This window comes from Capra hircus, chromosome 26 (assembly GCF_001704415.2).
Source record: "Capra hircus breed San Clemente chromosome 26, ASM170441v1, whole genome shotgun sequence".
NCBI classification, from domain to species: domain Eukaryota; kingdom Metazoa; phylum Chordata; class Mammalia; order Artiodactyla; family Bovidae; genus Capra; species Capra hircus.
Window position 1 is genome coordinate 17,412,232 of NC_030833.1, and position 144,179 is coordinate 17,556,410.

Genomic DNA, 144,179 nt, shown 5'->3' on the forward strand with positions numbered 1-144,179 from the left:
TACATGAGAGACACAGGTTCAAACCTGGGTCGGAAAGATCCCCTGGAGAAGGAAATGGCAACCCACTCCAGTTTTCTTGCCTGGGAAATCCTATAAATCCGACGGACAGAGGAGCCTGGTGGGCTACAGTCTATGGGATTGCACAGAGTCGGACACGACTGAAGCGACTTTGCGCACACGCCTGCAAAGAGTTCTGCTCTGCTCTACTTCGGAGAAAATAAACTGGAGACAGGTAAAGAGTTGACATAGAGTTAAAACGTTGGCCCCTTCGCAGTGACCAGCCACTTCTGGCCTGAGGGGAGGAGCTGTGCACTCCATTTTCCCCCAAAGAAGACAAGTCAGGATGCAAGAGCTGGTTTATTATTATTATTTTTGGAGCTTAATTGCTTTACAATTTTGTGTTAGCTTCTGCTGTATCATGCAGTGTATGAGCTACATGCATACATATTTCCCTTCCTTCTTGGACCTCCTCCCACTTCCCCCATCCCCATCCCACCTCTCTAGGTCATCACAGAGCCCAGGGCCCAGCTTCCTGCGCTGTACAGCAGCTTCCCACTGGCTATCTCTTTTTACATATGCCAATCCTAGTCTCCCAGTTCCTTTCACCCTCCCCTTCCCCACCGTGTCCACATGTCCAAGGCTTGCTTTAATTGGAATTATGCCTACCTGAAGAAGCCTATTTTTTCTCAAAATCTTTGTGATTCTCTGTGTGTTGCTTAAGTAGGAAATGTGAATATTGGATAAATGGGGAATATAGGAGGGAGGTTTTAGCTTTCCTGTGGGTGAAGCGGGGCCAGCAGGGGGAGGATCCTGAGTTATTTTCCAGCACTGCTAAATACTAATTGAATTTTAGCTCTAAGTACTAATTGAACGAAAAGTCACCTGAAATGAAAGGAACATTGGAATTGGTGTCTGTGTGTGTACAACCCCTCAGGGAATTAAACACTGAGAAAGCACTGAGTAAATTAGAGATCCATGACTCATTAGCAGCCATGAAGCAAGGGTTTTCCCCTTAAGTCAATTGTTTTATTTGATAAAGAACTTTCGAATTGGGGCACGTGTTCATGTCTTTGAGCCTGTGCTAGTCTGTTAGGGCTGCCATAACAAAAGACCACAGACTGAGTGACTTAAACAACAGACTTTTATTTTCTCACAGTCCCAGAGGCTAGACGTCAAAGATCAAGGTGTTGGGAGGTTTTCTTCCTGAGGCCTCGCTCCTTGGCTTGCAGAAGGCTGCTGTCTTGCCATGTCCTCGCTCAGTCATCTCTCTGTGCTCCCATAATGTTCTGATGTTTTCTTTCTGTGCCCTAATATCCTTTTATTATAAGGACACTAATCAGATTAGGACCACCCTAACAACCCCATTTTAGCTTAATTACCTCTTTTTAAAATTGATAACTTTTGTCTGCACTGGGTCTTGTTGCTACGCAGGATTTCTCTAGATGCGCCAAGAGGGGGCTATTCTCTAATTGCAGTGCGCAGGCTTCTCACTGCAGGCAGTGTCTTCTCTCTTTGCAGAGCACGGGCTCCATGGTGCAAGGGCTCAGTAGTCGTAACACTCCAGCTTACTTGCCACACAGCATATGGAGTCTTCCTAGACCAGGGATCAAACCTGTATCCCTGGTATTGGCTGGCAGTTTCTTAACCACTGGACTACCAGGGAAGTCCCCTAATTATCTCTTTAATGACACTGTTCCCAGTAGAGTCACATTCTGAGGACCTGGGGGGTAAGGCTTCTACACATGAGTTTGGGAGGGACACAATTCAGCCCATTCCCTGGTAGCTCACATGGTAAAGAATCCGCCTGCTATGCAAGAGAGCCTGTTCAATTCCTGGGGTGGGAAGATCCCCTGAAGAAGGGAAAGGCTACCCACTCCAATATTCTGGCCTGGATAATTTTATGGACAGAGGAACCTGGCGGGCTATAGTCCATGGGGTCTCAGAGTTGGACACGACTGAGTGACTTTCACTTTTTACTTTCAATTCAGCCCATAATAGAGTCCCAGTTTCCTCCCTGGGAAAACTGGAGTAAAACAGCCCCTTCTTTCCTGGGTTGAAGCTCAAATGAGATGAAGTAAGTAAAAAAAAAAAAAAGTGACTTTGAAGGGCATCAGATTCTACAGAGAGAAAAATTGTTATCTTACAAGGATGAGATAAGCAGCTTAGGACTGGAGGTCTTATAGCGAAGTGATGTCATGTCTGACTCTTTGCGACCCCACGGACTGCAGCCTACCAGGCCTCTCAGTCCATGGGATCTTCCAGGCAAGAGTACTGGAGACCAATATAAAAGTTGTGTCCTCTATATATACCCGAGCTTTGGGGGACAAGTTTGCCAGGAAAAGATGCATTGGGAAAGGTGCTACTAAGTATCATGCTTTCTTGGCTCTTTGAGCTTAAATGCCAATCATGTTTCCATTCGTATTCTTCACCACTGATTTCACACCTACTCTGCTGGGCACTGGGTCACTGTGATCCATTATCTACAGATGGCGCAGAAGGGCATGTTGGCTAGATGAATTTTGCAGGAAACGTCATTAAGCAGGAGAAGACTTCTAGTTTGTCTTCCTGTGTAGCTTATGGGGAGCTCTGCTAAAAATATCTCTTGCTTTCAACAACTTCCCCTGACTCTTCCTTCCTCAATCACAGGAGCCTGCTCAGGATCTGGAGGCTCAGAAGAACTCAGAGGAGGTCACCCTGGGGCGGGGAACGGAACCACATAGGTTAAACTCGGGGTGGAAAAATTCAGAGTCTGTCACTGTTAGAGACTGAATGTCTCCTACAGTGAGGCAAACCTGGGTTCTATGAAAAATAAGGGTCAGGAATTAAAGATTTTAAAATTAAAAAAAAAAAAATTAAAAAAAAAAAGAATTAAAGATTTTAAAATTAAAAAAAATAAAAAATTTAAAAAAAAAAAGAAAAAAAAGAAAAATAAGGGTCAGTTACACACACACACACACACACACACACACACACACACACACAGGAGTGCAGAGAAGCCAGAAGAGTTTGCACTTGTCCTTAAGTAAAGTGCGTGGCACAGGTATTTTTTACTGTTTGGGCTTCCCAAGCTGTGCAGAAGCAAGGCACAAGTTCATAGAGAGTAAAACAACACCATTATGCACCCTGGATCTCCTTCTTGAATTTTAGAACTTTGAAGTTAAATGAGCATACAACCAAGCTCTGATCTCAGCCATGGGAACCCCATCTCTGCTGGGATCTAGTCACCTGACGGGGTATGGGCAGGATGGGAAAAAGCCACACCCTCCTCAGGAATCCAACAGCAAAGTGGGGACGGCCTTGATTTCTTTTATTTTTTTGATGTTTATTCTTTTATTTAGGTTCTCTATATCCTCCTGGCTCAAACTGGTATTTTAAACAAGATTTTCTAGAAAAATTGTTTATATTATCTGTGTTGAAATTTATAAACCTAAACATGTTTCTAGTATTTTTCTGATATTTTTTATATCCCTTCTGTATGCATACCTACATATTCTTTTTTATTCCTTTGTATTTTTCTATGATTTCCTTTTTTAAAAAAAGTTTATTTATTTATTTGGCTGCATTGGGTCTTAGCTGTGGCATCCTGGATCATGACCACAGCTGATCCAGCTGACCAGTTTCCTGACAAGTGATCAAAGCTGGGCCCCAGCACTGGGAGCGCAGAGTCAGCGTGGACCACCGGCAAAGTCTTCTGGTGCCCAGTCCTGAATCGAAAGTCTCACTGTCCAGGAGGAGTTCCAAGAAGAGAAAAGTCCACAGCCACAAAATAGATGTTGCAATAAACCGAGGCAGAAAGGAGACTCGCAGTAAGCATCAAGGAGGAAAGAACGAAAGGGCATCAGATTATGAGACTCATGCATGGCTCACTACCCTAAGAAGGTGCTCAGGAGAGTGTCAGAAAGTCCATGCTACATGACAAAAGAAACCCTGAAAAAATGGGAAGAAGAGAGACCTCAGGAATTTAACTTTTTGGCTTGGGCCAACCGACCATTTTGTGGTTCTGAAACTCCTTCGGACTTCAATCTTGCTTTATTTCCAAAACAGGACTGGAAATCAGAATGAGGAAGCCAAGAATATCAAACAGCCTTAGATCCTTGGTTAAAAACATTAGCAGCAACACGCAGCAGAGCTCACCTCCCCCATGCTTCGCATTTCATTGTAAGAGGAAAACCACAAGCAGAATCCTGCAGAGGCTGTTATAATTAACTCACAAGCCCTCCTTTGCTTCTTAGTGGTTTCTGAGTCTCTGAGGTGCAGAAAGTAATGTGAGAAGGGGTTATTTAATATGCATTGTGGGAGGAGTAAGCAAAAATGCATTTTTAGTTCCTTTTGCTAAAAGAATCCATCAAGTCCATTTAATTTACTGTTTACTGTTTCCAGGCTCCGGGGAATCTTCTCTGTGGGATATTTATCTGTCAATTTGGAATAAGAGCAGTTAACATGTGTTGATTAAGGTTTTTTGTTTGTTTGTTTGTTTTAATCAAGGTTTTAATAGCAAATAACAAGAGACCAAGTCCGGCCCCTCGAAGCAGAAAAAGCATTTATTAAAGTGTATTAGATGATGTCTAGAATCCCAGGGGATGGGGAATAAAGCTTGGAGACTATGCAATCAGCCACAATCCCTGACATCAATTCTGGGACTATCCTCAAGGATGCTCCACTGACTTCACTTTTGTCAAAGAGGCTACACTTTGTCCTGGACCAGATCTCACACTGAACAAACTGCTAGGTCCTCTGTTATTAAACTGGCTGTACTGGAGAAGGCAATGGCAACCCACTCCGTACTCTTGCCTGGAAAATCCCATGGATGGAGGAGCCCGGTAGGCTGCAGTCCACGGGGTCGCTAGGAGTCGGACATGACTGAGCGACTTCACTTTCACTTTTCATTTTCGTGCATTGGAGAAGGAAATGGCAGCCCACTCCAGTGTTCTTGCCTGGAGAATCCCAGGGACGGGGGAGCCTGGTGGGCTGCCATCTATGGGGTTGCACAGAGTTGGACATAACTGAAGCAACTTAGCAGCAGCAGCAGTAGTGGTCATCACATCACACCCCCAAACCCGAACCAGGATCTCTGGTTCTCAGACTGTTCCTCCCCCTCCAAAGACATGTATGAGGATCTCCCCCCTGCCCATCTTTTATGGGAACTCAACTTGGGCCAATGGGAGGGGGTTCATGCTCTGAAACTATGCCCACATCCCTTGCTATAGATACCCCTATTGCTTTTGCTCAGGTCATAGTCTTTCTGTTGAGAATGACACCTGGGGCTTCAGCTTGATGGTCAATAATGTTTGAAGAAGTGGTCCACTCTCCTTGCTAACTGAGCCCTCTTCTTGTTCTGCTGTGGGGCTGGCAGGCACTCCTGTTTCTTTGACTGCTTGGCCTGTTAGAGCAAGCTGGTGCACGTCTAAAGGAGGGACAGGTATGAGGCCTCAAGCGGCAGTGTAATCTAGACCCATGTCAGCAAAGAAAATTCTCACCTGCAGTGGGAGGCTCTTTTCCTGCAGGGACAGCCAGGCTTATTTTTATGCAGAATGGTCACCTTGGAAGCCCCCTAGACAGTAAAGGACCCCTGCATGTGTGCTAAGTCATTTCAGTCACATCTGACTCTTTGTGACCCTGTGGACTGTAGCCCACCAGGCTCCTATATCCAGGAGATTCTCCGGGTAAGAATACTGGAGTGGGTTGCCATGCCCTTCTCCAGGGGATCTTCCTGATCCAGGGACTGAATGCATCTCCTACATTGCAGGTGGATTCTTTACCTGCTAAGCCACTGGGGACACCCCAAAGATCCCCTACTACTCTCTATTGGCTACTGCTGTTGACACTCTTGACAAAAGTTGTTGGGTCATTTATGGAAAGGACTGCCCCATCCTTTTCTTTTTCTCCATCTCCCTCTGGGGGTTGGAGTATGGTACAGGGCCTGGTGCTACTTCTTCCCATGACTGGGTTATGGGTCACCCCTCACAGGTTGTGGTATGAGGCTATATATTGAACATTTAACCTGGTAGAATAACCAGCTCAGAACTAACTACGCCTATTTTTGCCCAGCTGTAAGCTCATCAGGAAAAAATGAGAATCATTTTTCCCCTCTTCTCCCAAGAGAGGGGCCAGGTACAGGGGAACATTAGACGCCTGTGTTTTCAACAGTCTAGATTCCTGCATGAGGTAGGATCCATTGGAATGATAAGGGCTCTGTGGGTTGAAGGGGAGGGTGCAGGGTATGGAGGTCAGATGCAAGAAGGAAGGTTCTGAAATGGTGAAGACCCACCATAACTTGCAGGTACTACCTCGTGAAAGGCGACACCTTGGATAAAGGCTAGTTACCTGCACATCAGGTACTGATGTCAGATGCTCTAACAGCCAAAGCAAGTGCCCCCTGGTGCCCAGCCTGGCAGGTGAGGGGTGGAGCACTCACCATTAACTGCCGCCCAATTACTGGACCAGGATGGCCTGGGCTCACGAAGCTAGTGAGGCTGGCTTCCAATGCATGCACAGCAGTGAACAGATGGCCGTGGACTGCACCCATAACGGGATCAGCTGAGCACTGCCCTTACGTTTACACTTCAAGAATCATTTACAGCCCTACTAAGTTCCCTGGGTCCCTTACAACCCAAGACTGGTGGTAGGAGTGCCAAAGAATAAAATAGATTCTGGACTTCTCCCTGATCCTTAAAATACTTTATTTTGGAAAAATTTAAATGTACAGAAATGTTACAGAGATAGTTCAGAGAGTTCCTATTACCCTTCACTCAATTTTCCCCAAACAGGCAAATTGGTACACTCTATTAAATAAACTCCAAACTTAATTTGGATGTAACTAGTTTTTTCCACTAATGTCCTCTTTCTGTTCCAGAATCTAATCCAGTGTCTCCTAGTCTCCTCTTTGATCATGGCAGTTTCTCAGCCTTCCCTAGTTTTTCATGACCTTGATATCCTTAAGGAGGGCTAGCCAGCTATGCTATAGAATGTCCCTGGTTTTCACATGTTTTTCTTATGTTAGACTGGGGCGAGGGAACTTGGGGACTTGCCCTTTTCATCCCAGTACATCATATCAGAGGGATCCTGACACCCACATAACATCACCAGTCAGGTCAGCTCTCATCGCTTGTTGAAGGAGGTATCTGCAAAGTTTCACCACCGTCAAGTCACTGTTTCCATTTGCATATTCTATTCTTTAAAAGCCATCCAACCCTGTTTTATTTGCAACAGAAAAATAAAGAAATGAGATGCTGCTTGCAGCTGAGTGTGGTGGAACAATTCCTGCCTGGTATATTTATACTTGAACAAGGGTTTTCTTGAAGCCCTCTGCCTCAACCAAAAGTAGCAACTCTAATGGTAGGAATTTCAGGCTCTGTGACAGTTGGGCGTGGGCGTATGGGCTTGGGTGATAAATGTAAGCAGTGTTCTCAATCCTACCACTCAGGCAGTGCCCTGCTCCTCCGCCTATGGAGAGAGCCAGAGCATGGAGGATCCTGTTCATAAAATCTTAGCATAGATTTGAGAACTTAACACACCTACCTATATCAGAGGGACTCTCCTTCTACTTAGTCTCTAATACAGGGTGTAAGTGCAGATTTAGAAGGGGTGATGATTGTTTACCCAGGACAAGCTGAGCCTATTCGATTGAAGATGTAGTAGAGAGGAATATGGCTCCCTTTCTATTTCAAGTCCACTGTGCAGTTGTCGATGAGACAGTCATTCCCTCGCAAGAGCAAGACCTTCCCTACATCTTAGAGACTGGAAGCGACATAAGGATGAAAATGGGTATGCAACCCTCACCTGTGTTTCTGCTCATCAAGTAGAAAGATGCTGCTTTCCAAGTCTTGTTGTGGCCACTTCCAGCTCCAGGTATCACTTTCAGTGCCTCTTATTTTCCCAATTGTTCCGAGGACCCTGTGAGTTATGGATTTTCAGGCTTAATGCTTTAGACAGAAAGTACTTCTGTGGTTGGAATCGGCAGGAAGACTCTATGAATCATTCAGAGTATCTGAAATGACAAAGCAGTTATTGGAACATTGCAGGAGTTGTTTATTGGGCTGCTAACTCAAAGAGAAACAAGAGATTTAGCAGCAGATTTACAGCAATAAAGCATGGCAATGTTTATTCACACTTTGTACTGCCAGCGTTAAAATTCAGTTCCATAAGTCTTTGACTTGGGCCTTTAGCAGAAATCATCTCAGAATATCTCTCTGACGTGGGTTGTGTGACAGCAGTTCGGCAGAAGGCTGGAGTGAGGCATAGATGTGAGAGGAGTCTTGAAGAGACCCTGGAGATTAGGGTGTGGCCTCAGGGGGCTTCTGAAATCAGGAAGGCCCAGCTGAGCACCCTGAGCCTCCTCAAGATCGAGGCTGAAACTCACCTCACACATTCATCTCCACTTGGCTCTACCTTTTATTTAAACACCTTTTGCTGAAAGTCAGACTCTGGGGCAGAGGACTAGAACCAGATTTCACCTCTGCTCCCAAGAGGTTCACAGCTTGGTGGGGGTGCAAGCAGGAGGAGGGTGACTCGAAAGAAACATAAACAACCGGGCAGTTAAACCAGCGCCTGGAGTTGCCTAGGTGACGACATGGGGTAGGAGTCAGGGGTGGGATTCTAGGCAAAGACGGAGCAAAGACCCAAGAGGCAGACTGGGAGAGCTGCAGGTTAACTATCCCGACCTGCAGGTTAACTATCCCAACCCGTATAACTATCCCTAAGTTATATACCAACGTAAATAGCAATGAGATGTTGCTTCTCTTTAAGAAAAAAAAATGACGTAGCGATTAAACTTCATTTGGAAAAATAAACACAACGACTGAGTTAAGAAGGTTTGGGGAAAGCATAATGAGCAGAGAAGAAGCCTTAAATAGTAAAGGAGATCTGTATGAGCGCAGTCACTCAGTCGTGCCTGATTCCGTGCGGCCCCATAGACAGTAGCCTGCCAGGCTCCTCTGTGCATTAGATTCTCCAGGCAAGAATACTGGAGTGGGTTACCACTTTCTATGCCAGGGGATCTTTCTGACCCAAGGATTGAACCTCCATGTCCTGTGTCTCCTGCATTGGCAGGTAGATTCTTTATGACTACTGCCACCTGGGAAGCCCAGGCAGCTCTGAAAACTACTTTGAAACTCTATGCTATGGGCAAAAGAATTGATAAGTGGCTGGACAGAACACAACAGCCAACCTAAAGAGACCCCAGAATATTTAAGTACCTACCCACTCCAGTGTTCTTGCCTGGAGAATCCCAGGGACAGGGGAGCCTGGTGGGCTGCCATCTAGCGGGTGGCACAGAGTTGGACACGACTGAAGCAACTTAGCAGCAGCAGCAGCAGCAGAGCATTAAAGGGGCCAATGGAGAAAGATTTGGATTCATCCAAAAGTGGTGGAAATTTTGTAAAAGATTGAAGTTACATCCTCACTTGATAGGTAAGAATATATCACAGGTGGATTAGCTTGAAAGTAAAACACAAAGCTTTTTCAAATCAGAAGGAAATATCAGGATTGAGCACTTTCTACATGCTGCATCAATACAATTAACTATTTTCCAAAAAAATGAGATTTTTTCCAACAAAATAAAAGAAGTTCTTAAGTGTCTAAAGCAATAATAAGCAACCAAAAAGGCAAATGACAAAAATAATTGAATGCTGTGATAAAAGGTATATAGCCTTATTTTACAAGCAAACTTCACAAAATGTTAAGAAAAAAGTGCACCAAAAAATAGACAAAGGACTTGAACAGAAGCGCAGATACTCAAAAGACATGAAAGAATGTTCAGTCTTAGAGATAAGGAAAGAATGCACAATAAGATTTAAAGGTAGCTTGTTTTCACCTACCAAAATAGCAAAGATTTTAAAATAGGGAACTTGGGCAATGTGTACTATGAGCCTTGAGATTATGTATATTACCTTTGACTCCAAATTCCACCTTTAGGAATCTGTCTGAAGGCGTGAATTTTGAAAATAATTATTTTAGTCATAAAAATAATGTGAATTCACATGTACATTTTATTTTGTTATATTGAGTCCTATTTGTCAAGATAGAAAGCTATCGTTTATTTTAGTTAACAGGCTAACACTTTATAACACTAAGTATTTGGACATTGCTAACTAATTAGCTATGTTATTTATGAAATTGCTCTTCAGTATGATCACATTAAATATTATATTTGCTATCCAAAAGAACCACAAGTTAATCTCTTTGGAAATTTTTCAACTCATTAAGTATCGTGAAAATAATCTCATTTTTTAAAACGCAAACTCTCCTTTCATAAATTTATGCTGTGCCCAAAACCCACAAAATTATATCTGATAGTCTCCTCTCTTATGTCATTTTATAAAACTGTAAAAACAGAAAGGTTTGTTAAATGCAGCTGAATTGTTAAGTCGCTAGTACTATGACAATAGGCAAGTTACTTAACCTCTGTGAACCTGTTTCTTTTAAATTTTTAAAAATTTTGTAATTTTAATTACAAAGTTATTTTATATTGGAGTATAGTTGATTAACAGTGTTGTCTTATTTCAGGGGTACAGCAAAGTGATAAGTTAAACATATACATGTATCTATTCTTTCTCAAATTCTTTTCTCAGGTTATTAGAGTATTGAGTAGAGTTCCCTGTGCTATACAGAAGAACCTCAGTTTCTTTATCTTTAAAATGGGATTTTCTGTTCGATTAATTCCCTAAAGAATCAGAGTGTGTTAGTTACTCAGTTGTGTCTGACTCTTTGCAACTCCATGGTCTGTGGCCCGCCAGACTCCTTAGTCCATAGAATTCTCCGGGCAAGGACACTGGTGCATGCTAAATCGCTTCAGTTGTGTCCAACTCTTTTTGACACCATGCACTATAGCCCGCCATGCACTGTAGCCCACCATGCACTATAGCCCGCCAGGCTCCTCTGTCCATGGGACTCTCCAGGCAAGAATACTGGAGTGGGGTGCCTTTTCCTTCTCCAGAGTGGATAACCATTCCTTTCTCTAGGGGATCTTTCTAACCTAGGGATTGAACCTGGGTCTCTTGCATTGCAGGCAGATTCTTTATTGTCTGAACCACCAGGGCAGAGGGCACAGGAAAATTGCTTAATAAATGGTGTCCATGTTTCTGGGAGATCATTCTGTTCCAACTCCTCAGCATGTATTTGCTGATTGAGTTGAATGAACAGGTAAACCACCATTTCGTGTTTAGGAAATTGGCAGAAGAGGAAAGAAGGAAAGGATTTTGGAAGCTTCTAAGGATCTTGGTGCTTGCTATAGAAAAACAGGTGGGCACCATATAAAATAAACTAGTCCAAGCACTCACATGGGAGAAGAAAGCAGGTGCTCGTGGGAAATGGTGAAGCATCGATCAGCCTAGGCAAAAAAAATGAAAAACAAAAAAAATCAACTGGCCATGGGCCAGTTTCCAGGATACATCAGGAAGCTTCTGAAAATATTGCTCCCCTTGAGCTTGAAAAAAACTGTTCTGAGGCCTTAGTATGTGCCTGTCAGAAATGCCTGCCGTTCTTTGTGTCAACATAAACGTACCCACTGGTGCTTCTGCTTGATGCAAAAGACTTAAAGCAGGTGCAGAGACTAGGTTAATAGGACAGCTTCTGGGTGGGGTGACCTCTAGCTGTCTCCTGGATTCCCACTGAAGAAATGGAAACAGCCTGTCTTAGAGCTGGAAAGTAAGGGCAACTGACTGTCGCATGCTAGAAACAGGGAGGAATCTCTGTCATCTACAGCTTACATCTGGCCCTAGTCAAGGATGAGGGACCAAGTCTGTACTGCAGGCATCAGGAGTCTGCCCCCCAGAGACCACAGCTCATGAAACTTCAAAGCCCGACTCACCACATCCACCAATTCTCACAGTCCCCTCTGCCTCTGACCCCTCTGACCCTCACACTGCTGCCCTGGCTTGGCCCGCATTTCAGCCTGATCAGAAACTCAAACCCTTCAACCCTCTCCACAGAGAATTCACTCAGCCCAGGCACTTCCTGAGTTTAGCTGTCTTAAGTCAAGTTGTCCTCCACTGTGGACTCTTTTGCACCCCAAGAGACATTGGGTAGTGTCTGGAGACATCTCTGGTTGTCACAACTGGAGGAGATGCACTAGTGGCAGCTCCTGGGTAGAGCCAGGGATGCAGCCCCCATAACAAAGAATGACCTAGCCCCCCTCCCCCCCCCCCGTGTCAACAGTGGTGACACTGAGAAACTCTACTGTAACTGAAGATGTAAATGTCACGGGCCTGGTGGCATTGCACTGTCCATGGGTTTCTGCCATCTCTATGGCTTCCCCTTTTCCTCTCTTTCCACCTCTCTCTTTCTTTCTCTTCTGCTTCTCAAGAGCCAAATTCCTCTCCCTGTCTCAGGGTCCATAATTCAACAATTATCTTTAGTAGTAAAATCATCTTTAAGAATACAAATATGCTTTTGGAGTCTCATCCCCTCTATCAAGCAGCTGATCAACTTATTTCTTCCAAATACAGTGCTCTCCTGAATAGGAATTCTGGTAAATACAATTCCATTCTCTTATTAAATACATGTATAAAGGAACTCAAGCTACTGCACAATTTCACTCATCTCACATGCTAGTAAAGTAATGCTCAAAATTCTCCAAGCCAGGCTTCAGCAATATATGAACCGTGAACTTCCAGATGTTCAAGCTGGTTTTAGAAAAGGCAGAGGAACCAGAGATCAAATTGCCAACATCCGCTGGATCATGGAAAAAGCAAGAGAGTTCCAGAAAAACATCTATTTCTGCTTTATTGACTATGCCAAAGCCTTTGACTGTGTGGATCACAATAAACTGTGGAAAATTCTCAAAGAGATGGGAATACTAGAGCACCTGACTTGCCTCTTGAGAAATCTATATGCAGGTCAGGAAGCAACAGTTAGAACTGGACATGGAACAACAGGCTGGTTCCAAATAGGAAAAGGAGTACGTCAAGGCTGTATATTGTCACCCTGCTTATTTAACTTATATGCAGAGTACATCATGAGAAATGCTGGGCTTGAAGAAGCACAAGCTGGAATCAACATTGCTGGGAGAAATATCAATAACCTCAGATATGCAGATGACACCACCTTTATGGCAGAAAGTGAAGAGGAACTAAAAAGCCTCTTGATGAAAGCGAAAGAGGAGAGTGAAAAAGTTGACTTAAAGCTCAACATTCAGAAAACGAAGATCATGGCATCCAGTCCCATCACTTCATGGGAAATAGATGGGGAAACAGCAGAAACAGTGTCAGACTTTATTTTTCTGGGCTCCAAAATCACTGGAGATGGTGACTGCAGCCATGAAATTAAAAGATGCTTACTCCTTGGAAGAAAAGTTATGACCAACCTAGACAGCATATTCAAAAGCAGAGACATTACTTTGCCAACAAAGGTCTGTCTAGTCAAGGCTATGGTCTTTCCAGTGGTCATGTATGGATGTGAGAGTTGGACTGTGAAGAAAGCTGAGCGCTGAAGAATTAATGCTTTTGAACTGTGGTGTTGGAGAAGACTCTTGAGAGTCCCTTGGACTGCAAGGAGATCCAACCAATCCATTCTGAAGGAGATCAGCCCTGGGATTCTTTGGAAGGAATGATGCTAAAGTGGAAACTCCAATACTTTGGCCACCTCATGCGAAGCGTTGACTCATTGGAAAAGACTTTGATGCTGGGAGGGATTGGGGGCAGGAGGAGAAGGGGATGACAGAGAATGAGATGGCTGGATGGCATCACGGACTCGATGGACGTGAGTCGGAGTGAACTCCGGGAGTTGGTGATGGACAGGGAGGCCTGGCGTGCTGCGATTCATGGGGTCGCAAAGAGTCGGAGATGACTGAGTGACTGAACTGATCTGATAAAGGAACTACTTACCTGGGAAGTGGAAGAGGCTTAGAACCCCCTCCCCCACTCAGGATCCACCGAATCTAAGTGTGAGGGCTGGATAAACTCCACCAGCTCTTTAGCGTCTTTGGGGTGCAGTTGTTTCCAGCTCCAGCTCTCAGAATGGACTATGGTCTCAGGCAGAGACAGGGAAAATGGAGCTGCTTGCTCAGAGCGCAGTTGCCTCAGGCAGAACATCTCTGTCACTGTAAATGTGAGAAGGTGTCTCTGGCATGTGGGTGAAGTCCTCTGCCCAGGAGCCTAGGGTGCTGCCTTTTCCCCTGCTTTTTTCCCCTCAACCTCCACTGTCTACTCTGCCAAAGCAGCTGGACCCAGTCTGATCTAGCAAAGAGAAGCTAGAGTCAATCTCTTGTGTGAAAAATTCAAACAGGTGACCCCATCATTTGGAATGATTGTACCTCAGCTCCCAACTCTCCTCTCTCTCTGGAAGGCTTGACTCAGACAGAATGCATGAGACCCAGAGGGACTCCAAGCTTCTGAAGAAGGGAACCTGTCAGAGAAATCAAGTAAATATGCAAAATAAACTATGAAATCAACTCAGTGCAAAAAAAAAAAAAATCTGATTTGTGTTCTCAGTAAGATCCAAGAGGACATGGCTGCTGGGAAAACAGTCAAAGCAAATTTGAGGAGGAGATATCTAAGAGCGGGAGAGGCAGCCCAGAGATGAAAAATGTGATTGCCAAATTACAAACCCCAGCGGAGGCACTGGACGCCACAGCAATGTAAATCAAGGAAGGGGAAGATAAGGTTAGGAAACTCTCCCAGAACCCAGAGGGAAAATAAAAAAGATGATGGGGCAAGGTTAATAACAATAAATATTATTTCAAAAAGTGATTGGGGAATAGAAGAAGGTGGAATGGAAACAAAAAGCTACTCTGAAAAGAGCTGGTCTGAAAGAATGAAGATCTGCATAGAAACAGTGAATGCAGATCTTACAAGGAAGTACGACGCAGCCCAAGAACAGGTGGAAGTAAGCCTCATGAAATTAAGATTCAGCAAAGGGCGAGGCTTGTCTGGGCCCTGCCACTCTGGCCACCAGCATTTTGACAGTCCTATTTAGAGAATCTGTACAGACCACACATTCTCCTCTAACAAAACCTACAAGAGTTCTCTAATCCAGGGTGTGAGGTAGACAGTATAAAAGATCTGATAAGAATAACTAGAAGCCACTGTTATTAAATGAGAATTGCAGTTTAGTGCAGCTAATTGAAGAATAATTTATATTGTGCACAAGCGTTTCATGGAAATACATATTCTGAACTTCTGGTGTAGATGATTAGTGTATTAAATTCCTGGGCATGGAGAGGTAGGTGAAAAACCTCAGATTAGCACGACTGAGAAAACAGGGCTTTTTTTCCCTCTGGTCTGGCTTCCTCTTCTGCCTCTGTCCAGACACGGCTACGCCTTTTCTGTAGGTCCTACCCTGGGCTGAGAACCAGAGTCATCATTTTAGTTTCAGTTTCTGCTGATGCTGTTGTTCACAGGATTTTGTTGTGGTTGTTTTGTTTGTTTTTGGTGCAGTCTTGTCATCTAGCCTGGTGTTGAGTCCACCGGCTTGTCCTTGCTCCCTTTCACCTGTGTATGCTCTCGGTTCTCTGTCCCATGTCTGCCTGCTCTAGGGTGTAATGTTTAGTTCTTCAGAGTGTCATATAGTTTGCCAATGAAAGGGCTTAACTTTTATTTGATGGGGGAAAATCAGTTCCTAAGTGGAATGTGAAATGAAGATGTATCCTGGACTCTGTGATACTCCTCCATGGAGCATCTTAAAACACCCTCCCCAGCTGTTCCTCAAGCTTTCCCATCAAGTAACACATGCCTGTTCTCACATGGACATAGAAGCCCCGCTCAGTGCTATATAGCACCCAAGTCTTGTTACCAGCCCGTGGGGAATAAGCTGCTGGGTAGTGGAGGAGACTCTCTGCTCCAGAGCTCTGAAATTAACAAATGTGAACTTAACAGCCAGTTGGGAGAGATGGGCCAGGAGACTGCAGGTCATCTGTAGAGGCTGGAAAACCTCCTTGGTCCCTGCCCACTTTGGCAGAGCCAGAGAGTTCTTGTGGCTTTGAAGTCCTGAGTGGGAAATGAAATGGACTTGGGAGCTCAGATAGTGCTGGAATGCCTTCAGAAGAACAATCGAGGGGTGTAGTTTATGTAGATAGGCTTGAAGGATCCCTTCTTTTCATTTTTATTCATATGTATTATTTGGCTTATTTTACCAGGTGTATATTTTGTTTTTCTTTAGAGTTAAGCTAGTTAAAAGACAAATAAAACAAAGAGGAACTGCTGGCCAGGATTGAGGTAGTGGTGGGCTCAAAGCCTAGGAGCCTAGGAGGTCTCTTAAATTGTGTAGATCTGAGTCCACCACAGCCTGGCATGAAGGACACGTTAACCAGGAAATAGGAGCTAGACTGGGGAGGACAGAGAGAGTGTGGGCTGGGGAAAGAGCCCTAGCTTGGAGCCTTGAGCAGCCCAAAGAAGCCTTGACTGTGGTTTGATGGTAAAGCATATAGCCGTGGCCTTGCAAGACCGAGTGTGGTAGATTAGCATGGCAGTTGTCCTCAGAGAATTCCACCTCCATGCCCTTGGGAGGCTCCTCCCCTGGTGATTCTGGTTTTAATGAAATGCCTTGCTTTGGCCAAATGGGATATCCACAAACAGGGTATAAGAAGCCTGAAAAGTTTATACTGAGGTTTGCATTATTGGAATGTTACCTGCCTGTTAGAGACACATGACCCAGTTGGCAGTTAACGTCAACCTCCGGACATTGCATGTGAGGGCACATTAGAGCACTCAGCCCAAGCTGAGTTGCCAGGTGGATGGCTTCAACTGGACAAGGCACCATAGGCAAGCCCAGCACAAGAACCACTAGCTAAAAGTGAAAGTGAAAGCCGCTTAGTCATGTCCAACTCTTTGCGACCCCATGGACTATACAGTCTATGGAATTCTCCAGGCCAGAACACTGGAGTGGGTAGCCTTTTTCTTCTCCAGGGGATCTTCCCAACCCAGGGATGGAACTCAGGTCTCCCTAACTGCAGGCAGATTCTTTACTGGCTGAGCCACAGTGAAGCCCAAGAACATTGGAGTGGGTAGCCTATCCCTTCTCCAGAGGATCCTCCCAACCCAGGAGTCAAACGAGGGTCTCTCGTATTGCAAGTGGATTCTTTACCAACTGAGCCATCAGGGAACCAGCCCAAACTTCTGACGCATAGAATAAATAGAACGGGTGTTGTTTTAAGCTCTAGATCTTATGTGGTTTACTATGTGTATCTGTGAGTCATATCCATCTCTTTGTGACCCCATGGACTGCAGTCCGCCAGGCTCCTCTGTCCATGGAGTTCTCCAGGCAAGAGTACTGGACTGAACTGCCATTCCCTTATTGTGTGTTAGTATTTACCTGATAAACCTGTCAAATGTCTCCTTACAGTTTACACCTAGTACGTTGCTCTGCACACACAAAAATGTGATCGATAAATGAATCCTCCTACAGCTTTTATTTAAGGAGGTACAGAGGGAGAGAATGAAAAACAGCATGGGACATCGAGAGTTGGGTGTCTCATCCCCTGGTGACTCATATGTACCTCTAGATTGGAGATCTCATCTTCTATCATTCGGTTCAGTTCAGTTCAGTTCAGTCGCTCAGTCATGTCCAGCTCTTTGCGACCCCATGAACTGCAGCACACCAGGCCTCCCTGTCCATCACCAACTACCAGAGTTCACCCAAACTCATGTTCATTGAGCCGGTGATGCCATCCAACCATCTCATCCTCTGTCATCCCCTTCTCTTGCCCTCAATCTTTCCCAGCATCAGGGTTTTCTCAAACGAGTCAGCTCTTTGCATCAGGTGGCTAAGGTATTGGAGTTTCAGCTTCAACATCAGTCCTTCCTAAGAACACCCAGGACTGAACTCCTTTAGGATGGACTGGTTGGATATCCTTGCAGTCCAAGGGACTCTCAAGAGTCTTCTCCAACACCACAGTTCAAAAGCATCAATTCTTCGGTGCTCAGCTTTCTTTATAGTCCAACTCTCACATCCATACATGACCACAGGAAAAACCATAGCCTTGACTAGATTGACCTTTGTTTAGGTAAAATTGAATGATATCAATAAATTCTGTTTTCTCTCTGATTGTATTAAAAGGTCAAAAATGTGTTTTCAACAATTGAAGGAGAGAATTTTACCCAGTTCTCTATCTGCATTCTTCTCTCCAGTGAGGTGGTTTGAGGGCATTAGGGAGAAACCTGGGTAAAGGGCTCATGTCACAGGAGCCCCAAGGCTACTGGGCTGTGTTTCTCCTCATTCCAGGAGCCCAGTAGGTTCTGCTGGAATGAGTCACACTCCTTTAGATGCTACCAATGACCTTCACTGGGAGAGGAAAATCATGCTTAATGCATAGTACTGAAGCTGAATATTTTTCATGAAAATTTTCATGAGGAAAAAAAGGGATTTTGTAATTTCAAAGGATAGTTTTGGGAACTCCCAAACAAGTAGTTTGTCTTTCTGGCCCCCTGTTTGCACATCCAATTATTTAAATAATTTGTTAATGATTACATTTATTGTGATCGATAAGTCTAATTGAAAAGTGAAACAGATTCTATGTTAACTAGAGCCCTTCTTCTCAGATGTATTTAATGAATCATATGTTTCTTATCTCTTCTTCATGGAGAGGCCAATCTGGCTCTAGTTCATGTTTCTCAAATATGGGCACCCTATTTGTACCCAAAGAAATGCACTGCACACACTGATCTGTCTAAACCTCTGAGGAAGGTTAACCTTTTTTTTCTTTCCTGTACCTTGACCACAGCGGAAGAAGCAGCAGTCACGTGAGGAAGTTTACTGTGCAGGTGCTACTTCAAAACATCTTTCAACAGCCACTGCAACATCAAGGACAAACCCCAGGACAGGCTTGCCCAGGGTACCACTGAATGGCATCCCAGATGGAGTCCCTTCCTGTGGGGCATCCCAGGCTTCCAACTGGGTGTCTGCTCTTCTTTAGCTTGAGACTGCAGGGGCACATCAGACTTTGTTATGACTGGACATCAAAGACTTGGGCTTATAGTTGAATGCTGTACTCTGGAGGTTCAACAGAAAACCTCCTCAGTAATAGGTATCTCTGATTGATATACGCAATATCTTACTATCAATTTATTCAGTAATGAGTCAACCAAAAAGCAACTGCCTATTTTGAATGATCCAGTTTGCTAGATAGAGTACGCTACCAGAGAAACATAATGTTTCTGGTCAAGCAGATGTGTGTTCTACATAATAGAAAACTAAAGTCAAATCAAGAAAGATAAGAGGGGACGTGGAAGCAGCCTAGATGTCCATCGACCAGTGAATGGATACAGAAACTGTGGTACATATATACAATGGAATATTACTCAGCTATAAAAAAGAATGCATTCAAGTCAGTCCTAATGAGGTGGATGAACCTAGAACCTATTATATAGAGTGAAGTAAGTCAGAAAAAGACAAATACTGTGTATTAATGCATATGTGTGGACTCTGGAAAGATGGCACCGAGGAACTTACTTGCACTGTGGAGATGGAGGGCGGTGCTGGTGGTTAAAGAACCTGCCTGTCACTGCAGGAGACTAGAGACCTGGGTTCGATCCCTGGGTTGGGAAGATCCCCTGGAGGAGGGCATGGCAACCCACTCCAGTGTTCTTGCCTGGGAATGCCCAAGAACAGAGGAGCCTGGTGGACTATGGGCCATAGGCTCACAAAGAGCTGGACGTGGCTGAAGTGACTTGGCACACACGCACAGTGGAGATGCAGACGTAGAGCACAGACTCGTGGACACAGAGCGGAGAGGGGAGGGAGGGACGAACTGAGAGTGTAGTATGGAAGCATAGACAGTACCATATGAAAAGCAGATAGCAAGCGGGGATGTGCTGTGTGACACAGCGGGGTCAGCTCGGCGAGAAGGAGGGTCCGGAGGGGGGAGACCTGTGTACACCTGCGGCTGATTCATGTAACATATAGCAGAAAACAATACAACATTGTAAAGCAATCATTCCCAAATTAAAAGAAAGAAAGATAAGAGGAAAAAACTCTACACTGCAGGCACATAGAAACAAATGAGCCCCCCTAGATTTCAAAGGAATAACAAAATAGTGCTAAAGAGGCCTGGGGGCGGGAAGAACGAATCCAAGAGAGGGGAAAACAATTGCCAATAACCTTGAACTTTTTTCAGTAGGTTTGTTTTGTGAGGTGACATGGGTGTGTCAATGAGTGTCATAGAACTGAGCAAGTGAGTAAATGCGCCGATACTGGGGGAGCTGAAGTCATTTCTGTGGAGGAAGGGATGTGCAAATGTGAACTGGAGGAAAACAGGGAGGCACCCGATAAGACCGGTCTGGAATCAGGTGTCAGTGCAACTGACGAGGTCTGCTCTTAACCTCTGAGCTTGTTTTGAGTCTTTGATCTCTTGCCTCTGTATCTCTGCATATCCTTTTGCCATCACAAAGAATTCCCTTCCTATCACTTCAGTGTAGTCAAGCCATGCCCTTTCTCCACCATATCTTCTATCTTCTCTCTCACTGTTTGGGAGTGATTTCCTCTTCTCTGAACTTCCATGTTTTTATAACCGAAATTTGTGAAAAGCACATTAATGTCTACCTTAGAACAAATTATTTATGGGTGTATAATCTTACACCCATAAGGAGAGTGAATAAGTTGGCTTAAAGCTCATTCAGAAAACTAAGATCATGGCATCCAGTCCCATTACTTCATGGCAAATAGAGGGGGAAACAGTGAAACAGTGGCCGACTTTATTTTTTTGGGCTCCAAAATCACTGCAGATGGTGATGCAGCCATGAAATCAAAAGATGCTTACTGGTTGGAAGGAAAGTTATGACCAACCTAGACAGCATATTAAAAAGCAGAGACATTACTTTGTCAACAAAGGTCCGTCTAGTCAAGGCTGTGGTTTTTCCAATGGTCATGTATGGATGTGAGAGTTGGACTATAAAGAAAGCTGAGAGTTGAAGAATTAATGCTTTTGAACTGTGGTGTTGGAGAAGACTCTTGAGAGTCTCTTAGACAGTAAGGAGATCCAACCAGTCCGTCCTAAAGGAGATCAGTCCTGGGTCTTCATTGGAAGGACTGATGTTGAAGCTGAAACTCCAATATTTTGGCCACCTGATGTGAAGAACTGACTCATTTGAAATGACCCTGACATTGGGAAAGATTGAAGGCAGGAGGAGAAGGGGATGACAGAGGATGAGATGGTTGGATGGCATCACCAACTCAATGAATATGTTTTGGTAAACTCCGGGAGTTGGTGATGGACAGGGAGGCCTGGCATGCTGCGATTCATGGGGTCACAAAGAGCCGGACATGACTGAGCGACTGAACTGAACTGAACTGAACTGAATCTCACCTGGGTTTCCCAAGTGGCTCAGTGAACAAAGAATCCATCTGCAATGCAGGAGACATGGATAGAAAGATTCCCCTGGAGGAGGAAATGACAACCCACTACAGTATTCCCGACTGAAGAATCCCATGAACAGAGGAACCTGGTGGCTACAGTCCAGAGGGTCGCAAAGAGTCAGACACGACTGAAATGACTGAGCATATGTATATACAACCTCAACTACGATAAGCACTTTAAAAAAATTTTTTATTTCTTTTTTTGGCTATACTAGGTCTTAGTCGCAGTGTGTGTGGTCTAGTTCCCTGACTGGGGATTGAACTCAGGCCTCCTGCATTGGGAACATGGAGTCTTAACCATTGGACCATCATGAAGGTCCCTATGAGCCCTTTTTGATGGACTACTGACTGATTCTTTTTTGTTTCTCCCAGGTGCCAAGGAATTCAATCATGATTTGTTCAACAAAAGAAGGAAGGAATTATTTTAAGAAGAATAGATGCAACACCCTGCAAAGATCTGAAAATGTCATCAGACATAGTCTAGAGAGAGAAGATATACCCTGATGATGATGATAAGTTTTGGTTTTAACAAGCTCATGGTGGATCCACAGTGTGACACGGCATTCAGAAAGTGAGTGAGGTTCCAGGACTCAATGGCAGAGGTATAATTTTAGAACAAGGGAGGTGATTGGGCCATCAGCAGACTATTTTCTGGTGTTTGATTTTATATTTTTGGTATTGTGTTCAACTTTTTAAAAGCATGATTTTAGAGCCTTGTGAATGGCATATTCAAAACCATGTCACAGGGAGAATGTAATGAATGAACTATTGGGGCTAGAAGTGAGATTCCTAGGGAAGGGAAGGGACCCAAGAAAGGGAGGATGCACAAAAATTGTCTTTAAATATCTGAACAGGTGATGTATGGAAGAGAGATTCAGTTCACTCTGTGTCATCCTGACAAACAGCCATAAAGTCAGTTTTAGTGGAGATTGGTGGAAGGAGATTTTTGTCTCAGCAAAAGGAAAAACTCTGACAAGTGATGCTGTCTCACTTAGAATGGGCAGCTGGGGGTCAGGTGTTAACTTTCTCCTTCTTGGTAGTGGTCTGGGAGAGCTAGTCAGCAGTGGGGTATAGGTTGAGACTGAACTGGATGACTTCTAGATACCTTCCACCTCTAATGTCCTATGACTCTATGATGCTAATGAAGAAGAAACCCAAGAAACACTGAATTAATAAGACTATGTGACTGAATGCTCAATCACCACACATGTAGCCAAAGAGGAGGAGAGGAACCAAGAAAGGAGTAGAGGGTCCTTGGGCTGGGGAGTACAGGGTAGAAGGGAGAGGACCTTCCTGTTAGAGGTCTGAGGAGGTAGAACTGGGGACTCTGGCTGAGAAACGATGCTCTACTTAAATGTTAGGTTAAGTTGTGCTTTGAAGGTTTATCAGAGGTATTAAGGCAAAAAAAAAAAAAAAAAAAAAAATACAACCATGCCTTGGAGTCAGAGCTCTAGCTTCTTATTTCTGTCAATTATTAGCTGAGCAACCATAGTCCATCACCTTTTCTGGACTCTGACTTCATCACTTTGCAAATAAGGAGTCTGGGTGAAATGGCTGAGATTCCTTCTGCTTTACAAGGCACTGACTCTGAGATAAATTATTGGCTGCCATTGTAGATTCATGACTAAAAGAGGGATGTGAGAGGAGTATTTTAGGAAGATGAATTTCATATGCAGGGGAGATTGAAGGCGGAAGAGGCTGAGGTGGGAAGTACTGCTGAGAGGCAATTCCAGTCACTGTTTCTCAAAATAATATCATTCAACTTTAATATTGTTTACTCAGTTTTATGTCAAAGTGTCAAGACGCATGAAGTTTGGTTCCTCTATACCACAACTTGGTTTCTGGGTCAGATTAATTTCCTGTCCTCTTGAGGGATTTAAAAAACACAACATTGGTATGATTGCATCAGAGACCTGAGAAGTCTGCTGAGCATCTCCTTTTCCTATTCTTTTAAGAACACGGTGTCAACAATGGCTCGCATAGCAGAGTGTTTCTCTGTTACCATGTCCTGCAAAATATTCAGCACCATCCACGAAAGTATTGAGGCAGACAGAGGAATCTTCACACGTCATTTTTTCTCAGCATTTTGGTAGAGACACGGCCTAATCCAAATCTGGCTGGCCATCACACTAAGAATACGGAGCTCTTCTTCCCATTGTTTTTTCAGCAGGCACTCTGGGGATGAAGTTTCATCTTGAGTTGTAGAAGACTTATTGCCATGACCGTTTGGCCTGGTTCTTAAAATGTAATGCTTTCCGCAGGGAGCAGAATGCCCAGGTCTGCTCATGGAAGGCGGAGTTTCCTTTCTGGTTCGCTGGCTTGCAGTTGGACAGACTGAGATGGAAGGAAAGTCAAGGCTGCCCTATGGTGACTGCAGATGGCCAGGGCCATGGGTGGGATGGACGAGGAGAGGAGTCTTTGATTGCTGTGACTGGATGCTCCAGGGAGCTAGAGAAGCTAACGAGAGAACCATTAGGTGGTAGGTCAGTGGCTTGAACGTCTTCAGAACGTGATGGATACTGCCCAGTGACTAATCAGGGAAGTGAGAGAAGCCGGAAATGACCTAATGAGCGGAAGAGGAGAGCCCCTGAGGGCTGCTGGGAACACCCTCTGTCAATCACTCAGGTTGGGTAGCGGAGTCAGTCGCATCTGCCTTTCTTTTCTGCCTTGGTTCTTTTTTCCCCCATCCAATGCTTGAACAGAAAACAGATTTGGGGGGACTTACCTGGTGGTCCAGTGGTTAAGAACCACCTTCCAATGCAGTGGACACTGGCTTGATTCCTGGTTAGGGAACTAAGATCCCACAAGCTTCGGGGCAACCAAGCCTGTGCTCCACAACCAAGCCTGTGTGGTCTGGAGCCCGCATGCCACAACTAGAGAGAAGCCCGCGTGCCATAATGAAGACCCTGTGTGCTGCGACTAAACCCAACACAGCCAAAACACATAAATAAAAGTTTTCAAAAAGACAAGAAGACAGATTTGGGAGAAAGAGGATCTGGGAAGTAAGGTCAAGTCCGGGTGGGGTTTGAGGATGGGGAGGCTTTCTGTTTCAATTTCTTAGTTGCATCAAGGCCCAGATCTGGTGGGTACAATCAGTGTGAATCATAGATTCCAGCTTCACTATCACTTTAGGCATAATATATCCTCTTTTTCCTTTTTCTTTTATTACCAGAGTGTGGTCTGCAGACCGGCGCTGGTCTGTGGGTGTTTCTGTTTGTTATTTTACTACTCTACAATGAGATAACCACAGCAATTAGGATGAAGCTTTTAGAAAATTGTCTAACCACTGGGCATTGTTGTGATGGCCACATGTGCTTTTGTTGTGTTTTACCAAGCCATTGGTCTCCAATTGATTGGTCTCCAGTGGGTTAGAAATTTTAAAAAAAGGTCCTTTACTGTAAGAAGCACTGGTTGGTGCTCTATTACTTCATAAAAAAAAAAAATGTTCACAAGCAGATGTCTTCTCTAGGGCACAAGTCTCCAAGGAGCTGATAGTCCTGGCTTTGTATGGCTGGCTAACGACTTAGGGTGGGAGATGGGCTAGTCCTTCCCTGTGTCGAGGGACACTCTGGGAGGAAATGTCCCATATGTTGATCTTCTTTGGTGTCTACCTAAGTCTCGGGCACAGCTTTGAGAGCACAGTAGACACGCAATATGGACTTCTTGAATGAAGTTACTGCTTTGCATTAGTGGCAAGAAAAGTGAGATAATAATTTCAGAGCAGTCTTTGGCTATAGCAGGTAGGTGACAGCTTGCCCTTCTGCCTCACTGCTCTTTATACACACATTCTGAAGAATAACATCAGGGCTCACAAGCATGGACTGGAAATGGCTTTACTTCTGAGCGGAAATAAAGACCCCAATCTAAAAATGACTGGAATCCTGGTATCCCAATTCCAGTCATTTTTAGAATAAATAACTGATGAGGACCTACTAGACAGCACAGTAAACTCTACTCAGTTCTCTACGGTGACCTCAGTGGTAAGGAAATCCAGAGAATAAGGGATATATGCATATGTGTGGCTGATTTACTTTGCTGTACAGTAGAAACTGACACAGCAGTATAAGCTATTCTCCAATTAAAAAAAATTTTTTTTTAATGGCTGGAATCTACTCTTGCTGGGTAAATCACATAGCTTTGTTCATCTGTTAATTATTTTTAAAAGTTTGGGATGGGGTGATTGGAGGTATGGGCTCCCAAATAGTTGTATGCCTTTGGTGCCAAGAAATGGTACATGAATGATTTCATCATGCTTCTAGATGGCAGTAGCACCCAAGAGTCTTGATAGGAATCAAAGCACAGGAGAGTGTCAGAGGGGCCTTGGCAATCAGCTGCCCCTCTGATTCTCTTATTTCACACCAGGGGAACTGAGATGCACAGAGAGTAGGTGACTTGGCTTTTGGCAATAAATTGTAACCATTTTCAAGGATTTATGATGCAAACGTAACTTACTTTGAGCTAAAGTTTGATAATACAGAGTCTCACCATTAAAAGGAACTCAGACGCAAAGAAAAAAACTCAGTGATTTGACATTTACTCAGGTCAGAAAAGGCCAAATACGCAAGTTAGCAAGAGCATGCATCTAAACCCGAGGGAGCTTATCATGGGAAGTATCGAGCTGAGGGCATGTGAACCCTAGGGCAGACTGAAAAAAAAATAAGGGTTTAAAATCAACTGAAAATTGTTTTTTCAGTCTATTTAATTTAGTGTAAATGTAACATAGCATGAAGTTTTCCCTGGTGGCTCAGTGGTAAAGAATCCACCTGCCTCAGTTTCCAACCCCTGGGTGGGGAAGATTCCCTGGAGGAGGGAATGGCAACCCACTCCAGTATTCTTGCCTGGGGAATCCAATGACCAGAGGAGCCTGGTGGGCTACAGTCCTTGGGGTCATAAAGGGTCAGACACAGCTAAGCAGCTGAACACCAACAGCGTGGCATGAAGACCTCACCTGATCTTCAGAGCGGCCTGTGTTTGAATCTGACAACCTCTAGTGCAGAGTTTCTCGGCCTGGGCACTCCTGACATTTTGAGGTGAATGACTTTTTTGTTGGGGGCTGTCTTGTGCATTGCAGGAGGTTTAACAGCATCTCTGGCCTCTACCCATCTCTACCCTAGATGCTACTAGCACTCCCCATTGGGACACCTGAAAACATCTCCAGACATTGCCAAGTGTCCCCAGAACCACCGAGCAGTGGTGCAATTACTCATCGTTGTGGTAGAACTAAAACCTCCCCAGTGTGACGATGCTCAGCATCTTTAGTCATTCAGTTCAGTCGCTCAGTTGTGTCCAGCTCTTTGCGACCCCGTGAATCACAGCACGCCAGGCCTCCCTGTCCATCACCATCTCCTGGAGTTCACTCAGACTTATGTCCATCGAGCCAGTGATGCCATCCAGCCATCTCATCCTCTGTCGTCCCCTTTATTAGTCATTAGGGAAGTACAGACTGAAGCTATCACCCCACACCTATAAGAATGGCTATGTTTATGAAAAAAAAAAATGAAAAAAAATGACCATACCACATACTAGCAAGGGTGCAGGGAAACTGGAAGCCAGTGGGAATGCAAAATAGTGAAGCTACTTTGGAAAATGGCTTGGCAGTTTCCTATGAAACTAAGTATACTAACAACTAATAAAACTAAAAAAATAAACTAGAGAAAAAATAAAGTGAAACGTTGAGGAGTGTTGATAAATGCTGAGCTGCTGTTATCACTTATTGCGTAACTTTACTGGCAAGAGCAAAAGGGCTCTTTAGCTATTCCCCTCCAAACTATGTTAAATTACATTTAAAAAATGTGGAAAAGTCAAGGGAACATAAGGTAGTGAACGTTTTCAGACTTTTTCCCTACACAAACACTCAATGTGCCTATGAGGACTTAGGCAGCAAATAACCTAAACATGTACTTATTGTACATGTTGGAGAAGGAAATGGCAACCCACTCCACTGTTCTTGCCTGGAGAATCCCAAGGACGGGGAAGCCTGGTGGGCTGCCGTCTGTGGGGTCGCACAGAGTCGGACACAACTGAAGTGACTTAGCAGTACTTATTGTATGAGCCAGAGGTTTCACTCTGAAGTATTTATGCAAGTAAAGTGAAAACTTACATTCACAGAAAAAGTTGTTTGTGAATGTTGATAGCAGCTTTGTTTGTAATTGCCAAAAAAAGTAGAAGCAAGTCGGATATCCTTCAACTTTTATATGGTAAACATTCTGGAACATCTATACAGTGGAATACTATTCAGGAACAAAAAATAATAAACTGCTGATATATGCAAGACATGGATGAATTGCAAACACATTATGCTAATTGAGAGAAGCTAGGTTCTAAAGCCACAGAATATGTGATTCTATTTGCAGACATCCCCTTGTGGCTCAGCTAGTAAAGAATCCTCCTGCAATGCAGGAGATCAGGGTTTGATCCCTAGGTTGGGAAGATCCCCTAGAGAAGGGAATGGCTACCCACTCCAGTATTCTGGCCTGGAGAATTCCATGGACTGTACAGTACATGGAGTCACAAAGAGTCGGACACAACTGAGCAACCTTCACTGGGAAACGCAAAATTGCAGGAACAGAAAGTAGATCGTGGTTTTCAGAGGTTGGATATGAAAGAGACAGTTGCCTACAAAGGGCCCAGGGGGATTTTTTTGGGTGGTGGAACTCTTTGATGTCTTGATTGTGGTTGCGGTTACCCAGCTGCATGCGTTTATCAAAACTCAAAGGTCTGTCTACTAATATGTTTCAATTTCCTGCCTGTAATTCATATGTTCTACTACGTGTATTAATTGTAAAGCATGAAAAAGTGTGCTGGGGTTAACAGAATTAAGTAAGCTGAAACAAATGCAGTTCTCAATCTTTTCTCAGCTGAAAACTCCCACCATTCTTAGCAAACCAAGTAGGACACAAACAGCCAAATGTTGCTTCCGTACAAAGGCCCAGACACTGCTGTAGCATCCCTCAGGTGCATCAAATGGCCTGGACATTTGTAGCACACCTAGAAAAGAGGCCGGCCCTCTCCTGAAGGTAGGTAGAACAAAACTTCAGTACCAAGCTCTGGCCCATTAAAGGACCTCAGGCAGGTCTGTCTCCTTTCTGTTTTTATGTCTTTGTTCACACATTTCTCCTTGGAAGAAAGAATGCCCTTCTCTCTCATCATCTCAAAACTGTATTTCCCAAATCCCACCACTTCACTGAGATCATTTTAAAAATATAGTCAGCTGCAGTCTTCTCCCCCTTTTCTAAACTCCTGCAGTGTTTATGGCCTGCATGGTTGAGTGGTTTTCTCCCATATCATTTTCCTTAAACCTATTTATTTTTCCATCCTATGCAAATATATGCAAGTCCTGTAGTCACATGCTATTAGAGACATCCCTGGAGGCAGAAGCTACATCTTATACTTCCTTGTATTTTGGGGGTCTGGAGCAGGTGTCTGACAAATGTTTTATAATGATGAGGATGGTGATAGTTTCAAAGCACTGGATGGTCTGGTCCTTTTCTGGTTTAAAGATATGTTTTTGCCTACATGGGTGTTTTTGTTGTTTTTTGTTTTTAGGCCAGATTTGCCTGGAAGAAGCTGTGGAAAGTGGATCTAGAGGGACAGAAGGAGACCATCCAACATTCCTCTTAATCACCTCAGTGTGAGAAAGTTATGCAGATGAGAAATCAAGAATTTTAATTGGTAAACTTACTCATCTTGAGATAAGAGAGTATGTTTTCAGCCCCACTAAGCCAACTTTAGGGCTGGGATTACAGTTCCCCAGAGGGAATAGTTTAGCCTGTATCCTCCACTGAACTGCCAAGAATAATGATTTTAGGTGTAAGACTAAGGAGTTCTCCCAGAAAGCTGTCTTCAAGGTCAAGGGGACCATCTGGAGCTGAAATGAGAGCTGCGCTGACAGTCAGGGAAGGGCTGAGTGAGGCGGAGCTCACTCGGAGATAACCAGCATCTGGTCCCTGTGTCTGAAACTCTTTCCCTTATTCTTACTGCTCTCCATCTTCTTTTCCTAAAGATGAAAATTCAAAGAAAGTATCAGGAAAGCAAACTGCAGTAACAGAAGCTATAAAAAAAGAGAATGTACCCCAAAGTAATTTTATTATAGTAAAAAATGAAGTCCACCAAGGGACAAGAATTCTGTGGTGTTGGAAAGTCTGGAAGATACCAACGACCAATCTTGGTTGGCAAAACCAAAAATCCAAAAGGATTCTTGGGAGAAACATATAGAGGGGCTGGTAAAAGGTCCGGTCAAGGCCTAGCAGAGGGCTTGGTCCAAAGGACCTCCAGCTATCTTTGCTGTTTGGTTTCAAGCACAGGTGGGCAGACGAGGCTGGAAACACCCATGGGATTGTGTTCAGACCATGGTTCGGCCACTCTGGCTCTCTGTCCATTCCCCGGACCAAGCAGGTCCTGTTTCATTTACATGGCTATCCAACTCTTAATTATAGGACTTAATTAGTCCCTGGTAACTGATGAGCTCATCTATAGTCAATTCCCCTATAAATGGGAGCCTCCTTCTTCCTCAATGTAGCAGACTGCGGCCTCATCCTGCTGTCTGCTGTACACAGTAGGGTGTTGCTGCAGGATATTTTGTGTAGGACCCCCCGTCCAAAAATAAATGATGTCTCTGTTGCTTTCTACAGGCTCTTTCTTTGCTCTCACGGCTAGGCAACTACAAGGCTTGTCGGCCTGTGCGGTGCAGTCCGACAAGGTATTTTCCCCAGTAAGCCAAAAATCAGGAAAACTCAATTGAAACTGTTACCAGGCCTCTCTAAGTAGCTCTGCCCCCAAGCCAGGGTAGACCAAGTCCACGCAAAACCTCTCACACATAGGAACTACCCCTCGGATTTCCAACAGGCCATGTATTGTCTTTGTTGTCTTCCACTGAAACCCCCATGGACTTGGTCAGCAGCCTGGGGGCAAAAGAGAAAGCGGACCCCAGGAGGGACTGCAGAATGATACCTAGAAGGATGAGTCTGAATGCCGACAAGTGTCTTATTTCCGTTCCCTCTGGTGTAATTCCACAGAGGTCAAGTTTATCGAAACCCAGGAGTCTTCTTCCCTCCAGCGTGAAAGACATGCTGAGGATGTTTTCCTGAAGCCAGAAGGGGTAAGTCTGTCCTCTTGAGTTCCAACTCTCACGAAATTTGAAAATGATAAAGTGATACGCTGGAATTCAAGCTTGCAGATCCCACACTCACTAGCTACTAATAGATAATAGCGCTGGAAGGATTGCGGCTTCAAAGAACATGTTTTGGAAATTATCTAAGTATGTATATTTATACAATGGATTATGAAAACCTTTTAAAAACAAACTTGGGTATTTACATCACAGACCTTCAGACTCCAAAAGAGTTGTTATGCTCTGTTATGTCAATTGCCATTCGCTAGCATGAGGTCTTTCAAAAACTATTGCCTTGCAATGAAATAATGAGAGAAAACCACAAGGAAAGTAAGGTTCAACAACCCTCCCTCCAGACCACTACTCTGCATAATTTAAGGGGTAAGAAAAGAATATCTATCAGTGTAGGGAAATTACAAACTGTGACAAGAAATCAGGATAGAAAATTGAAGCAAGCTCTAACACAAGTAAACTGAAAAAGGGAAGAACGTAAGTATTTACTTTTTCCCACTTTAATAAACTTTGTGGGATGAGGGACGGAGTGACTTAATTCTGGGAGGAAAAACATGCGCTTTTCATCTTCAAAGCACTTTCATTTGAATAAAACAGCTCCATGAAATTTGAAAAGTACCTGGTCTGATTAGTACTCATTGCAATTTTTTAAAAATGTTGTGCTTTTTAATTTGATAGATCAAAGACCCTCATGATACCCTTGGAGGTGCAATTGAGTGCTTTTAATGTCTTTTGTCCAAAATAATCATTGCTTTAATCCTTCATTATTATCTAATAGGAACATTTGCCTATGGGAATCATTCTTTTACCTTTTCTTTTTAAAGTAGTTCTCTAAACTAGTGGTCACTGAGACTTTGTAAGATGTAAAATGCTGGGTCCCAAACACGTTGGCTGGAAAATAGCAAACTGTAGGTTAAGACCAATAATATAATGCCTGTAATATTCAAAATGTAACTAGACAGTATTCTATGATGTATCTATACATGGTACAGGCACGAATCCTTGGGAATAAATTCTTATTAGATTCACGATAGATCTTGCTTCTGGGGAAGGAGAGGGGAGAATGGTGTTGATTTGGAAACCAAACGGCTTCAATTTATTTTATTTTCTTGGTATTTTTAAAAGCACTTGGAACATGGACCAGTATTAGTATTAATAAATTCTAGTAGCTAGTGCTATATAGATGTCTGCTGCCAATTATCTATACGTTCCCATTTTCTTTATCCTCCTGTTTAATAAAGTGTAAACGTTTAAGGAAATGGAAAAAGCCCAGTTGAGTTCAATTGAACTCAATTATAGATTTGTCAGCCGTAAATGAAGCAGCTCTTGTGGAGATGGAAACAAATATAAACTCCAAGGATAGAAAAATCAAATCTGACCCTTTGCATAAGGTCCTTCTGTTTAATTCTTGGGTGAGAATGAGACAGAAACCTCCGGGGCTGCTGTTACTAACGGTGCTTTCTGCTGGTTGCACCTCCGTGGACCGCTTTTTTTCTTTGCTCTTATACTCCTTTCCCCTTCCTGAAATCCCTTCTCCATGTTGACAAAAGGTGTGAAGTGTGTGTGCTTAGTTGTGTCCGACTGTTTGCGACCCCATGGACTGTAACCCGCCAGGCTCCTCTGTCCATGGGATTTCCCAGGCAAGAATATTGGAGTGGGTTGCCATTTCTTCAAGGGATCTTCCCAACCCAGGGATCAAACCCGAGTCTCTTGCATCTCCTGCACTGGCGGGTGGGTTCTTTACCACCAGCACCAGCTGGGAAGCCCATGTTGGCTTAATCAACATAACCATTTGTAGTAAAACTTGTTACTGCACTATCATATAAGTTTTGGGAATACAGACTAAATACTCCAAGGTTATTACAAGTAATTCTATCCCATTTAGTCAACTTATCTCTTTTCAGCTGAATTTGCTAATCAGGCCTATAGTCTAACAACAGGTTTCTCTCTTTGGCTCCTATGTCTGGAAATGAAGTCAGAACTCTTAATTCTCTTGGTCACTGGACAGGTTAGAGCTTCCTGTCTGGCAAGACTCTCTACTAAACAGTTCTCAGAAACTCTGGTCTCCTCTCCCCACAATCCATCGATTGAGCTGCCCCCAGTTTGTGAGCATGTGTCCACGAGGACACTCTCTCAGCTACTGTCCTTGGGTTTTTCATCCCTCGTGTCTCTGCCAGTTCCTGTATTTATGCTGTTCTGGTCAGTTTTGCAGGCCTTCAATTTCAAACTACTCATCCTGTTTCATGGGTGACTGAAAGTTTTCAAAACTGCATCTATTTAGAGAAGATTTATAATAAAATGACAAACATGCCAGAATTTTCAGAAGTACAGCTATTTCTGTAAAGAAAAAAAAATAGAAATACAGAGGTGTACCTTAGCCATTGGGGTGAGCAAAAAAAAAAAAAAAAAATTTCTAGTTCAACCTGTTAGCAATCCATTTTAAACCTATCCCTTGCGATCTATCCATACCACCCAGCAAAAATAATCACCAATGAGATGATGTTCACACTGAATTTCCTTAATGGGACAGAGATGAGCAGGATATCTGATTCCGGGACTTCAGCTCAGCTGCTCTGGAAAACAGATTTCTTTAGAAATGAGCAATTCCAGCATGAGGTGGGTGTTTGGACTGGGTGACTGTAAAGGTCCTTTCAGCTATGGGATTCCATGATTCTATGGATATAAATTGTTTTCTAGAAAGAAATTAACATGTCAAGTTATATTTGCACCCATTTATACAGAGTCACTAGACTTGACAGAAGTTCCAGTTGGTTTACCGACTTATCGAAAAAAAAAAAAAAAAACAGGTCTTGCAGGAACAGGGGTTGGACTGCTTCATGGAAAAACTTATCTGTAGCACCAGAAACTGAAAAAGGAATTTAGAAGGCCTCTGTGTATGGTCCTCTCCCAGCCGCGCTTGTCTTTTCTTCTCCAGTCTGATGTTGGCTGTAAAGTTTATCAGGTATTTTCTCTTGGAGAGCTTGAGAATCCTTTCTGTGGCATCAGGGTTCCCAGCAGATGAATTTCGGGAGATGGAGGGAGAAAGGGCTATCGTTACTTAGATCCCCAAAATAAAATCTTAAGAAAAGTATTATCTTAGAGAGTACATTTTCGAAACAACTTCTAAGGAGCAAGAAGGTAATGAGAAAATAATTTTGATATGCAATGAAAAACCCTGTTTGTGGTTATAGTGACTGCATTTCCTATTAAATAATTCAAGGATATTAAAATGAAGTTCAAATAAAAGGAAAGCCTAAATACCAGGAAGAAAGACATCAGGCTAAAACTGATGTTTAGCCTGCTGTCTTTAGCCTGACCTCAAAGCTTCCCATAGAAAATTATGAACTTCTGTATAATTTTTAACCAAGAAAATGATGGCTCACTTTGTATTGTAGATGTGTATCTGAAATGTGATTGCACAATAGACTTTGATCAATTGAATCACCTTCTGCACATTTTAACACTTGATTATGTATCACATTTTCCTCTAATTATTCATTTGAGTGTAAGCAGACAATAAGTTCTTTGGAAATGTTTGTTGTATTCAGCACAGGCATATAGATAGGTTTCAAAAAACACTTAACAATTTGCATTTCAGAGGTGCTTTGTATTAATTTTTGAGTGATTGTCAGTTAGTCAGGACTTTATTGCCTCCACCCCCTCCCCACCCCACCCCTGCAGGGGTTGTTAACCACATGTAGTGCAGTGTTCCAGGGGCTGCTATTTAAAGGTCTTCTGCTCGACTGAATTCAATAGCCTATTCTGTCCTAGGGTTCCATATATGGAGGTTTCAATTTCCAAAAATCAGGGAAATGGTAGAAAAATACTGTGGGGGCAAGATCATGGATGTGAGTTACATAGGGTATAGCTCAGAAAGAAAAGCACATATTCCATTGTGCATGGGAACAGGAAAAAAAAAAAAGTGTTGGCCTGAGAAAGGAAATTGGATGAAACAAAAGAAGCTACTAAAATAAAAAATGTGATCTTTAATGAAGAAGTGTAGAAGTGTCTTTGAATTTGTATCTTTGAACATCTTGAGTATCTGTGATGACCCGGGTCATCATGGTACCATGTTGAGGTAGGGAGAATGGGGCCATGGAATAAACCCCACCCTCCACTCCCCAGCTGAAGAGGACTGGGAGAGTCAATCACTTGATGGAAAGTCACGTCTCCATCCATCTGATAAAGTGCAGCAGAAATAAGAGCCCAATGGGGTGTGGGTGGGGAGGCGGTGTTCCCATTTTAGTACCCATAAAAGGGCATGTTGGTGTTCTAGGTAGGGCAGTCGTGTGAAAAAGAGAGGGAAGGCTCTGGAGAAAAGTGCTTGGATCCCCAGAGCTCTGGCAGCCACTCCCCAGCTCTGGATTCGTAGGCAGAGTCATTTGACCTCATGAAGCCTGTTTCCTCATCAGTCAAATGGGCTGACACAGGACCTGTATCACAGTATTCTTTCAGACCAAGCAACATGATCCATAGGAGTATTTAGTGTGGTGTTACATAAAATAAGAAACACTAAAGAAAAATCACTTATTGTTTCAAAGTATTCTCCCGAGTTACATATTGTTCTTGAGATACCACCCTATTTTTCCAATTCCTAGTCTAAGCGTCCCCTCCACGAAAGCATAGCTACAGTTACTAATATGAACAGGATGTCCCCAGGGATGTATTAATAGTTTCTCATGGGCCAGTCGAACTGCTTCCGTTAAGGACCACAACCCTCCATTTCCTTATGATTTGCTTCTGAGTCTGGCCCTCCCTTTCCCAGCTGAGGTGTGGTGATGAATTCAGATAATTAACACCTCCTGCTGTCGCTGGCTTTTGCTATTGTTTATGGTTTTGTGTCGTCTAATGACTATGTGTCTGGGACTCTCTTTTTAACAAACATTTAAAACCTGACAGATGACAGCTCTGAGGTTCTAACTGTTCATTAAAAATAGGATTCTCAACGGGTAGCTGTTAAAGACAGAAGGGAGACTGACTTCTTAGCGGAGGTCAGTTGGGAACAGTGACATAAGCTGGGAAAGCAGTATAGCAGAGAAACAGCCAATGCCCGGTCAACACCAACGCTCTCTCAATCAAGGGAACTAAGAGCCGTGAGTTTTGCAACCGACTGACGAAGCAGGGGCAGTGCCAAGGCTCTGCTTCAATCTGCCTGCACCCTGTTCTGAAGCTGGGTGACCTTCTTGGAAGTGGGTGAATTGACCCGGCTATTTCTGGCAACAGTTCCGGTTCTCAGGCTCTTTATTCTAACAGTGCCACTTCTAAAGTAAGAAATATGCTGTCTGCCTGATACCAAGTCCTTGGGGCCAAACACATTCTTTCAGTGATGGAGGGCAAAGTCCTACATACACTGGACAACAAACTAAAATAGAAAGAAGTGAATATAATTTTTTCCTAGCTATTCTTGGGCAACTCACCTGGCTTAAAGCTGATGTACCATCTTTTCTTAGAATGAGGAAGGAGACACCTACACAAATGCCAAACACACATTTGCTTGCATATATATATATTTTTTTAATAATTCCAGAAACTTTCCTGTTTCTTTTTTTTACATTTATTGTATACTTTATTTCTATTATTACTACTTTGTGATAGATAGTGAAGTAATTATACAGTTCACCATAATGTAGAATCAGTGGGAGCCCTGATTTTTCTGTAACTGGGTGGTCCCATCTGGGGTGACGGGAGACAGTGACACCCGAAGTGTGTTGATATGTCCAGTCTGTTCTGTAATCTTGTTGTGAACCTCTACTTCTCTTACTTGCTATTATCTAATGTCAGAATTGGCTAGAAAGAAGAAATGCTTATCTGTGAAGACATAGGAAATAGCCTAAGGAAAACTGTAGAAATTGTTTGTGCCTTCCCTACCATTATTTCCTTATGTATTTTGTTGTAGTTTTGTTTACAGTATTAGAAAGTTTTCACTTTTGACTTCTCCCCGGAGGTGCTCCAACAATTCCCACACCTCTGTACCTAGCCTTAGTGAACCTCTCACTCTGTGTGTCCGAATGAGACTCAAGAACCTCCAGCTACACATCTGACTCTGTTTCCTTGAGTGTCCCCTCAACAAAACCTGCTACTGGTCCTGCCGTCCTTTGTGTAATTTATGGCCTCCTCTCATCGTCTTGACTCATTTCACCCATCTCCCCCTTTCCAGTTGTATTCACTGGTCCATTCCTCCTGTTCTTGCTCAGCACGTGTGATGGAACTCAAATCTAACTTGGGGCTTCCTTTACTTAACACCTTCAGTGACTCTCTCTGCCCTTCAGAATGAACTTCTAAATTCCTGGTAAGAACTATAAACTCTTTCCCTGTCTGGCCTTTGCCTGTTTATCCAGAGTCTCTTTCCCACTGCACTAGCCTTGGCAGCCTTATGCTCCAGCCATGCAAATGTTCTTGCTGTCTTCAGAATCCAGCCTATTCTTTCTTGCATCTGTGCTTTTGGAAAATTCTCTCCTCTGCTTGGAATGCCCTTTTCATCTTGGCAAAAACTAGAGAATCAACCAAGTTCCAGCTCCCTTGATGGCTTGTGGGAGACGCTCTCCCTAACTGTCCCCGTCTATTTTCCAGTCTGTTCCCTCTTCGGGGGCCTCAGAGTAAACCCTGCATAATTCAATTTGGGGCTTCCACTGGCGGCTCATCCACCAGGCTGTGAGCTCTCCTTGGGGGTCAGGATTAGCAACTGTCTGTTTCCATTACCTGTGGTGATACCTGGCTTCTAGTTAAGAGTGCAATAAATGTTTCTGGACAGAAAGATATAAATTAACCCGTTAACTTTAATCTCTTATAAAACCCATGAGAATGTTATTGAGTTTGCCTTCGAGGAGATCATGAACTTTCAGGAAAACATCCCTGGTTAAAGTAGGTAGTTACAGCTCATCAGAGATAAGAAAAGATCTTAGCTGTTACCCTATTCAACCAGCAGCCTTTTTCAGATTCAACATTGTGGTTAAAAGATATAAAATTATTCCCCCAAACTTATCGAGGGCAGAGGGCATTAGAACCTGTGGCATTCCCAATACCTAGTTTGGAGGCCTTCTTTTCTGATGCCTCCATTGGAAGTGTCCAGAATAGGAATTATTTACAATACTCTTGTGTCATAGATTTAACCTGCCATGTGGATGTGGTTAGTTCCACAGGTCAGACAGACTGCTAGTTTATATAAATAAATACAGAAACAAAAACTGTTGTATTCGACCCATAGGCAGTAAATCATGTTGAAAGGTAGCTGCTAAAAATGTTAACAGTGGGAAATTCTCTGGTGGTCTAGTGGTTAGGACTCTGTGCTTTCACTGCCAAGGGCCCAGTTCAACCCTTGGTTGGGGAACTAAAATCCCACAGGCCACAGAATGTGGCCAAAAAAATAAAATAAAAATGTCAACAGTTTTGCTCATGAAGGGTGTAGAACGTTACAGGAAAGGAGAAGAGGCAAGTATTCAGAAAGAGAATTTAAGCTTAATGAAAGTCATCACTGGAAGGACTGATACTGAAGCTGAAGCTCCAATACTTTGGCCACCTGGTGCAAAGAGCCAACTCATTGGAAAAGACTCTGATGCTGGGAAAGATTGAGGGCAGGAGGAGAAGGGAGCAACAGAAGATGAGATGGTTGGATGGCATTACTGACTCAATGGACATGAGTTTGAGCAAACTTTTGGAGATGGTGATGGACAGGGAAGCCTGATGAACTGTAGTCCATAGGGTCACAAAGAGTTGGACATGACTGAGAGACTGAACAGCAACAAAATCAGATCATCAAACTTTGGGGCTGCCCACTTAAACAGTGTGAACTTTTTTGGTTTAAACTCTGTGGGTCCCTCATGTCCCAAGGGATTCTGTGTCATTCTCTTGAGTAGGCCAGGCTCCGGATACCACTGGCAAGATTGCTTTCTCAGCATCCTGAGATCCACACCCAGGTCCTCCCAGAAGATCAGGAATATGTGCAAAACCAAAATCTTCTCTGTCAAACCTTAGAAAAGGAATTGAAACTAGAATTTGGGAGTATGGGTTTATCAATTTAAAAAATTAGCTGAATATATACTGAGTGCTAAGCATAACCATCCTTATTCTCCACCTGAGGAAGGGAGGCTTGAAGAGGCGAATAATTAGCCTAGGGTCACAGATTCAGTGACAGAAAGCCCAGGACCCAGGCATCGTAAGCATTTTGCTCTGTGGCTTCTTCATTCAGTGTGGCAAAAAGATTTGGAGCTTTTTACTGTGGTTGAATTAACTTGCTTATGCCAGGAGAAGTGGTACCCAACTCAATCATGGTGAGGGTTCTAGAATGCAAGGTGGAAGACTTGGTTCTAGTTCTGGCTGAGATTCATCATCTAGGAGTAAGTGTTTAGCGGGAGTGGTGGTGAGATTTCGGGAGCAAATAAATGAGTTATTGAATGTAGGTGCTGGTTATATGCTTGATATGTAACTATAGAGCCTCTGAGACCCCCTACATCACATGACAGAACTCTTAGAGCCTGAAACAGACTACACAAGTTGACATGAGTTGCTTGTTTGTTCCAGGAACCCTGCCCTCAGGAACAACAAGGCTGTAAACCAATAATAACTTCACACTTTGCTTCTCACAGGTCAATCTATCCAAAGCAATGGGTGAAGAGCTGGCTATCCAGACAATAGTTAGTCAAGACTTGTTTCAGTCTCCCGACCCTGCTGTCTTCACTGCTCCTCTGATTCTATGAACTCCACCCAGTCTCAGTCAGCTCCACATGGAAGACTGGCTATAAGTTGCTTGAGTGAGTGTGTGCGCAATCGCTCAGTCTTGTCTGACTCTTTGCTACCCCATGGACTGTAGCCCACCAGGCTCCTCTGTCCATGGGATTTTTCAGGCACGGATACTAGAGTGAGTTGCCATTTCCTCCTCCAGGGTATCTTTCCAGCCCACAGGCTGAACCTGTGTCTCCTGCATTGGCAAGCAGATTCTTTACCTGCTGAGCTACCAGGAAAGCCAAGTCACTTGAGACCAGATCCTAAAATCCTATAAATATTCATTCGACTTTCTCTTCTGAGAAATTAAGATTTGTCAAGGTGGCATTCCTCCATGTAGACCAGTAGGCCAGAATCTGGCAGAACCAGATTCAAAGCTGGATGTCTGCTCCCAAGGCCAGGTTACCACAAAAGCCTTAACTTCTTAGCACAATGCATGCTAAGTCACTTCAGTCATATCCGAATCTTTGCAACCCTATGGACTGTAGCCTACCAGGCTCCTTTGTCCATGGAATTCTCCAGGGAAGAGTACCAGAGTGGGTTGCTGTGCCCTCTTCCAGGGAATCTTCCTGACCCAGGGATCAAAACTGCACCTCTTACATCTCCTGCACTGGCAGATGGATTCTTTACCATTAGCGCTACCTGGGAAACCCCCTTAGCATTGTGAGATGAGGGAATTGCATTGGCTAATGAAGACTAAGATTCTCCCTTGCTTCCAAAAATAAATTTGATAAAAATTTGATAGAAATAAATGACTATTTTTGAAGCTAGAATAAAAATTTAATGAAAAGAAATAAAAATGAATTTAACTATTTGATAAAAATAAATCCATTTTTGAAGCTAGAATAAATTCTCTCCCTTTTGTCTTTTGTTGAAGAATCTTCCCCAATCTTTACCTTATATGCTTTTGTCTACAGAAATGAAATTGCAAGAAAAGGACCCTTTCAGATTTCTCTTTATTGTGGTGAAAGACACATACCATAAATTCACCATCTTAACCATTTGAAAGCTCAAAATTCAGTTATATTTAGCACATGTTAAAAGAGGTAATCATCATCACTCTTAAGTTCCAGAACATTTTCATCATTCCAAAGGAAACGACACATCCATAAAATGTTCTCTATGATCCCTCCTCCCAGCCTCTGGCATCCATTCATCTGCATGGTGTCTGTATGGACTGGCTTATTCTGGACATTTCATACAAATGGAATCATGGAATGTATGGCGTTTGTGTCTGATTCTTTAAGTGAGCATGAAGTTTTCAGGATATATCAGATTCTATCTTTTGTAATGTTCATGCTATGTCTCAGACATGGAAGAGCAGAACAGGAACAAGTCAAACATGAGAATTATTACGACTGAGAGTTTTTCTCCTCCTGAGAGAGGTGAAGCAGTGGTCCTGAAGGATAACAACGGGAAGGGAAATCCTCCGCATCCCTTGGCCATTTGACCTAAGGATGGCTTTGCATCACTTTCCCCAGGCCCTGGGCTGAGCCTGATGATGAGATTACGTGTAGGAAGGGCGAGCAGCCTGTCATGTGACGTGGCTGTGATCCTGTTGACCCGCCTGGTTTTTTCCTTGCATATTCCTTGGGTGGACATGAAGATGGTGTGGCAAGCTAGTGGAAGATGCCTAGTAACAGGGTGAGATTTCAGCTAAGATCCACCTTGCCCTTAGAACAGTTTATGTTCAATTTCACCAGACTAGTTGGAAAGAGGCTGCAGGGCAGTTTTTCTGTCCACATCTGGCAGGAACCATTGCTTTCTTAATTTCTTGCAAAAAGAGAAATCCGTCTTTTCCATGTGATTGTGGAGTTCATGCACTCCTTTTGTGGATGTGCCTGGGTACTGGTGTTGGTGAGTCAGAGTCTTTGAGATGCTAAAATTGAGAAGAATGCTCTCGATGAACTGTTTGGATAACTGCACAGAAAGAAGTGTTTACTGCAACATATGCAGAATCCTCTCCTATGGGATGCCTAAAAACATCAAAGAAAACAAATGGTGTACCTAATACTGACAAATCTGAATCATGATCTGATGCCAGAGACCAACTCCTTTCTTCCATGACAGCTGCACACTTAGAAAATTTATGCCATTTCCCATCCCAGTTAATGTCAAATTGAAAATTGATGCTTGATAAATTTGTTAGTAGGAAAATTACATTTTTTCCTTAGGGGATTTCTTTTTCTTCTTCTCCCCGCTCTGAGTTATGCATGCTATGGGATATAAAAAATGTAAAAAGAAAAGCCAAAAAATTGTCATCATGTTTCCTCTTTTCAACCTTTACAATGAAGGGTCACAGGGAGTTCAAAACTATTTATCTTATAAATATTGCATAGAAAATCGTAAGTTGAGATAAATGTCATGGAAGACACTAACACATATGACCACAGTAAATTTATGAGCAACTTAAAATATAGAGGCTCTCCAGAGTATTAAGACTGCTGTGAAATTATAAAACATTAGCTTTCTTTTCAAATATGGCAAGCATCTAAGGCAGGGATTCTTATCTCAGGGTCAATAGATCCCTTGGAAAAGATTGTGGCACTTATCCTGTGGGTATATCTTTCTGAAGATCGTAACCTTTTCCCCTCTTTTTTTTTTCCTTTTGTAATCTTTAAGGGCTTGGTGAGCTAAGGATAAGAAGATTCTTTGCTCTAAGAGGTGGTTGGATTAGTTATATTAAAGTGATGCCAATCCCGAGATTCTCTGAAATTAGCCTTGTACTAATCAAGAATATTTTCATAGCTATATGTTGCCTCTGACAAGCAGTGGGTTGGCTGTGTAACATATTGGCTCTTGTTAACTGTTTCCAAAAATGTTGCTCACCAGTCACTATCAAGACTTCCACCATTCTTAAAGTCTGGTAACAGGATATAGCCTATTATATCAAATCTCCTGCCATTTTTAAATACCTATTTTTATTCAAATAACTGTGTTTATTCTTCATTGGACAGTATTTGCTAAATAATACTACTTGTAAATTAATTGACTTAACTTATTTGGTAGGTTTAAATGTTTCCTTGCCTTCCTAATGAGTAGATGACATTTTATAAAAGAATAGTCCATATACAGGTCCACTCTTAGTCCCCAAATCTAGAGAGCTCTGAAGATGGAGGTTTTTCTGTAACTCACTTGAGAGTAAATGTGACCTGGCTTGAACTCATTTGGCAGCAAGAATCTGACCTGAAGTGGCGTGAGACTATTTATAGTTATTATTTATCTACTCAGTATGAATAATCATACATTTCACTGCAGAGACATTCATGTTTGATAATGGAATGCTGACCTGTCCCCTGCTTAGGACGTTCTGTAATATGTAGTCTATGCACCGGACTGTCTTCTTAGAAGCCCACAAATTCTGAATTCCAAAACACATTTTCCCCCATGGGACCCCAGGTAAAAGTTTGTGGACCTGAACCATATATTTTGCCTAAAAAATCTTTTGTAAGTTTGTGCGTCAGTATCTGTGCGATCAGTCTTAAAAGAACAAAGTACTCATCTCTCCAAATTGGACTGGCACACAGTAAGTTATTTCTGATCTTTGAGGAAGAACTTTAAAAAGCGCTTGTTCACCCTGTCTCTACTAATGCTTTGAAGGTGTATATAGGAGAAACATGATATAGAGTAGCTGCTTCATTTTGAGGCCTGTGTGTCTGTCTTGCTCTGTATTTACCTACTATGCCTAGTGCATAGTAGGTAAATATTTGTATTTGCAGTCTAATCAAATGACAATGTATTATCGCATTGGTTGAAAACAGAAAGCCTAACAATATAATCACCTTCCACGCAAATTGCAAAGTTTGCATCTTCCATGCTCTAAAATGATAATCTAAAATGAGTTAGGCCATGAATCTAATCCCTCAGTGCCACTGCAAAAATCACCATTTTTCTCTCCTGGATTCAGCTCTTAGACATCTGTTCAGAATTCCAGGCTAAGATGACCTAAGAGAGCAGCATTTTCAGAGTCAAGTGCAGCTAAGAGGTTTCTACCATATGGATCAGGAACATGCAGTTAGAGTTCAAATTCATCTAATACGCAAATCAGAGAGAGAATGCTTGACTGGCTAGATGGACATACATCTAATGTATTTTAAGAAAGAGATCGTATCATTGAGTGAAAGAGAAACAATGTGATCTTTGTTAGCAAGATTAAGAGAATCAAATACCTGGGTTCCCCTTGTACAGTGTGTGTGGGAATGTAAATTGGTGCAGCCACTATGGAAGATAGTATGGAGGTGTCACAGCAAACTAAAAATGGAAGTACCATATGACCCAGCAATTCTGCTCCTCAGTACATATTCGAGTAAACAAAAACACTAATTTGAAAATATACCTGCACCTCAATATCCGCAGCAGCGTGACTTACAATAGACAAGATAGGGAAGCAACCTAAGTGTCCCTCAACAGACGAATCAACAAAGAGGTAGGATATCTATACATGATGGAATGTTCTTCAGCCAAAGAACAGAATGAAAACGTGCCATTTGCACCAATGTGAATGGACTTGGAGGGCATTATACTAAGTGAAATAAAACAGAGGAAGACATATTTTGTATAATATCTCTTCTATGTTGAATTTAAAAAAATACAGCTGCTGAATACAACAAAAAAGAAGCAGACTAACACCTACAGAGAGCAAACTAGTGGTTACCAGCGGGGAGGCAGAGAGGCACAAAGGACTGTGTGGGAGATAGGCTCAAGGATATATCTTACTATACAGGGAATATAGCTGATACTTTCTAATAAGTGTGAATGGAAAGCAGCCCTTAAAAATAGTACTGAAATTTTAAAAATTGGATAAAACAACCACCCTGGGTTCCCATAATGTGCAGATGGAACCAGGAGCTTTTCTATGGGGAATTGGCTTTAATTTCAGTGGTGTGGGGAAGCCAGCGAAATATTCTCCCCACTCCCACCCTCCATTAATCCCGAAAAATGGATGAGAGTAGAGATATGCTGTCCTTATTAAGAAAGAGCTAAATCAGTAAGACTTGATGATGACCTGCTTACCTGTCCTAATTTCTATAAAGGAAGAAGGCATCTACTGGGGTAAGGAGGAGTGCAGTGGCTACTGGTGATCGGAAGAGAGACAGGGAGTCAACTGTTGTCAGTGCCCATCCATGCCCTATCTAGGGGAGGTGGTATTCCAGTGCACAGTAGAAGTGAATATATGGATAGATCTTAGCCGGATGCTCTTAATGTTGTTTTGCAACCAGATTTCCTCGTTCTGACCCCATGCTTGCTAAGCAACCTTGTGATTATAATTTTCTTCTCTGGGTATAGACAGATCTGATCATGCTCAAGGGAGTGTAATAGGTTTATGACAGTTATAATAAACTGGCTCTCTGATGTTATATATATTCTCAGGAGATGATCCAGAGAAATGCATTCTTACCAAATATGTCTCTGAGTGTTCAAGGCTGAGGACCTGTAAATGCTGGAAGGTCATGACCCCCCTGGGTGTGTTCCTCATATCTGACTCCACATTACTGCCCTCCCCCCCCACTTTTCAGCTGTATGTTACAAACAATAATCTGGGCCAGATAATGAAAATGAAACGCTATTTAAAATGAACTCTACCATGTTGAGTACACACATACATTAAAAACTGTATACCAGCAAAGTCCTAATGCATTGTTAAAAGACAAGAATCCATATAATTTCTCTCAAATCAGCTAAAGAGTCAACATGAACTCTTGTGTTAAGATAGGAAGACAATGATTATGAATCTGTTTCAAGTGGAAAAGACTTACATGGGATATGCAAACTTTGAGAGGGCTCTGATGTTTGTTTACTACAAATACATTTTCAATAGATATATTGTTATTTCTTATAGGACAGGAATGCAGAAATAAAATTTAAGACTGAAATCTATAAGTCAGTGAAACGGAATTTGATTCTCTTAGCTGTGTTGACTGATGGGGGTCCGGGAATAAAACTTGGGGTGGGGAAAGGGGCTTTTTCCTTGTAAAGCCTAGTAAGATAAATGGCTATAAATCTTTCAGTTAGCAAGGAAAAAAAACCCATTTAAAATAGAATACAATATACAACAAATAAATCAAGTATTTTATACATTGACAACTGAACCTAGAGCCTAGAACATATAGTTCTTATTTAACAATGTTAGTGAAATGCTTATTTTTAAAGAATAATTATGGACATTTTCATACAGGGTATACCACCTTCACATTCTTTGAATTTATGTTGCTGAAATACATTCCAGTAATCTATGTGCCATTTCTAGAAATAAATCAATTTCTTGGAAATACTTGGGAAATCATCTCATTGTGTCCTGTAATGTTAACAAAGAATGCCCCATATATATTGCAATTTGAGGCTTAGCACCTTTCTTAGAGAAACTATTGTTTTTGTCTGATGGTGAAAATCTGAATTTCAGTCTCAGTACCAAAGACCCTGTGTACTCAAGAATCTTCACAACTTCTGTTGGACATATTTTCTTTTTAGGAATGAAGGAGAATTCTCCCACTTTTGAGTGAGTCATTCTTTTATGTCAGTTCTACAAAATTGCATGTAACTTTATAAATACTTTTAAAAGATATAGCTTTGTAAATATTTAATATTCTGTTAATTTGATTTTGAATTGTAAATGTCAAGTATTCTGTTTTGAGGGGTTTTACGTTTTATTATACTTTGTTAAAAATGAAAAACTGTACATTTTTAGAATGTTTTCATGAGTAATTTTATTTTAAAAAATTAAAGTTTTTAAAAAATCTGAATTTCAAAGGAAATGGAGGGTTCCATCACATCTTCTCACAGAGAACTGCTCTAGCAAGACCTGTTGTCCCTCTGTGCTTAGATTGCTGCAGAAGTCAGAGACCTTGGTTCTCTGCCTCCAGCTAAATCCAGTCAGTGAAAATTCAGAGTTCATATCTTGTGCCCGGCAATATGTCGGGTATTAGAGAGTCAAAGATAAAAAGACGAGGCCTTTATCCTAAGGGAGCTTCCAGTCTTATTGGGAACAGACATGTGGTTTGGTGACAGAAGAACAGATGGACTTAGGAGTCAGACACCTAGACTTGATCAAGACTGGTTACCTATTTTCTCAAAAAAATCACCTGAGTTCATATACCTTACCTTCAAAGGAGGGTAGAACCTTCTGCTTTAACAGGCCCTCAGCCTTAGGCTCTCAGAAACTTGCTTGGGGGGCTTCCCTGGTGGACCAGCGGTTAAGGATACACTTTCCAATGCAGAGAACATGGGTTTGATCCCTGGTCAGGGAACTAAGATTCCCACATGCCACGGGGCAGCTAAACCCATGAGATATAAGGAAGAGCCTGTGTGCCACATAAAAGGAAAAAAAATAAAGAAAGAAATATGCTTGTTAAGGATGCATTTCTCTGAGTGAGCCCTTGGGGTTGATATATGAAAACCAGAAAGCCAATTTAATAATGAGCTCATATTTACTATATGAGACTATATAAATATTAGTCTTTTGATTTATAAAATATGGTTATTGAACTTACTTAACTCAGAATTATTTTGAAGTTGAAGATGCGAGAGCCAGCTGTCCTGCCTCTGATGCCAAGTCAGTCTCTCTCAACTGCTGCTTGTGCCATGATACTCTTGCTCATCAATCGGCAGGCTTCAGGGACGTTTAGAGATCAATATTTTACATTAACATTCTGATCTGCTTTGGAATTACTTTTCCAACTTCATCTTCTAATTGCTTCATCAATGCATATACTGTCTGCAATTGGCTATTCATTGTCTAAAAATTCATCTCGACTATCTACACCTCTATGCTGTTGTTTAAGCAGTTTTCTTCCCCTTGTGGCTTCTTGTAGAATGGCTGTGCACAACATTTAATCACCTTATCCAAGATCTACTGCATCACCAAGATTCTAGTTTATGCCACCCTATCCAGCTACTCCCTGCTCTGAACTCTAGAGCTGAAATGTCAGGGCAGGAGCTTGAAATGTGGTCAGTCTCAACTGAGAAGGCTACAAGTGTAAGATGAATGTGAGATTTCAAAGATTTAGTATAAAAGACAGTATCTACTCATATGGTTTTATATTAATTTCATGTTGAAATGATAATGCTAGCTTCATCTGTTTATTTGTCACTTTAAAAAATTAGAGCACAGGGAACTCTGCTCTGTTTTATGTGGCAGCCTGGATGGGAGGGGAGTTTGGGGGAGGACCAGTTCAGTTCAGTCGCTCAGTCGTGACCGACTCTTTGTGACCCCATGAATCGCAGCACACCAGGCCTCCCTATCCATCATCAACTCCCGGAGGTCACTCAGACTCACGTCCATCAAGTCATCTCATCCTCTGTCATCCCCTTCTCCTCCTGCCCCCAATCCCTCCCAGCATCAGAGTCTTTTCCAATGAATCAACTCTTCGTATAAGGTGGCCAAAGTACTGGAGTTTCAGCTTTAGCATCATTCCTTCCAAAGAACACCCAGGACTGATCTCCTTTAGAATGGACTGGTTGGATCTCCTTGCAGTCCAAGGGACTCTCAAGAGTCTTCTCCAACACCACAGTTCAAAAGCATCAATTCTTCAGTGCTCAGCTTTCTTCACAGTCCAACTCTCACATCCATGCATGACTACTGGAAAAACCATAGCCTTGACTAGACGGACCTTGCTGGCAAAGTAATGCCTCTGCTTTTGAATATGCTGTCTAGGTTGGTCATAACTTTCCTTCCAAGGTGTAAGCGTATTTTAATTTCATGGCTGCAGTCACCATCTCCAGTGATTTTGGAGCCCCCCAAAATAAAGTCTGACACTGTTTCCACGGTTTCCCCATCTATTTGCCATGAAGTGATGGGACCAGATGCCATGATCTTCATTTTCTGAATGTTGAGCTTTAAGCCGACTTTTTCACTCTTCTCTTTCACTTTCATCAAGAGGCTTTTTAGTTCCTCTTCACTTTCTGCGTAAGGGTGGTATCATCTGCATATCTGAGGTTATTGATAAGATGCATGTAAATGTATGGCTGGGTCACTTTGCTGTGTACCTGAAACTATCACAACTTTGTTAATTGGGTATACTCCAGTATAAAATGAAAAGTTTCAAATAAAACGGCTGCTAGGATATACAAAATCAATCATATAGCTTGCATTGTTTGTGCTCTCCAAGAGTCTCTGTTTCTTTCAGTCCTATGGAATTCTTGTAATCAAACCCCACTGGCGTTCAAAGTCAGATTCCCTGGGGGTCCCAGTGCCTTTGCAGGATCCTCAGGCTGGGAAGCCTGACACAAAGCTCAGAATCTTCACAACTGTGGGAGAACTTCTTTGGTATTACTGTTCTCCAGTTTGTGGGTCGCCAGATACGGGATTTGATTTTATTACATTTGCATCCCTCCAAACTAGACAGCATATTAAAAAGCAGAGACAGTACTTTGTCAACAAAGGTCTGTCTAGTCAAGGCTATGGTTTTTACAGTGGTCATGTATGGATGTGAGAGTCGGACTATAAACAAAGCTGAGCACCGAAGAATTGATGCTTTTGAACTGTGGTGTTGGAGAAGACTCTTGAGAGTCCCTTGCATGGCAAGGAGATCCAACCAGTCCGTCCTAAAGGAGATCAGTCCTGGGTGTTCATTGGAGGAACAGATGTTAAAGCTGAAGCTCCAATAGTCTGGCCACCTGATGCGAAGAGCTGACTCATTTGAGAAGACCCTGATGCTGGGAAAGATTGAGGGCAGGAGGAGAACAGGACGACAGAGGATGAGATGGTTGGATGGCATCACTGACTCAATGGACATGGGTTTGGGTCGACTCCAGCAGTTGGTGATGGATAGGGAGGCCTGGCGTGCTTCAGTTCATGGGGTCGCGAAGAGTCGGACACGACTGAGCGACTGAACTGAAATGAACTGTGCCCCTCCTACCATCTTGTTGCTGCTTTTTCTGTGTCTTTGGACACGGGGAATCTTTTTTTGGTGGGTTCCAGTATCCGCCTATCAATGGTTGTTCAATCAGTTGCGATTTTGGTATTCTTGCAGGAGGAAAGGAGTGCGTGTCCTACTCCTCCATCTTGGACCGGAACTCTACGGCTTGCATTGTTTTCTGCTAGATAGAGCTGGTCTAGAGCCCTTATTTTTGGCCACATGTCTGGCACTTAGCCACATCTGCCTCATTCTTTGTCACTTGTGAGTGTCTGATCCCCTGAGCCAGAGTGTGATTGCCCTGGGATTAGGCCCAGTGTTTTCAGGGGATGTACCCCATACAGCAGTGTCACTGAAGTCATAGTACCCTCAGTCTTATAGGAACAGGTAAACATATGAATCACAACTCAAAAACCAATCACAGAAACCCTTCAAATAGTTAAGTTGCCCAGAGGTCTTCTGAGCACCTCTATTGTGAAAAAAATTATTTCTCTATATAGGTATATTAACACTCCAAAAGTTTGAAGAGACTTGTAAATGTTTGCTGTTTGGGGAGGGAGTTCTACTGGTTGCCTGGTTTGAGTAAAATTTATATTGTCCTGTGCTTGCAAAAATGCTTTTGCAGTACTATAAGGACTTACGATTTTCATATTGCCCTTTGTCACTCGGTACAGTATTTTTTCAGATCCTTGGAGTTTTGTGACCTGGTGATGTTGAAAAAAATTACCAGCACAGTTACTGAAGGATGACATGTTGATGCCACCAAGTCTGGTGCTGCACTGAACACTGCCCTGTGCTATAATTCATCCCAGTCTCTAGCCAGGAAAAATCCCTGTAACTGGGAGGTAGTGGGATTCCCATTTGAAAAACGGGAGGGATGAAAGGATTTGAAGTTGGTTATAATAGGAAATGGAATTAACACATAGAAAGCTGAGGGGGAGGGCCCTATTGTTCATATGTATTAATATCATGGCCCTTGTGCTTAATTGCTCAGTTGTGTCCAACTTTTTGCGACTCCATGGACTGTAGCCCACCAGGCTCCTCTCATAGGCTCTCTGGGCAGAATACTGAAATGGGTAGCCATTCTCTTCTCCAGAGGATCTTCCTGACTCAGCAATCGAACAAGGGTCTCCTGCATTGAAGGCAGATTCTTTACCAGCTGAGTTACCAGGGAAGTCCCCAGGTCTTTATACTTCAAATTTAATGACATCAGTCTTGGTCTGCGCTGATCTCTAGGTATTCTTGAGTATGGGGGTGTTTTGGGTTTTTTTGACCATATCTTTTATTTCTTGAAAAAGCTAATTTTTATTTTATATTGTAATATATTTGACTTACAATGTGTTGTTTTCAGGTGTACAGCAAAGTGATTCAGTTACACAAACACACACACACATACACACATACACATATATATATGCGTTCTTTTTAGATTCTTTTCCCATATAGGTTAATACAAAATACTGAGTAGGGTTCCCTGTGTTATACAGTAGGTCCTTGTTGATTATTTGTTTTATATATAGTATGGTGTTGTTTACCTATCAACGTCCTTCCCATGCCGAAGTTTCTTCAATTTATTTTACTTAGTTATGCCTTTTCTAAGGAAAAAGAAAACAAAACCCTACACATTATTTCAAGATTGACCACAGAATCATTTAAGCACAAGAAATTCCTTATAAAGAGCATCTTATTAAACAGTTACCTTGAAAGGCTTTAGAAAATAACCTCTGCAGTGCAGAAAATGTCATTGGGACATTAATGTTTACTGTTTAAAAGCATTTTTAACTAGGACCTCAAGATTGCAGATGAGTTTCTATAGTTAGCGTAACATATTTTAAGTCAGGGAAGTTCCTGTAGGTTTGTCACTGTATATTAAATTGGGAACAAAGAAATTCAGTGCTCTGCAAGTCACAAAAGTGGTAAACAAAAACACAGACTGCCATGCTTCTCAGCACTGTTCATCTCTGAATTGCTCTTCCAGGAAAAGGAGAACCATCTAGAGAGTTGCTGTCATCACTTACGACTCAATGCAAAATCGTAGAGTTGAGTAACTTTCCAAATTGACTTACATTTCTCAAAGTGGCTGTGGGTTCAGAATCATTATAAACAGCCACTTTTCCTTAGCACAGAGCAAACAGGTTTTTTAATCCGATGTTTGGGAAGATTACTTTATTCAGTTGTGGTTTTTGTGGACTTTTAAGTATAATAATAAGTGAAGGACTATTTGTTGGGATGCATGGGGTATTATGTGTATTTTTGCTATTCTTAGTTGTTCTTTTCACTTAAAGAAAAACAGGGATTTTGTGGGTGGAGTTGCAGGGAAAGGGAAAAGAACGTCAGGAGGAAGTATTAGAAATGATAGACTTTGCAAATCTATGAACCCCTTCTATCAGAGCATCTCAAAGGGACTTACAAACAAAGGTTACTAGTCAGGCTTTGCGGGAAATGAACTTGAGCAGCAGGGAAACCAACTAACTTCCCCAAGGTCACTGGGCACAGCAGTAAGTACAGAGGAGCCAGAGCAGCCAGTCTTTAGACTGTCTGTTTGAACAAGTTTTCTGAGCGCCTATGGTAGAAATTTACCCACAATTCCCTCAAATCAGCTAGCCTAATAATGATTAGGAAAACTAATTTACAAAATAATTGAAGGTGGAACAACTCATGTTATCTTTTGCAATCAGGATGCCGAAAAACTGACAAGGTCATAAGTTAACTGAAAGATAGAGATAAACAGAAACATAAAGTCTGTTAAGAAAGCCCCACATCCCAAATATTAAACTCAACATGAAGACTTTTTATAAGAAAGGTACAGACAAGTGTTTAAATTTTTTTCTACTCGTAATTATGAGCAACTCTGAAATTCTCAGGAAGAAATTCAAACTTCAGACATTTAAAATGCATCACAGGTAAGTTCTATGTCATAAACAGGAAGAAAACAGTATACTCTTGCTGATACTAAAAAAAGCTATGAGCCAGGGAATGTTGAGAGGAAAGAAAACAACAGTTCTAAGTATTGAGAAATGTTGAAAATCAAGAGTTTTAGGAAAGTGTTCATGAGATTTTAATGCTTCTAAGAAGACAAATTTATCTAGAACTAAATGTTCTAGATGGTTCTAGTTCATTCAAGAGGAAATGAAGACATGCTCAAGAGATGGGCTGATGAGTATATGGTTGGTCCAAGACTAGAACTCTCTTCAGGTACAGAAGATAGGGATGCGTTCAGAATGAAGGCAACGTGAAAGTGAAGACAAAGGTGTAAGGGGTGCAGACAGTGACTTTCCATGTTTTCTTGGGTACTGCTAAGATGACTGCTGAGATCATGCTCTAATATTGCCAGAATAGTGTCAGCTTCTCCTTGGAGCTGCTGTTTTCCAGTCTAACATTAGAGCAATTGCATTTAAAAGCTTATTAACTGCTCCATCAAATGCCCAAGTCTTACTGACTCAGAAACCCTCTCCCTCCTCCCATGAAATGTTAAAAAGACTATCGGAAGGTAAATTGATCCACAAAGTATCTATTCATAGTATTAATACTTCTTTGATTATATTATATGGACTATTTAGCAGAGACTCTTTAAATGAGAGCAGGGTAGAAATTGGAATTCCAGGAGAGGTGTACTTCTTGAAAAGTGGTTTGATAGAATTTGCTTTAAAATAATTGCAAGGTAGCAGTGCAGTTTGGGACACATTCACAGACTCTGAGATTCCAAAGCAGTATTCTAGATGGAAATTTAAATAATGTGGAGGGTGTGTGTGCAGGAGAAGAAAGCGAAATTAATTTAATTCCATTTGCTGATGTGACTGCAGCACAACTATTTTTAGGTATAATCCAAACAGTGCATATCTTCTCCATTTTGATTAGTAGCAAACTGGCAGGGAGTCAAAAGAATTAGTATTTCTCAGCACATTATACCAGAAATGTACAAATAAAACTAAATTATCTGTGCCAATGTGTTTAATTTGAATTACAGCTAAGGTTAATTTTTTTTTTTTTCCTTCCAGAGAACTAATAGATCCAGCTTTGTTAAAAAAAAAAAAAAAAAAAACACCTTTTTTTTCAAGTCTTTCACAAACAATACCAAAACTTAATAATTTTCGTTTTGACCGTTGCTTAGAAGCTCTTGCTCAAAATCTGACTGCTAATATCATCCTGAGAAAATTCTGCATGCAGAATTTCCGCCTGGCAATTTTACATATTGCCAGAGGAAGTCAGCACGTTCAACAAAATGCGAAATTAAAATAAGCTAGGCAAATGTGCTTAACAAGGAAAGGTTTCACAATAGCCGCTTAGAAGTTATTAATAATTCCAGTTCCAAAGAAAGCCTAGACTGAAAAAATAAGCTCTATTTGCAAAGTTTTGTATTGGCAAGTTCACCAAAGGATGAAGCTATCTGCTGTACTAAGTATACATTCCTACACTGGAGGGAGAATTTATAGAAGCTGGAATATCGTCGTGTCATATCCGGAGAACTTTACAGTGTGCAACCAAATCATAATCTCAAATGCAGCAAGTCAGTGATTCTTGGTCGCATGTTCACTGTTTTTAATTTTAAGGTTTATGGCTTCGGTACTGTTACACACAAACCTAGGGGGTAAGCTTGATTTTTCTGCCTGTTCACTCACTCCCTCCTGTCACTTCTGTTGAGCATGATCTCAACAGATTAAACAGGATGGACAGTTTTCTCTTCCAAATGCCATAGCTATGGGGATTAGCAGCCCAGGTTCCTACATTTCTAGGACAAGTCAATGTCTTCTTCAAAACAACATTGGTTGCTAGGGTGGCTCAGTGGTAAAGAATCTGCCTCCCAGTGCAGGAGATATGGGTTCAATCCCTGGGCTGAGAAGATTCCCTGGAGAAGGAAATGGCAACTGACTCCAATATTCTTGCCTTGGGAGATCCCATGGACAGAGGAGCCTGGTGGGCTACAGTCCGTGGGGTCGCAGAGTCAGACACGACTTAGCAACTAAACAACAACATATATAAACAACATATAAGTTGGCCCCAGAATTATAGTGGTTTCCTCTAACTCACTAAAGAGTTTAGATCTGTATACTAAACAGTTACATATATATATATATATATATCCATATATATATATTTATATTTGCTATTAAGGTTTATAGGACTTTCATGATTTTGAGACCTAAGGTTTGACAAATCTATATGTAAGTTTGGGGCTGGAAAAATTTATTTAAATGTAAAGACTTATCTAGACAAAACAGGAAAGTGAAGCATTACCTGGTATTTGAGTGTTTCTTCAGATGAAACCAGACATTGTTTATTAATCCTGTGTGATTTAAAATAAAGAGGAACAAAATCCCTAACAATATGCGACTTACATACTCTGGGGGAAGGGAGGATAGAAATGGACTGTATTCGTTCCTTGGGGAAAGGATAGTGAGATGTCATCCTAAAATTGATTTTTACATTCTCCAAAATACAATTCTTCAAGTATTTATCTTTCTATTTTTTAGTAAGTCTTGCCATCTCCTGCTCCACCCCTCCCCCCCTTTTTTTTTCTCCTGGAGAAAGGGGTTAAACTTCATAGCAGCTTTTGTTGAAATGGCTACTGTTCATGCAACTTTCCGCTGGTCTCTTAAAACATCGGCAACATTAACCTTTCTCAGAAGACTCTCCTCTCTCCTGGTCCTTAGAATACCTCATTGCAGAAAAAGGGTAATTGGTCTTGACTTTCCTTGGTAGAGAAGAGTTTGTTCATGTTTCATCTCGGTATAAGCCAGAACTTTGTACTCTTCACTTTGGTTTCCTTACTATACGATCATGAAATGAAAAGCTTGTTTAAAAATACAAAGAGAAATACTTGAAGTTATTTTGGAGAATGCAGAATTAATCCCAAGATAGAATTTCACTATACTTTCCTTAGGAACGAATTTTAGGAAAACTATCCATTGAGGGTGTCATAATCTTGTTAGGAAAATTTAAAACTTCAGATTTACTTCTCCCTGTTACCTGCCCAACCAGAACTTCCGCTGAAATGGTCTGTTTAATCATACAAGAGAAAAATCTTTACTTAAAGGCTCTTTTATGAATTTTCACGTAACCAGTAAAGCATTTTGCATTCTAAACAGTCACTGGATACACGTGCGTGCGTTGCAGGCTGCGATTTTCTGTTGGAAAACCAACTGTGAATGCCACTTACCGAATTCTAAGTAGACAGTGATGGTTCCACAGGCCAGTCTCCGTTCCTGCGTTGTCTGTACAACGTTGCAGCTGAGCTACCTGACTCCATTTTTTTTTTTTTAAAGAAGATGCACAAGCTCAAATGTTACTTCTTAAGTCAAGTGTGGCAGATGGGATCTTGAAAACACCTCCAAGTAGTCTAGAATATTCTGGAACCGGCTATGAAAATGTAGGGCAAGTCTGCAGCTCTCTCTCAGTAGGTGCACGCCTTATTTGGTTTAGAGGCATTTTGCTATGCTCTTGAGTCATGAAAAGCTACTAAAAGAGCTCTATGGGAAATCCAGTCTATATTGCGAACAAAACAAACTGTCTTTTCCATTATCACTGACCCCCCTTACAGACACACAGTACATAATCTTTTTTTGTGCTTCATTGGTATTTATTGCACATGGACAAATTCCTCACATAGTAGTTAGTTGCACCAGAGTATAAATACTTGGTAAAGCACACAGAGGAAATAGTATTTACACACAAGTGCTAAATTTCACCAGCAGATTCACGTGTGCCCTTGGACATAAAAAAATAATAAAAAAAATCCTTAAGATAATTTTTTATAATATGGATACAGTACCATGATAAAAGAGTATAAAAAGGTATTTTCCAATAAATTGCTAGCTCAATAACATAACAGACAACAGAGATAGAATCTGAATTTTATTTTAGTTTTTAAGATCTGCCCCACCCCACCCCCATTAAAAAATATTTCATTTCTTTTTGTGCAAATAACATTTTCTGTGGACTTTACAGTTCCTAATACTGTGCAAAAAGAAATGCCACTTTGAATCACGGCTTTTTTGTTTTGATTTTTTGTTTATACCACATGTGCAGTAATCTGAATTGTTTCCTTTTTTCTTTTTCCTTTTTCTGTCCTGTCTTCAATGGACAGAGTCACATGTCATGAAGGCTCAGCGCCTGGTCCTTCCAACTAGTATTGATACATAAATAAGCTGTTTAATATAAACAAGTCTCTCTATCTGGCCGTGCAATGTGCACAGTGTGAGTGAGGTAGGAACCCCTCAGCCTGACCACCGAGGAGGCGTTCAGGGACAGCCCGCTTGCCCTCCGAAAGGGAAGCAAGGTGAGGCTTGTTCCAAGAAGAGCATAAAACTTCCTGAAACGCGATTTTTGCATCCATCCTTGCCCTCGGCTTTCAGAACAGGAGAAATAATTCCTCAGAAATTAAAATGGAATTTCTCTGAAAAGCAAAAGGAAACAACGTCCTGATAAAGTGTCATTCTCTCTCCTCTCTCTCTGGCTGACCGCTTCTGTTCCCAGGAATGGGATGGAAGCTAAGTCGAGAGACTTTTACCTCCTAACGCTTCCCCCTTCCCTTCCCAGTCATCGCAGAAAGTGTTAAAAGCCACGTGGCGGGGGGGCGGGGGGAGGAGGGACTCTAAAGATGCATCACACGCACACACAGAAGGCTGGACCAGAAACAAGAAAAAGAACCCCAAGAACAATCAGCAAGCCACTCTTCCACCCATCCCCAAACTTCTCCCACCTCTCCCCAAACTTTCCTTTCTGTGCGACGGTCCGTGGCTTTCCTATTTGCCCTTGGATGATGCAGACGAGGTTCGCAGGCTTCGAGTTCACCTGCTTTCGGTCTCGAGTAAACACAGACCTCTTTCCCGGGGAAGCGGTTCAGGGGCGCCCGGGTTCTCTTGCTCCTGGAGCGCACGGCCCGCGCCCGGGACTGGGGAAGCCGGGGAAGGCGGGGAGGGGCGCCCGGCCCTACACCTTGGATTCCGAGGCGCAGCCCGGGCGGCTTGGCTCGTCCGGGCTCGAGTCGCTGTTCGCCGCCGCCCCGCCGTTGTAGCCAGCCCAGGGCTGCAGCAGGCGCACGGGCGGCGCGGCCCCGACGTCGTCGTCGTCGTCGTCGTCGTCGTCGTCCGAGGCGGCCCCGGGAGACGGCGACGGCCGGGCCACCGCCAGGCAGCCCGAGGCGCGCGGCGGGTCCCCGGCGGCGGCGTGGCTCCCGCAGGCGGCCCGGCGCGCGCAGCAGAGCAGGCGCTGGAAGGCCTTGCGGAAGTCGGGGCTGCGGCAGTAGATGATGGGGTTGAAGGCCGAGTTGGCGTAGCCCAGCCAGTTGAAGAAGACGAAGAGGCGGTCGGGCACCAGGTCGCGGTGGAAGGCCTTCACCACGTTGGCTAGGAAGAAGGGCAGCCAGCAGAGCGTGAACACGCCCATGATGATGCCCAGCGTCTTGAGGGCCTTCTGCTCGCGCAGGGCCACGAGGCGCGAGGGCCGCCGCTTGTTGGCGCGCCCGTTGGCCACCGCGGCGGCAGGGAGCGGCGGCCCGGGCGAGGGCGCGGGCGAGGGCAGCCGCGCGGGGCCGCTGAGGAAGCGGCGCTCGCAGCTGTCGATCTTCTTCACCTGCTTCTGGGCCTCGCGGAACACCCGCAGGTACACGAAGGCCATGATGCACAGGGGCACGTAGAAGGAGACGACGGAAGAGGTGATCGCGTAGCCCTCGTTGATGATGAAGTCGCAGCACTCGGGGTCGTTGTAGCATCGGCTCGCCTTGGCGTCCTTGTCCCGCCACCACTGCATGAAGATGGGCAGGAAGGACACCAGCGCCGAGATGGCCCACACGGTGCACACGAGGGCCCGCGCCCGCGCGCGGGTCAGCAGGCTCTGGTAGCGGAAGGGCGACGTGATGGCGAGGTAGCGGTCCAGGGCGATGACACACAGGGTCTCGATGCTGGCCGTCACGCACAGCACGTCCACCGAGGTCCAGAGCTCGCAGAAGAAGGAGCCATACTCCCAGCGGCCCCACACCACGATTGTGGCTCCAAACGGCACTACCAGCAGACCCATGACCAGGTCTGCGCTGGCCAGCGACATGATGAAGAGGTTGGTGAGCGTCTGCAGCCGCGGAGTCTTGGCGATGGCCACGATCACCAGCACGTTGCCCGCCACGATGAGCAGCACAATGAATGCCATCAGCAGGCCCATGCCGACCGTCCACTGCTGCGACAGCAGCGGGGGTCCCTCGCTGGCCGAGGTCAGCAGCGAGGCGGGCGGCGACGCGGGAACTAGCAGCCGCGCCGCCGTGGCCGCGCCGTCGGGGACCGGCGCGGCTGATGACAGGTTGCAGGGCTCGGAGGCGCCCAGGGCGAGCGCCCCCGCGCCCATGCCGAGCTGCGGAGGCCGGGGGAGAGGGGTGTGGCGGAGTTGGGCCGCGGTTGGGGAACCCCCCCAGAGGCCCGAACGGCGGGGCGCGCGGAGGGAGGTCGCGGCCAGGTCAGCGCAGCCGCGGCGCGGGGCCGGAGGCATGGGCGCCGGGCGCCTTCCCCGCCGGAGCCGTGCGCTGTCGCCGCCGCCGCCGCCGCCGCTGCTGCTGGAGCCGCTGTCGCTGCTGGAACAGCTGCCGGGACCTCAGCATGTTTCTGAGCTCGCGGAGCCCGCAGCCCCGGCACCCAGCACCCACCCCACCCGGCTCCCACTCCCCCGAGCCAACCCCCGGGGCCTCGCGTCAGGCTCCTGCAGCCAATCCTGGCGAAGGCACGCCCCTCTCTGGTTCCCCCCCACCCCCACCCGGCCCCGCCAACTCCTAGCACCCCGCCTCCACCGGCGGTTCTGCGGCTCTAGGGAGTCCGGGGCAGATCGCCAAGCAAGCGCCTCCCCAGCGCTCGCGGGTTCCTGCCCGCGTGTCCCTTCCAGAGCCCGCTTGGCTCCAGTGCCCAGTTCCCCTCGGTTCCCAGTCGCGCCCGGCTTCCACCCTGCCCCCTCCCGCGGCCCCCAATCTCCCTTCTCCTGCGCCCCGTTTGCCTCCGGCGTTTGCTTTCCGCTGCGCCCCGGCTCTACCCGCCGCCACCCATCCCATCTACCTCCAGTGCTCAGGTTTCCTGCAGAGCAGAGCTCACGCGCCCTTTAGCAGGGAGGGGACTTCGGTGTTCTCGAAACACCAGAGCGCCTTGGACGGTCTGTTCGCTGGGGGTGGAGGAGTCTGGCTGCAAGACTGTTTCTTGTATTGGGCAGCCTAGGAGGGTGTGTGTAAAACCCTTCCTCTGTCAAGAGGAGTCCCAGCCAGCTCGCGTCCTGCCAGCTCGGGGATCGGATCGGAGGCGGGTGTGAGCGGTTAGAAGAAACTTTCCAGCGAGCGCCTTGCTAAAGCAGAGCGCGCATCTGTCAGGAACGCTCCCCGGGAGCTATTCTTGCAAGAAGCTTCTGTCGTTCCAGGGCAGCAGATGCAGAAAGCAAAGGAAGGTTTGTGCAGCTGACAGCTAATGCTGAGGACCAGTTGGAAAAATACACACTCCCAGGTCCCAGCTGATGGATGTGTGAGTATGGTGCAACGGTGTGTGCCGGTAATGTAAAGAGAGAGAGAGGCTTAAGGACAGGCATGTTAGAGTAAATGACACCGCCACGGAAGCTAGAACACGTTTAATTACTTTTCAGACTTTTCATGTTCAGTAATAACACCTGGATTTTGTGTTCTGTTACTCACGTGATTGTATGACTTGAGCTGGGTCAGTGGAAACAAAAAAGGTACATTGGCTTTGGGTGACACAGTAGTGATTGAGATTTCAAATTTCTTGGTCTGCTGTGTTGCCTTCTCCTTTGCCCAAGTTCCCAGATTCTCAAAACTCTAGGATTAATTTTGGAGGGATGAGAGAAGAAAAAATATATAAATACTCAAAAAGATTAAAATCCAATAGCATATAAAGTTATATCAAAGGCTGTTGGGTTGGCAACTGAATGCGTTTAAAATTAGTGAGTCGTTAGCTCTGCAGTGGTGTGACTATATGTGGGGAGGTACCTACAGGAAGGTGGCCATCAACACACAATGTAGCCAAAGGTGTGCAAGCCCCTTGTCTAATTCCACCACGGTACTGGTCCTCAACTCAGCCTTGAAAATAAAAAGCTTTAAATTGAATCCTGAGAAGTAAACAGCTCCTAATTACCCACTTAAGGGTACATGGAAATGTTATATAATGCTCACACATCCTTCTAGCATTGGAATAAAAAGAATAGCTTCTGAAAGGAACAAACTCATATTCTTACCTTGGAGAGAGCTCCCTAAGTCGAGAGCTAACAGCAATGTGTATTCAGTTTATAAAGCCAAACAGTTTTAAGCCATGGGGGTGGTTTAGTAGCTAAGTTGTGTCTGACTCTTGCAACCCCATGGGCTGTAGCCCACCAGGCTCCTCTGCCTATGGAATTTTCCAGGCAAGAATACTAGAGTGGGTTGCCATTTCCTTCTCTAGGGGATCTTCCCCATCCAAGGGCTGAAGACGGGTCTCAGCTACTAGGGAAGCCCAACTTATCTTTATCCAAACATGTAAATTTGCTTTAGGCCCAAACTTGATGATCAGTGGGTGAATTACTTGTTTCTGCATCCCTGGCCTAGGACTTGTCAGCTTAGTTCTGCCAGTTGGGGAGCCTGGGAAGGGGAAATGAGGGAAGGAGAGGGCTAGAAAGAGAGGGCTGAAGATCTGCACCCTAAGTTCAGTATAGGCGCCCAGAGAGCGCTAGTTACCCAAGTCTCTGCAAACCTGTGTCCCCTTCTGACTTTATTCTGTTCCCACCCTCAACTGTCAGTCTCAAAATAGCCAAGGGGTTAGAAAAAGCAGAATTTAAGGTGGCAGGATTCTGAATGCTGGGCCATGCAGTGAAATGTAGGGAATGTGGGGAAGGCCACTTTCTATCGGGCACCATCTTTCTGGCAAGTGGTGTTACCGGAATATTGTGTGCCAATTTCAAGGGCCCCTGAAGGGCAAAGGGATTGCATTTCTGTGAGTGATAAGGCCTGAACTTGGCTGCAGAGATTCAGTGCAGAAGCCTGGATGCCACTAGCATTACCATATGTACCAATACACACATATTGGTATATGTATATATGTATATGTGTTAGTCCCTCAGTCATGTCTGACTCTTTGTGACCCCATGGATTATGTAACCTACCAGGCTCCTTTGTCCATAGGATTCTCCAGGCAAGAATACTGGAGTGGGTTGCCATTCCCTTCCAGGGGATCTTCGTGACCCAGGGGATCTTCCTGACCCAGGGTCTCCTGTATTGCAGGCAGATTCTTTACCATCTGAGCCACCAGGGAAGCTCACTAACACACCAGAAATATCAGGACATGAGATGTGAATTGGTGAAAAACTCTCCTGAATTTTTTCCCCTGCTTACTTAGAGACAAATCAAGTTTCCTTGAATTTCTGGATAATAAATGCATTAAATCACAAATATCCAAAATCAGAAAGTTATTTTGATAGGAATTCCAGTGTAGGGCTACAGGAATAAAGGGATTCCTGGGGTTCTTGAGGTTGTCCTTCAGTTGTACTGATGGAAACATTTGAAATACTTTGGATTCAAGTAGAGTTCGCTTTCTTTTAAAATAAAATATTCTGATTTCCTTTGATCCCTACACTTCATGACACTTTTTTAAAAAAAGTTTTTGAGCTGACATCTTATTTTGGCCTTAGAGAAGGATACAGGACTTCCCTCATAGCTCAGTCAGTAAAGAATCTTCCTGTAATGCAGTAGACCCGGGTTCGATTCCTGGGTCAGGAAGATCCCCTGGAGAAGGAAATGGCAACCCACTCCAGTATTCTTGCCTGGAGAATCTCATGGACAGAGGAGCCCGGCAGGCTACAGTCCAAGGGGTTGCAAGAGTTGGACACAACTTAGTGACTAAAGAGAGAGAGAGAAGGATATAAGATTAAGAAGAAAACCTATCCACTTATCCAGGTATTACTGCTGCTGCTGCTGCTAAGTTGCTTCAATCATGTCCAGCTCTGTGTGACCCCATCGACGGCAGCCCACCAGGCTCCCCCGTCCCTGGGATTCTCCAGGCAAGAACACTGAAGTGGGTTGCCATTTCCTTCTCCAGTGCATGAAAGTGAAAAGTGAAAGAGAAGTTGCTCAGTCGTGTCCGACTCTTAGCGACCCCATGGACTGCAGCCTACCAGGCTTCTCCGTCTATGGTATTAGATGTTGCAAATTTAAAATGAGGAACTCCTCCATTTCCCCATTCCCTACTCCCAACTGTTAAAATGATTCAGTTCTTGGGAACCCACAGATTTGATGATACTTTAGAAAGGAACAAAGCTGCAACACTATATGCTAATCACCACATTGAAAACGAGTGGGCTTCTTCCTCAGTATTTCTTGCTCTCACCTCTCCCATTCCCATCCCACTGCCTGCCTCTCACTCCTGAGCTTGGTTTGGGTTCTTCTTGATCTCCCCACCTCCAGTCCTCCCCAGTCCATTTAATCTAGAGTGAAAGTGAAAAAGTCGCTCAGTCGTGTCCAGCTCTTTGCAACCCCATGGACTGTACAATCCATGGAATTCTCCAGGCCAGAATACTGGAGTGGGTAGCCTTTCCCTTCTCCAGGGGATCTTCCCAACCCAGGGATCAAACCCAGGTCTCCCGCATTGCAGGCAGATTCTTTACCAGCTGAGCCACAAGGGAAGCCCAAGAATCCTGGAATGGGTAGCTGATCCCTTCTCCAGCGGATCTTCCTGACCCAGGAGTTGCACCGGAGTCTCCTGCATTGCAGGCAGATTTTTCACCAACTGAGCTAGATTAAGGAAAGCCCTTAATCTAGCATACCACAACCAAATTAATTTTTCTAAAGTGCTAGTTTGACCAAGATGCTTCTCTGTTCAGAAACCTCAGCTCCTCAACATGGCCTTCAACGCCCTCCACAGTCCAGTTCCAAAGAGCCTTTCCAGCACTGTTTCGTACTAGAACTCTCCGTGTCACCCTAGCTTGCAGTTCTGTAAGTTAGTTTTTGAATTTATACTCTTTTCTGTTTTTGTCATCTGTACTCTTTCTCACTGGAATCTTTCCACCACGAATCCCCTCCTCCATCTCTGTCTTATTGGATTCAGCTTTCAAGATCTGGCTGATATATTTTTTACATGACAGTCATCCCTGCCCACTGTTTCTAGAAATGATCTCTCCTTCCTCTACTTATAGTAGTTACTTTGCTAATTGCATTTCAAGTGTTAATTAAAAGTATGTTGCCTTTTGATGTCCCTTATATTGTGATTTAATTTTTATAACTTTAAAATTTTTCTCTTTTCTTCTCATATGGATTGTAAGCCCACTGAGAGTGAAAGCCATCTTTATATTTTCCATGTTTACTAATATTACTTAACATTAATTAGCATTAAGCTTTGATTCATAGAGATTCACTGTTTAATTTATTTAAATATTCTCATATTTACTAGTATGAGAAATAATCAAGTGTTTTTGGAGTTATGATCCTTCTTCATGCTTCAAGTTTAGAGTAATAATTCATGCTCCTATAGATGGTTGGATGGCATCACTGACTCAATGGATATGAGTCTGAGCAAACTCCAGGAGATAGTGAAGGACAGGGAAGCCTGGAGTGCTTCAGTCCATGGGATCGCAAACAGTTGGACATGACTTAGTGACTGAACAACAACAAATACCCTAGTCGATATCTTCATATAAATGTTTCAAAAATAAGCTTTATGAATATAAGGTAGGCTAATGAGATAAGTTTATATCATGTGCTGTGCTGTGCTTAGTCGCTCAGTCATATTCGACTAAATTTGGGACCCCATGGACTGCAGCTTGCTAGGCTCCTCTGTCCATGGAGATTCTCCAGGCAAGAATACTGGAGTGGGTTGCCATGCCCTCCTCCAGGGGATCTTCCCAACCCAGGAATCTAACCCAGGTCTCCCACATTGCAGGTAGATTCTTTACCGTCTGAGCCACCAGCGAAGCCCAAATTTATACCATACTTAGTAATAAATAAAGTGGGGCAGACATAGCTTAAGAGTTTTTCCAAAGGAATCATATAAGTCCATATAATAAAAACGCTACCTAATCTTTATAAACATTCATGGTAAATTACCTTTTCCCTTCATTTATGATATTCTGTATCCAGGCATTTCAAGCTAGTGACTTGAATCTGGATTCAAATTCTAGTTCAGATTAAAAGTCTGTATAGCAGTGACTAACGAGTGTCCCACCCAACCATGGTTGTAAGTCACAAGCTTGGTGAAGACTTGTCTGTGTTTTAGTTGACTTTGCTGGAAAATGAGATTAAAATAATAGTGAGTAGCCTAACTGGGAAGTTTCTGGAAGGTTGGCCAGAATGTCTGGGGGCAATTTCCAAGTAAATACCCAAGAAGTGTATCGAATCAGTTAAGTTAGCATAATTTGCCTTGAGGATGATAATAGGTGGTAGAAATCATTGATCAGAGCTCTAGTGGCTGTTTCTGAGAAAAGATATACAAGTTTTCACATAAAGCAATGTTACTGCTGAAACATTCTCTTAGCACTAAGCAAAGAACAGTCTGTGCCTGTGGCTGGCTTAAGGTCATATACTGATTTTGAAGCCACAGTTTACACAGGGACAAGCAGTTGCATCCACTGTGATAAGAAGCAGCACAGAAGACAGTGGTATAATCACAGCAAAGCAGGGACTACTTGGAGAATTCAGAAGTTCTCCTCTCTCCCACTTCCTGCCTCTTTGCCTCTTCCCCTCTTCCTGGTATGTCTAAAGAGTACACTGAACAGTGCAAGGGCCAATAATAATATTTTTCAAAATTTGGGTGTATTGGAAAGTGTTCAGACCTGCTAGGCAGAAGATCTAATTTTGTGTCTGGTGTCACTTTTAAGTTTGACCTTCAGTACTGGCTTCATCTTTAAAATGGACTCACTGTTTGCTCCCTCACAGGGTTACAAATGGATGAAATGAGATGATGTATGTGAAAGCTTCTTGGAATCTCATACAGCACCGTATATTTGTAATACATCAAATGATGTCTCATCCCATCATCATGATATTTCAGATGATGAAAGGTGTCAGGATTTGCTTGTATGAGAAGACTCAATTCACTTATATAAGCTTCTCTATATCAACTGACTCCTTTCTTTCTCCCACTAGATATTAATACAACCCAAAGGCTTGGTTGGTTTGTGCCCAACTCTTTTCAACCCCATGGACTGTAGCCCACCAGGCTCCTCTGTCCATGGAATTTCCCAGGCAAGAGTACTGGGGTGGGTTGCCGTATCCTACTCCAGGGGATCTTTCCAGCCCAGGGGATTGGACCCGCATCTTGCGTCTTCTGCATTGCAGATGGATTCTTTACCACTGCGTCACCTGGGAAGCCCCAGAGGCTCAGTAACAGTAAGCAATTTTTAAATGCCTTTACCTTTGGGAAATCACCTTTAAAAAAAAGTCTTCCCCCCATTTTGGTGCCCTTTCTTATTAGGTGCGTGCATGCATGTAAGCTAAGTCACTTCGGTTGTGTCCAACTCTGTGTGACCCCATGGACTGTTAGCCCACCAGGTTCCTCTGTCGGTGGGATTCTCTAGGCAAGAATACTGGAATGGGTTGCCATGTCCTCCTCCAGGGGATCTTCCTGACCCAGGGATTGAACCAGAGTCTCCTTCACTGGCAGGTGAGTTCTTCACCACCAGCACCACCTGGGAAGCCCCTCCTTAGTAGGTACACTACTCCTAAAAAAATATTTGTTTATGTGATTCTTTGACATGAATTCCTTCAAAGGATTTCAGTGGTGAAATATTAGCAACAATGAAAGAATTTTTTTTTCTCAATTAGTGCCAGTAAATAGTAGCTTTTTTAAAAAGGAAGGTAATTCAATGTAAAGTTTCGCCAACTTTCATAACTTCTGTTCTTATTCAGCTGTAAGATCTTACCTTGAAGTGCTGGTGGTGATGAGAGTGTTACCTGTATACATGAAAGCATTTGGCTAAGTGCTGTACTTCAGTTTGCCCAAGTCTAAAGCTTGTAATGATAACAAGCTATGCTAATTGTTGAAAACTCTAGGTTTTATTTTAACAGAGTCTTATTGTGCTCCTGATAAAATGATTATGTTGTAAAAGCTGAGAAATTTGTAGCAACAAGAATCCCCTAAGCCCTGATTTTAAGTTTCTAAAGGGTAGAAATGATACCTTTTAAACACGTTAACTCCCATTGATTTGGGTCATGTGTTGATAGCTGGTATTTTGTAAATTCCTGTGCAATAAAGGAAACACTTAAAGTTTATGTGGTGGTTGAGCTCAGTTGTGTTAGACTCTTGGCGACCCCCTGGACTGTAACCCCCAGGATCCCCTGTCCCTGGGATGTTCCAGGCAAGAATACTGCAGTGGGTTGCCACTTCCTTCTCCAGGGGACCTTCCCCACCCAGGGATTGAACCTGCGTCTCCTGTATTAGCAGGCAGATTCTTTACCACTGAACTTTTAGAGAAGCCCCAAAGCTTATGTACACTCTCTACATACACCAGGCTTCCCTGGTGGCTCAGACGGTAAAGAAACCACCTGCAATGCGAGAGACCTGGGTTGGATCCCTGGGTTGGGAAGATCCCCTGGAGGAGGGCATGGCAACCCACTCCAGTATTCTTGCCTGGAGAATCCCCATGGACAGAGGAGCCTAGCAAACTGCAGTCCATGGGGTCGCAAAGAGTTGGACACGACTGAGCAACTAAGCACAGCACACAGCACACTCTCTAAAAGAAGACATTGTGTTTTCCATTCACCCAAGGAAGATGGATCTGGGCCATCCAACTGCATGGAACTGCCAACGGGAACCAATGAAAGAAACAGGTTGCCATGCCTTTGGGTAGCAGACGAAATCATTTACCTTGCTTCCTTTTCACTCACTACTTTGAGTAGACCAAACAGGTATCATTTTCCATACGTTTTTCCTCTTCTTTGTATTGGGTATATATATTTGTAGGTAACTGACATTATTTACTTACTATATAAATGCTTATCCAGATCCATTCAATAAATAGAGGCAAGGCAAGTCCTTTGGCTTGGAAGGGTCGAGTTCCACACTAGCTGGACACTATTGCTGCTACTTTAAATTTTTTGATTTATTTATGGCTGTGCTGGGTCTTTGTTGTTGCATGCAGGCTTTCTCCAATTGCAGCGAGTGAGGGGGGCTTCTCTTCGTTTGGTACATGGGCTTCTCATGGTGGGGGCTTCTCTTGTTGAGGAGCACAGGTTCTAGGCACACGGGCTTTGTTGTCCTGTGGCATGTGGGATCGATCCTTCCAGACCAGGGATCGAACCTGTGTCCCCTGCACTGGCAGGCGGATTCTTAACCACTGGACCACCAGGCAAGTCCCGCTACTTTAGTTCTGATAACCACTGCAGTCAGGGTTTGAAAGTAAATATCAAACCTTCGACGTGACATTTATTTTCCACAATGTCCCATCTTTGCAGCTCCTTGAATAATACCTGTTAGAAATCTTTATCCCATGACAACTTTCTGTTTCCAGAGCTTTATCCCTTAATTAAATGTTAAGGGGGCAATGACCTTCTTTGTAGATGTCTTCTAAATATAAATTACTTTTCACACTGGTGAGAAATGGTTGAGTTTTTCCCTTCCTGTTTTAATATGAAGACATTGAAACAGAAGGAGAGGCATGCTCAAGGTTTAAAGGAAAGGGAAAGGGAGTTTTTTATTTTCCTGTCTCCTGAGCTAATCTTTAATTACCAGAGCCTTTATCCTTCACAGATTATGACCCACCTATTACTACTTGGCAGTGTAATTAAATTGCATGATCTATTTGGGGGCCTGGAGCAAGTCATAGGGTAGTTTTCTAAATAAATAAGAGATTCCATCATGGTATGTTTATTTGTATTTTTCACTCAGTTTAAATATAATAGATCTGAAAGAATAGTCATATTTATCCACACAAATTAAAGTTGCTTTGTTGCATTTCAATGTGGATTTGTGAAAGTGCCACATGAATACTAACTCTGAAGACAAAAACAAAAAACCGAAAATCCAAAAAGCAAAGCAAAGCAATTAAGTGATTTGGGTTTTTGTTTTAAGTCGGTAACTAGTGAAAAAAAAATTCACAGGAGACTCTTATTGAGACTCAAAGGCCCCAGACTTGTGATAACCTTGGGGATTTTATTGAAAAGTCAAAATGAAGCTGTTTGGGAGCTTGGAACAGAAAATTAAAAAGCAAGCTCTCCTTGTTGGGTCATTTCCTCGCACTAATACCTTTTCCAAACCAGGTAGCTACGTCATGGGCATGTTGAACGTTTAGGCTCTCGGAAAAGCCTGGAAAATGCACCAAAATGGTATTGACATTTTAGTCCTGAAAATTTCTTTTTTTCTTATTCTGGAAATATCTAAAGTGATGGTTTTACTCCAACTTGTCAGTGTTTCCATCCCGCTCCTTACCTTTCCTCCTTCTGCTGCCAGTCAACACTGTAGGCATTTTGACATCTCCCCCATTACTAATTAATGGAGATTATGTACATTTTCATAGATCTCTCCCGAGGATAATAATCTTGGTTTAAAAAATTCCCGCGCATGCATACTGGTATTATAGTTTTCCTAAGTTCTTACCTTGGAGTTGACTTAGACTAGTAATTTATTAAGCAAGCTAAAAATCCGCATTTCACCTCACAGAAAATAATCAGTGTGTTATAGCATAACCAGTCTTGATGGGAGATTTTGAAGCTATCCCTGGCTTATGCATTTTTGTTTTGCAGGCTTTTTATTACATAATTTCAAATTGTGGCATTTTAGTAGCATAACCAGTTATAGTGTGTGTGTTATAGCATAACCAGTCTTGATGGGAGATTTTGAAACTATCCCTGGCTTATACATTTTTGTTTTGCAGCCTTTTTATTACAAAATTTCAAATTGTAGCATTTTAGTAAGATGAGACTAATTTTTGAAATTAGTTGTGACGTTTACCTCTCTCTGTATACCGTCATGATTAAGCATGCAGCCTGTGGAATCACACTGCCTGAGTTAAAATTCAGGCTTTTGCCGGTTAGTAGCTGGATAAATTATCTGAACATCTTAGGCCTCTATTTCATCATCTGTTAAGTGGGAATAATAATAATTGTACCTACCTCTAAGGTGTTTGGAGGGTTTGATAAGACACACAAAGCCTTTGGTATAGTGCTTGGCTCATTGTTAAGTACTTAATAAATGTTACTTTTTCTTTTTTTCCATTCTCCTGCTCCCTCCTGCCCCCACTGCCACCAATGAGAAAGATCGTGGCAGAAAAATCCTCATTCTGCCCAAAACCAACGGTGACAAAGGAGACGGCATCTAGTCCATGGAAATTGAATAACTGCATTTTCCTTTTAAGTGAGAGGATGCAGTAAAGAATCTAATTTGGTAAGTACTCTTTTGCTTTCAAAGGCAAGTTTATTCCTCTGTGGTTGTTTAACTTGATTATCATTCTGTTTGGGGAATTAGAATTTCTCAAACTAATTTTACATTATGGAAAGGTCATTGTAGAGATTTCCATCCTGCAATATAAACCATCTTCCAAATATATGAAACAACAGCAATGACCGAACAAAGCCCCACTTGGACTCTTAATAGAGAGGCTTATTTCCCAAGCTCTAATTGATTCAAGCTGCTTCTTTTTATGGTATAAATTCACAAGATCTCAAGGAGACCAGAAGGTTCTCTTGCGACTTGTTTTGTGTCAATGGAAGACATTTCGGTTGTCCTGAGGACAAGGGGTCTAACCAGCCCACACCCTAAGAACAGAGAGTAAAGAAAGAAGCAGGCAACAAAAGGTTTTCCCAAGACCATGTGGCTTAAACCCTCAGAGAGTCTTTCAGACTCCAACTCAGAACTATTAATTTTATTCCCAAAACAGATTCAATATCTTGTTTGGTCTCTGATTTTTCATAACAGATCAGGAGAAGCAAATTAAAGTGAAGGCACAAGGATGGTGAAGGGAGCAAAGGGGCTTCTGGGAACTTTATAGTAGAGGAGAAAACAGGGAAACAGGTGATGCCGTCTACTGCAGGGACCAGTAGTGTTCCGTGCTCTGCAGCTTGAAGTCACTGAGAGACCTGGCTCACTGAGAAAGTTGTGTGCGTGCATGCCAATTCGCTTCAGTCCTGTCCAACTCCTTGTGACCTTATAGACCTCTGTCCAAGGAATTCTCCAGGCAAGAATACTGGAGAGGGCCACTGCGCCCTCCTTCTTGACCCAGGGATTGAACTCGCGTCTCTTGAATCTCCTGCATTAGCAGGCAGATTCTTTATCACTGGCTCAAATGGGTAATGACAGTTGTAGATTACATTAAATCATCCTCGGTTTAAGAATATGGAAGATGTGTTTTAGAAGCATTTTTATTGAACAATAGTGGTATGAAAATTGGGGAACTTACTTTCTAGAACACTTTGGTTATCTAGAAAGAGAATAGATATAGGCTATTTTTATCCTCCCATGGTACTAGATCAATGAGGTATACAGTAGTTTGCTAAAAGTTCAAAATCAAGATGTTGGCCAGGTTGGCTTCTTCTGAGGGCTGTGAGCAAATGACCTGCTCCAGGCTTCTCTCCTTGGCTTGGAGATGGCTGTTTTCCCCTCTATGTCTGTCTCTGTGTCCAACTTTCTCATTTTCATATTAGATTAAGAACCACCTTCATGACCTCATTCTGCCTTGATTGTTTCTATTGCCTGTATCTCATACATGCTTTATTTGTTATGTCTACTAGAACAGAGGGCAAGTATAATGCCTTCTCAAAGCTCATATTAAAAACGGCTCTGCAAATAAATAGTGCCCGGACCCTGATGAGAACTGTCAAGTTTGTTGTGGAGTTGCAGGCTGTCACAAAGTCGTGAATGCCACAGGCTGATGGGGCTCAGATCAAGTCCTCAAGTTTGCTGAATAGCCTGGTTCTTAGATGGGGGTGGGGGGGGTCGGGTGTATGCCCTATCCCTTTTAGGTACATGTTTCCCTGGTGGCTCAGAGGTTAAAGCATCTGCCTGCAATGTGGGAGACCTGGGTTCGATCCCTGGGTTGGGAAGATCCCCTCGAGAAGGAAATGGCAACCCACTCCAGGATTCTTGCCTGGAGAATCCCATGGACGGAGGAGCCTGGTGGGCTACAGTCCACGGGGTCACAGAGTCGGACAGGACTGAGCGACTTCACTTTCACTTTAAGGTAGGAAGGAGCTGATATACTGCTCCTCTATACTTTTCATTAGGCACCAGTGGTAAATGGTGCCAATCAACCTGCCAATACAAGAGATATAAGAGACGTGGGCTCAGTTCCTAGGTCAGGAAGACACCCTGGAGGAGGAAATGGGAACCCACTCCAGTATCCTTGCCTGGAAAATTCCATGGACACAGGAGCCTAGTGAGTACAGTCCATGGGTTGGCAGAGTCAGATACAACTGAGCATGCGTGCACGCACAAACCAAGAAACTACTGTTTTCTTGCAAATGGAGTAGAATAATTCAAACTCACTTTAGCAATTCAGATTCAAGGAGAAGAACCAGCCAGTCCACTTGGTGGTTGTATAAACCACTTTCAGCATGTTGTTTTGACACTGTGTGGACACATTCAGAGTTGTCCATAGCTGCAACACGCCTGTTATTTTTTTCCTGAGCTAAAATTAAAATAACAGACAGCAAATAACTGAGTAGGTGAGATATAACAAAGCTTCATAACTGAAGAACAAAGCTAGCCTTTGAGGTGAGATAAACCAGGTACTTACTCATATGGAATCCATTGAAAAACAGGATTTTTATGACCTTGAAGTAAAGATTGTGATGGAGAGAGTGATTCAGATCTTACAATACTGGCTAGCAGGGGTTTGACCTAAGAAATAACTGCCTTCAGTATGTCGATTTAGATTTATTATGGTATCTGAAGTTCACAAAGAGCCTGATTGTATGTGTCCCTAAGTTGTATATCTAATTGGCCTTTATTGATACTGATGATCAAGCTAATAATATATACGTAATAATCTATACATGCCCACGGACCGAATCAACCTGACCTTCATGCCCAAAAAACAATCCCTGCCTAATTAAGATCTAAAAACTCAATCTGATAACTTGCTTGCCATTTGGTATTAAGAATGACTCACAGCTGTCCTAAATACCTCTGCCACGAGAGCTGAATGAGAACTGGATGCCCAAGTAGGAAATTCTGAGACTCCTTCTAACATAGCACTGCGTTCTCCATGCAGTGATGCCAGCTCCTCCTTACACTGCATCTTCTCTGTGTGTGCTACAGTAAAAGGTAAACAGCATGGATTTGGATGCATATGGGACTGTGTCTTTTCTTTCTTTTGAAACTGTATCTTTTTAAATGTCACATCTATATTTGTTTAATGGTGAGATTAGTTCAGTAGAACAAGCTTATATAAGATGGTACTTAAAGAAAAACTCAGTTCCGTGGATCTCAGTATTATTTAGTCATCTGTTTGTGCAACTGTATTTTTAACCTGATTTATGATGAGCAAATAGTTTTTCTGAACTCCCAAGCTGTGTTTCCATACTTCAGTTTGGTTTATTTTCCTCTCAGTTTCCTTCAGAACATATTACAGGGAATTTTCTTTGGAAATTTCATAATGCTTCCCTGAAAGTAGGTAGCATCCATCAGAAAGGACCAAACTGAATGATGAAAATTAAAGAATTGAAATAGAATCATAGAATATATGCATTCCTTCCAGTGCGTTGCAATAGAAACAGATTTATATCACATTCTCTTTAGTCTGTCCTTTTTTTGTATCTTTTTATTTTTATTGAAAATATTTTCTGTGGTCATGTAAAACCTGTGCCAACACTTCTGACTGACAAAGATTCTTGAAAATTTTAATTGAAGCATTGTTGTCATAGTATTAATAGTAATATCCAGCTGTAAAAATTCACTTGGTATGAAATGTAGGGTAGTAAGTCTGTATGAAAGATTTGGACTCATTCCTCAAGAAGTTTATCTTTGGAGAGTTTCTTTCTTTTTTAAACTTAGGAATAATTGACAAATCTAATTGTGCATATTTAAAGTGTACAGTGTGATGATTTGATATACGTATGTGCTGTAGAATGATCACCAAGATCAGATAACTAGCACAGCATCACCTCATATTGTTAGCATGGATAACTCTGTATGTATGTGTCGGGGGAGCGGTAAGGATGCTAGAGTGCTCTCGGCAACTTTCAAGTCTGTGATACCATATCATTAACTATAACCACCATGTTGCACGTTAGATCCTTAGAACTTGTTCTCATAACTGAAGATTTGTACCTTCTCATGTGTATCATGGAGAAGGCAATGGCAACCCACTCCAGTATTCTTGCCTGGAGAATCCCAGGGGTGGAGGAGCCTGGTGGGCTGCCGTCTGTGGGGTCGCACAGAGTCGGACACGACTTAGCAGCATGTGTATCTCCCTGTCTCTGCCTCCCTCCAGCCCCCTGGCAAACACCATTTCCCCATTCTTTGTTTCTGTGAAGTTGGTTTTGATCGTTTGTTTGTTTTGATTCAACATGTAAATGACACCATACAGTATTTGTCTTTCTCTGTTTGGCTTATTTCACTTGTCGTAATGGCCTCCAGGTTTATTCATGTTGTTATAAGAAGCAAGATTTCCTTTTTTTTTTTTTTGACTGAGTAATGTTCTACTGTGTGTATATATATGCATGCCCGCTCAGTTACTCAGCCGTGTCCTACTCTTTGTGACCCCATGGACTATAGCCTGCCAAGGCTCCTCTGTCCATGGGATATCCCAGACAAGAATACTGGAGTGGGTTGTCATTTCCTTTTCCAAAGGATCTTCGAGACCCAGGGACTGAACCTACATCTCCTGAGTCTCCTGCATTGGTGGGTGGATTCTTCACCACTGAGCCACCTGGGAAGCCCCTGTGTATGTATTTATACATTCTTCTGCTGCTAAGTCGCTTCAGTCGTGTCCGACTCTGTGCGACCCCATAGACGGCAGCCCACCAGGCTCCCCTGTCCCTGGGATTCTCCAGGCAAGAACACTGGAGTGGGTTGCCATTTCCTTCTCCAATGCAGGAAAGTGAAAAGTGAAAGTGAAGTCGCTCAGTCCTGTCCGACTCTGTGAGACCGCATGGACTGCAGCCCACCAGGCTCCTCCGTCCATGGGGTTTTCCAGGCAAGAGTATTGCAGTGGGGTGCCATTGCCTTCTCCGATATATACATTCTATATAGACATATAGAATACACCTGTGTCTAAATTTATAATTTTCTTCATTCATTTGGACATTTAGGTTATTTCCATATCCTGGCTAACGTGACTAATGCTGCAAAGAACATAGGTAGGTAGATATCTCTTCAAGATACTAACTAGTTCCTTCGGATGTATACCTAGGAGTTGGGATTGCTGGATCATATGGTAGTTCCATTTTAAACTTTCTGAGGTACCATCGAACTGTTTTCCATAGTGACTGTGCCATTTTACATTTCCACCAATGGTGCACAAGGGTTCCCTTGTCTCCACATCCCTGCTAACACTTGTTATCTCTTGTCTTTTTTCTAACAGCCATCTAGCAGGTGTGAGGTGGTATTTTACTGTGGTTTCGATTTGCGTTTCCCTGATTGTTAGTGGTGATGTCACATTCTTTCTCAAAACCAATGACTAAACACCAGACACTTTGCAAAGGGTATCACTTATAATATCCCATTTACTTCTTGTAATGGTCTTGTCAGGTATTATTTTCCCTCTGATGGAGTGAATGGAGGCTTGGAGAAGTTGAGTGATTTGCCCAAAGCTTCACAGCTACGAAATAGCAAAGCAGGACTTCCAACCCAAGTCTGTGTGGCTCCAAAGGGAGCCCTCTTTACGGCTCTAAAATAAGACCTCATTTTATTTTCCTCTTGTTTTGAAACAGCTTATTATTTTGAAACTAAGGTCCAAATTCAATTGATATCAAAAGTCTTAAGTGAATGCTACACGATGTCGTAAGAGTTTTTTTTTTTTTTTTTCTTCTGTGCTTGTCTTTTGTAAAACCTTCATTCGTAAGGATGTTTTCCATGAACCTTCGGGCTGGTCCTCTGTGACTTACTGAATTCTGTCTATTTGGCATTCTTTCTCTTCTGCTGTTGCATTGGCTGCCTCCTAACTTCCCACACAAATCAACAATCACACCCTTATCAAGCCTTCAAGGTTTTTTCTAACTTTCTGTGACCAGTAGAGAGAAAATAGCCACTAACTAGGGGTCACACCACCTGAAACAGCATTGGTGACAGTTGATCTTGGTCCCTTCTCTTTCCTCACTTGGGGACCAGGCCAAAACCCAGCCTCTCACTATTAGAGTTTTTCAAGTGTGAGTCAGGTGCAAATTCTCTGTCTCCCCAGTTCCATAAGGCACAGGCCACACTCTCCAAAAGACTCTCTTAAAGCCCCTGCTTGGTTTGAGGGGGGTGGGCGAGAGCCAGAGCAGCCCCTCAACTCTGCAGAAAACCCAGGAGCCACACCCAAGCCTCCAGTAAAGATCCTCACTATGAGGCAGGGCCCCTGTGCAGTGTTTTGGGTCACCCTACCAGGGTCTGCATGGATGGCCTAACCCCTCTATTTAGAAGGCATGGCTGCCTCACAATCCTTGCCCTCAGCTTTGGGGTCTCAACCCCGATGGGAGCATCAGAAAAATACTATTTTAATATTTGATTCCCTACACATTTGACAGTGTATTTAAAAAGCAAAGACATCATTTTGCTGACAGAGGTCCATATGGTCAGGAAGTGAAGTTGCTCAGTCGTGTCTGACTCTTTGCGACCCTGTGGACTGTAGCCCACAAGGCTCCTCTGTCTATGGGATTCTCCAGGCAAGAATACTGGAATGGGTTGCCATTTCCTTCTCCAAGTGATCTTCCCAAACCAGGATTCGAATCCAGGTCTCCCACATTGTGGGCGGATGCTTTAACCTCTGAGCCACCAGGGAAGGCTTCCATATTATCAAAGCTATGGTTTTTCCAGTAGTCTTGTACGGATGTGGGAGTTGGACCATAAGGAAGGCTGAGCACTGAAGAACTGATGCTTTCAGGCTGTGGTGCTGGAGAAGACTCTTGAGAGTCCCTTAGACAGCAAGGAGATCAAATCAATCAGTCCTAAAAATCAACCCTGAATGTTCTTTGGAAGGACTAATGCTGAAGCTGAAGCTCCAATATTTTGGCCTCCTGATGAGAAGAGCTGATTCACTGGAAAAGACCCTAATGCTGGGAAAGATTGAGGGCAGGAGGAGAAGGGGAAAACAGAGGATGCGATGGTTGGATGGTATCATCAACTCCTTGGACATGAGTTTGAGCAAACTCTGGGAGATAGTGAAGGACAGGGAAGCCTGGAGTGCTGCAGTCCATGAGGTTGCAAAGAGGAGGACACGACTGAGCAACTGAACAAGAAGAATGCATTTGGGCATTTTTAGCACATAGTTGTAATTAGAATCTTGATGGAGAGAGAGGAGGCAGGGAAGAGCTGCTTTAGAAAAATACACAGAGGAGTGAGGCTGTGAAGATGAGGAGGACTACCATGTAAAAGTTACCAACGGGACGAGTAATCCACACACAGAGGGGGAAGGAAGAAACCAAGTGTTGAGATGAGATCCTAGAAGGTGAGAGAAGACCCAGGAGACAGTCCTGTTGTGGACACAAAGAGAAGAGAGTTTCAGGAAAAGGGGATGCTAAAAAGATCAAACTCTGTGATATTTACACAGCTCCTAGAAATCAGAAATAAAAGACTCACAGCTCCACAGAAAAATGGGCAAAGACCACAAACAGATAGCTCTCCAGAAAGAAAGTCAAATGGCCCTCGAACATTTGGCAAAATGCTCAACTTCACTGTCAGTGAGGGAATCGCAAGTGAAAACTACCCCGAGATCCAGTTCTCACCTTCCAGATTGGCAAACGTCCTGACAACGCGTGGCGCTGGCAAGACGGAAAAGAGCACATCAGTGCTGAGCACGGTGCACTCTGGCTCCACTCGGGTGTAGGCGGATCTGGCAACCTCTATCCAAACCACATTTCTTGATACAGATGGCCACTGTACTTTCTGGAAGCACTTTCTCTTTTGGGTTCTAAACGGCAACTCCCGTAGTTTTCCTCCAGGATCACAGTTGGCTCCTTTTGAACCTCTGTGTTTGGCCAACCGACTTCTGCTTGGCCTCTAAGTATCGGCGTGCTCCAGGGTTCAGTCTGGGGTCCTTTTTTCCATCAACACCCTCTCCTTAGATTGTCTCCTCCAATCCCCTTGCTTATTTTTTTTTGAGTGTGACAAAATAGCACTAACATACATTTTATCCTTTCAAGTGTGCAATTGAGTGGCGTTTGGTACATTCAAGTTGTGCAACCATCCCTTCTACCTCATTCCAGAACATTCCCATCACCCTCCTCCCCAAATAATGCCATCCCCATTAGGCAGGCTCTCCCCACTTCGCCCTCCCTCCAGCCCCTGGCAACCGTGAATCTGCCTTATGTCTCTGCGTGCTGCTGTTATGCGTGCGTGCTCAGTCGTGTCTGACTCTTCTCGACCCCATGGACTGTAGGCCACCAGGCTCCTCTGTCCATGGGATTCTCCAGGCAAGAGTACTGGAGTGGGTTGCCATTTCCTCCTCTGGGGGATCTTCCCAACCTAGGGATTGAGTTTATGTCTCCTGCACTGAAGGCAGATTCTTTACTGCTGAGTCACCTGGGAAGCCTGTGGATCTGTTTTTTCTGGATGTTCCAAATGAACAGAATCATTCCCTTAGCATAATGTTTTCAAGGGTCATCCATGTAGCACGTATCAGCACTTCATTCTTTTTCATGGCTGAATAATACTCCACAGAATGGTTATTCAACATTTCGTTTATCTGTTCATCTGTCGATGGACATGGGTATTGCTTCTACCATTTGGCTATTTTAAATAGTGCTGCTATGAATATTTGTGTACAAGGTTTTTTTTGAACATCTGTTCTCAATTCTTTGGGGTCTATACCCAGAATGAAATTGCTTGGTCATGTGGTAACTCTATTTTTAACTAATCTGACTTCTTTTTAAAAAATCTGTGTTCTGATAACTCCAAAATTTGTATTGCTGGCCTAGCTTCTCCTAGCCATCTCCTTCAGATCTCCCCTGGCATACTGGCATCTCAAAGTTGATTTGTCCAATATTCTCATCTCTCCCCAAGCTCCTGCTCCTGTCTTCCCATCTCAGGAAAGAACACCAACATTCAGCCAAGGTGCTGGGGCCAAGGTGCTGGAACTCATCCTCGGTTCTTTTCTGCCCAGCTCTCCCCACAGGCAGTTCATCAGTGAGTGTTATCAACCCTGCACCCACAAGATTCTCACCTTCCCCACTCTTGTTTCCTCGGTGGCAGTATCTCCTATCCAGGCTCCTGCACAGACACCAGCAATTTCTGCTGCTGCCCCTAGAATTCATTTTCCACTCTGTAGGCAAGGTCAGCTTTCAAAAATACATACGTGATGACTTAGCTTTCCTGCTTCAACCCTCCCAGTGGTTTCACCTTGCAATCAGAATTAAACCCAAACTCACTTCTGTGGCCTGAAGTGGTCGGCAACCTGTCGCTGCCCCTCCTCCCCCGCCTCCTCTGCTTCCGGTGTTTTACCACACTGGTCCTTTTGTCCCTTGAACTGGTACCTGCCACAGGGCCTCTGAACTCCCTGTTGACTGACCCGCACAGCCAGTTCCTTCTCACTACTGAGGCTTTCTACTCAAATGTCACCCCTTTATGGAAGCCCTGTCTGACCACCCTTCCCCCAGCCTCCATCTCATTATACCAAACTCTTACATCACTGCTATATTATTGACATTGTCACATCACCGTCTAAAAGTACCTTATTTATATTTATGTGTTTATTTTTATACTTGGTGTGTCTTTCCACCCGTCCCCTTTCCTATTCCCTCCCCCGAGCATAAGCTGCTGAAGGTAGGAATTTTGCTGGTTCGTGGCTGTATCTCTGGGGGCCTAGGACAGTGCCTGGCACATACAAGTCACAGAAAACATGTTTGAATGCTGTTGAAAAAGAAAAGTTCCTATCGCCTCTGGACTTAAATTCTCCCCATCCAACCACCACTTCTCATCTCTCTCCTCCTCCTTGTCAATATACTTCTCCAAGAAGTAGACCATATCTAATGTATTTATTTTGCTATTGTTCCTTCCCTCTGTAGTTCTGAGCAGTCCAGTTTTGCACCTCTAACATTCAAAAGTGCTTGCTCAGAGGTTCTCGGAAACTCCCTGGATGTTAGAACTGGTCCCTTTGTGCACCGTGCCCTTTCTGTAGCTTCTGACACTCATAATCCTATTCACGCTCATGAATCTTCCTTTGAAATCTTGTCCTTTCTTGGCATGAGGCCTGGGTCTACCAGGAGCTTGGGGAGCCTGGGAATGGATCTTCTAGTCTTAGGAATCTGTGCTGGGGGTTCCATCCCCTCACACCCGCTGAGCAGGCTGGCTCTTGGCCACATGGTCCAGAATATCTGTTGGAATGGGTCAGTGACACAGATTGCTAATGCAAAGTGCAAAGAGAGATGCTCAAAGCACCGGAAGGGATCCAGACTGCATTCAGGTGGTACCTCAGCAGTGTTGTGCCATGCTGTGCTCCCGAGGGTCAAGGAAGCTGTACCTGCTCTGTGTGGCTTCTCGGGGCTCTAAATTGGTCTTTTATCTGTCAGGTGAGTTGGATCCTTTTCCTGAGCCTATAGAATTTTTTGATCCATTCCATTGGGTCAAAGGTATATCTGCTGTGGCTAGACTCTTGATGTTCTTTTCTTTTAATTGAAGTATAGTTGATTTACAATGTTGTATCAGTTTCTGCTGTAAAGCAGAGTGAATCAGTTATCCATAACATACATTCTGTTTTAATATTCTTTTCCATTATTGTTTATCACAGAATATTGAATATAATTCCTTGTGCTGTAGAGTAGGAACTTGTTTATGCATCCTAATATAACAGCTTACATCAGCCAACTCCAATCTCCCACTCCATCCCTTCCCCTCGGCAACCACCAGTCTGTTCTATCTGTCCGTGTAGACTCTTAATGTTCTAAAGCACAGACCTGTCTTGTCCCACTCGATTCCCACAGGTATGAGGGGCGTGGAGTTTTGGAGAGCCTGCCTCTCCCACTTACTAGCTGCATAACCTTGGGCAAGTTAACTGCACGTCTTAAATCCTCCTGCTCTTCATCTGAAAATTGAGCAGAACCCCTGCAATCTCACAAGACTGTGGTGAGGATGGGAGGAGTCCACACCCAGAACATTCAACCGTCAATGGCTCCCCATTACCCTCCTAATTAGGTCTGGCACTGAAGTCCCCACCCCACCTTCCTCCATTATTTATCAGGCTCCCCAAAAGGTCCCGCTATCCCTCCTCATGCCAGGTCCCACACCTTCTGCTGCTTATGCGAGACCATTTTCTTCTTGGATTTTTCTTTGTTTTCTGTATTTTAAAAAAAATGCATTAATTTTATAATCAGGAAAAAAATCTCACCATTAATGGCCTTTGGAGCACTCACCCTAATTTCAAAACCCTGATTGTCATCATCTGTGGTTGCTTGAGCCTTTGAATCATCACTGGATGTTTTAAACCTTCCCTAGAATTCATAGTATTGGAACTTAAAGTGTACAGAGTCAAGTGTGTACAGAGATATTATACAAATATACAACCAGTTGTTGTAGGAATCAAAATCGTAAACGCTCTGAGGGCAGAACCTTATTTTTTGACTCATTGAGTATTTCCACTGCAGTGACTGGTGACTATCTGATCGCCTCGTCTGTGGTTTCAGTAAATATTTGTTTAATTGAATTGTTAACTAATGCATGTGAGAACAAGCAGGACCTCCATGCTTTTTGTCTCTTATGACTAGAAGTTAAAAATAGCCCATGTAATTCATCAGATTAACTGATAAAGGTTTTGTTCTTTTGCCTAGAGAGAGGGCTCTTAAAAGATCATTTAGAAGCTTTTCTTTTACAAATCCAGCAGTTTCATGCCGCTTGAATGGATGACTAACAGCAGCAGTTATAATGACATATCAGTTCATATCTATCTTTTGCTTTCTCACCCATGAAAGATACTCGAAGTACTTTACAAGGGCCAGATCAATCCCGCTGAGGGAATGGGGGCCGCCTTCATTGCCTGCCTCACAGAACAGTAATTGCAAAGGAATGTTTGTCCTGGCTCACACTCTTCACTCTGAGGGTTGGGATCATTCACTGTTGTGGGGGATTTCAGTTTACCTGCCTCTTACCTTATCTTGTGGGAGCAATTTCACTTTGAAGTGATGGACCCTTTTCTTACAGATTTTCAGTTCCTCTGTGTGGTTAATACATGACAGCTGATTGTTGTTTTAATCTTATTGATTTGAACGGAAGGCTGAATAAGACAAATCATCCAGTGTTTACTTGATCATCTGTTTAAATGTTCCGTTTTCTTTAGATGTGAGCCAAAAATTCTTGTTACATTTTTAGTGATAGTGATCATCACTAAACAGTCTCTCTGAGCACCTTCCTGTTGTGAAGTCTGTACAAATTAGGTTAGTTCCGGTCCAAAAGGAGCTTGTAATTTAAAACTGCATAAAGGCCAGTATTTCTCAACTGGGGACATTTTTGCCTCCCTGGAGGACATTTGGCAATGTCTAGAGATAGTTTTGGGTGTCGTCACTTTGGAGGGAGTACTACCAGCAAGGAGGGTGTTGGCCAGGGATGTTGTTAACCATCCCATTGTGTTTAAACAGCCCTACAACAAAGAATGTTCTGGCCGCAAATTTCAATAGTGCTGAGTTTCTGAAGCCTTGATATAAACATATGGCCTGAAAGGCACAATTAATTTAAAAATGGGTTAAGAAATGCCTATGGGCTTCCCAGGAGAAGGAAATGGCAACCCACTACCGTATTCCTGCCGGGAAAATTCCATGGACAGAGGAGCCTGGCAGGCTACAGTGCACGGGGTTGCAAAGAGTCAGACACGACTGAGCGCACACACACACACACACACACACACACACACGTGGAAATAATCCCAGTGACAGAGTGAACTACCTTTCTATTGGAAAGGTTTTGGAAAAGGGATTAAAGAGGATGCCAGACGTCTCTGGGGGAGCTGAGAGATCTTCCTGAGAGTGTGTGATGACTTGAAATCATTCTGAGTATTAACTCTGAGGTCTACATCTAAGAAAAATGCCAGTCCTTTAAGAAAAGGATCCCTACTCGTCAACTCTTTAAATTGTAAGATGTGGACTTTATCTTAGGATTACAAAATAATTCACGAAAGCCAGAAACAAAGCTCAGAATCATATTAATTCAAAGACCAAAAAAAGAGGAACCATTCAGTCATCTCAAAGAAATTCTTGCATCATTTCCTTGTGTGCGGTTCAGGTTAAAAATAACCTTTAATCCTCACCAGGAGTAAACTGTCTTGTCAAAGAGAAATAGGAAATTATCTCAGAGCATGCTTTAAAGGGTGAGGGAGAGAAGGAGCAGTTCATCAGGGAAGAAATTATCTGCCGTATCTTAAGATGAAAGTTTCTGAATGGCTAAAGAAGTGTGGGGCTGAGGGGTTAGAGACTGTGATGGAGCAGGGCCAGAGGTGCTTGGGAAGGGTTTGCATGTCTGCATGTGGAGGTGGGCAGGAGGCATGTGAACCCTGGGGCTGGTGGCTGGCCCTGGTGGCTGGCTACGGTGTCTTGAACTGTTGGGCAGCCAGGTGTCCTTTTGCTGTCAGTCTTGGGCAGTCTGCCTTGGCCTTGAGTGCTGCCAGAGACAGAGGTTGAGCCACAAGCTTGGTGCCTATTGGGCCATGAAATGACACGTGGGAAAGGCTGACCTTAGACTGAGCCCCAGAGCCATATCAGCACGCCCTGCATCACCACAACACACTGGGGACAAGAGCAGGCACGTCCCCAGCAGGGTCACCACTGCTGAATAGCCTACAAACGAATGGGGAGGGATGGCATATGTGAAACAAAGGCTTTTTTGACCTTTCGGATTAACTGTAGATTTCAGCCAGTTGGCAGTCACCTTCAGGTTGCCACTGTTGTTAAAAATTCTTTAAAGCAAAAACCAAGTGAAGGTGCTGCCGTAATGTCCTGGATTTTCAGCGTGAGCACTCACATATAGGCAAGGATTATCAAAGGCTGCAATGTCCTCTCACTCTGGCCCTCCAGCCTTGTAATTTGGGCCACGGCTTATCGCCCTGGAGGTAATCAACCAGACTCATTCTACCCAGTCATTTCAGAGTACATGTGAATATGCATATTGTGGAAACCGGTACTTGAAAGATTAAAGGGTGTTTTTTTTTGTTTTTTTTTTTTGAGGTCACACTGTACTGAAGTCAAAGGAAATCTACACATCTGATCTTGTTTTTTCTTTTTTTTAATAACTCAAAACCGCGATAACTCTGAACATGGTTTTAGTACATGAGCAGTAGCATGGTGTCCTGTGTAACAAGCAAAAGAGATGTGGTTTTTCTTATAACTACAGTGTCTAAGCCAGGTGATGGAGTAGAAAGAACACAGGCTGATCTAGGTGTAAGCCTGACTTTGCCAGGGGCTATATGTCTTTGAGCAGTACCTTTCATTTTTTCTGAACTTCAGTTATTTCACCAACAGAATGAGAATAATATCCCTTATTCCCTAGGACTCTGGTGCAAAATGACTAAGCAAATAGGTGTGAGAGCCCTGCATAGTACTTAGTAAATAGTATTTATTATTTATTTTTATAACTTTTGTGTCAGAATACAGTACCTCTAAGAGATATCTTTTCATCAGTGATTAAATGTCACATTATATAATATGCCACAAAAACATACCATCATCGACAGTGCATTGAACAAATAACAACTCATTTGCTTTATCATCAAACCCCCTATGAAGTACTCACTATGTAGAATTAAAACTTGCTTAACTGCTTGAAATTCCTGTACATAGTGGGAAATCAAAGATAATGGGTGCATATGTTGATGTAAGTCCGCTGTTAGAAAAATGCATGATAAAGAACATGATGTCATTTGGTTTGATGGCTGAGGAGGTTTGGTCAGCAGGAGGCTGCAGAAGCTCCAGGGAGATGCCGGGACTCCAGCCAGTAACTTCTGACCTACAGAGAAGAGACTCTGGGAACTGAAAGGTCGCTTATCACATTTTAATTCAAAAAATAAAATCTTAGGCACTAGAGTCAGAATCTATAAATGGAATAAGATATGAGGAAGAGTAGTTTTCAGGTGATAAATAGTGCATTTGGCAAAGATTCCACATGTGGCATCAGTGAATCACGAAACTCTTTTTCTGTCTATTCTCACCATTCTTATCATCAAAACAGACGAATATCTGGAACTTAATGATAATACCATGCATTTATTTAACAGCTGAAATCCGGGACACCTTGACTTTGAAAGTGGGGAAGCTTATTGACTGATTGGTCTATCTGTTCATCCATCCATCCTTCCATCCATCAACCCATCATCCATCCATCAAAGCATCCATCCACCTACCCGCCTACCTACCTACCCACCCATCCATCCATGTCTGTCTACCCATCACCCATCCATCTACTCAACCAGCATTAATTGAATGCACACTCTTTGCCAGGCCCTGGGCTAGAGGCCAAGGCTACAAAGACAGAAAGGCTCAGTCCTACTCCTCAAAAATCTTTCAAAGCACTGAGAGTCAGGCACAGTCAAAAAGCAAAAATGTTCAAAATTCACTGAGTTAACCACGGGTTGGGCCCAGTGTAGACTTTCAGTAAATACTGAATGAAAACAGTGGAAATGAACCACAGGTTCTCTTGGCCATATTTAATTTGAGAACAAGGGATTTTGAGCCTGAATTTTGGCAGTTTGGGTGGAGTAACTGAACCAGGTAGGTGGCTCTTGCTTCTCTTTCGAGTGCATGTTCTTCCTCTCCAGAGAGTGACTGCTGTGGCTTGAAGCCTTTATTAGAGCCAGCTCTCCGCCACGGGCTGTCGGCACTTCAGGCGAGGCAGGGCTGTTTACTGCGTGCTTCATCACTGACGATCCCAGTGGAGAGGATTCAGAATCAGAGTCACTTTCAGCCGCTGAGTGGGCTGGATTGGAGCCATCTCCCTTTATCTGTGTGTATTCGGCAGCTAGGAATATATTTTTATAAGAAATACTCAGAAAAGTTAAAAAATGGCACAAAATGCCATCCTTAGTTCAGTATCAAATTGTGATTTAGTGTTCATTTTAGTTTGTGTTTTGTGTGTTTTGCCAAAGACCTAGCCATGTATATTTTGGCTTTTCTGAGTTAGAATTTCCCACCACATGGAAACTCTGGTTTTAAACAAACAAACAAAACTTGAGTGACATGCTTGTCTGTTTTAAACATTAGCAAAGCTGAAATTGATTTTCATATAATTGTGAGTTATAATAACTTTCACCTACTTGGATTTGGTTTGCAGTTTTGGCAAGCACTGGTGAGAGCTAAAATAATATTAAGCTTTAAAAAAAAAAAAGAAAAAACAACTTCTGGTTTGGATTTGAAAGATTCTGGAGGTTTGAGATGTGAAAGTAATCACTATAGAACATATGATCATCAATCAAATTACTGAGACCACAGTGTACGTGGTGTTCCAGTCCACCCTGGGGAAAATCATCCCATCAATTCTAATCTAGCCATTGCCACCGAGGAAGACAAAGAATCAATCAAACCAACAAGTATTTATCTGGGGCTTGTTATACACGTAGCACAGTTCCAGGGTACCATTTGCAAGAAGAGCAGAAAGACATGAAAGATGAGTAAAAAATACATTCCTTCATTCTGTGAACAAGGGAGGAGGAAAATGGCAATTGATTCCTCAAAATGCTGTCTGCTTTGATCGTTAGCTTTGAATAGCTGTATGATTTTAGGTTATAAGGTTGAAAATATTATAACTGCTTTGTACTTTCAATGTGACTTGAGTTATATCTGGGGAAGAAAAAGCCTGTACTTTCATTATATTGGTCTGTTTTTTTTTCCCCCTCTCTCTTTACAATTGCTGCTGATTTGGGCAGCATAGAAAGGACCCTACATCCTGTCTGCTGTAAAGCTCTACAGTACAGACAGGGCTTTGGGGGCCTTCTTTCCTCCCTGGCATTCTCATTGTTGAGTGAATGGGCATGGGACCAGTTGGGCCCTGTTTGTCAGTTGGTGTCGGGTCGTCTTGAAGTCCCACAGAACTGACCAGCAAGCAGATAGACAGACGCTGATGTTCTGTCCATAGTCCCTGAAAAGGGGGAAGTGGCCAGGTTATGTAACAGTCTGACTTTAAGAGACATCCACTCCCTTTTCTAATAAAGAAAGCCACAGCTGAGAAGTATAAGGGAAAATTTCTCCTGTATTAGGCCCAGCTAGGGAGGCTTTTCAAAACACCTGTGATTTTTCTAACAGCTTCATGAGGTATAATTTACATAGATAATTTGCCTGTAAGTACACAATCCAATGAGTCTTTATAAATGTATACAGTTGTGCAACCAGAACTAGAATCCAGCTTTAGACTTCCAACAGTCCCTAAGGTCCCCTTGGGCCCACTTGCAGTCAGCCCATGCTCCCCTACCAGCACCCCAGGCCCAGGCAATCTCGTATCTGCTTTTTGTCTACAAATTTCAGATAAATGGAATCACACCATATGCTGTCTTTTGTGTCTGGCTTCTTTCAGTTATCATCATGCTTTTAAGGTTGGTTCGTGTTGCGCGTGCGTGTACGTGCTCAGTCGCTCGGTTGTGTCCAACTCTTTGCAAGCCCATGGACTGTAGCTCACCAGGCTCCTCTGTCCATGGAATTTTCCAGGCAAGAATACTGAAGCAGGTTGTCATTTCCTACTCCAAGGGATCTTCCTGACGAGGGATCAAACCCTCGTTTCTGTCTCCTTCATTGGCAGGCAGATTCTTTATAACACTGTGCCTTATTTCATGTATCCATAATTTATTCTTTCTTGTTTCTGAGTAGTATCCCACTGTATGGAGAGATCAGTTTGTTAAAAGCCTCCATCTGCTGATGGACTTTAAGATCTTTTTTCAAGTTTTGCTGTGGTATCACTTGGTCACTGATCATTTTAAGTGACATGACACTAATGTTGAAATGGCAGTTCGATCCAGTGCTGATTTTGAGTTATTCATAACACAGCATCTGTTCTGAAGTGTGCTTCTAGTAGATCCCCACAGCATCAAGCACACTGGAAAGCAGGAAGTTATCAGTTGAATATTTTGTACGACTAAGACTTCAGTGGAAAACTCTGAAAGAGATGGGAATCCCAGACCACCTGACCTGCCTCTTGAGAAACCTATATGCAGGTCAGGAAGCAACAGTTAGAGCTGGACATGGAACAGACTGGTTCCCAATAGGAAAAGGAGTACGTCAAGGCTGTATATTGTCACCCTGCTTATTTAACTTCTATGCAGAGTACATCATGAGAAACGCTGGGCTGGAAGAAGCACAAGCTGGAATCAAGCTTGCTGGGAGAAATATCAATAACCTCAGATATGCAGATGACACCACCCTTATGGCAGAAAGTGAAGAGGAACTAAAAAGCCTCTTGATGAAAGTGAAAGAGGAGAGTGAAAAAGTTGGCTTAAAGTTCAACATTCAGAAAACGAAGATCATGGCATCTGGTCCCACCACTTCATGGGAAATAGATGGGGAAACAGTGGAAACAGTGTCAGACTTTACTTTTTTGGGCTCCAAAATCACTGCAGATGGTGACTGCAGCCATGAAATTAAAAGACGTTTACTCCTTGGAAGGAAAGTTATGACCAACCTAGATAACATATTGAAAAGCAGAGACATTACTTTGCCAACAAGGTCCATTTGGTCAAGGTTTTTCCAGTGGTCATGTATGGATGTGAGAGTTGGACTGTGAAGAAAGCTGAGCACCAAAGAATTGATGCTTTTAAACTGTGGTGCTGTTGAAGACTCTTGAGAGATCCAACCAGTTCATCCTAAAGGAGATCAGTCCTGGGTGTTCATTGGAAGGACTGATGCTGAGGCTGAAACTCCAATACTTTGGCCACCTCATGTGAACAGTTGACTCATTGGAAAAGACCCTGATGCTGGGAGGGATTGGGGGCAGGAGGAGAAGGGGATGACAGAGGATGAGATGGCTGGATGGCATCACCGACTTGATGGACGTGAGTTTGAGTGAACTCTGGGAGTTGGTGATGGACAGGGAGGCCTGGCGTGCTGTGATTCATGGGGTCGCCCAGAGTCGGACATGACTGAGCGACTGAACTGAACTGAAGACTCCAGTTTAAAGGAAAAAAGGCTTAAGTTGTGCCTCATGAACCAGATCCTAGCAGCTTGAAATAAGCCAGTTATTTCCCAAAAGGAAGAAAAAACTTCCCTAAAACCCTTTTACATTTTTTCTCTTACCTGTTTTCTTACCCTTCAAGTACTTCCTCCTCCTAGCTACTTGCACTTCATTATTCATGCATGCTCTGATTCATTCTTTGGACAATAAGGAGATCAAACCAGTCCATCCTAAAGGAAATCAACCCTGAATATTCATTGGAAGGACTGATGCTGAAGCTCCAATACTACGGTCACCTGATGTGATCAAGGTGCCAACTCACTGGAAAAGACCGTGATACTGGGAAAGATAGAGGGCAAGAGGAGAAGAGGGCGGCAGAGGATGAGATGGTTAGATAGCCTCCAACTCAATGGACGTGAATTTGAGCAAACTCCGGGAGACAGTGAAGGGCAGGATAGCTTGGTGTGCTGCAGTCCATGGGGTCACAGAGAGTTGGATACGACTTAGTGACTGAGCAATAACTGATTCATTCATCCCTACGTATTCCATAAATGTTTAGTAGACATCCCCTTTGTGTTAGGGCATGGTGCTTGGTGCTAAACTAGATAAAAACAGGAATCAAACATGAAGATTGTAGCCAGTTCTAAAACATATACCCAAGTCAGATGTTTGAACATTTTTGATTGGGACCCACAGTATGAAGTACATTTAACTCCTATATACATATCTGAGATAAAACTGTCATAAAAGAATACTTTACCATGTGTGATGCACTATGTTACTTTCTGTTTAATTTTTAAAAAGTAGTTGATGGCAACCCACAGGACTGACCTTAGTGACACTAACGGACTGCAGCTTGCAAGTTTTAGATGCTGCACTGAACTATTAACACTTTCTGATGGAGGAGGAGAGGACAGTGCTTACCACGTAGAAGAGGCAAGGGGAGAATTCTGTGGAAGCTGATGGATGGTTGTGGGAAGGTGGACAGAATATAGAGGGAGGGCCCGAGTGCCATAACAGTGCCATAACACTGCTCAGAGCGTTAGTCACTCTAGTTTCCACCACAACTTGGACCACAACCACACCAGCGGTGAATCCTGGGGAATGGAGAAGCCCAGCTTCTGTGGGCTTAGCAGAGGTCGGTGGGGGAGGAGATCAGCTTCCTTCCCAGCTAGTAGAACCAGCCCAGCTTCACAAAGCACATGTGCCCTCATTTATTCTAAATTTACTGCCCTTGGATTTGATAATACTTCTCTCAGGGAAGCTAAAACTCACAAGAATGGAACAGACTTGATGACCTTCCTGGAAGATGGAATACTTTGGTTGTATTTCTCTCTCTTTCTGGAATCAATAATTATCTTCGGCTTGTTTGTCTTTCCTCTTGGTCCAGTCCTTTACAAATTCCTTCTCCAGCCTGTTTTCTCTCAGCTGTCTGTCTTATGAGCTAACTAAAACTGGCCACTGTAACAAAACAGCTCCTTTTAATAAATGCCACTCGAATCCTTTATCCGATGGTACTTCTCTCCTTTCCTGAGGCTAGAGGGGGGCAAGCACTGCAGCACAGGTGACTGTCAGAGATGCTAAGTCGTTTCAGTCGTGTCCGACTCTTTGTGACCCCAGAGACAGCAGCCCATCAGGCTCCCCTGTCCCTGGGATTCTCCAGCCAAGAACACTGGAGTGGGCTGCCATTTCCTTCTCCAATGCATGAAAGTGAAAAGTAAAAATGAAGTCACTCAGTCCTGTCCAACTCCTAGTGACCTCATGGTCTGCAGCCCACCAGGCTCCTCCGTCCATGGGATTTTCCAGGCAAGAGTACTGGAGTGGGGTGCCATCGCCTTCGTCCGAGATGCAGCGGAGACCTAATTATCTAAAAAGCATTTACAAAGAGTTTGTTATTAATGGAAAAAAATTTAAAGCATCTGTTGAGAATTTATTGTTGACTAAATTAAAAAAAAATTATTGGTAGTTTATTATCGACTAAGCGTTTTACATATTTTGCCCCATTTAGTTCTCAAAATAAGCCAATGAAGTAGACACCCTGACCCCCATTTCAGATGTAGAAAATGAGGCTCAGCGAGGTCAGTTCACTTACCCAAGCCAGTAAGTGGTAGAACTGAAATTCCAACTCACATCTTCTGACTTGAAAGCATGTGAAATCGACAGCGCTGATACAACAAACATAATGGAGAATCTGCCTGGTACAGACATAATCCCTGTCCTGAGGAAGTCATGACGGTGTAGTCATGATCTGGAAACAGAATGACCTGGCAGCTGTGGGTGGGTGGGTGGGGGGATCAGTGCAGGGGGTGAGTAAACTGAGGAGTTGGAGGTTTGCTGTATAGCAGGTGAGGAGCTCCTGGAGATTTCTGAGTAGGGGAGTCACATGCCAGGTGTGAACTCCATCTGGCAGCAGGCGAGAGGTGATGGGCATCTAGCTCAGGAAGGCGGCCGTGGGAGGCAGAGGAGAGCATCAAGAGTGTGGAAGGGAGAGGAGCAGACCTCACGGCTGATTCTGTCCAGGCATCGAAGCATCAGCAGCCACTGGGGCTGACCAGAGTGACCCCCTTCTGGAGCCATCCAAGATAACCCCTCTGGAAGGAACCCTGAGTGCTGCTGCTCCTGAATTCTGCCTTTTGAGAAGCCCTGTTGCCTTTTGACTCTGGCTGCTATCGGGTTTGGCTAGTGGTCCATTTCCTCGGGTATCCTGAACTCATTAGCGTGCGCGACAAGTTGAACTGCTCTTGACCACAACAAATTAGTTCACATTTTCCCCAGTCACATTTGAGCGATTTTGGAGCCTATGATTTTCCTTGCCTTGGTCCAAGTTCCCCGGTGTCAGCAGTTAACTCAGCCCCATTCCTGCAATATGTTCCCCCATCTGCCGCTGCTTCCCACAGTGTTTAAGTTTAAAAATCTTGAGTAAAGATTTCCTTCCACGTTGGTGGATTCTCATTTTCAACATTTTCCTCCAGCTTCATAGTTTCCTCCACCCCAGGCAGAATCTCATGTTTCAGAAACTCAGGGCTCAGACCAGAACTGCCCGTCACTTTGACCTTGGTCTTTTTAATCTCTCCCTGAGTCTAGCTGTTGAGCCCTTCCAGCCCTAGTTGCTTACTAGTCTCTTGGTTTGGGTGAAAGAGGTGAAATGGTCAAAGCACCACACAATTAGGAAGTGTCAGGATCTATAGCTCAGTCAGTAAAGAATCTGCCTGCAATGCAGGAGACTCAGGTTCAGTTCCTGGGTTGGGAAGATACCTTGGATAAGGAAATGGCAACCTACTCCAGTATTCCTGCTTAGAGAATCCCGTGGACAGAGAAGCCTGGCAGGCTACTGTCCATAGGGTCGCAAGAGCTGGACACGGCTTAGTGACTAAATCACCAGGATCTAAAATTTTTTTAAAAATTAGAGAACAACTCTAGCAACCTGGACCAATTCTGCCTCTGAGAAATGACAAAATATGGAGAAACCTCTATTATCCAACGACAGCAATAACTGGGACTGGTGAGTCTGAATGGGGTTCACTGGCTGGGGGATTTGGGAAAACTGGTCTAAATTTCTGCCCCCCAGGTACCCTGACTGGGAATAGAAATGGTGACTGTGTCCTAGAGTTGGGTACCATAGTTGAATGAGCTAAACTTCGCCCCTGGTGAGGCTGGGCAAACCCTCATGTTCTTGTCTCTTACTTGCATCCATGTCATTGGTTTCTTGGCCCCTAACCTCCTCTGGGGCAGAATAGTAAGTGGTCAAGAATGTAGCCTCTTTTGTCGGACCATCTGGGTTTGGATCCTAACCCTGCTTCTCAGACATGTGTAACTTGGGGCAGTTGACTTCAAAGTGCCTGTGCCTCAATCGGCCAGTAGGTAAAATGGGGCTGTTGTGAGCTGATCTCTATGATTCTTTGAATCTTGGGAGCTGCCAGTTGGTCAAAGAAGCAAGCCTTTGTTCACCTTCCCTTTGCTTCCAGTTGCTTATTCCTTCTCTCTGATGAAATGTCTAACACAACCTGGAATTTAATGACAGTGAGATCTGCCATCAGTCTTCAATTCTACATATGATTTCTAAGAATGCCACAGGGCAAAGTCTCCAGCTTAAGCTGCTTTCCTCCTGGACACATTTCCTATGGCAGCTAAGCTTTCTGAACAAAAGAAGAAAAGTTAGGCAACTTCATTCTTCTCCTATTTAAAAGAATTGTGGCAATATATATATATTCTCCAGTGGCTCAGTGGGTAAAAGAATCTGTCTGCCAATGCAGGAGACACAGGAGATGCAGGTTCGATCCCTGAGTTGGGACGATCCCCTGGAGGAGGAAATGGCAACCCACTCCAGTGTTCTTGCCTAGAAAATCTTATGGACAGAGGAGCCTGGGCTACAGTCCATGGAGTTCCAAAGAGTCAGACACGACTTAGTAACTAAGCATGCAAGCTTGCATGTTTATAACAGATTTTGCCATTTTGACTGTATTTATTATAAATGGGCAGCTCAAGGACATTGAGTACACTCACAATTTTGTGCAACCATCACTGCCATCCATCTCCAGAACTTTTTCATCCTGCTAAACTGAAACTCTGTCCCCACTGAACACAACTACCCCTCCCCACAGGCCCACAACCCCTGGCAGTCACCATCTATTTTCTGTCCCTACTCTAGGCACCTCATATAAGTGAGAGCAGGCAGTATCTGTCCTTTTGTGTCTAGTTTCTTTCGCTAGGCTTCATTTTTTAAGGTTCATCCATTTTATAGCACATGTCAGAATTTCAGTCGTTTTTAAGACTGAATAAATATGCCATTGCATGGCTATACCACATTTTATGAGCTGCTGATCATTTGGGCTGTTTTCACCTTTTGGCTATTATGAATCATGCTGCTATGAACACTAGTATACATATACCTGTTTGAGCTTCTTAGGTAACTTCATTTAAAAATTATGGTAAAAAATTACAAAATGTATTATCTTTTTTCACCTCTTTTATACTTTTATTGGAAAATAATTGCTTTTCAATGTTGTGTTAGTTTCTGCTGTACAACAAAGTGAATCAACTCTATGTGTACACTTATCCCCTCCCTCTTGAATATCCCTCTTCAACTCCATCCTATCCATCTAGATCATCACAGAGCACCAAGCTGAGCTCTTTGTGCTACACAATAGGCTCCTATATATTAACATACTGTTATTTTTTAGAGATCATGTACATTTCAGATCATCAGCAGTAATGTAGCAGATAGGTGAATTTCTGTTTTAGAGATGATTGCCAGGTATTGTACTCTCACAGGTTCTTAGGAAATTTTGTGCGATGTTAAAGAGTTACTAAAATTCATTTATGGAATATTTTCATGGAGAAGGAAATGGCAACCCACTCCAGTGTTCTTGCCCGGAGAATCCCAGGGACGGGGGAGCCTGGTGGGCTGCCGTCTATGGGGTCGCACAGAGTTGGACACGACTGAAGTGACTTAGCTTAGCTTAGCTTATGGAATAAAAATATATTCTCTTAACAATTTTTAAGTATATAGTTCAGTAGTGGTAAGTATATTCAAATTGTCTGAAACAGTTCCAGGACTTTTTCATCTTGCATATCTGTAATTTTATACCTACTAAATAATAATTCCCCTTTTCCTCTTCCCTAGCCTCTAGTAATCTCCATTTTACTTTCTATTTCTATGAATGTCTACCTTAGTCACCTCATGTAAGTGGAATCATACAGTACTGGTCTTTTGGTGACTAACTTATTTCGCATATGATAATGTCCTCGGGGTTCATCCATGTTGCAGCCTGTGATAGGATTTCCTTCCTTTTTAAAGCTGTATAATATTCTGTTGTATGTACATGCCACACTTTGTTTAGCTACTCGTCTGTTGATGGATATTTGGGTTGCTTCCACATCTTGGCTATTGTGCATAATACTGCTATGAACATAGGTATGAAAATATTTCTTTGAGACCTTGCTTTCAATCCTTTTAGGTATATACCCATAAATAGAATTGCTGGATCATATGGTGGTTCTATTTTTAATTTTTTGAGGGATTTCATACTATTTTCCATAGCAGTTGCACCGTTTTGAAATCCTACCAATAGTGCACAAGTGTTCCTATTTCTCAACATTCTTGCCAACAATTGTTATTTTTTTTTTTTTGATAGCAGCCATCCTAATGGGTGTGAGGTGATATCTCATTGTGGTTTTTATTTGCATTTCTTTGCTGATTCATGATGTTGAGCTGTCTGCTCCATTTTCCCACCAACCTGAAGCTGCTCTAAAAAAATTAAGTCTATTACATTTTTTAAACACATGCTAATAAAAAATATAGTATGCCATCCCACCTTACTCCCCCCCGGCCTCTGATCCCCGGGGAAACTTCCTCCAAGGTTACCTACCAAGACGTATTGTCTTGCATTTCTCTCATCCTCTGATTGTCCACCTCCCCCATTTTATCCTATACAAGGTCTCCCTCCTAAGGTGCTATCTAATGGGAAAAGGGTTTTGATTGGATCTGTCATCATCTAACAAAGAAAGATAGGACTATCCTTTGGAGAAGGAAATGGCAATCCACTCCAGTATTCTTGCCTGGAGAATCCCATGGACGGAGAAGCCTAGTAGGTTACAGTCCATGGGGTCACAAAGAGTCGGACACAACTGAGCGACTTCACCTTCACCTTCCTTTGGGAAGGGGCGTCCCTAGTGGCTCAGTGGTAAAGAACCTGCCTACCCAGTGCAGGATACATGGGTTCCATCCCTGGATCAGGAAGATCCCCTGGAAAAGAAAATGGCAACCTACTCTAGTATTCTTGCCAGGAAGATACCCCGGAGGAAGGAGCCTGGTGGGCCTGAGTCCAGGGGGTTACAAAGAGTCAGACAAGACTGAATCTGAATGACTAAGCACACACAGGACTCCTTTGGGAAATACCTGCTTTCACAGATACTAATAAGGACAGCCTTTAAGCAGAGGCTCCATCCAAAGATGGAGGGGCTGGAACAAGCAATGACAACATTCACAACTTACCTTTGGTTTACATTTCAAACAGATGGAGTCATCTGTAATAGGATCTTACCCTAATTACAAGACCTCATCTCTTATTAGCTGCTACTGGTCGGTGGTAAACTATAAGCAATGTTAAGACCTCCTGTTTCACCAGGGTATTTGGGTCCCACCTGGGCTGACTTCGGAGCTGCTCCCACAGGCTGCTCTGTTTGAATTCTGCATGTTCTAACTACTCTCAAGTAACGCAATTGCCTTTTGAAGCAAATGAAAAGATGGAGAAAGAATATAGCTTGCGTTTAACACCAGGGAGATCAGCTGACAGCACATTCATATAGAAATATTCTGGACAGAACAAGTTCGCCTTGCTGAGATCAATATTCAGCCTCTGGAACTGAAATGCCATCCCGGGCTTATTAATTGTTCTCAGCATTGGACGTGCTGCTGCCACACCAACCCTGAAGTGTGTCTTTGGAATATTGCAGCTGCGTTCCCTGAAAGGCCTGTATATCAGGCTGAAGGCAAATAATATCGAGTGTAGAAAACTCTTGTGCGATTAAGAAACAGGCATAATAAATGATGTGATACGAGTTGTTGAAAGTCTTTGAAACTTTCCTCTGGGTACCAAGTGTGGCCTTTGCCGCAACCCCCAGATGCCCTTCCTTGGAGTTGCTTTCCATCCACAGTCCTCCATGAAAGCAGGAGCTGAGCTGACAGTGTTTGCCAAAGCTGACTGGGCCACAGGGGCTCCTGACCCCAGAGGAGAAATGCTGAATGAGGGGATAGAGAAGTTGGAGTCGACTGGGGGCCCCTGGAACTCTAAGGTCATGTGAAGATGAAGCTTGGGCGTGTATCCTGGGAAGTCAGCCACGTAGGCTGGGGGTGGGAAGCAGAGGGTAAGTGCCTCACACAGGGACAAGCGGATGAGCAAGGAGAGGCAGAGACAGGACTGCACTATCCCCAGAGAGAGAGAGGAACAGTTGTCTGACGCCTTTCCCAGCCCCAGAGGTCCACTGAACTTCCTGTACCAGGATCCCAAGAGGGGTCCCCTTTGCCTCATAATAACTCCCTTCTAAATGGTGACTTTTGGAGAATCTGTATCTGTTCCTTGCCATCAAATGCTCTGTGTGGAAAGCACTCTGATGCTGAGTGTCTGCCTGTCCCAGCTTTTTGCAGATTCCTCTAGCAACCCTTTTCAAAAATAGGCAAAAGGCTTGAATAGGCATTTCTCCAAAGAAGATACACCAATGACCGATGAGCACACGAGAAGATGCTCAATGTCACTACTCATTAGGGAAATATACATGAAACCCATGTTACATCCATTAGAGTGGCTACCGGAAAAAAAAAAAAAAAAACAGAAGGAAAATAACAAGTGTTGATGAAGATGTGAAGAAATGGGAACCCTTGTGTGCTGTTGGTAGGAATGTGAAATGGTGCATTGTGGTGGAAAACAGTTTGGTGGCTCCTGAAAAAGTCAATGTAGAATTACCAATATGACCCAGAAATTCCATTCCAAGTTATGTACTCAAAAGAATCAAAAGCAGAGTCTCAAGCAGACACTCACACACAAACATCCAATTATGTGAATCATTACAGCACTGCTTATAATCCTCAAAAGGTAAAAACAATCCAGATGTCCATCAGCATTTTTGGGTAAATGAACAAAATGCAATCTATCCATTCAGTGGAATAAGATTCCGACAACATGCGTGAGCCCTGAAAACCTTATGTCAAGTGAAAGGAGCCAGACATCAAAGGAAAAGTACTGTCTGATTCCATTGATATGAGGTGCCTAGAGCAGGTGCCCAGGGCTTGGAGGAGAGGGGAATAGGAAGCTAGTGTTTAATGAGAGCAGAGTTTAAGTTTTGCAAGATGAAATTGTTCTGTAAGAGGATCATGATGATGGTTGCATGACAACGTGAATGTACTTAATGCTCCTGGAATTAAAATTGATTAAATGGTAAATTTTAGTCTGATTTAATGGTAAAATTTAAATGGTAAATTTTTAATGTGAAAGTGAAAGTCACTCAGTCGTGTCCGATTCTTTGCAACCCCATGAACCCATGGAATTCTCTAGGCCAGAATACTGGAGTGGGTGGCCTTTCCCTTCTCCAGGGGATCTTCCCAGCCCAGGGATCGAACCCAGGTCCCCCGCATTGCGGGCAGATTCTTTACCAGCTGAGCCACAAGGGAAGCCCAAAAATACTGGTGTGGGCAGCCTATCCCTTCTCCAGGGGATCTTCCTGACCCAGGAATCAAACCAGGGTCTCCTGCATTGCAGACAGATTCTTTACCAACTGAGCTATCAAGGAAGTCCTTCATGTTTTGCCACAATCAAAACAGACAAATGAGTAAATAGGTGAAGGGCAGTGGGGAGCAGCCTCCTTTCCCTCCTTCGTCATTTTGTCACCGCCACTGGGCATTTGGCAAATGCTACCTGGTCTTCCCTCATCAGAAAGTTCTTGCTGCTGCATGTGGGTGAGACTTGGCCACCTGATAGGAGGGAGATAATTGCTGACTGACCTGTGTTGCAAACCAAAGTGCTTTTCAAGAACAGTTGGAGTCTTAAGTCCTAAAATGGAGAGCAACTGAGCTCTGATTTTGTGCATGTTTTGTGGAACTGCTCCATCAGGAGCACACATCTCATGTCTCTAATGGACCATCTTTGAAACTTGACACCAAGTGGTGCCATTTTTTTCCTTATCGTGTTAGTAATTCTACCTGCACAGAACACAAAGATTCTCCCTAGGTTGTTAAAAATAAGTTAGGAGGAGTATTCATCGCGGAGTGATTGATAATAATGAAAAGTTGAAAGCAATCTAAATGTCTAAGGTAGGGAAATGGTTAGTTCTTGTGTATCCATATGATAGAACAATATGCAGCCATTAAAAAAAAATCACATTTCTAAGGCTATTGAATGATGTGAGAAAATGCTCACAGTATAATACTAAGTGAAAAAGAGGGATATAAAACTGGATATTCATCATGGTATTTTGTTATAACCTATGACCATATCTGTATAGAAAACCATTTTAAAGAAAAACACTAAAATGTTAAAAGTGATCAGGGCAGAAAGATTATAGTTTTTTTTTCTCTATACTTTTCTGAGTTTGGTTTTCTATAAGGCATAATTTAACTTATTCTTTAGGGCTTCCCAGGTGGTGCAGTAGTAAACAATCTACCTGGCAAGCAGGAGACTCATGTTCAATCCCTGAGCCTGGAAGATCCCCTGGAAAAGGGAATGGCAATCCACTCCAGTATTCTTGCCTGGGAAATACCATGGACAGAGGAGCCTGGCAGGCTACAGTCCATGGGGTTGCAAAAGAGTCGGACATGACTTAGTGACTAAACGACACTGGTATTAGGAAAATTAAACTTTGCTAGTTTTTCTTTTTTTAAAGGAAAATGAGGTGGGCTCATTTTAGTGCACAGGAGGAGTCCAACATAGTACTCTCAGGACACTCTTGAAGGCCCTCAGGCCATTGACCCTTGGCCTTTGAACTCTGGCTTGGTCTGCAGCTGTTGTGTGTATTAAGAGCATTGATGAGCAATGGTTTCTTACCCAGTATATTTGGGCTTCCCTGGTGGCTCAGAGATTAAAGCATCTGCCTCCAATGCGGGAGACCTGGGTTCGATCCCTGGGTCGGGAAGATCCCCTGGAGAAGGAAATGGTAATCCACTCCAGTATTCTTGCCTGGAGAATCCCATGGACGGAGAAGGCTTGTAGGCTACAGTCCATGGGGTCGCAAAGAGTCGGAAACGACTGAGCGACTTCACCTCACCTTATTCCTCCTGGAGACCTCAGCTCAGTGCATCATTTGTTTTGTTTGTCAATGATTGGAGGTGGAAACAAGGCCATCGGCTTATTCTGTTAGAATCTGTGACTGAGTTTAATCACTCACTGTACTGTGGACACTTGTTCTATTTCTGAAGCTTTCACTACCTGTCTGCTGCATGGCCCCTAAAGCTACCCAGCCCCGCCTTCTGCTCCAGGGTTCCCGGGGGACCCCGCTCTCCAGGGCTCTTGAGTTCCTGCTTGCTTACTCAGAGAGATGAGCGATTCATGCTTGGAATTCCAGTGCTTGTTTATAACCTACCGAACAATTATTTGGGGGAACTTCGAATTCATCTTGATCTGAGTTTTGCGGAAAAGAATAGATTACTCTTCTTCCCCAATAAAATATGTTCCCAGCTGGCTATTTATGGAATAAGTAAACTACAAACAGAACAAAGCTGATGACATACTTCCTGGTGTTAGCATCATAGACTTTATTACAATTAGGAAAGGAAAATTAAATCAGCAATTTAATCTAAGGGGCAATTTATACCACTTATTATTGGCATTTTTGATGAGCCCAGTATTTATGGTTCTGTGGGAATTAATACTTTTGTGTTTCCTAAGTCCTGTAAGCCCTGATACTGGCCTAAGCATCTTCTCTTTTGGAATATTTAAAACAGTTAGTGAGATGTGTGCCTTTTTTACTACATGGGTCAGTGCGGGATTGTGTAATGATAATAAGTTTACTCAAAGTTAATAAAATCTATAACCGTGAAGTGAAATACACCCTTTAAGAAACATTGTGGCTTTGTTTTGTTTTATTTTAAAATAATAGCAGCAGTATATTCTTTGGCATCCTTTTAAAAAGCCACCATGTCTAGGCAAAAGCACCATATTCTATGAAGCCTTTGAAAACAAATCACTTTCCTTAGCCAAAATGGAAGCAATCTGGCCATTAAAATGATTATCTACTTTGAAAACAGAGACTCTGGGAGATCATAGAAGATACTCCTACACTTAAAAGAGCAAAACCTTATAATAAAAACTAATCTAGTACACTTGCTAAAAAGAGCAGCCAAAGTCATCAAATTCAGTTACACTAGCACAATGCACCCTTGAGAATCTTGTTTGACACTGTTGAATATTAAGACTGCTTGGACACAATTATGGCTATTGTTGGTCACAACTCTGGCATGACATTAAGCTAACAGCATACTGCGGCTGTCATTGTCTCAAGGTCAAGTTCGTACCATACCTAGGGATCTTAGAGCCATAGCTGAGAGGATGACAAGAGGCAGGTTCAAGAGCAAGACTACTTTCTATGGTGATTGAACACCACCATAACGAGAACATTATTTTTAATTGAAGTGACATTTTTATCCATAAGTGAGGAATAAATCTAGATGTTAAAAAACTTAAAAGGATACGCAGTGGGGAAAGGCTGTGAAATTCCTGTAACAAGCGGTGCTCCTTCTTCTGAAGGGCACAACCAGGGAGGAGTCCTAAACACAGAAAATGTCTCGCTTTGCAGTGGCAAACTCCTTGACTGGTATTAAAAAGCCCATCCTAGAGGGCTGGCCGATGAAGGTATTTACAAATGAACACATGAATAAAAGTCTCTGGAGTGTAATCTGTCAGCTTATAAGCATCAACTGTTTAGTCAGCTTTTGTTAACTGATTTTCATGCTATTAAAAATATCTAAATAGATGACAGCATTTAATGAGACAATATTGATTTATTGAGTCTAACTTAACATGCTGAATACTCCTCTAAAGATGGGATGAAGAAATGATTTAGGGAAAATAGTGTATGATTTTTGCTATTAATAACTATTGAGATATAATTCACATAGCATCTGATTCATCCAAAGTGTGCTATCCAATGGCTTTTTGAATTAGTTTTTATTCTATGGGCTTCCCTTGTGGCTCAGCTGGTAAAGAATCTGCCTGCAATGCAGGAGACCTGGGTTTTGATCCCTGGGTTGGAGACCTGGGTTCGATCCCTGGGCTGGGAAGATCCTCTGTAGAAGGGAAAGGCTACCCACTCCAGTATTCTGGCCTAGAGAATTCCATGGACAGTCCATGGGGTCACGAAGAGTAGGACATGACTGAGTGACTTTCACATTGACAATTCACATTTGTCTTTTAGCATATTCAGTTATGCAACCATCACCACAGTCAATTATAGAATATTTTCATCACTCCCAAAAGAAACGCTTTATCCCTTAGCCATCAGTCCTTAATTTCCCCCACCCTCAACAGCTTCAGCCTTAAGCAGCCACCAGTCTACTTCCATGTTTACAGATTTACTTATTCTGTATGTTTTATATAAATAGGAATGATACATCATGTGATCCTTTGTTATTGGCTTCTTGCACTTGGCATAATGCTTTCAAGTATCATCCATGTTATAGCATGTATCAGTATTTCATTTCTGTTTATGCCAAAATATTCCATTATATGAATATATCACATTTTATTTATCCATTTGTTAGTTGGTGGACATGTGGGCCTTTTGACATGTTTCCACTTTTTGACTATTATGAATAATGCTGCTATGGACATTGGCATACAAATCTTTGAAAATTTATTTTCAGTTCTCTTGGTATACACCTAGGAGGGAAAAGTGTTAGGTCATATGCTAACTCTATGTTTAATCTTTTGAGTTATAATAACCCACCGTTATGACATTATATTTTCTGAAATATTTGATCCAGCATATATTTTTTTATAACTCAAATAGATAACTTTTAGAATCTCACTATATCCATGGTTCACCTTATTAAGGCAATTGATCCAGACACTCCTAGGACATGCAAATCTCTCATTGCTCCAGATGAATGCGGTACTGAAGTTTTCTCTACTTCAGTATAGATTTGGATTTACACATGTGATACCTCTCTTCAAAATAACATGATACATCTTAGAAATTATCTTGCTAATTGTAATAACAGTCTGAGAGAAGGAGAAACAAAATTAGAGGCACTGAAATACTGAGCTGCTTTTGAAAAATCAGAGTAAGTTTGTGGTGGTCTGAAATAAGGTCTTGGACCCCCTGTTCACCATGCCTATGCCTAAAAATGCAATACAGGATTACCTTCTAACTTATGAGAAAGAGCTTTCTCTTTATGGGCATAAATCCCTCTCACTTTTCCTTCCTAAGAATATTGACAATGTTTTCAGGTGTTTGTGTGTGTCTGTGAACAAATTGAAGATAGGTGTGAATTCTCGCCTTAGGGCAGTGTGAATACTTTTTCAAATAAGGAGTTCTGCAGTTTTCAGAAATGGGTGTGTGTGGGGGGGTGTGTGTGTGTGTGTGTGTGACCCAAGCACCTTTGAGGAAACTTTAAACAAATACTTTTCATGAATTCTGGGATTACACTCTTATTTTTATATGTATTTCTTTGAAAAGGAGTTAATTCTTCTAATGACTTTTTTTCTGAAAACCTTGTATTAAACTTTACTTTTCTATAAGTTTTGGGCATTTTATTCATCCATCCATCCATCCATTCATTCATTCATTCAAAGTTGTTCACTTATTGAAAGCCAGTGGGAGTTTCAAGGTAGTAGGAGAGAAATCCAGAGAGAGACATAGGATTGGAGAGGTGGGCGGAGGTGGGTCTAGTAGGGTTCTGTAAGTTTGATAGTAAGAGTCTGAGTTTCATTCTGTGTTGAGTGGGAAGCCACAGATGGGTTTCAAGGGAAGAAGTGATGTGTATTTAAAGATGCCTCTGGAATATTGGAAATGGAGAGCCATTGCAATCATCCGGAAAAGAGATGATGGTGGCTTGGATTAGGAAGGTGACAGTGCCGATGGGGAGAAGAAGGTGGATGGGGGATATATTTGTGGAGCAGCCATAGGCCTAGGACTGAGAGAGGTGAGAAAGGGAGAGAGAGAGTCAAGACTTACCTCCAGATTTCTAGTTCAGGCCATGGGATAGATGGTGGGGCCCTTTGAAACGAGAAAGGCTAGGGAATGGGAGGAATCACAAGTTCAGTTTGGATATATAAGGTTGAAGATGCTTGTAAGACATCCAAATGGAGATTGCAAATGAGCATCTGTGGATGCCAGGGAGAGGAAAAAGGTGTGACTCAGGCCTGAGAGACAATTTCAGGCGTTTAGAGCCTGTGAATGATACAGCCGTGGGATTATGAAGCCCCCCTTGGGAGAGCGTGTGGAGGGAAGAGAGGAGAGCTGGAGGCCAGGCCCTGGCAGACAGTGAGAGGTTGACGAGAGGAAGAAGGTCTTGCAAAGGAGACTCAGAAGAACCAGACACAGGGTAGAAGGCAAGCCAAGAATGTGGGTGTCATGGAAACCAAGAAGAATGCCTTGGGAGGGAGGGACAGAGTATGAAGATGGAGGTCTTGACTCATGCAATTTTAGTGTGATGACAGGGAGATAAAAGTTAGAGTTGGATTATGGTGGGTTAAAGAATGAAAAGGAGGTGGATCCAGTGGGTGTGTGGACCATTCCTTTGAGAATTTGAGATGCAAGAAAGAACAGTGAAATGGGGAAACAGCTGGAGGTGGATGAACAGGGAGGCTTCCTTTAAGATTAGAGATGTGAGGGTAATTATTCACTAAAAGGGATTCTCTTCCAGTTAACCAAGAAGAAAGCCTCAGTGTGGTGCCAGTCCATCTAAAGTACTTCTCTAACTTCTGTTGATGTCCCTTTTGAATCCGGAGAGAGCTGGCTTGAGACCTGGAGCTGTCCATCAGAAATTACATCAAGTAGGAATTGAACCACACTGCTTTGCTTTCATTGTACTTAATTTTTTATGTTATAGTTATGTCAAGGGATATCAGTTTTCCATTTATACTCAGTTCAGTTCAGTTTAGTCTCTCAGTCATGCCCAACTCTTTGTGACCCCATGGGGACTGCAGCACACCAGACTTCCCTGTCCATCACCAACTTCTGAGCTTGCTCAAATTCATGTCCATTGAGCTGATGATGCCATCCAACCATCACATCCTCTGTTGTCCCCTTCTCCTACTGCCTTCAGTCTTTCCCAGTATCAGGGTCTTTTCCAATGAGTCAGTTCTTTGCATCAGGTAGCCAAAGTATTGCCGTTTATGTTGGTGATATGCAATTTCCTTTGAAGATAGAATGAGTTTAAAAAGGGAGGCCATATCAAGGAAAATCCATGGTAAAGAATAGGATAGGAAGTATGGGATGTAACCAAAATGGCGACAGTGGCCTGGGAAAGACAGAAGCGGGAAACAGTGCATGCTCTCATGTGGCCTGACCTGCAGTCAGGTGAGAGCTAGCTTCGTCCACTCCTGTAAGGTCATGTCAGAGAAATGCGTCTCAAGATCCTGGAGGGGAGGTGGGCAGCGCCGCACGACGGGAACCAGCCCAACATCCTGGGAACCGTGCCTCAAGAGTTTGTGAGTCAGCAGAGTGGTGGGAACCCCCAGGGCAGAGGAGCAGATGAGTTGTGTTGCACCGCCAAGCACTGTGTGTCCCCCTCCCGCTCCCAGGCCCTTGCTGCCATCAGCACCCACCTCCCCGCGGTGTTATCATTCTGCTTCAGCACTGTTCTCGCAGCATTTAGTGTCAGCTGCCTGCCCTGCTGTGTAAGAAAGAACACAAGGTAAGTCGAGGACACGTTATTCCCAAATGACCTAATTTCAGCATTGGCCCTTGGCCTTTGTGAGGGCATGGGCATGACCATTGGATGAGTCAAAGTCTCTGGAATTTTCTCAGTCAGTGGTGACTTAAAGGAAAACATCTTTTCCTCAATTGAGAGTATGCCCTTCTGGGTAGGAGGGAAAAAGTCCCTTTTCTTTGTTCTTCTATTCTGGATTTCCAGTTGTATGTTTAGACTTGCTTCTACAGTATCCTGTAGGGTTATCAACTCTTCTCAGTTAGTCTGAGACTGTCCTGATTTTAAAACTGAAAGTCCCATCTACCACGAATTCCCTCTGTCTCAGGTAAACGGGGGTGGTTGGTCCCTCTAATCTTAGGTCCAGAGATGAGCATACACTTGTAGGGTGATGATTCTCCTGGACATTAAAGAGTGTTTGAATGGTTGTGTCCAGAAAATTGTGTTTTGACAAAGTCAAAGGGTATTAAGTGATTTCCTTATTCAGGTTTAGACTACAGTGAAAATATTAAAACCATGATGTTTTTGTTAATACTAATTATGTAATATGCAGCAGCAATGCATTAAGAGAAGGGTTTGTTGCATCAGCAGTGGCTTTAATTGGGCTGAGCCAGGAGAACCTGAAAAGAACTATTCTTCAAGGCATGTTTATAAAACCTTCCATGTTCATAGTGACACATAAGCCCCAATCAGCTTCTTACAGTTGGCATTGATCCCTTGGTGTGCCTGTCTGCAAAATAGACTGTGCTTAACCTAAAATATCTGAGATTTGCTTTGTATTTCCTTACAGTTAGGCTAGCTGCTATGATAAACAACCCCCCAAGTGTATAATTACTCAGTGCAATAAAAGCGAATTTCTTATTTACATAAAGTCCAAAACAAATATTCTGGATTGGTGGGTAATTCTCCTCCATGGGGTGATTCAGGGACCCAGTCTCCATCCGTTGTGTGGTATATACGACATGTTGCTTCCAAGGTTGTCATGATTATCTGCGTCAAGCCAGTGGAAGGGTGGAGAACATACGATAACATGCATGGCGGGGTGTTGTTGGAGGAGGGCAAGCTTGGGTGTGACAGTTATCATCCACTCACATTCCGTCGGCTAGACCTCAGTCACAGGCCACACCCAGCTTCCAGGGTGGTTTGAGGAATGCTATCTACCTAGTGACCAGGAACTCTCACAAGGGAACTGTCTTGTGGAAAAACTGGTCTCTAGCAGCATTTGACCTCACATGAAACATCTGCTGCTGTCTTGTAAAAAAGGGGGGGATACAGTGAAAAAAGTTTTAAAAAATTTTTATTGGAATATAGTTCATTTATGATGTTGCATTAATTTCAGGTGTATAGTAATGTGAATCAGTTACACACATGTATACATCCATGCTCTTTTGGATTCTTTTCCCATAGAGGCAAGTTTTGTTGTTTAGTTGTTAAGTTGTATCTGACTTTTTGCGACCCCCATGGACTGCAGTATGCCAGGCTTCTCTGCCCTTCATTATCTCCTGGAGTTTGCACAAATTCATGTCCATTGACTCGGTGATGCTCTCTAACCATCTCAAACCCTGCTGCCCTCTTCTCCTTTTGCCTTCAATCTTTCCCAGCATCAGGGTCTTTTCCAAAGAGTCAATTCTTTGCATCAGGTGGCCAAAGTATTAGGGCTTCAGCATCAATCTTTCCAAAGAATATTCAAGGTTGATTTTCTTCAGGATTGACTGGTCTGATTTCCTTGCAGTTCAAGGGACTCTCAAGAGTCTTCTCCAGTACCTCAATTCAAAACCATCAGTTCTTCAGCTATATGCCTTCTTTATGGTCACCTTCTTTATGGTCCAACTCTCACATCCATACATGACTACTGGAAAAACCATAGCTTTGACTATACAAACCTTATTGAGTTCCCTGTGCTGTACAATAGGTCCTTATTATCTATTTTATATGCTGCTGCTGCTGCTGCTGCTAAGTTGCTTCAGTCGTGTCCGACTCTGTGTGACCCCATAGACAGCAGCCCACCAGGTACCCCTGTCCCTGGGATTCTCCAGGCAAGAACACTGGAGTGGGTTGCCATTTCCTTCTCCAGTGCATGAAAGTGAAAAGTGAAAGTGAAGCTGCTCAGCTGTGTCCAACTCTGAGCAACCCCATGGACTGCAGCCCACCAGGCTCCTCCATCCATGGGACCTTCCAGGCAAGAGTATGCAGTAGTGTGTATATGTCGATCCCAGTCTTACAATTTATCTCCCCTCCCCATTACCCACTGGTAACCATAGCTTGTTTTTTTACATCTGTGACTCTATTTCTGTTTTGTAAATAAGTTCATTTGTACCTTTATTATAGATTCCACATATAAGTGATATAATATTTGTTTCCCAATCTGACTTCATTCAGCACTACAATCTCTCTAGATCCATCCATTTTTGCTGCAAATGGCATTATCTTGTCCTTTTTAATGGCTTAGTCATATTCCATTGCATAAATGTACCAGATCTTCTTTATCCATTCCTCTGTCAATGGATGGACATTTCGGTTGCTTTTATGTCTTGGCATTTATTTATTTCTGTATAGAAAATTTCCCCCAAATTTAGTGGCTTTAAACAATAACAATCATCTATTATTATCATCCCTTATTGTTCTGAAGGTTGGCTGGGTTCATCTAGGGGTTTGTCTTGGGGTATCTGCATGTTTGCAGGTAAACTGTAACTATGGCAGGAATGATCCTGAAGGCTTCTTTGTACATATGTCTGATGCCTGAACTGGGAACACTCAAACACCAAGAAACTGCGAGAGCTAGTAGCTTCCGGGCAGCCAAACTTCTTACATGGCGCCTCTGGGCTCCAAAGTGGAGTTCCCGTATAAAATATAGGATTCAGTTAAACTTTTAATTTATAGAAACCGTCAGTAACTTTTTAGTATATGTCCTTTGTAGTATTTGGGATATACTTACACTAAAAAAACATTTTTTATTTTTCCAAAATTCAAATTGAAGTGGATATCCTGTATATTTAGACTTGCTAAATTTGGCAGCCCTATTCCAAAAGCACGTGTTCTGAGATTGGGAGAGCCAGGCAGCGGCTCTGTTGCCTGTTTTGACTTTGTCTCGGAGGTTGCATAGTATTCTTTTGCCTGCCCAGATGAGGGGATGTCTACAGCACACATAAGAAAAGCGCACGGGGTGGGGCATAATCCTTACAGTAGTCATCTTTTGTCCAGATCAGGAAACTTTGGTTCAGGCAAATGCCATGACTTGGTTAGGTGATGTTGCCAATAAGGGGTAGACCCAGGATCGAATTTTTGACTGCCTGGTTCAAAATCCATTTTTGAGCTCCTGAGCGTCAAGGACAGGGGAAGTTTTGCAGTAAAAACACACAATCAGACTTTCGGGAAGCAGATTTCCCAAAGGTCAGAAGAGAGGTAACCCAGATATCGCGGTCAGAGATTTTTAGATGAATCCCGTCTCAAGAGGGTTGGGACACTCTGAGAAATGTCACTCTAAATCTGTGATTGAAAGTGCTCCTCTTTCAGAAGGAAAGGGAAGGGAGCTAGTAAAACCAGAGGCTGCACAGGACATCCTCTGATGCTCTCAGACTTTAAAGGGCTGGAACAAAAATGGGAAGGAAGAGCACTTAGCCAAGGACAAATAAGAATCAGTTGCGGAGAATTGTAGGAATAGCAGCAGGAAGTGTTACACCCCAAATGATTTCAGGGAGAATGTTTGGGAAAACAAGGCAGGCTAAGAGTTGCTGCTGTAGGTCGATAGCACAACATTTCTGGGTCAGAAAAAGAAGGGACTTCTCCAAAACAATCACCTTGAAACTAAAACAGCCTCTGAGAAACGGGAGATGATCAATTCATATTGGTTCAACGCATGAATGAACATGCAAATATGTTTAGAAGGAATGAGAAGGTATGCCACAACTGACCCCAGGAAGAAAGCACCAAATTCTTTTTACATGGAGCTTCGGTGCAGAAGATCTACAGCCAGGTGGGATGCTAAGAGTAGAGACTCTAAAGGGATAAAGAGTCAGACGAGCAAACATCAGTCTAATGCCTACAAAGAGTAGTTAATAACAATTAAAATGAGCTACTTGCCAAAAATCATGACCACTGTTCCATTGAAGGGTTTCCCTGGTGGCTCAGATGGTTAAGAATCCACCTGCAATGCCAGAGATCTGTGTTTGATCCCTGGGTTGGGAAGATCCCCTGGAGGAGGACATGGCAACCCACTCTAGTATTCTTGCCTGGAGAATTCCCACAGAGAGAGGAGCCTGGAGGGCTACAGTCCGTGGGGTCGCAAAGAGTTGGATATGACCGAGCAACTCAGCACAGCACAGCATAGCATTCCATTGAAGAACTGGCAAAAGAAGTTTTGATTCAGAAGTACTTTTGGCTTTAGAGGTTACAATTCTAAACATAGATATTTGTTTTAAAAGATTTTCCTGTTTTAGTATACTGTAATTTAAAAAATCTTCTAAATCTGTATTTTCTTGCTAGGGAGAAACTTTGAGTTCAGTTTCTTGCTAGAGAGGTATCAAATCCTCGGGTTTGAGTATGTGTGTGAGGGTTTAGTTGCTTTAGTTGTGTCTGACTCTTTGTGACCCCATGGACTATAGTCTTCCAGGCTCCTCTGTCCATGGGATTCTCCAGGCACGAATAAGGAGTTGGTTGCTACACCCTCCTCCAGGGGATCTTGCCAACCCTGGGATCAAACCCAGGTCCCTTTTGTCTCCTGCATTGGCAGGCGGGTTCTTTACCGCCAACACCGCCTGAGAAGCCCCAAAACTCCTGTAGGTGAAACCATTATAGCTTAATTTGGTATTCAGAAATTTGTTGACAGACACCAAAAATAAAAGACATCAGACACATTTATTCAATCATGTTTTAAAAAATTTCTACCATGTGCAGTCTGGGTTCTAGGCACCGGAGACAGAGGGATGAATAGGGTGAGTCCTGGTAAGTAAGTCATCAAATAAATTTCTAAGAAAAAATCCAGAGTTATATATGCCATAAAAGAACAGGTGAGGGGATATGGAGTGAGTACAGAAACTTCTATCTTAGATACTTAGGTAAGGTTTGTATAAGGTGGTGACATAAGAGCATAGATTAAAGATAAGGAGCCAGCCATTGTGTATAAATTAATAATAAGCATAATAAAATGTATTATCCTTGTAGTAAATCCTATAAAAACATCTTTAGTTCATTCATTTGTTATTGAGGGATTTAGCCTCACAGAACCCTGGCAGCCAGTAACTAGCTGGTGTGAGGTTGTTGCCCCTATATCCTGTGATCCATCCTAAAGTGAGGCAGGCAGCTGGGAATGGTGTGGTGTGAAGAGAGGGAAGGAAGGACCAGCAGGGAGTGCAAGGATGGGTTGGAATCTGACTGGCCTCTCGATGCCTTTAAGCCTCAATCCTCAGCGCCCTTGGTCACAGAGCTAGGTGTCCCCCTGGCCAGGAGCTGGAGTTGCTGCAGGAAGAGACCCCGTGGGAACTGAAGGAACTAGGGCTCAGCCGCTGGCCAACAAAGCAGAGCCAGAAGAGAAGCATCGTCTGCAGCGAGCTGCGCCTGTACCTGGCAGCCTACTTTCCTAGCAAAAAAATGCTGCTGCCTCTAAACCGCACTTATGACTGTGCGCCGTGCTAACCTGGAACTATGCATGCAACTCTGCTTGTCTAAGATAGACATTCAGCTTAACTGAGTTGACGCAATACAAACCCACCTCCTGCACCTGCTGGGAACACAAGATGACCAGGGTGGTTTGTCTTCCTCATCTTTGTTTAGGTCCTATCCCATCAGTGAAGACCTACCTAACACTGCAGCCAGTTCCTGCTGGGCCAAACACAACCCTTCTAAATCCTCTCTAATGTCTCTTTACTTTCCATAGCACTCATCACCTTCTTCTTTTTTTCTTTTGCCTCACTCTACAGCATGCAGGATCTTAGTTCCCTGACCAGGGATTGAACCCATGCCCTTGAAGTGGAAGTACAGAGTCCCAACTACGGGACTACCAGGGAATTTCCATTCATCACCTTCTTATATGTGTGTGTGTTTAGTTGCTCAATTGTGGCTGACTCTTTGCCACACGCCTGCCAGGATCCTTTGTCCATGGGATTCTTCAGGCAAGAATTCTGGAGTGGGTAGTCATTCTCTTCTCCAGGGGATCTTCCTGACCCAGGGTTCAAACCTGGGTCTCCTGCATTGCAGGCAGATTCTTTACCATCTGAACCACCAGGGAAGGCCCACCTTATTATATCAAAGTGAAAGTCACTCAGTCATGTCTGATTATTTGCAACCCCATGGACTATACATTCTGTGAAATTCTCCAGGCCAGAATACTGGAGTGGAAAGCCTTTCCTTTCTCCAGGGGATCGTCCCAATTCAGGGATCGAACCCAGTTCTCCTGAATTGCAGGCAGATTCTTTACCAGCTGAGCCACAAGGGGAGCCCAAGAATACTGGAGTGGGTAGCCTATCCCTTCTCCAGCAGATCTTCCCAACCCAGAATCGAACCAGAGTCTCCTGCATTGCAGGCAGATTCTTTACCAACTGAGCTATCAGGGAAACCCCTACTCAATTATTATTATTTCCATGCTTATTGCTTGCTTTTTATTTCCCATCAGTAGAACAGAAGTTCCACAAGAGCATAAGTATTTTTCCTACCACGATGTGTCCCAAACACCATGAACAGCTCCATCCCTGAGCAGGCCCTTAGGATTTGCTGTTGAAGGAAGGAGAATAATTGAGAGGGTCAGAGATGAGTCTGGAAAAGTCAGCAGTGGCCAGGTCAGGTAGAATGGATTGTGTTTTAAATGTGGTGAGAAGCCTTTGGGAGTTCTCAGTGGAAGAGTCAGGTGTTCTATTGGACATGTTTTAAAGATCACACTGGCAAAGTGTGTGTGTGTGAAGGGGTGGGCATGAGGACTATGGGAAGTGGGAAGCCCAGGTAGAAAGTGATCACCGTTGTCTAGCTGGGGATAGTTTGGACTATGATGTTTGCAAAGAAGTGGGGGCAAGTTGTCAGACTCCAAATGTATTTTGAGGGTCAAGCTGTCAGCACTTATCAGTCGGTTGGATGTGGAAGATGAGGGTGGCTCAGGGTTTTAACCTGAAATATGGAGTGAAGTGGTGGGGGCCCATTGGCAGCGTGGAGACAGGGAGAGGGGCAGGTTTGAAGAGAGAGGCCCAGATTTTCATTTATTTCTTCAGCAAGTGTCTGTTGAGCCCCTGCCATGTGCTGGGCACTGTCTTAGGAATACAACACTGAACAAACTGAAGGAAAAGCCTTGCCCTCAGGGAGCTTACATTCTAGTGGGAGAGAGTGAGTGAGTGAGTGAAGTCGCTCAGTCATGTCCGACTCTTTGTGACCCCATGGACTGTAGCCTATCAGGCGCCTCTGTCCATGGGATTCTCCAGGCGAGAGTGCTGGAGCGGGGTGCCATTTCCTTCTCCAGGTGGGAGAGAGAACAGCAAACAGGGAAGTCAGTAAGATAGAGCGCGTTGAGACGTGATGGGGAGTAGGGATTGGTGAGGGGATAGGGAGTGTGAAGGGCGTAAACTTAGGCGGCTTGTTTAACATGGGGCCTTTGGTAAAGACTTGAGGAAGTGAGGGAGAGAGTCATGTGGACATCCCATGAAAGAACTTTCCAGGCAGATGGAATAGCAGGTTCTCCTAAGGTTGAGCCTGTCTGCCATGTTTCAGAAACAGCAAAGAGGCCAGCATGGCAATGGGGAGAGCAGGGAGAGAGGAGAACAGGAAAGTGATTGGCTGGGCACATAGATCAGACCATTCTGGGGATTTCTACTTGGCATGAGATGAGAAGCCACCAGAGCAGAGAAGTGACATGAGCCAGTCTAACCTCTAACCTCAGGTTTGAGACACCCATTGGACTTCCTAGTGGAGATGTCAAGGAGAGAGTTGGATGTGAGTCTAGAGCTCAGGGAAGAGATCACAGCTGGATTCGGGTGTGATCAGAGTACAACAGTATTGAATGCCAGGGATGCCAGCCAGAGAAACATTAATTACAGAGGAGAGCAAATAACGGCAGCAAATGTCCAAGAATAAAGTGTCATGTGGGGAGACTCAGGCCACCTGTAGTTACACTGGTTCTGCTTGTTTCAAGTTAGGGGACCACTAATAGGAACCACAAGGCTTCCCAAGTGGTACTAGTTGTAAAGAACCCACCTGCCAATGCAAGAGACTGTTAGAGATGAGAATTCGAGCCCTGGGTCGGGAAGGCATGGAGGAGGGCATGGCAACCCACTCCAGTATTCTTTCCTGGAGAATCCCATGGATAGAGGAGCCTGGCGGGGTCCATGGGGTCGCAGGACATGACTGGAAGTGACTTAACAGCATCACCGGTAGGAACCACAGCTGATCTAATTCATACGCAGTGCTCTGTGGGTTCATAATAAAAAAAGTTTATAAATACAACATTCAGATTATACGTGTGTGCCTATTGCTGTAACTCTTAAGTGATTTCAGGTGGACAGATATAGGTAACAAGAACCCACAAGTGACCAGGATTCTCAGCTACAGGTAATTTCCAACCTTTGGTCTGAGAACCATAGGGGCTGCTTTTGGCAGAGGTTGGTGCTTTGTATAAATCCTGTCAAGGTCGCAGTCAATTTGAAGCTTTTTCTAAAAACTTACTCTTGCCTGTTCACAAATGGTCAGGCTCGCAGCCGTGTTCTGGTGAAGCGGCTCTTCTGCATGGGATGGGAGGAATCTGATTTGTTGTGTTTGCTGATTTGCATGATGTAAATACTCTTACCACAGCCAGTCTTAAGGTACCGGTCATTTAACAACTGACTCAAAATCCTGCGATTTTGCTGAGTATGTAACAGCTGGCTCTGGTGTATCAATATTTTCCTGTCCATAACTCGTGGATAGGCTATACTTCTGCAGCCCCAATTCCTGTGCTTCTCACATTTTCTCCACTCCCTGTATCCATGCCTATGGGTCACACTGAAGACAGTCAAGTGGCCAGTACAATGGCCTTTATCTCTGGAATTAGGAATTCCTTAGAAGGCTTTCCTGGTGGCTCAGATGGTAAAGAATCTGCCTGCAGTGCAAGAGGCCGGGTTTGATCCCTGAATTGGGAAGATCCCCTGGAGAAGGGAATGGCAATCCACTCCCGTATTCTTGCCTGGAGAATTTCATGGACAGAGGAGCCTGGCAGGCTACAGTCCATGGGGTTGCAAAGAGTCAAAAACGACTGAGTGACTTTCACTTTTCTGTGACAGTTGCTTTTAGCCATGACCCCAGGAAGACATCAGCAAGTGTTTTCTGAACTGAACTGCTGTCCTTGTCATTTCCTTGTCCTCAGTTCCTTACATAAATGGAACTTTCTACATTATTAAGGTATTTTGAGATCTTCTGCTGGGAGGACCCTGAATTTGATGCTGGGGTTACAATAGGCACATATCTGCCCTTATTGGTTTTTTTTTTTAATCAGAATATAATTGCTTTATTGTGTGTTAGTTTCTACTGTACAATGAAATTAATCAGCTATATGTATACATACATCCCCTCGCTCTTGAATCCCTCTCCCACCCCTCCACCCCAGCCATCTAGGTCGTCACAGAGCACCAAGCTGAGCTCCCTGCGCTACACAGCAGCTCCCCACTAGGTATCTGTTTTACACTTGGCAGTGCAGCATGTCAATCCCAATCTCCCAGTTCATCTCATCCTCCCTCCCACCATGTCCACAGTGTCTGCACCACTATTCCTGTCCAGAGTCTTATTGGAGAATTGAGAAAAATGGAAAGAATACCTAGGAAGGCTATTAGCATTACTCTATGTGCTGTGCGCATGCTAAGTCGCTTCAGTTGTGTCTGACTGTTTGAGAGAGCATGGACTGTAGCCCGCCAGGGTCCTCTGTCCACGGGATTTTCCAGGCGAGAATACTGGAGTGGGTTGCCATGCCCTGCTCCAGAGAATCTTCCCCACCCAGGGATCAAACCCACACCTCTTATATCTCCTGCATTGGCACCCAGATTCTTTACTGCTGTGCCAACTGGGAAGCCCATGTCCCCCATGAAAGCTTGCCTGAATTTGCCTACAGTGAACATCCACCATCTGTGCCCCTCATTTTGCATGGAACATTTGCTAACTCTATAATAATGTATAATATTATTTAATATTAATAACATTATTATTATATATTGTTATTGTTTCCCCAGAGCACCTTAATGATCAGCCAAAGACTGTGGATTTCAGGATTGTCCATTGGAACAAATACAACCATTGTATATATGCTGTGCTTAGTCGCTTCAGTCGTGTCCAATGCTTTTCGACCTCATGAACTGCAGCCCTCCAGGCTTCTCTGTCTATGGGGATTCTCCAGGCAAGAATACTAGAGTGGGTTGCCATGCTCTCCTCCAGGGGTTCTTCCCAGCCCAGGGGTTGAACCCAGGTCTCCCACATTGCTGGTGAATTCTTTACCATCTGAGCTACCAGGGAAACCCCAAATTCAATAATTTAATTCTATGCATTGCTCTCCCCACCCCCACTCAAAATTGCATCCCATTTCTAAAAGTCATGTGTGGACAGTTGAACATCCTTTGGGCCTGAGCACTACTTAAAAGCAGGAAGAGAACTCTTTACTAAGCCAGTTCACCACATTTAGAGACCAGCGACATTTATCTCATATGCCTATTATTTGGAGAAATAATTCAAGCTCAGGTAGCCGGTCAGCTGGTTCCCTACCAGTCACTGCAACCTCCTGTTGCACGCTCATCAGCAGACCTGGCATAAAGCGTCCCAGGGGGGGTTACGTGGCTAGGAGAAGAAGGAAGACACAGCTACCCCAAAGAGACACCCCGTCCAGGTCTACAGGACAAGGAGGCATTTTGTGACCAGTGGAAGACACAAATGTCTCCCGTCACCTTCTTTGTATACGTGATGGTGAAAACAGGAGAAAACACACAGACCAGAAGACATCCAGACAGTGGGCTGTTCTCACTGACGACGTTTGTGCCGCATTCCTCCTCGCCCCTGGAGTGCATTGCGACACTCAGACTGGTGGTTCTGGGAGCCAAGCAGCTGATGGGGGAGCCTCAGGAGGCAGCAGAGACAAATTAATCTTCAGATCCACCATTTCCCCTGAAACACACCACTTGCTAAACTGAATTTCAAGCCAAGAGCAGCAATTTTCCACAGCCCAAGTCTGGAAAAGTCTGTGAAACCACATTGGGTCCGAAAACCAAAGTTGGTTTTTTGCTGTTTTTCGTGGAGCACCAGCGAGACAACTCCAGAATTCCAGATGTGAGGCAGCTGGATGGACGTGTGTGTCCAGGCATCTGCACAGCAGCTTCAGAAAGGCGACCACGGACAGCTGCGAAAAACCACCACTGACAACCTTCTTTCTCTTTTCTTATCTGAACCTCTGGACTTACTTGTCTGAAAAGAAAGAGGGGGAAAAAAAAAAAAGCTGGCACTCATTGTTTTGTTTTCTCAATTTTCTTGTCAACTGACTCATGATAAAAGAATGTCCTTTTCAATCAATTTCAATTCTGCAGAACAGAAAAATAGAGAATTTATAGGCAACTATTGGAAACAAAGGAACCATCTGTTTTTTTAAGTATAATTTTTCTCTGAAATAGTCCTCTCCAAACACTTGGATCATTTATTTTCCCTCACCGCACCACTCTTTAGTGAACCAGAGAACCCCATTGTCCAACCCAGGTAGGTTTCTTTGAAAAGAACCCCTCCTCCCCAGAGTGGGTGGGCTTCGGGAACAGAAGTCTAGTGGGGTAACCGGGACCTCTGTCTCTTACATGGGGAGGGCTTCGTTATCATGGGAAGCAGCCTGGGCGGCTGGTGGAGGTCATCCAACCCTGGTTATTCCGGTTCATTTGTCATTTTCTAGTGACAGTTTTCACTTTTCGGCCAGGAATCTTCCAGGGGTGTTTTACAACATTAAGACTAAAATTCAGTCATGTGCTGGTAGCTGCCACGGACTAAAAATTTACTTATCCGAAAGCCAGAGATGGCTCTGTCAATGGAGATGAGTCTTATGTAAGCCAGGGAATGGCAACAAGGTGTCTCTGAACCTCCCAGCCTCTGGGGTCCGTCCTTCCAACTTTTCAGTATATAATGCTCTCAGTCCCACCGCACGTTCAGGAACCATTTTGCATCCACGCCAAGGCTGCTGTAGGTCCCTGCTGGAGCCTTGCAATCTGCTCACCAGCCCCTGCCTCAGAGACTTTCCCGGTTCAGACCTGCCCAACTCAGCAGCCACCCTCCTGGACCGTCTCTTGTCTCGGCCTCTCTCCCTCTCCCACCCAAAAGCTGACTGCAGCTCCCTTCCCGTGAGACACGCTATCACAAGATTGTGGCACTTGGCCGACTTTCCTGCAGGCTGAAGAGCGGTGGGGTGGAGTTCCGATAGAATGTTTCACAGTCTTGACCTATGCCCGACTTTCCTTTTCAGGCTCTTGGTCTCCTGCTCTGCTGCTGGATCCCTTGTGTTCCCCAGAACTGGTCTTATCGCTCCCAGCTTTTCTCCCGTGACTCCTGTTTCCAGCCCAGCCTCTCCCTCCTTTGGCTCCCCTGAAATCTTCCTGTCGCACTCACTTAATTTTGTCTCAGAGTTTTAGTCCCCCTTTCCAGGAAGACTATGGCTGGGGGCAGTGGTGGGGCCGGGAGGTGGGGGGGTGGGGGGAGGGAGGAGCCCTCCTCCCGTGACCAAAAGGCCCATCAAACTCATGAGGGTATTTCCAGCCTCATGGATGAAAGAAAGAAGAAATAGTGAACAGCACAGCAGACTGTGGGGGCTCTCCTATAAAGGCCTGACCAGGAATTTGGGTATTGGCCAAATTAGAAGTAGGTTGAGGTGGCCTCAACCAAGCCCTTGCCTGGCTCCTGTGGAATTAGCTGCATGGGAAACCACTGGTCTTTATTCTACATTTAAAACTTCTGTATACCTTACTTTCATTTCTTCTAAAACTGTCTGCTAGGCTTTCATTTCTATTTTAAAAAGGCATGAAAATAAAATCACTGGTTAGTGACGAAGAAGCCACCCAAATCTTCAGTTCTAAAAGGAAAAAAATAAGGCAGATCAGAGAAATACACCTCAAAGCATACACAGCTTTTGTCTCTAAACAAAACAGTGAAATTATGAGTTATTTTATTGTCTTATTGGGTTTTTTGCAAGTTTTCTATGATAAACATGAATTATTTTATAATATAAAGATGAAAGCTACAAAATTAGTATAAGAAAGATTTGCTCCTTAAAAAAAAACAACAACTGTACATGCATCCAATAAACCATTTTTACACAGTTCATCACAACTAACAACCACACTAACTGGGTTTTTCTCTTTTTAATCATTTGTAGTCCCAGTATGAAATTTATCTGTTTCAAAGTCTCAAATATGGGAATAAATAGCTGCTATGCCTAGAGCCTTCTATGAATATATGAGATGAACTTTGCTTTTGTAAACAGCATCCGATGAAGGGAAAAGTCAGTTATCTGACATTGAGAGCTGTGGTCCCTTAACCACCCAGGCAGAACCTTCTCTTTTTAGCACTTCCTTTTTAGCTGGTTGAAAGTCATAACTTTTGCCATCACTGTTACCACTACTACACCATCACCATCACCATTGTTACCATCATCACCATTATCCTTTCTTTAACTGAGTACCTACTGTGTGCCAGGCTAGATACCTGATATGTTACATACACAATCTCGTATGAATGTGAATTCTCACTCAGACTCTATAAAGTAAGAATCCTGTCCCCTCCTTATAGCTGAGGAAATAGGCTCAGAGAAATTAAGTTGCTTACCTGATCATTCATGACCAACCCAGCATGAACTATAGTGATTTTTAAAAATTACATAAATATTTTACTTGAATAATAAAATAGATATTACAAAGATTTCTCTTTTTATTTTTTAAATTATGAAATATGAGAACACATTTACAGGTGACTTGGAAAATACAAAACAAATTTACATGTAGTTCCACTGTATATTACAATTATTTTTTTTAATTCATTCCTAGTTGAAGAATAATGATATTCTTTGTGATATTGTATTGGTTTCTGCCACACATCATCATGAACAATTATCTTTTTAAGTGGATATTTTAAGATTTTTAGTTGGAGTTTTAATAACAAACTTTCAAAAATTAATAGAATGGATAGAAAAGTCAAAGGATGTAGTAGGCCTGAAAAGCACTATGAACCAATTCAGCATAATTAAAATTTATACATTTTTCACACAACAGCAGGATATGAATCCTATTCAAGTTCCCATAGATTTGAGGAAAGAACGACAATGTTTAATTCTGCCAACCTCACCCAACAATATAACATAGCAACTAGCTATATTACTGCAATTCAGTCATTCATCCGCCCACTGGGACAGTCACCAGGTGCATGGTATCCCATCTGTGGAAGGCATAGCCCTAGGAATTAGGAGATCTGCACAAGCATAAAGGCAAGTTCCCTGGGCAAATTTAGGAAAGGAAATAAGCCAAGCCTAACTATAACCCAAGTGCAGAGGTGGCAGATGTCCTGGCAAGGACAAACGCAAAACGGTACGAGAATCCAAAGAAGAAATTACCAGGTGGGAGGGAGTCTGTTTAAGGGAGATCTTCATGGAAGATAACCGTGGTCACTCATTGAACTGCATAGCAGCAACTCAGTGTGTTTCAAATGGAGGGAATGACAGGGGCTAGGGAATTCACATAGCATGCAAAGGCAATTGCAAGGAATCCAATGTAGCTGGAAGAAGGGGTAGCCATGTGTGGGTGAGCAGGGAATGGCTGATTGTGGAGAAGACCTTAAATGATTCACCTGAGGCTTTAAACCTTATTTCAGGGGTGCTTGGGCCAGGCTGTGCCAGAGGACATGACTACCGCTGTGCTTTGGGGAGAGTAACCTACCAAGGGCAGGGTGGTGGGGTCTGGATAAAATGAAGAGTGGGGTGGATCAAGAGAGTCAGCCTCCCCAACACTGTAAATCAACTGTATTCCAATAAAAATCTTTAGAAGTTAATTAAACGCACACAGAAAATAAAACATGAACCAACAACCACGAAAAAGAGGGTCATCCCCGGAGACTGGGAGAATGGAGAGACAAAGGAGAGAGATCAGACCCACATTCCAAGCCCGGGTGACCAAAGCCCTCACCGTGGCCTGGGCAGCCTGTCATTCTAGACTCTCCTCTCCTTCTGATTTCATTTCCTTCTTATCTCCCGCCTCGTTTTCTTGCTCTAGCCTTTGTGGTTTCTCTACACATCAAATACTGGACACACTCAGCCATGAGGACATCTCTTGGCTTGGAAACTCCTCCCCAGATATATGCATGTTTCACTGTCTCTCCTCCTCCAAGGCTTTGTCCCAAGGTCACCTCTTTGCTGGGCTCTCCACCCCCTTATTTTACCAAGTTCTTCTCTGTACCAAATATTGCTTTCTGACATAGTATGTACTTTACTTATTGATTATGTTCGATTGTTTATCTTCATCTGGCTTGTTCACTGCTGTATCCCTGCAGCTGGAACAGAGTAAATGCTCATTAAATATTTGTTCAATGGTAATGCTGACTTGGACAAAAACTGGGATGTCAGGAAAGAAAGCTAGCATGGGTAAGAGGAGAAATTAGGGCTCGTCTTGAACATTTGGTCTTAGGTGCTGAGGGATGCTAGGTGGAGAAGTCTTTCCGGCAGCTGGGAATATGTGTCTTGAATGGAGGAGCCAGGTCTGGCCTGGGAGCCTGGGAGAAGAAGCTGTCCAAATAGAGACGACAAAAAGTGAGTTTATTGGAGGGCTCTTTTGGTTTTTTACTTTTTAAAGATGATTACTGCTGCTGCTGCTGCTAAGTTGCTTCAGTCATGTCTGACTCTGTGCGACCCCATAGATGGCAGCCCACCAGGCTCCGCCGTCCCTGGGATTCTCTAGGCAAGAACACTGGAGTGGGTTGCCATTTCCTCCTCCAATGCATGAAAATGAAAAGTGAAAGTGAAGTCGCTCAGTCGTGTCCAACTCCTAGCAACCCCATGGACTGCAGCCTACCAGGCTTCTCCGTCCATGGGATTTTCCAGGCAAGAGTACTGGAGTGGGGTGCCATTAGATACTTTTAAATTACACATGTGACTCACATTATATTTCTCTTTTTTTTCCTGAACACTATTATTTTGAACACAAGCATTTCTTATGATTTTGTGTATGTTTGTTGCTATCTCTTTTTCTTCTGCAGATTATCAGATATTCTGAAGGGATGATGAAATGTGTCAACAAAGACTCCATCTGCTGTTATATAAGCATCTCTATGCTCAATAAAAGAGAATGATCCTAAGCTCTAGTTATAAAGAACCATGACAAAAAAACTAATATGGAAATTTTCTAGGCAAAAAAACAGGCTGTTAGTTGATTTTAAATAAATATTTTAGTGAGAGTGGTTTTGTTTCAGCATACTGAAATTACTAAATCCTAGGTTATGAACCACCCCCCCTCCCCATTATATAAGTAGATTAGGAGGGCATGTTGGATATGATCTCATTCCTTCATTTGCTCATTCATTTACTCAAAAAGTATTTACATTTCTTTAATATTTAATGTAGTACTTAATATAATGTTGTAGATAATAAATATGACAAGTTTATTCAGGCATGTGTTTTTGCATTAATATTCATAGAACATCACCTCATGCCAGGCACTGTAACTTAGGGATATTTGGTGGTCCATGAAGATAGTCTCTGCTGACATATTTCTATTGGACACAGCTGGCTAGTCTGCTGGGGTTAAAAATTCAACAGCATTTATAAATTTGGTTTTCTGCCTTCCTGTCTTTCCTTCTCACTCTGCTCCCTCTTTCTCGTCCTTTTTCCCTTTCTCCTGTCCTTCCTTTCTTCCTTCCTTTCTCAACAAATGCCTTTTAGCAGCTACATTATTTTCTGAATGGACACCTGATTAGTTGATCTTCCATTCCCAATGAAAATGAATGCTTTTTATGACACAAAATCATCACATTGCTTTAGCATTAAGTTGCCTGGAACTATATCAAAGTCAGTGACATATGTAGCCCATTAGTTGCACTGAGCTCTTAACCTCCCTGGGAGAAAAAGAAACGACATAAATGAGGCTTCTTTTACATCAAGCAGCAAATAAATGAAGTCATTTGAAGAAACCACCTACATGAAGTCCTGGAACTGTAATTACCCAACTCTCTCTTTTGGCAAACAGAGGCTTTCTTACAATATAGCTGTCTCCCCAGTAATGGTCTCTCCCGGTAGGATGTAGCAAGACTGTGGGTTGCAGGGGCCCAAGACAAAGATGTTACTGATTTGGACACTTGAACTACTGCTCAAGAAGGAAATTCCCAACGTTCATCCTGGCAGAGATCAGAAATTGTTTTGGAAGCTGTGAGGTCAGCCTTTAGTCTTTATAGGTCCGCTTGTAGGGCAGGGAGTTCACTAAATTCTCAGAAAAGAAAAAGAGCACTTAATAAAATAAATTGCTTCTACTCCTCTCTGGTTTCTATGAAAAAATAAAATTCAGTATTAAAAATTCTGTAGCAGTGTGGACATCCTTCCTAGAAGAGATAGAGAACTTTGGAACTGGACAGGACCCAAGAGGCAATCATTTCAATAGATGAAGAAGTGGATTCAGACAGGTCCCATGAGTTTGTCCAGCAGCCGCAGAGTGGGAAGGAATCTCCCTGAGTCCCCTCCACCCATTCATCCTGCCATCTGCTACTCCCTATGGCTTGCCTCTTTCCAGCAGTGTGGTTTTTTTTGTTTTTGTTTTTTTTAGCTAATGAAAGTGTTCTTTCCTCAAATATTTATTTAGGAACTTGAAGTTTAAGTGAACACTTCTGGTAATCTTTAGTAATTTTTGTTATCAAGGAACAGTGAAAATAAAACCAAGATTAATTGATATTGTCTTAGGTTTGCGTGGCTTTAATCTAAGGACAAAGCAGGCATTATAAAACTTCCCCATGTAATGATTTCCTTTTTAAAAAAGAGGAAACCAGTTTGCATCCAGAGTCCCAGCTCATAGGTAGGACTCACCTCTATTAACGATGTCACCTTCCAGGTGGGCCAGAGTAGAGGGCAGGGTTCTCATTGACTGTGTACACCTCTGGCTATTTCGATATGTCCAGATTTCTCCGGAAGCAGGCCCAGAGATAAGGCCATGTATGCAAATGATTTATTAAAAGTCTTCCCAGGGACTGGAGGAGCAGGACAAGAAAGAGGAAACGTCAAGTATAGGTGAGTTCTCAGGTCGAGTCCCAGCTTCAGCCAGGTACCCTGGGGGAGCCCTGCAGTGTCAATTAATACCTCAGAGTCAGTCCACACCTGAGGCAAGAGAACTGGTCTTTCATCTCCCTCCACCAGCCAGGCATCAATCGAGGGCCAGCCTATCCCAGGTGAGCTCCCAGGTAGCCTGGCTCTTGACGAGTGCAGGAACCCAGGGTGGTCTTCTGTTGCAGGCAAGAAGTGGAGCAGAGAGAGTCAGGGGCTGGACACAAGAAATGGGAAGCGGGATGGAGGGGACCTCAGGACAGTAATGTCAGTGGCTTCCTCATCACAGGTTTGGCCTGGACAGAATCTTGACATCTTCCACTACGCCATTTATGTCTGCCAGGGCTCCTTCCCCTGACATCTGGATTGGGAGGTGTCATGGGCATTTGCAGCTTTTGGTTGTCCCATCTCCATCCCCCCCTTTTCCTTGATAATTATAATTTAATTATCATTAGAGTAATTTAGCAGTATTAAAATAATAGCAATTTCAGGAAATGATTCCTCTTAGTCTGTATCTCTTGGCAGAGGTGACTAACCCAGACTCTGTGGGTGGGAATGTGCCCAAGGCTCAGGCCGTCAGCATGTTCTTTTCCCTCTGGTCCAGGGACTGGCGAAGGGATGGGGCCTTGGTCAGGAGTCAGACACAGGGAGCAGGGATGACTCAGCAGTTTTTAAACAGAAAGATATTTAATGCTGGGAAATAGACACTCGTGAAATCACCAGAAAAGCTCTGGCTGGGTCTCCAGGAAAGATGCTTTTTGCCCACCAGGGATCAAGGTGGAGAGAGAGGAGCACCACCTCCACCCCGCTATCCCATTCAAGAATACACCCAGAGGCTGCAATCAGGCTTCAGAAGCTTCTGGACACCAACAAGCTGGAGACTCTACATAGGACTTGACCAGGAGCCACATATGAAGCAGCAAGAGAATGGTACCCAGCTCACTGCTGCCTTCTGAATCTCACGCTGGACATCTGATGAGTGGCATCTAATTTGCATGCAGAACCCTAGCTGAGAGGGGCTGAGGATGTAGGTTTCCACTTTGCAGGCTTTGCGGCACAGGGAGGTATCCTGAAGGGATCCTGAACTGGTTCACCATGACCCCACAAATGGGGGGCACCAAAGCATCTTTAGGAAAAAGTCAGCACTTTCATTTGGCCAGCAATGGGGAAGAGAAGCTTTCTCTGCTTCCTGGTTAGGAGCTCCTGGGAGCCATCTTGACATCTTGGAAGGTCTAAGAATGAAGCTGCTGGGAGGTGGAGAACAGCCAGTTTGAAAGATGGAGAAAGATCAGATGCCAGTTAAAGGCCCAGAGAGGGGAGGTGACTCATTCAAGGTCACCACCTTGAATGAAGGGCGGTGTTGGATCTAGACCACCCACCACCTGACTCCCAGTGCAGATTTTACCCCATCATGTGATCCTGCCATCCCTCGCCCCTCCCCGCAGCCTTCCCCCAACAGCTGGCAGGGTCCCACAGGCCCTAGTTAAAGACTCTGATTGGCCCGATCCCTTGGAGCATGCAGAGTTCCCAGGCCTGAGCAGAAAAGCACTCACACGGCAAGCATTTCCCCACACACCTGCTGAAGCCCAGGTGTGAATGAATAACTCCTGACCGGTGCCTGGCTAGTGAGAAGCTCAGAGCTGGCTTGAAAACACCCTAGGGGTGCTCTCTGAGTGGCACTGAAATGTGGCCACACCGGTTTGGTCTATTTTCAGCTTCGGAAACAAGGGAGGTGAGGTAGGGAGGTGAGGTGGGGTGAGCGGCGGGCTCACAGGCAGATGAGTTTCAGGCCAGCTTTCTGCTTGCCTCCAAGGTCACCTTGGGCCCTTCCCCTGTCACCTGTGACCTTGTTTTCCTCTCCCCTCTTCTCCCTGGAGGGATGGGAAGGAAGGACCCTTCTGACCTCAGGGCAAGTGAGCTGTGAAGGGGTGGTGGGATGGGGACAGGCACACCTCAGACCCTGAGATGGGTGAAGAAGGTGTCGTTGGCCAGATCCTGAGTGTTTCCTCTACATTTATTGGTGTACATTGCTTTAAAAAACAACAACAACAACAAAAACCCTCCCAACAACGGTTTGAGGTCTGTACAACAGTTGTCTCCATTTGTAGTAGGAAGAAACGAGGCTCAGAGAAAGTGAGGAGCTTGCTCAAGGCCCAGAGTAGCCCAGCAGAACTGGAATTTGAACCAGATAGGTCTGCGTTCCTGATTACTATGCCCTATGGTCTCAAACCCCAATAATCTGAGCTATCCTTTCCTACACATGGGCTACTTTCTATTCCTCTAGAACAGCTCTGAATGTTCCATATTATAAGCCCCATTTTTCTGATGGGGAAACTGAAGCTCAAAGAGCTTAAGGAATCTGCTCAAGGACAACCAAGGACATAGAGTCGAACATGACAGTGCCAGGCTAAACCTGGTCTCCCTCTGTGGCCCGATTCTGACCTTTATACTGTGCCAGATTTCTGTTCTCTGAAACGATTGCACAGCCTCTCATAGGACACCTACGCTGGTCTCTTCTCATTTTATGCCGAGGGAAATAAGATTCTCAAAGTTTGTGTGACTTGCCGCAGGTCCACTGGTGGCTCAGATGGTAAAGAATTTGCCTGCAATTCGGAAAACCAGGGTTCAACTCCTGGGTCAGGGAGATCTCCTGGAGAAGGGAATGGCTACCCACTCCAGTATTCCTGCCTGGAGAATCCCGTGGACAGAGTAGTCCATGGGTTCGCAAAGAGTCAGACTAGACTGAGGGACTGATACACACACAAGCCCCAGGCCCACACAAATGGCTGGATGGGCTGGAATCCAGACTCTGGACTCTTCGGTGGTGTGTACACAAACTCTATTTCTGATTCGTGTTGTAATTTCAGAGATGTTTTATCTCCATTTCTAGCTATTCTTCATTGGACAGTGGCTTCCACCACTTTGGCTTGGGTTTTCCCTTGTCTCCTATCAAGTAGTTAATGATCTGTGATTGACTGAAGAGGAGATTGGCTTAGGGCTTCTGTAATTGCAGCAGAATCTCTATGAGAAGACTCTTCAAAACAGGAACCCTCCTGTAAGGCAGCATTGACACCCATAATCTTTTGCCACGGAGGTCCTGAGCAAAAATACACTAAAAATCAAACAGTGAAATTCCTCTAGGTACCTCTTTGTGTTTTCCTCACAAAAACACTTGTTGGAAGGCAGCAGAGGGCCTATAAGGGGGTGAGTAGCGGGGAAAGAGAAAAAGCCTAGAATCTGGGAACCAATAGGCATTGGATGGATTTTGGCTCTCCTTGAGATTTTAGATGAGCCTTCTTTTAAATTTTATTTTTCATTGTGCTGAAGTAAATGATACAGTTCTAAATAATATGTCAAGTATGGCAGGAAGCCACATTTTAATTCCTTGACTTAATCCTCCTTTTCCGAAATCAACAATATTTACTGAACATCTCCCCTGCTCTGGGCGCTGCAGAAGCCACGTGCTGAGGATCCAGAAATAAATCAAACCAGGTCCCTGCCCTTCTGGAGCCCACAGTCTAGTGAGAGAGACAAATGCAGGGGGCACAGCTCCAAAGCCCCGTGTGCAGTGCTGTGACGTGGACAGGGTCAGTGTGGCCAGCAGCGTTTCCTTGGGTGGACAAGGGTGGGATGCTTGGGCTTTGTGGAGCCTAGGAGGCTGTGCTGGTGGGAGGTGGGGGCATCTCAGGCAAAGGGAATGGCTGGAATAAAGGCTTTTGCCTGGAATGAGTGACCCCGGGGCCTGAAGAAGCAGTGGCTGGGGGAAGAGCTGCTGGGGAAGGAGCAAGGAAGAGCTTGGCAGGTTTGGTTCTGAAGAGCCCCGGGTGTTATGGAAAGGAATTTAAATTGTCTCCTGGAGGCAATGAAAAACTATTGAAGAGGTTGATCAGGAATGTGACATGACAGGGTTTCTATTTTAGAAAGTCGCTCTGGCTGCCGTTGGAGGGTGGACTGCATGAAGAGAGAGTCCAGCCATGGGGAGGCCGTGTAGGAGAGGATGTCAGTGCTCAAAAAAGCACTGAAATGGCCCCAGCTGCCTGTGCTACGGGCCAGAAGGCGGAGATAGAGGAGAGAGGATGCACGGACTGAGGCGTTTAAGAAGAATAAAGCCCTCAAGAATGAACACCCACATTTTAATTCGGTGTTTGCATGGCTGACTTTCTAAAAAGGAAAGGGGGTTATGTCTTTTTTTTTTAATGGCATACAGGAACCTAGGGAAATAGAGTAAAAGGAAAAAATTACCCAGGAATCCCCTTATCATAGCATAACTCATGTACGTATTTTATTTCCAATCTTGGCCCCTAGTTTGTAACTCAGATTTTTAGATGACACTGTCTCTTGAGTGCTAGGTGGTAATGGGAAGCACTGAATGCTTCCTGAAACCTGTGAAAGACTCACTTTTAAGACTCATTGCTGGAGGCTCCATCCTCATTGCCTATTTTAAGGGAGGCCAAATTTCTTGCATATCTAAGAGCCAGTCACTTTGAACAAGGACTTGACCGTGAGCATTTTCCCATTTCATTTGTTCCACAGGACACTGGATCCAATTATTTATTCTCATCTACCTCCCCACTGGCCATAAAAATGATCGAGATGCTGGAACATCTCATGCCTTTGTGTCCTGGAAAACTCAACCCAAGATGCCAAGAGATGACAGCACTCAGATGAATCCTTGCTGTGGCCGGTGAGGCCCGCTCATTGGAGAAGGTGGTGGGGGAGATCATAGATTTTTCACTTCACACTCTGGTGTTTTCACTGCCAGGAGAGTCTCTGAGCACAGTTCAGCTTTCAATTTTGCTCCACAGGGAGGATCCGACCTGGAAAATAAGAAGTAATTGATGAGAAGCCCACAGAAATGTCCCAGCTCTAGCAGGCCATTGACTCTGAAGGAGCTCCATGTTTTGCAAAGGAAAGCTGCGGCCTTCCTTGGGGGAGGTGTTAGGCAGAAAGTCAGTAGACTTGGCTTTGAATGAAAGGCCTCAGGGACAATCAGACAGTGGCCTTATTCTGTGTTATCAGGCTGAAGGATGATCTTGGGCAAAGTAGATGTTTGATGAAGAGGGCCAAGCCTGGAAGGGGAGCCAAATTAGTTTGCTCACCCAGAGCTTAGACGTGGTTTCCATGGAGCCTTGGCAGATACGAGACCATTGGATGCTTTCCTTGGCTTCTCTCTGCCCTCTGTGGCCACCAGGAGACTACAACTCTGTCCTGGGCAGCTTCTGGGAGGAAATTCAGTCACCAAGGAATCTGGGACAGGAAGGAAATTAAAAGTAGGAGATGGGGCATTCCTGGTGGCTCAGTGGTAAAGAATTGGCCTGTCAATGCAGGAGTCACGGGTTTGATCCCTGGTTCAGGAAGATCTCACATGCCTCGGAGTCACTAAGCCCATGCACCGCAACTACTGAGTCTGAGCTCTAGAGCCTCGGAGCTGCAACTACTCAGCTTGTGTGCTGCAACCAGCTGAAGCCTGTGCTCCCTAAAGCCTGTGCTCCACGCCACCACAATGAGAAGCCTCTGCACCACCATGAATAGTAGCCTGCACAGCAGTGAAGACCCAGCACACCCCCAAACAAATAAATAAATAATTTTTAAAAGGCGGAGATGGACAGTGAAAATTGGGAAAATGCTGATGATCAAGGCAGGAGTTGGAACCATTTCTGTCACATGCTCTTGTGCAGGAACAGCAGGAAGGCATCCAATGATACGTTCTCTGGGGCTTTGCCCAGGCTAATTGTACATGACAATGGCTGCTCTATGTTCTTTCAGGGAGGGTTGGAATGATTTTGCAGGCCCCGTGTGGCCTGGTGGCCAGAGTTGGAAAAGGTTCCCTCTTGGACTTCCGGCAGCAGGCGAGGGACACCAGCCGTGATTACCCAGGAGGCTAGACCATCACTTCCCCTGGCCGCTCCTGCTGTTCTTCCAGGAGGGGACCTTTACTGGTCACCAGAGGGGCTTCCTGGTGCACGGCGGGTCACCATCCCTGACTACCGGGCTCTTTCATACAGGCTGGAAAGGAGGTTGGACTTTTCATTCCACCTGGGTCACTGGGAGATTTTACAAGATGGTGCGTCAGAATGTTTGTGTGGCTTCCTGTGGGCCTGGCCCTTCGCCCTCTGCCCATGTGGAAATGCCCAGCATGACCAGCAGAAGAGCAAGGCCTGGAAGCCAACCTGAGTTTGGGCCAGGCTAACAGAGTCGGACACGACTGAAGTGACTTAGCAGCAGCAGCAGCAGCAACAGCAAGAATGGAAGCTCCACGGTCAGCCCAGTTGCAAGCTGGTTTAGAAATTTACTAGCCTCAAGGTTTCCCTGGTGGTCCAGTGGTTAAGACTCCCGGCTTCCACTGCAGGGGGGCGTGGGTTCGTTCCCTGGTCCAGGAACTAAGATCCCCTATGCTGCACAGTATGGCCAAAATAAATAAAAATAATTTTGTTTTAAAGACATCTACATTTGGCAGAGGGAGGGGTGTGTGGGGGGTGGAGAAATTTACTGGTCTCTTTAAAAATAGATAAAGAAAATCACGTTATTTTTTTTTGAAAGGAAACCACTGATAAAAGAATTGTGGCATTAACAAAGAAAAATGTGAGCACTCTGTTCTGAAAGCAATAAAGGCAGCAAACAGGGAAATGCCAGAAGCTGTGACCCATGGTTCGTGCTCTCTCCTCAGATCTCATTTCCATTTGCACACAAAGGGGAGATTCTTGTTCTCAAGTTGCCTTCAACAAAATGATAGAACTCAGTGAAGGAAATGAAGTGTAATTATCATTATTAATTTTTAGTTTGTTCTTTCAATCAAAATAGCTCTTAAGTAGGGTATTCCAGTGTAACCTAATCTCTTATGTCAACAGGCAGCCTGGAGTGCCTGCAGGGCTCCACACTCACACAGAGGACACAGGTGTTTGGGGAAGAACCTCTCCACGAGGAAGTCAGTTGCCAGGAACCCCGGGGCGCCCTCCACTTAGAGGACTCCTTGGCTTCCCATGTGCTGTGTTCCTGAAGCCAGAGACAGAACCAAGTAGAACCTTCCTGACTCTTTGAAGTCAAATTTAAATGACATTATAGAGGCTTCCCTGGTGGCTCAGCAGTAAACAGTCCGCCTGCCAATACAGGAAACAAGGATCTGATTTCTGGTCTGGAATATCCCACATACCCTGGAGCAACTAAGCCGGTGCACCACAACTATTGAGCCTGTGCTCAAGAGCTGGGGAATCGCAACTGCTGAGCCCACGTGCTGCAGCTAGTAAAGCCCTAGTGCCCTAAAGCGCGTGCTCCACAAAAGAAGCCACTGCAACGAGAAGCCTGCGCCCTACAATGAAGAGTAGCCCCTGTGGGCTGCAGTTAGAAAAAAATCCCTTGAAGACCCAGCACGGCCAAAAATAAGTAAATAATACACTTTTTAAAAAATGACATAATCACATAAACACGATGGGAAGGAGTAGGGGTTGAAGGTAATTAGGTCATGTATCGGGTAAGAGGCAATTCCTTTCCCCTAATTTTTGTTTCCAGAAGAAAAGGAAGGGCAGAAATGTGATTAGAAACAACAGCCTCAGTCCTACCACAGCCTCCGCTTTAGCACCCAAAGGGGACACCCAAAGCCTCCCCCACTCTTGCATTCCAAGATGCTACTGCTTGTCCGCGGTCACTGGGTATGTTCTACTTGGGAGCTCTTCTTTGATCTCAACCCATCTTCCCCCTCTTAGAGCACAAGGCAAACATCCCGCTGAAAATCCTCATCTTTCTAATGCATCTTCTAGGAAGATCAAAGTCCACAGGATAGCTTTGGACTTATATTAACCTGAGTACTGAATGGATGGGACGCTGCAGCATTAGAATCTTGCATCAGGGTTGAAGTTGGTGAAGCAAGGAGATGCAACTCAGAGTTCTTCCCTTTCCATCTCAGTAAAATCACCCGCTCCCAAGATTCCAAGAAGGGGGCTTTTGACTGTAATTAATTTGCACTGCTGCAAAATGATCCCAAAGTCAATAATTATTGACTGCTTCCTGAGCTAAGGGGTGGAAGCGGAGACTGTGGCATGGTTTCCTTCTTGATCACACACATCAGAGACCTGCTTAGATGAGCTCAAATAAGGATTCCTATGATTCAGGTTCACAGAGATCCAAGAACAGGGATGTCTGAGCGCTGGACATCACAGAGAATAGAGATGGGAGGTGATTCTAGATTCTTGCAAGGCGTGTCAATAAGGGGTTTCTTCCTTTTCATACCATTCACTGGAAATGTGTGAGGTTTTCTTGTTTTGTTTTGTTCTGTTTTTAGCTCTGAACTCCTGCTAGGCTATAAGGAAGTTGTTCGTCTCATTCAGAGCTACGTTCTCTCAAATGAGCCTAGAGTGAAAAAAATATAAGGAAGTGTATCTAGCATTTTTGTTCAATGAGTTAATGAACCTTCATTGTATGTTCCACTATTTCAATGACCAGCTAACTGGATGGATCTGTTTGTATCAGATCTGGTCTCAATTGTTTCCTCTGGTTCCTCTTATGACCCAGTGTTTTCTCCCATAACTCTTTGTACCTCCCATAACAGATTGTACCTGACCCATCATGGTCTTCTCAACTTCTTCCACATCATATGTTTTTGGTTTTAGCTTTCACCACTAACCTACCAATTCTATTCTAATTTATTAGCTCAAATTTGTAAGGAGGAAGGGAATAAGAAAGAGAAAACCGATTAGCCAGGTCATCTATTTGTACCAGGTCATTTGGGGCTTTCCTGGTGGCTCAGATGGTTAAGAATCTGCCTGCCAATGCAGGAGACATGTTCAGTCCTTGGGTCAGGAAGATCCTCTGGAGAAGGGAACCCACTCCAGTATTCTTGCCTGGAGAATCCCATGAACCGAGGAGCCTGGCAGGCTACAGTCTATGGGGTCACAAAGAATGGGACATGACTGAGTGACTAACACTGAGGCAAGTCATGAGCCAACCAGAAGACTGACTGTCCTTGGTATTGATGCCCACTTTGGTTGTCAGTGGAGGTGAAGGTCAGGGGTCAATGTCAATAGGTTCAAAACATAGGTTCCTAGGAAGCAGGGTCTGTGGGCAAGGCAATTTATCAAAGAATGGAGTATAAGTGTGGCAGGCAATTTTTGACCTTGTTTTCTTGTGATGCTTGGTTATTTATTTATTTATTTATTTATTTTTACCATGATCTGCTCTTTTTCCTTGGGAAATTATTTGTAAGACTCCCTCTACACTAGGGATGCATTTTATCCAAGAAGATTTGTGTTTGCTTCTGCCGGGTACTTAGAAAAGTATATCACTTTAGGACTTTCAATCATATTAATGGCTTAAGTTTTTTTTTTTTTTTTTTTGACCATCCAAGTGATATGAATTTGGGCTCCTGTGGTGGGCCGGATGAGGGTCCCCAAAAGATATGCCCACTTTTTAATCTCCAGAACCTATGAAGGCTACCTTATTTGGAAAAAGGGTGTTTTGTAGATGTAATTAAGCTCAGGATCTTAAGATGAGATCATCCCGGATTATCTGCGTGGGTTCTAAACCCAATGACAAGTGTTCTTGTGAGGGTCAGGAGGAGGAGAGATACACAGAGTAGAAGAGTCCCAGATTAGAGCGATGCAGCCACAAGCTAGGAAATGCTAACAGCCACAGCAGCTGGAAGGAGCGCAGCTCTGCCGACACCTTGATTTCAGACTTCTGGCCTCCAGAACCGAGAGAACAAATTTCTGTTGCTTAAAGCCACCAGTTGGTGGTATTTGCCACCGTAGCTGCTGGAAACCAACTCAACCTCTAAATCCACACAAGGATTGACCTATTATTACATCTCTTCTGGGACTCCCCACCTCTTCCTACTCTGTTTGGCATCTTCCATCTCCTGGGAGTAGAGAATGTCCAAAATTATGAAGGCTGTCTCACCTATAAATTAGCTTGTCACAATTCCATGGATGTTGGCAGAAGATACAAGATTCCTGGGTCAGAGGAAAAGGACATTTTATTACTCACCATGATGGCAGTAGCCAGAATATCAACTTTGTGTTAGTTCCCTGCACCCCAGTTCCCATAAGTGATGTGAACACACAGTGGGTTGTGTTAGAAAAGAAACTTTGAGTTTAGGAAAAACTTTGAGTTAGGAAAGCTTTATACCGGGCAGTAAACATTCCTGTCTTTTGTATGACAAGGAGCTATTATCCTTATACAAGGTGGTAAGCCCACATGTCCTTTGCTCTGGAGGGAGAAACTACACTTCTAAGGCCTTGAAAAAACAATCCATGATGAAGGTAGGCAGCGCTTCTGCTTGCAAGGCGTGTAGAAATGGAAGAGATCCATGGAGAATTGTCTCCCAGCAAAGAGGTAGGAAGGAGCAGGCTGGGTTTTCTTCCAGCTCATTCTTGTTCTGGCTTCCAGTGGTGCTAGTGGTAAAGAACCCACCTGCCAATGTCGGAGACTTAAAGAGATGCAGTTTCAATCCCTGGGTCAGGAAGATCTCCTGGAGAAGAAAATGGCAACCCACTCTAGTATTCTTTCCTGGAAATTCCATGGACAGAGGAACCTGACAGGCTACAGTCCATAGGGTTGCAAAGAGTCGGACACAACTGAAGCGACTTACCACACACACACACACACACACACATTTGTTCTCTCACCAGAAATGGATTAGGGCAGCTTGTGTATAACTGTCTGAAGGTAACTCAAGTTGTAACCTCAGGATTAGATGATTCCTTACATGAAACAGCAATGAGAACAGTGCCAGCTTCAAAGTGTGTGACCATCTGAGCTTTGCAAGCTACTAAGAGATTTAACTACTAAGCTATTATAGCCCACTGTCTTATAAGGCAATGGAAGGAGCCATATGTTGTTGCTGTTGTTGTTGTTTATGGTTCCTCAGTTGTGTTCAACTCTTTGTGATCCTGCAGACTGTAGACAGCAGGCTCCTCTGTCCCTCCTCTGTCCCTGGGATTTCCCAGGCAAGAATACTGGAGTGCGTTGCCATTTCCTTCTCCAGGGGATCTTCCCGCCCCAGGGATCGAAACTGCTTCTCCTGCTTGGCAGGTGGATTCTTTACCACTGCACCACCCGGGAAGCCCATGAGCAGCCATAGCTTTGTTTAAACACAGGATGGAGGGTTTCCCAGGTTGACTGCTTTTTTTTTTTTTTAATTTTAAAATCTTTAATTCTTACATGCGTTCCCAAACTTGAACCCCCCTCCCACCTCCCTCCCCATAACATCTCTCTGGGTCATCCCCATGCACCAGCCCCAAGCATGCTGTATCCTGCGACAGACATAGACTGGCGATTCAATTCTTACATGATAGTATACATGTTAGAATGCCATTCTCCCAAATCATCCCACCCTCTCCCTCTCCCTCTGAGTCCAAAAGTCCATTATACACATCTGTGTCTTTTTTCCTGTCTTGCATACAGGGTCGTCATTGTGATCTTCCTAAATTCCATATATATGTGTTAGTATACTGTATTGGTGTTGTTCTTTCTGGCTTACTTCACTCTGTATAATCGGCTCCAGTTTCATCCATCTCATCAGAACTGATTCAAATGAATTCTTTTTAACGGCTGAGTAATACTCCATTGTGTATATGTACCACAGCTTTCTTATCCATTCATCTGCTGATGGGCATCTAGGTTGTTTCCATGTCCTGGCTATTATAAACAGTGCTGCGATGAACATTGGGGTACATGTGTCTCTTTCAATTCTGGTTTCCTCAGTGTGTATGCCCAGCAGTGGGATTGCTGGGTCATAAGGTAGTTCTATTTGCAATTTTTTAAGGAATCTCCACACTGTTCTCCATAGTGGCTGTACTAGTTTGCATTCCCACCAACAGTGTAGGAGGGTTCCCTTTTCTCCACACCCTCTCCAGCATTTATTGCTTGCAGATTTTTGGATCGCAGACATTCTGGACTGCTTTGAATCAAGCCTCTCTTATTTGAATACAGGTTTCAGTGTGGTTGTTATACAGCAAAACAGAAACTCACTGGTTTATAATTTACCCTCTTATTGACCGAGAGTCCACCAGGAGTGGGCTTTTATGAAGTGGGGAGGCAGGCAGAAACTCAGACAAGGGACAAAGTAAGAGAATGTCAGCTGCTTTAGAGACCTCTCCTTGCCTGAGATGGAGAGAGTCCATCCCACCTAGAGGATCTCAGTAGTCAGCACCTTGCTCAAGGCTTAAGTAGAAAACAGAAGGGGCTAGAATTTGGAAAACCCTACCAAGGTCCCTGCCATTTGTTTTTGTTGTTTCTGTATTTGCAGAGCTCTCTAGGTCAGGCTGCTCTTTCACCCGTCTGCCTTTGTTGGGTATCTTATTACCGACAACTTACCCAGCTCCTTCACAGCTATTTGGCAGATGGCAGCGCTAAAGCCAAAATGAAGTTACACCTTGTCGTTGTGCTTAGTTGCTTAGTTGTGTCCGACTCTTTGCAACCCAATGCACCAAGCCCACCTAGCTCCTCTGTCCATGGGATTTTCCAGGCAAGAATACTGGAGTGGGTTGCTATTTCCTACTACAGGGGATCTTCCTGACCCAGGGATCGAACCCACATTTCTTACACCTCCTGCATTGGCAGGTGAGTCCTTTACCACTAACGTCACCTGGGAAGCCCCACGTCACCACATTGATCAGTTACACCTTAGTTGAAGAGAAATGCCTGCTTTCTACCAGTGCCACTGATTGCATTGGTATGAGACCAAACTCTGCTGAGGCAGAAAGCCACTAAAGCAGAATCAGATAAAATGGAGGTATAGTCAACTGATTGAGCTAGAAGGAGGAGGAGATACACACACACACACACACACAGATACAGACAGAGCCCCACAGACAAAGAACATCCAAATTGCCTTTGTTAATTGAAGTTAAACATTTCCGAATTCAGTAACTAATCCAGAATAAACCCAACCCTTGAGATGGGAACTTTCTTTCTCTTCTTCTGTTTTTCCTTTTTATTTTTGAGAGCAAAGCACATGTTTCCCCCTGCGTCAGCAAGCAGGGCAAATGCTGAGTTTGAGGCAACCAAAGGACATGAACTTGAACTAAAGCTTGAAAATATAGACTGTCCTAGATAGAATCTCAAGATTAGGAGACATTTTGATATAGAGCTGAACATAACTCTTTTTTTTTCTTCTCCAAAGAACCAGTTACCCTTTGTTCTGGCAGCAAAAGGGGATAGTCTATATTTCCCAGGGTGAAAAAAAAAATAAGGCTCCAAATGAGCAAAAAATCACAATTTTCCCAAGAGTTATTTTGGTTCAGGGCAGGGGGAACATTAGTCCTTGAATTGGAAGGTCCATTTAAAAGGGTGAAAGTGTCTCCAGGGATGAAAATTACAGGCTCTACTTAAGAGTTTTCTAGCAATACATGATAATCCTTGACACCTGTGGGTTGTGGTCCAAGGGCATTGTGAGCAGTCACATGCCAAATACTGAAGCAGGCAAGGTAGAAAAGAGCCTGATCACCATCCCTGCACAGATCCTGTAATGAGACAAAAGGGCTTTTAGGCACTCTCTTCACTCTGGATCAGAGTTTCCCAGGTGGCACTAGTGGTAAAGAACCCACCTGTTGCTGCAGGAGGCAGAAGAGACACAGGTTCGATTCCCAGGTTGGGAAGATCCTCTAGAGATGGGCATGGCAACCCACTCCACTATTCTTGTCTGGAGAATCTCATGGACAGAGGAGCCCGGTGGGCTACAGTTCACAGGTCACAAAGAATAGGATACTACCGAAGTGACAGCCCTGCTCTGGATCAGGGTCTTGGATCTTCAGAAGGAGGCTTGAGAAAGTGGGCCAGTCCAGAGGGCAGCACCCAGCCTCAGCTGGAAAATCAGTCTGGACCAGCCTCCAGACCAGCTAAACCAGGAGCAGGATGGAACTCCAGGAACACTGAGCCACCATCCTCATTCCATAACAGGGACAGGGAGACCTGGAAAGGAGAAGTGTTTTCCCCAAGGCTTTGTATTACTCCAGTCATCCAATAAATGGATTCCAAGACAGGAGTAAAGAGGTCAGGACTTCATTAGTGGAAACATGAGTGTGGGAAGATGAGGTGGGAATGAGGGAAGACAACCACACAGGTCTGATCTGAGTGGAAAGTTAAATGGAACATCTTAGTTGCCCATGTAGTCCAAGGAAGGGTGAGCAAGGCTGTGTGTGTCTGTGTGGGGATCTCTCCCCTCCCTGCCAAAGTCAGCTTAGAGAACAATATGGTGTCTCCTAGGAAGGGGAGTGCCTCAGAAACCTGACCACATCATTCCAGGAGAATCCTGACCACATCTTTCCAGGAGCAGCACAGGGATGTGTGACCTCTGAGCAAGGCCAGCAGCAGGCTTCAGGGGCAGCACCTGGGGCTCTTGGTTAATTACACTCCCTGTAGTTGGAGGTCTGTTCATGTGTTCTCACAGCCACCTCGGTGCAGTTGGTCTAGGAGTCACAGTTTCACTCATCCTCTTCCTCCTCCACTACCCACTCCAAATTCCTCTCACCCTCAGCGCTCACCTTGACAGGCACTGGCGGCATATTTGGTGGTATGAGCCAAATCTGCACTCCTAGGGGGATCTGAGGTCTTGGTAACCTGCCCTTTTCATGCTATACAGATGTGAGAGTTGGACAATAAAGGAGGCTGAATGTGGAAGAATTGATGCTTTCAAACTGGGGTGCTGGAGAAGACTCTTGAGAGTCCCTTGGACTGCAAGGGCATCAAACTAGTCAGTCCTAAAGGAAATCAACCCTGAATATTCATTGGAAGGGCTGATGCTGAAGCTCCAATCCTTTGGCCACCTGATGTGAAGAACCAACTCACTGGAAAAGACCCTGATGCTGGGAAAGATTGGAGGCTGGAGGAGGAAGGGGAGATAGAGGGTGAGATGCTTGAATGGCATCATCGACTCAATGGACATGAGTTTGAGCAAATTCTGACAGACGATGCAGGGCAGGGAAGCCTGGCGTGCTGCCGTCTATGCGGCTGCAAAGAGTCAGATGCGACTTAGTGACTGAACAACAGACATGCAAATGTGTCCCTCCATCCTTCTGTTTATCAAAGTCAATAGCCCCTGGCAGTATCGTGATTTCTCTCCTCACCTGCCGATCCTTGGGCACAAGGAGTTCAGAGTACACTGGAGGCAGTGATAAACTCGAGTGCAATGGGACCCTTGCTGTGTCCCCTGCCAAGAGTGGGCCCTTTTGGGAGACCAGAACATTCAAGTAAGCAGAGTCCAGAGTTGCAGGGACAGGAACCACAAGCTTCCTAGTCACTGGGAGAGATGGTAGGGGGAGCCCGGCTGCTTCTTGCCCATGTTTCCTGAAACGTATCCTTCCTACTGGAGACACAGTGTCATACAGGAATCTCTCATTTAATAAACATACTGTGTCCCGCAGGATGCACCCCATCTTTTCCGAAGGTTTCCTTTGAGCTGGCACTTCAGCTGTGCCTTTAGAAGACAGTTCCAGCCTTTAGAAGACGGTTCCAGCATTTAGGAGGTAGGCTGTTCTTGTACAGGTCACCAAGTCAGCAGCCTAAGCCGATATCCAATTACAGAATGATACACCCAGGTCCCCCTTTTGCAGTTATCTCCAGTTCTCAAGAGTGATTTACTTGAGTTCAGAGAAGGTGTTAAATTATCTGTAATTTACTTTGTTTAAATTTTTTCTTTATTTTTGGCTGTGCTGGGTCTTTGTTGCTTTGCAGCCTTTTCCCTAGTTGCGGCAAGTGGGGGCTACTGTCTAGTTGTGGGGTGTGGGTTTCTCACTGCCATGACTTCTCTTGTTGTGGAGTATAGGTTCTAGGGCACTCGGACTTCAATAGTTACAGCATGTGGGTTTAGTAGTTGCAGTTTCCAGGCTCTAGAGCACAGCTGCAATCCATGGGGTTGCAAAGAGTTGGACACAACTGAGCGACTTCACTTTCACTTTCCACTTTCATGCATTGGAGAAGGAAATGGCAACCCACTCCAGTGTTCTTGTCTGGAGAATCCCAGGGACAGGGGAGCCTGGCGGGCTGCCATCGATGGGGTGGCACAGAGTCGGGCACGACTGGAGTGACTTAGCAGCCGCAGCACAGGCTCAATGGTTATGGCACACAGGGTTAGCTGCCCCTTGACATGTGGGATCTTCCTGGATCAAGCCCATGTCTCCTGCACTGACAGGCATATTCTTTATCCCTAAGCCACCAGGGAAGCCCTATGATTTACTTTAAAATACCGTACACAGTATGATCTATGCATGGGTTTCCATGTTAAACTCAGGGACCTTAGTGAATATTTGAAGTACACTAAGAACCCCCACTCTAGGGATGGTGTCTGCCTTTGAAAACTCTGACGTTTACTGCAAGCCTTCCACCAGATGCCCGATGACCTCCAGATCCACTCCCTGTCCTCCGCACTGCTGTGAGTGAACCCTAAGAGCTGACCTTTCAGAACTTCATCAACCCAGTCCCCTGGTCTTTGGCTTCTGGTTGGGTTCAGCTAGAGGGAGGCACCAGCAGGAGACTGGAGGCTGGAAAGGAAAGACTAGAATGCCTACCCCTCCTCCTCACCAACAAGCCAAACAAGTCCTTTTGGACTACAGATTGGCAATGGCTGTGTTCCTCTACTGAGCGCTGCAGTTGCTGTTGGTAACCCTCTGCTCCTCATAAAGCTTCTTCCAGGTTCCAGGAACCTCTTCTTGGGTCCCCTCAGGTTCAGGAGAAGGAGAACAAAGGCTCTCAGAGTTGCAAGCCCTGGGGTGCTTCTCCATCCTTTGTTGGCTTCTCCTAACCCTGACCACACCTTTGCAATAGTCCCTTCATTAAATTTTCTTCCATTACCTCATTGGAATGTGCTGCTTTATGCCAGGACTTTATCAGATAGAAATATTTTTATCTCCAGCTAACACCAGAGGGTTTATTAATTAGTGGAGGGATGTTTAGAGATGACTTTTATACTTGTGAAATGAGTGATGTTCAAGATATGTGACTCAATCGACAGGAATGGTGTACAAGCATGGCTGCCATAAATAGGGTATAAAAACCTAGAGAGTACAACTGCCTGTTCTTTCCAGGTTGCCATTTTGTGCCTAAGATCACTTCCCTTTCTAGCTCCTTAGGATTCTTGATGATGACTAGGTAGTTGGTTGAAACATGCCCGTAGAACATTCTTGCACTTGCCTCTAGAGAATCCAAGGACAGATTTTAGGAACTTTATCAAGTTCACAGGCAGGTTGGAGGATTGTGTTTTGTTTTGTTATGCCAACTTGTTTATAAAATTAGTGTATGTATGTTAGATTTGGCTGGGACTTCGGGATTGTAGAGTGAGAGAGAGACTGTTAGCTCTTCCCTATTGTAAAACTATTAAAAGCTACCAATATATGGAAAAAATAGCTCAATAATTGCCAGCCATCACCTAGCTTAGGTCAGACCACAGTAGAGAGAAACACTCTTCTCTCCTCCCCAATCAGAGGGACAAGAATCACCTTCCCCAAACACTCAGCCTCCCTAAAGGCCAAAGACCCTTTGTGCTCTGGTGAGGAGGAGGGAGGAAAGGTTTGCCACTTCTCATGCTGGAGGGGGTGAATGGCCCCATAGCTGATGATTCTTTCCAGAGGATGATACATAGCAACTCTGTTTTCATTTCTGGGCCCTTATTACTAATTTGGGGCCCCAACTAACATCAGCATCTTATTATAATTTATATTTACAAATGCAATATTTCAGCACAGGAAACTTCAGATCATAACGGCTAACACATGCAAATTGCAGAAGAGGAAAAAGAACCCCAGGGAGAATGAGCCACTTGTCTGGAGCCACTCTCATCTGACCCCAGGTTTCCCCCCATATCCAGTGCTCTGTGCGCAGCCGAGCTGACAGTTCAGGGAAGCTGGTATAGGAAGTTTAAATGCAGGGATCACATGGAAGCACATTCATCAATCACTGAGCATTCACCCAGCAGTTACTAGGTGCCCAGAACTGTGCCCTATGGGCCGCAAGAAGGAGAGGTCACTGTCTTGTTGGGGGGTATGACTAACACAAAACTGGCAATGAGCTAGCTCCCTGAAGTGGGATAGCTCTAGTTCTAAGAACGCAGGAACACAGAGAGAGGTAACTTAGGTGGCAAAGGTCTGCTCCAGACTCAGACAAACCTGCTTCAAATCCTAGTTCTCTTAGGTAAGTTATTTTACCCTTCTGAGCTGCACTTTGTCTACATGAGCATAATGAGTGCCTGCATTATGGGATTAATTAACTCCTTATTTACTAATTATTTCCCTTATCAATTAATTCTGTTACTGGTTAATCTATTGATTAATTAAATAATGGATTCATTAATAAGATCTTGCCTGCTAAAATGCTGTCCATAGAGCTGGCCAACGTGGCAAATACTCTAATGTCAGACTAATATTAATTAGTTAATTTATTTAGTAATCAAAGAGAGGGTACCTTAAACCTACACATTTCTTTTTTTTTTTTAAACCTACACATTTCTTGATCAAGCATCATAGTGCATATGGTATTCCAAAGGAGGCTCTTCAGGAGGTGGTGTATCCTTCAGTCAGTTCAGTTCAGTTCAGTCGCTCAGTCGTGTCTGACTCTTGGTGACCCCATGAACTGCAGCACGCCAGGCCTGCCTGTCCATCACCAACTCCCGGAGTTCACTCAAATTCATGTCTATCGAGTTGGTTATGCCATCTAGCCATCTCATCCTCTGTCGTCCCCTTCTCCTCCTGCCCCCAATCCCTCCCAGCATCAGGGTCTTTTTCAATGAGTCAACTCTTCACATGAGGTGGCCAAAGTATTGGAGTTTCAGCTTTAGCATCAGTCCTTCCAATGAACACCCAGGACTGGTCTCCTTTAGAATGGATGGTTGGATCTCCTTGCAGTCCAAGGGACTCTCAAGAGTCTTCTCCAGCACTACAGTTCAAAAGCATCAATTCTTTGGTGCTCAGCTTTCTTCACAGTCCAACTCTCACATCCATACATGACCAATGGAAAAACCATAGCCTTGACTAGATGGACCTTTGTTGGCAAAGTAACATCTCTGCTTTTTAATATGATATCTAGGTTGGTCATAACTTTCCTTCCAAGGAGTAAGTGTCTTTTAATTTCATGGCTGCAGTCACCATCTGTAGTGATTTTGGAGCCCCAAAAAATAGTCTCACACTCTTTCTACTGTTGCCCCTTCTATTTGCCATGAAGTGATGGGACTAGATGACATGAACATAGTTTTCTGAATGTTGAGCTTTAAGGCAACTTTTTAACTCTCCTCTTTCACTTTCATCAAGAGGCTTTTTAGTTCCTCTTCACTTTCTGTCATAAGGGTGGTGTCATCTGCATATCTGAGGTGATTGATATTTCTCCCAGCAATCTTGATTCCAGCTTGTGTTTCTTCCAGCCCAGTGTTTCTCATGATGTACTCTGCATAGAAGTTAAATAAGCAGGGTGATAATATACAGCCTTGACGTACTCCTTTTCCTATTTGGAACCAGTCTGTTGTTCCATGTCCAGTTCTAACTTTTGCTTCCTGACCTGCATACAGGTTTCTCAAGAGGCAGGTCAGGTGGTCTGGTATTCCCATCTCGGAAAATGCTAATTAGATGGCTGATCCATCCTGTAAACAGGATCTACAAACGGGATTAGCCAAGGGTTGACCAATTATGGTGGGATTACTTGGCTGTGGCTGTGTCAGGGGTGACTGTCTCACCCAGTATTTGGGAACCAGTAACCACCTGATTTTGAACTTCTCCTGTGGCTCAGTGGTAAAGAATCCACCTACAATGTAAGAGATGCAAATTTGATCCCTGGGTCAGGAAGATCCCCTGGAGGAGGACATGGCAACCCACTCCGGTATTCTTGCCTGGAAAAGCCCATGGACAGAGGAGCCTGGTGGGCTGCAGTCCATGGGGTCTCAAGAGCTGGACACAACTGAGACTGAACACACGAACAGCCACCTGCTTTCCTGTGCTCTTGCTCATCTTCAGCCTTTCAATCTGCCACGAATGCAAGCACGGAACTAGACCAGATCAAGAAACCCATTTTCAGAATTGTTTTGCAGAGCAACAGCCATGCAGCTGTGTAGAAATGGATTAATTGTTCTTAAGGTTTCTGTTTGCTAATCTTCTTACCAGCTTCACAGGTGCCCAGTTCATGTTTAGTCCCAGATCAGTCTTTTGTAATGCAACCCCAGGATGATAATATCAGGAAGGCCAGACTGCACTCTCATCAGGAGTTAATTAAAACGGTGATCACCAAGCTACCTACACAAAGGAAACTAGGAGGAGAACAGTGTCTGTCTAGCTGAGGCTAGACGTTTCCATAGAAGGAATTTTAAGGAGTCAAAAGTTCCCAAAGGTAACTCTGGCTCAAAGGCCAACATAATTCCAAATTGAGAGATGTTTTCACCAAAGAACAAAGCCTAAATCTGGTGTAGAAACTTCAAGAAGCCCCATGGATCAGAATCAATGGGGAAACTCAGGATATGAAACAACCTCAGTTTAATTAGGTCCATAATCTGGCAGTTAATACATAGTATTTACTCTTCTCTTAGTACCCCTGGTGGTGACAAACCTATAGCCTTTTAACTCAGCCTATGCACTGACTCAAGGAATCAATTAGAAAAAAACTTACTATGAAAAAATTCTGAGCTTCCTGACTTACCATCCATTCCTAAGGAAAATTTTTTACTTAGATTTATTGAACTTTGTCTTGTCTTTAGCATTGCAATTTCTTCTAAGGATACTATTTTCTCAGTTACTTAGAAAAGGTTAATTTTTAATTGTAGTAGCCACTTCATATCCATTAGGATGGCTAACATCAAAAACAAACAAGCAAAAAACACCCAGAGGATTACAAGTGTCTGTGAAGATATGAGGATATTATCAACGGAACCCTTGGTGAGATAGTAAAATGGGGCAGCTGCTATGGAAATAGTACGGAGGTTCCTCAGAAAGCTAAAAATAAAGCTGCCACATGATCCAGCAATTCTACTTCTGGGTTGTTGCTGTTGTTCAGTTGCTCAGTCATGTCTGACTCTTTGTGACCCCATGTACTGCAACGCGCCAGGCTTCCCTGTCCTTCACCATCTCCGGAGGCTTGCTCAGATTCATTTCCATTGAGTCGGTGATGCCATCCAACCATCTCATCCTCTGTCATCCCCTTCTCCTCCTGCCTTCAATCTTTCCCAGTATCAGGGTCTTTTCTAATGAATCAGCTCTTCGCATCAGGTGGCCAAAGTATTGGAACTTCAACTTCAGCCTCGGTCCTTCCAATGAATATTTACGGTTGATTTTCTTTAGGATTGACTGGTTTGATTTCCTTGAGGTCCAAGGGACTCTCAAGACTTCTCCAGCACCAGTTTGAAGGCATCAGTTCTTCGGTACTCAGCTTTTTTTACTGTCCAGCTCTCACATTTGTACATGACTACTGGAAAAATCATAGCTTTGCCTATACAGACCTTTGTAGACAAAGTAATGTCTCTGCCATTTAATATGCTGTCCAGGTTGGTCATAGTTTTTCTTCCAAGGAGCAAATGCCTTTTAATTTCATG

The 144,179-nt window shown here is 43.8% G+C and overlaps 1 protein-coding gene and 1 long non-coding RNA gene across 2 annotated transcripts; one reads left to right on the forward strand and one right to left on the reverse strand.

Annotated features, from left to right (window-relative positions):
• Positions 56,824-58,492, reverse strand: ADRB1 (adrenoceptor beta 1). The gene has a single exon (XM_018041732.1). It carries the CDS (start codon positions 58,444-58,446, stop codon positions 56,902-56,904), a length of 1,545 nt encoding a protein of 514 aa, XP_017897221.1. The 5' UTR covers positions 58,447-58,492; the 3' UTR covers positions 56,824-56,901.
• LOC106503642 lies at positions 66,673-114,748 on the forward strand. The gene is made up of 3 exons (XR_001297328.2): positions 66,673-66,808; positions 69,155-69,281; positions 114,624-114,748. It is a non-coding gene; the product is annotated as an uncharacterized LOC106503642 (long non-coding RNA).

Excerpts from the sequence above, each read along its gene's own strand:
- ADRB1 (XM_018041732.1), bottom strand. The coding sequence starts at position 58,446 with ATGCCTCCGGCCCCGCGCCGCGGCTGCGCTGACCTGGCCGCGACCTCC.